The sequence below is a fragment of the Heloderma suspectum genome, chromosome 7, assembly GCF_057233095.1.
Source record: "Heloderma suspectum isolate Gila_16-S chromosome 7, 16-S_ref, whole genome shotgun sequence".
NCBI classification, from domain to species: Eukaryota; Metazoa; Chordata; class Lepidosauria; order Squamata; family Helodermatidae; genus Heloderma; species Heloderma suspectum.
The window spans coordinates 123,287,194-123,431,372 of NC_139464.1; the positions used below are offsets into that span (position 1 = coordinate 123,287,194).

At 47.4% G+C, this 144,179-nt stretch overlaps 2 protein-coding genes across 6 annotated transcripts; one reads left to right on the top strand and one right to left on the bottom strand.

Annotated features, from left to right (window-relative positions):
• Nucleotides 1-426: 426 nt before the first annotated feature.
• On the bottom strand, nt 427-90,013 carry LOC146340293 (cyclin-dependent kinase inhibitor 1-like). Of its 5 annotated transcripts, none has more exons than XR_014784521.1 (4): nt 10,982-11,439; nt 8,629-9,065; nt 1,017-3,173; nt 427-753 (listed from the first exon to the last, which is right to left on the bottom strand). XR_014784521.1 is itself a non-coding variant. In XM_084811378.1 (4 exons), the coding sequence occupies exons 2-4, from the start codon at nt 9,014-9,016 to the stop codon at nt 3,106-3,108; spliced, it is 567 nt and encodes a 188-aa protein (XP_084667504.1). In that variant the 5' UTR covers nt 9,017-9,065; nt 89,813-90,013; the 3' UTR covers nt 430-3,105. The 5 variants fall into 5 exon arrangements, 3 of the variants coding, with proteins under 3 accessions (XP_084667504.1, XP_084667502.1, XP_084667503.1); XM_084811378.1 differs by lacking the exon at nt 10,982-11,439 and adding exons at nt 5,873-5,983; nt 89,813-90,013 and having other exon boundaries at nt 430-3,173; XM_084811376.1 differs by lacking the exon at nt 10,982-11,439 and adding exons at nt 5,873-5,983; nt 12,429-12,445 and having other exon boundaries at nt 430-3,173.
• A 293-nt stretch (nt 90,014-90,306) lies between these two features.
• LOC146340294 (cyclin-dependent kinase inhibitor 1B-like) lies at nt 90,307-96,196 on the top strand. Its single transcript, XM_084811375.1, has 3 exons — nt 90,307-91,797; nt 93,049-93,182; nt 94,921-96,196. Exons 1-2 carry the CDS (start codon nt 91,095-91,097, stop codon nt 93,168-93,170), a joined length of 825 nt encoding a protein of 274 aa, XP_084667501.1. The 5' UTR covers nt 90,307-91,094; the 3' UTR covers nt 93,171-93,182; nt 94,921-96,196.
• The last annotated feature ends 47,983 nt before the right edge of the window (nt 96,197-144,179 follow it).

The following is a 144,179-nucleotide window of genomic DNA, read 5'->3' on the forward strand; positions in this document are numbered from 1 at the left end:
AGTTGAACTTTTAATATATACAATCCAGTCATATGCATGTTGACTTACAAGTTCCACTGAATCCAATGGGGATTACTCCCCAGTAAGTGTGCAATCATATTTGGATGCATGCCTACTTGCAAGTATGTCTCATGGCAAACAAAGGGACTTACTTCCAAGTAAATGTGGTCAGGATCAGGATGTTAATATACAGAGTTGATTTTAAAGGATTTAATGAATGGATTTCTCTTCTGCACTAGACTGAATTCTTCAGGGGTGGATGTCAAACTAAATTTTGGAGAATTCTCCAGAGCTGTATAAAGTTATGACAGGCTCAACACTATTCAAAATTATTCCTCCCTTACTAGTACCCTTTTTCTTCTCTGAAGGAAGATAGAACAGACAAGTGGCACAGCATTTCCTATACAGGACACCCGTGCAATGCCAACTGATTCAACACAATCAGTTTTAATAAGATATATTCTATTTTCACATAATAATCCAAAGGAGCTACAGTAGCAATTTTTATATAACACACACACATACACACCATTCAAAGTTATCTAAAACAGCTCCCCCCACCCCAATAAAATAGTACCATCTTGCTCATCTGTTCAAACTCAGGGACTTCACGGTATTGCAAAGACAAAAATTAAAGCCAAACATGATCCCTAAGTTTTATGATTTAATTTTGAGGCATTCTTGCTTATTTTCATGGTACAATTTGATGAAGCCTGGTTCACATATAATGACAACCCAGGTTTTTTTTAAACCCTGGGTTGTTGTGAACGAGCTTGCATGCTAGTTCATGCTGCTTGATCACTCCCATTTGGCTTGTCCTGCCAGTGGGAACAGTTTAATCCTTGGTTCCAACTCTGGAAAGACAAGTCAGAGTTCCAGGTTCAGATGTCAAGCTGAACAACCTAGGGATGATGTGTCCATTGGTTGTTTAGCCACTCATGCTGGCAGTGGGAGCTATAGAGTCATGTGAACTAGCACACTGGCTTGTTCACAACAACCCAGGGTTTAAAAACAACCTGGGTTGCTGTTATGTGTGAACCAGGCCATGTCTATGGTTAACATTTGCTTGCCTGGTTAAGAGATTTGGGAACCAATTCATCTAGGTCATACACATTCAGAGCTGTGTTGTCGCACAGTTAGGTGTGCTTGAGTCCAGCTGAGTTCAGGGGCTCTCAGTTCCACAGAACAGCGTACAGGGTTGCACCACAGATTCTTCGAAAACATAAATGAGGACAGTCCTTTGAAACAAATGGTGCCAGAACCATTTTGAACTGAGAACAAGGTCTGTCCTGTAGCAGTTAATTATCAAATACCCCAACGGGCTGTGAGATACAGCTCCCTTGATGTGCCCCATCCAGGACTTTCAACACCTAACCCACAGGGATTCTTGCGCCCTTTTTAGAGAAAGATGTCGACGGTGCAACGACTTCCAACTTAGTTATAGGGAAAGTGCACTTACCAAACCACTCCCTCTTGATGCAGCCATTAAGTGGGCAAACTTTAACACCAACCAAATTAAGTATTTAGTTGTTGTTGTTCAGTCATTCAGTCATGTCCGACTCTTCGTGACCCCATGGACCATAGCACGCCAGGCCTTCCTGTCCTGCGCTCTCTCCCACAGCGTGCTCAAGTCCATATTCATTGCATCAGTAATGCTATCTAGCCATCTCATCCTCTGCTGTCCCCTTCTCCTTTTGCCTTCAGTCTTTCCCAGCATCAGGGTCTTTTCCAGAGTTTTCTCTTCGCATTAGGTGGCCAAAATATTTCAGCTTCAGTATCTGTCCTTCCAATGAGCACTCAGGGTTGATTTCCTTTAGGATGGACTGATTTGACCTCCTTGCAGTCCAGGGGACTCGTAAGAGTCTTCTCCAGCACCACAGTTTGAAGGCATCAGTTCTTCGGTGCTCAGCCTTCCTTATAGTCCAGCTCTCACAGCCATACATTACTACTGGGAAAACCATAGCTTTGATTATACGGACCTTTGTCCGCAAGGTGATGTCTCTGCTTCTTACTATGCTGTCTAGGTTTGCCATAGCTTTCCTCCCAAGGAGCAAGCGTCTTTTAATTTCATGGTTACAGTCACCATCTGCAGTGATCTTGGAGCCCCAAAAAATAAAATCTGGAACTCTGAATGCAGAGTTTCTCTGGAACTCTGCATTCAGTTGGATATATCTTCCCCTTTCTCCCTTGCTTTTCACTTCCCTTCTTTCCTCAGCTACTTGTAAAGCCTCATCAGACAGCCACTTGGCTTTCTTGCATTTCTTTTTCTTTGGGATGGATTTCGTTGCTGCCTCCTAAACAGTGTTATGGACCTCCGTCCATAGTTCCTCAGGCACTCTGTCTATCAGGTCTAATCCCTTAAATCTATTCCTCACCTCCACTGTATATTCATAAGGGATATGATTGAGGTCATACCTGAATGGTTTAGTGGTTTTCCCTATGGTCTTCAATTTAAGCCAAAATTTTGCAAGAAGCAGCTCATGATCTGAGCCACAGTCAGCTCCAGGCCTTGTTTTGACTGATAGTATACAGCTTCTCCATCTTTGCCTGCAAAGGACATAATCAATCTGATTTCGATATTGACCATCTGGTGATGTCCATGAAGTATTTAGTATGCATGCTCAATTTTTAAAAACACCAAATAAGTGGTTAGCTGATAAAACATTAGTGATTATAACACTGAGATGAAAGCTAGTATATTAAATAAGTAAAAAAAACACACAGCACACAACAGGCAAGACCATATAATGGCGCTCACGATGTGTTCATACACAGTATTTCGAACATTTTTTCTTATGCTGACCATTTTCTGATTAGCGATATACTTTGAGGTGCTATTGTTGCTACAATTCGTCTGTTTCTTACTTGATTACCAGCTTTTTTTTTTTTTAAGGTGAGTAATCCTTAAAAAAAGGGTATTGAGTTTATTTGGCCTAACTGCATTCTAATACGTTTGTTGCTGTTATAAAACTCCCCATTTTCATTTACCCTCTGTGTGAGGCTCTGAAGTATGTTATTTGAATACACCATTTCAAAACGTTGCATAAGCTTGGAAGCTCCTCTTTTAAAACAGTTGGGGGCAAATCCATTGTATGGTGCTCTGTTCTAGAAAGCCAATTTCTTTGCAGGCATTTGCATATCCATTCTGATCTGCTTCTTTGCTGTGTAATAATCTGTAGAAAGACCAAACAAGCCCAGGAACAATTAGAAATTACAAGTGCAAGGAGTATTGCAGTGTGGCAGTTCCAAAAGTTAAGATCTCATTATGCAGAATGAGTTGGCAGAATTCTGGACAGTACCACTTCAAACTGCAGATTGGAGCGCTCATAATTTTGAATATCTCCTCCACCCCAGTACAAGAACAGATAAACCAAACTTGCTCAATGTTGAAACCTAGCACAATCTAATGATTTAGGGTTGTCCTTTCTCTAATGTGTTAGGGAAAGTTAGCTTACGACATCCAGGGAGTTTTAACCATCAACAGTATCAAACTCCACCTGCAGACTGAAGTGATAGTCAAGAATCCTGCCACTTTGGTTTACCATCTCACTGCAGCTCTATTCAGTCGTTATTTCCTCCATGCGATTAACCCCATGCTGTTAACACACTGGGGGAAGGCCTGAAGTGGGGAAGTGAGCAGAACATGCTTAGGCTGTCCCCGGTGAGCTGGAGCCCTGTGTGATCAGAGTTCGAGCTCATGGGCACTGCCTACCTATGTGCTGCAGGCTTCCCCTCTGCAGAAAATGTGTGGGGCTGGCAAGGGATGCAATGGTAAGGATGGGGCCAGTAGTTAATCACGTGGAAACAGTAATGATTGAATAGTGCTTCTGTACAATAATGATTGAAATAACTATTGAATAATATGTTCTTTCCTAATACCCAAGAGAGCACAAAACTAATACCTTTAGCATTTTCCATACAACACGGGCTGATACCACCAGGACTGTGTGCACTGTTGTGCTTAAAAAATAAAAATTCTGTACCAAGAAAAGCTGAGCTCTGGGTTATATCCAATGTTAATCTTACTTAGAGTAGACCCATTGCGAGGAATGGGACTTACATCAGTCATGACTAACAGACATCCCCGTTCATTTCAATGGATTTCGTCTAAGTAGGACTAATATTGGATACAACCCTCTGTGGCATGTATAAATTATGAAAATAATTTGCATCATTATACAAATTAGTATAATATTTTATTCTGTTTTTTAGTTATTGGGAAGTGCAAGGCTCTATGCCGAGTACTGAACTCACATTTCCTCTTCCCTCACTGAAAACTATATTCAGCCACGCCGCTCACTTCACAGATTTCATAAGGCACTGCCAACTGGCTTAATTTTCTTAAGCAAAGGCTGAAAAATTGGATCTTGCACCCCATCCCACATGGACCCCTTTCCATGCCGAATGCGGCGGCTTGCCTGATTATAAAGGCAGCCGCCGGCGTGATCACATCACTCTGGTGCTGAAGAAGGTGCACTGGTTACCAGTTGTTTTCTGGGCCAAATTCAAGGTGCTGGTTTTGACCTTTAAAACCCTATATGGTTCTGGCCCAGCCTATCTCAAGGAGCGCCTCCAGCAACACCAGACAAGCTGCTCAACAAGATCAGCCTCGGATGGCCTTCTCTCTGTCCCATCAGCCAGGACAGCTAGGCTGGTGGGGACGAGGGAGAGGGCCTTCTCTGTGGTGGCCCCCACTCTGTGGAACTCCCTCCCTAGGTAACTCCGCCATGCCCCCTCTTTAATGACCTTCCGCCATGCATGAAAAACATGGTTGTTCAGGCAGGCATTTGGGGTGGGCTAGGGTATTTTTAGAAATACAATGTTTTAAATGTGGAATTTTATTGTTTTAAACTGTTGTACTATTGTACATCGCCCAGAGTGGCCGGGTGATTGGCCAGATGGGCGATTCAGAAATTTAATAAATAAACAAATAAAATGCGCAAACAGCCGTGCTCCAACAACAACGAATATATGGCACAGACAAATTATGCCATATATACTTTTCTGATAGGGCTTAAAAATAGAGACCTCTACAACTGCACAGTAGCAGTAACACTTTCATCTCCTCCTCCTCCTCCTCCCACATTGTTAGAATTTACATAGTAAGCTTCTTGGCCTAGGAGGCCATCTTTTTTATTTATTATTTAGAGTGCAATCCTATGGGGATAGGCAGCCGCCTCCGAACTCAGAGGCAACCGCCTATCCCATGCAGGGCAGGAGAAGCATGGAAGGGATCATTCCTTCCGCATTTTTCCTGCCCTGCATTTGCAGTTAGACAGCTGATTGCGGCTGTCTAGCCGCGAGAAGATGGAGCGGGGGACGAAGCTGCCGGACAATGACACATGGGATGTGTCGTACCAGCATTTCTGCCTTCCTCGCCCCGGAACGCCCCGTTTTGGCCGCTCTGCACTCCTCTTTGGAGCGTGGAGATGTTCCAAGGCAGTGCGGAACGGGGGGAAGGTCGGTTCTCTGGGAACTGACCTTGGAGCGCAGGCTCCGAGGTCGGTTCCCAGAAAACCAGGTATCCTATGGCTGTCTAGCCGCTGACCAGTGGCCATAGGATTGCTCCCCCCAAGTATCCCCCCCGCCCGCTCCTCAGCCAAAAAGGCTCTTGGAGCTGCTTACAATCACTCAGTAAATAAGACAGTCCCTGCCCATATGCTTACAATCTAAAAAAGACACAACACACAAGGGAAAAGGTATGAGGAGGGAAAAAATATGTATTAAAAATAATAAACAATATTTTTGCATATGTAATGTGACATGTACACTGATGTTGCTATATAAACATTTAGCAACATCTAATAATGTGGCAAATCTACCTCTGGAAAGGAGCATTATGATGCATAATTATATCTTCAGGTGAACTAACCTTGAGTGAATAGTGTCAATATAAACAGGGCATAAATGCAGGACAGCTGAGAATAAAATGCTGGCATTTTTTGGAATGAAATGCCTTCTTTAAATGCCAAGAGGGGTTTTGCTGGAAATTAATAGATATTAGAATAATTGTTACTGACATAGACAGGTTCCGTGTAGAATTACTAGGAATTACAAAGAAAAATAAAAGCATCTAACCAGTAAGGGGGCAGTGGCAAATTGTCAGAGTAGGAAACCAATGCTGAATGGAACTAGGCGAAGGAGCAGTTTCCACAGCCATTTAACCTTCAGTATCTCATGCAACCCAACTGGCAATGTATATAGCCAGCATTCCCCTAGCAGCTGAAGCCTTGCATTTGCTCTAAGGAAACATGCCACTGGCAAGGTCCCTAGAATTCTGTAGGATTGCGCCAATTTAGGGCGCAATCCTAACTAGATAGGCGGCCGCCTCTGAACTCGGCGGCGACCGCCTATCCTAAGCAAGGCAGGAGAATCACAGGGGGGATCGTTCCTTCTGCACCTCTCCTGACTTGCTATTTTTCACTAGACAGCCATTTTCGGCTGTCTAGCAGTGGGGGGGCTGGCCGGGAGAGGAAGCTGCCGTACGACACATTGGATGCATCGTATGCGCAGCTCTGCTCTCCCCACCCTGGAATGCCCCTTTTCAGTCACTCCGCGCTCATCTTCCAAGCTTCTTGCTTGGGGCTTCTCCACGCTGCCTCCGAGGCAGCGCAGATGAGGGGGGAGGTTGGATTTCTAGGAACCGACCTGGAAGTGCAGGCTCTGAGGTCGGTTACCAGAAAAGAGCATATCCTGTGGCCCTCTAGACAGTGTCTAGCGGCCATAGGATTGCTCCTTTAATAAAGTTACTCCAGCACCATTTTGTGATGGAGGAGGAGATGTACATTGGTGACCCATGTGCTGCTGACGAGCATAACAAACATGTCCGATGGAAACAAAGCCTGTAATTATCACAAACATCCATGGTATGGCCTTCAGGTGAAGGTGGGAATAATATAATTTTAAAAACAGGAGATCACATAATATCAATCGTCATTTTATGGTTTGTTCTGCTCTCATTTATCCGAGGAGTAAAGATGGCGTGGAAACTCTTAAGATATTTTCCAAAGAAACTAAAGAAACCCTAATAATAGTTATTGCTGCAAAATCCAGAACTTATCCAGAGCTGTTTCTATTTTATTGAGCAAGTGTGAAAAAAAAGTATCTGTCTCTATAATTGTATGTCCCACTTATAGCTGGAGAGATAACAGGTATCCTATCTATCCATCCATTCTGAGATCAAGTGAAAGCAAAGGGTGGGGTGATAGCAGGGAGGTATCTCTATGTTCATACTACATATATCCTACAGATTGTCATCTCTGGTGATAAAATTATATAATACATGCCTGATTAAATGTGAACATTGTAGGCTTTTTTTAAACAAAGGATTCAAATGCCCTCAGAACTCACAACAATTTTTAATGCAGTGATATTTATTCAACAGGCCACAAAGTGACTATTATAGTTTAAATTCAATACATACTGCACGAGCAGATTACCCTGAATCTTACTGAACTGGAGGGGCAGGTTAAGGGGAGGGATTACTGGCAGGTATTATTGAATCCTGGTTGCTCCATCCACGAATGTGGACAGGAGATTGTGCTAAATGTTGGACTAAATTTATGAAAAATACTAGGAAGATTCTGCAGTGTGGAAAGAATCCATAAAGTTCTACGTTTTTTAAAAATGGAACTCGATGACGTGGCCTGCAAGAAGACCTGCACCTGTTTCAGCCCTGAGACTTAGAGCTTTTCTACATGAGGCATTTATCATGCACTCATGATTCCTTCCTTACTCATGGTTGTTTACGGATTCTTTAGACGATGTCACGATCCTCCAGTTTTGCCACTGTTTTTTAAGAGCACTTCCCCATTTTTTTTTAGAGTGGGGAAAATGAGGTATTATTTCTGAAAGCAAAAGAAAAGGTAATTTCCTACTTGTGTATTTGCCCTATTCTGCTACAGCACAGCGCCACCTAGAGGTTATGAAGTAGAAAAGGAAAAGTTTTTTGCGTAGAGCTCAGATCTCAATTCTGCAATGAAGCTGAAAATAGATACAGTGATTAACCATCTCATGTAGAAAAGCTCTTAGTTCTCATTGATGTGGCAAACCTGCATCTCAGCTGTAGCACTGCCCAGACTGCTGGTGGAGACTCAAACAGGTGAATGTTCCTCCATACAAAAAATGTCCTTGCATACAGGAAACTAGCATGCCAGGCAAAAGGCTAGGCTAGAACCCTTTTCTGGAGATGCTAGTTTCCGTGTGCAGGAATTTGTTGTAATTAATATTTGATTAAAACTTACAGTGCAACCCTATGAATGTCAAATTTTAAATCCCACTGTGTTTAATGGGGCTTACTCCCTAATAAACGGGTTTAGGGTTACAGCTTTAGGCCTTCACATTTCTATACGGAATCACACGTGGAACCACCTACACGTCACCTCACTGTGTGTGCGCAGAGGGGGGAGGGGAGTCAAGATTCTGATCTACAAATTTACCATTACTTCCTAGCCCTCGTGATTCAGTTTTAAAATGTATGCCCGAACTGGAGGAACAGCTTCTGCTTTGTGGTTTTCTGTATCTCCATGTACTTGCATGTGGCACCTTCTTTGTGATGTGGTTTCTTTACAACGTGGTATTGCACTTTGATAGGGACAAACATATGCTTAAAGTACAAACGTCACGTACCAGTCACCGACCTCTGACTTCGCTTCTTTCCTGCCAGATTCCGCTTCCCTGCCATTTTTTTGGCAGGCCTAGGTTTCTCCAACACTTTGTGAATCTGGTGAGCTTTGGATCCCTTGGCTACAACCCGGTTCGTGAACCGCAGGGGTTTGCGAGCCTCCCCAACCACACAAGTGCGATAAAAGGTGGGGACCTCGTCATCCTGCAACTCTTCCCACTGCAGATGGCCTTCCACTGGCATCTCTTCCAAGAAGTCAAAGTTCCACCTTTGCTTAGCCCTTTCCATACTAGCGCACAACATACTCTGGAAGTCCTGCTGCAGATGATCGTGGTCCACAGGACCAAAGAGATTCCTCCTTATGTGGTTTGCTTTTGTGGATCCCAGCTCCATCCTCTCTTCCTTCTGCCTGTCGTTTATGAGAGCACAGAGCAGCAGTTCCCTGCCAAGAAAGAAATACACTCAGACATCTTTTTATTGCAAAAAGAACTGTGGTGTGTTTAAGTAAGTAGCCACGGGAGGTGGGTGCTGTTGGGGCCTACCCCCTGCCATTGGGATATTCTAAAACCTTGCCTTAAGCTTTCATTCATTCATTCATTCATTCTTTTCTTGGTTTTTAAAGCAAGCCTCTAGTTGTTTTCCTTGTGGAGATGTGCAGAAGGAAAAACGTGCAGGGAGATATTGCACCCAATGGTTCAGTTAAGAAGTGACTTGCTCCTGCCTTCCAGAGTTTAACCAAAAGAACAGAGGAAGGATCATCCTAGATGAGACCAAGGGTCCATCTTGTTCAGAATTCTGTTCAAGCAGTGGCAAACCCACAAGCAGAACCTAAGTGCAATAGCACCATCCCATTCATATTCCCCAGCAACTGGTATACAGAGGCAAACTGCCTCTGATACTGGAAGGAGCATGTGGCCATGACGACTGAGACCTTGTGTGCCATGGATTTGTCTAATCCCCTTTTAAAACCATCCCAATTGGCGGGCCTCACTACATCTTGTAGTAATGAATTCCAGTTTAGCTCTGCATTTTGTGAGGAAAGACTTCCTTTAATCCATCCTGAATCTCCTACCAATGAGGTAGACAAATGTCTCCCTATCCACTTTCTCCACACTATGCATAATTTTGTACTCCTCTATCATGTCTCCCCCAACTTGCCTCTTTTCCAAGCTAAACAGTCCCAGACATTGCAACCTTTCCTCATACAGGAGTTACTCCAGCCCCCTGTTCATTTTGGTTGCCCTTTTCTACACCTTTGTTTTAGGTACGGTGACCAGACCTGTACACAGTATTCCAAGTGTGGATGCACAACAGATTTGCATAAGGGCAGTATGATACTGACGGTTCTGTGTTAGATTCCTTTCCGAGTTATACCCAGTGTGGAATTTGCCTTCTTCACAGCAGCCACATATTAGGTTGGCATTTTCATCGAGCTGTCCGCCACACCCCCACGATCTCTTTCTTGGTCAGTCACGTTTGGATCCCATCAGGATGTGATGTTGGGATTCCCCGCCCCCCCCCCCCCATGCGCACCATTTCACACTTGCTTACATTGAACTGAACTTGCCATTTTAATGCCTATTTTCCTAATAAGCAAGATTTTGTGTGTGCTGGGATTCCGCAGAACAGGAAAACTGTAGGATACTGTAGTGGGCGTAGCAGTCAGCTTCAGAAGTATCTCTGCTTCATTTTAGAATATGCTCAGCCCCACATTGTGCTTTGTGCCTAAGCTCCCTTACCTCAGACTAGCACACTCTAGGTTTCCAGATGGAAGAAACAATAGGTTTCTAGATGGAAGGGTGGAGTGGAATCTTTTCTGAAGCTTTCCTGCCTGGTAGCTTCAAAGACTTTTTTTATTCAACTGTGCAAATAAATTCTTTTCAAGCCTCACTGAATTTGTTAGTATCTTGACTTGGGTAGGTCTGCTGTGGTAAATATGATAAACCCACTTCTGGGTGGCAAAAGAACAATGCTCCTAAGCAGACTCAAGCTTGCCACCTTTTTTCCAACAGGGTGTTTGTGCCTTTCAATCACTGCATGGAAGCAGGCTTGCGCTACTGCTGGATTTGTGCTAAGTCTGGGGGAACTACAGCCCCTGTGTTACAGGCTTGTTCTTCTGCCCTAGCTCCATTTTGGTGAGAGGTTCCCCATTCTCGATTCAGCCATCAAATGCTCTGCTTGTAACCTAATCTTGAGACAGTTTCTGTTAAAATATATGCAGGCAGATCCTGGTGAATAAAGTACGCATTGCTTTCAAGTAAACATGCATAGGATTCACTTTTATCCTACACATGTCTACTGAGAAGTAAGCCCCACAGAATCCAATGGCGTTCACTTCCAGGTACGGGGGTACCTTACCTGCAGCCTTAATTTCCCCACCAAAGTTACCCAGAAGCAAGTCCAGCGGTACACAAGATCGAATGTGGTAACGGTTTCCACATCGCCAACATTTTCGGTGAAACTGCCAAGGCAGAGGACCACAGCTACGCTCCAGATGTCCACAGAGGTCCACAGCTATGCTCCAGATGTCGATCTGGGGCTGGGGACTTCACGGCGGGACACAATTACTCAAGCGGAGGACCACAGCTACGCTCCAGATGGCCACAGAGGGCCAAGCTATGGTCCACAGAGGGCCAGAGCTACGCTCCAGATGTCGGCCCGGGGCCGGGGACTTCACCGCGGGACACAGTTGCTCAAGCAGCGCTTCAATGGCAGGAGGCCTCCGGCTCCGCAAGCAGACCACAGCGTCAGCAGCGGGGCCTCCCGAAACGCCCCCCAGCAGCGACCCCCGCCCCGCCCCGCCCCCTCTCCTCCCCTCCCCGCGAGGCGGAGCCGCGCGGAGGGCGCCCGCGGAGCGTCAGCCCCTTTCCGCGCCACTCGCTTCCCGCCCGCTGGCCCGCCCGGGCGACCCGGATTACGTGAGCCGCTGTTCCGCGGGCGGGCGATCCGCGGCGGCGGGGACGGCCCGGCCCGGCCGGCCGCTGGCTTCGGCCGCTGCGGGGCGCAGCAGCGCCCTCCTGGCGGGCAACGGGGCCGACTGAGGCTCGCGCGCCCGCGCCCGCCGAGCTGCTGCCCAGCCGGAGGCCCCTCGCCGCGCCCGCCGCTCCGCTCCGCGCCGCTCCCCAAAGGCAGCGCGCCCCGGCCCAGGGGAAGGCGGAGCGCGCGGCCCGCTCCGGCGGGAGCCGCGGGCTGCGTCCGAAGCGCTGCGCGGCGGGCCCCGCGCCTCAGGAGCCGCGCGGGCCGGGCGCACGGCCCGCGGCCCCGTGAGCGCCGCGCTGCTGCTGGGAGCGCAGCGTCGCGGGGCTCGGGGCGCCGCCAAGGCCGCAGGGCGCGCAGGCCCCTGCGGCGGATCTCGCTCTGCGCGGGCGGCCGCCCGGGCCAGCGGGCCTCGGGGCGGCGCAGCGCGCTGGCCGCGCGCTCGCTTGCGGGAGGAAGGGGACGCGACCCGGCCCCGCTTGCCGAGGCTGCGTTTTCCTGCGAGTAAGCCCCGCCGAATTCAGTGCTGCCTGCTTCCGAGTAGGCACGAGTTCTAACGGCGCAGTCCCGAACAGTCTGCTCGAACACCACTGAATTCAATTGGGTTTGGCACGTGCTGAGCGCCGAGCGCCCCGTGCGCGCTCACTTGGGGAAACGCGCCGATGGACTCGGTGGAACCCCTGATTCCAAGCAAAACGGCGTCGTGCGTCGTCTCAAAAGGGTCGCGGTTCACAGTCGCTCTCGTTAGGAACGTGTCAGAAATTTCTGCCCTGAAGCGCCTATTTACAGCCCTTTTATTCCAAGAACAAAGCCAGGTTCTGGTTCAGACCTGTGCTGTGCAGTGGTGCGGCTAGGTAATTCGAAACCCCGCCTGGACTGAACGCGCTCTTTTAGGCGGGGGGAGGGGGGCGTTTAGGCAGCCTCGGGGATTACTTCTGTTGAGAAGCACGTACTATTTCTCTCCTCGGCCCACCTCCAGGCCCCCGCCATTCCATGCAATGTAACTGCTTCTGCATTCCCGATGCGTTAGAGCAACGCACAAAAGAACGGTTTGCGAACCCTGATTAAAAAAACGGCCTCTAAGAATGCGCAGTTTCATATTTCACACTCAAATCATAGCGCCATCTTGACTGATCTAACACACAATTGATCTAAAACAGACCATGTGAGGGTTGTTTAACCCTAGCAGAACCCACGCTTGCTGGGTTCACAGAACATGACAACCATGGGGCGGGGTTTGCACATTCCAGATGGCAGCCGTGTGTGCCCTGCAGCGTCACCATAGGTTAAATAATTCATGGTGGGCTGTTGTGTCCTGTGAACAGCCCCACCATTCTGTCATAGAGAAATATACGTTAATAAAATCAGCATTAAAATCAGCATCTATAAACATGTACAGGCCCAGCTAGCCACCCCCCGATGAGAATTTGTTTTTTTTTTTAATGAGAAAGATGTTGCTGCAAACCCTGTTGGGCCCTAGCATGCCCAAGTGCTGACACAGGGCCTATTTGCCACTGCCCCCATCATCTGCCACTCATTTGGGAGCCCCCTGGGCTGTGGTCATTTGGCCCTAGCTGTCCCACTGATCCTATGCATATTTGTGAGAAGTACTACTGCATTCAATGGGGCTTACTTCCAGGTAAGTGTGCATAGGATAGTAGCCTTACATTATAATCCCATACATGTCTACACAAAGTAAGCCCCATTCAGTTCAATGGGACTTGCCTACAGGTAAGTGTGTATAGAACTGCAGCTTTAATTCATTTTGCAAGAGCTCCAGCATCTAATGAGAATTAGGTGAATGATTATATTGAGGTTTGATTTTAAATTTTCCAATTTAGCAGTTTTAAGTTCCAGTGATATCAATGGGAGTCAGTTTGAAGAGTTCAACATTATGTGCTTAATAGTGCTGGAGCGTGCCCACAGTAAACATTAACAACTGACATCTAGGCTAGAAGTCAAATGCAGGCAATAACCCTTTCTCCTATTTTTAAGGGAGCAAATGAGGTCTTGTCTTCCCACTTGAGGACTTCCATTTTTATACAGTAAGACACAGATTATCCCTGCTATGTCTGGATACATGACAGTGATGGAAAAAAAGACAGAGCCCTAACAGCTTTGCCAAGCTACTTCTTCACGAATCACCCCGAAAGAATGATTTATATGTTTTCATCATCTCTAGGGTGTACAGTTCACTCACCTCTGCATTCACTACTTCATGAATGGTCACTGCAATGTTTTTGCATCTATCTACAGGAGAGTCCTACACAGGAATACTCCAGAACTAAGTCCCATTGTGTTCAGTGACGCTTATTCCTAGGTTAATGCGTAAGTGATTGGAGCCTTATGCTTTAACAAAATTGTCACAGTCTGTACTTCTTTGCATTTAATTTCCCTCTGATCTCATTGCTTACAATCCCCCCCCCCTCCCCATGTATATATCAACCTATCAATTTAGGATAATGGATCATGCATCTGATGAAGTGGACTCTAGTTCACAAAACCTTGCGATAACAAATGTGCTAGTCTTTAAAATGCTGCAAGGCTCTTTTGTTGCTTTAGTCTGAATGGTTCGTGAACACAATACACTATATAAGAGTGCGAGTACAAATTGACAGAATAGGGATTGGAAGTGAAAATACACAAGTGTCTGCAAAAAGATATTTGGAAAACCCACTAGGAGTTGTTATAGCAACAGCTTCTAGTAATTCAAAACAGTTGCATTTTAAAAGTTATTTTATAATTTTACTAATGGATTTCACAATGCAGAGAAGTCAGTGGTCGTTTTATACACATTATATACACACGCACACTCGATTTTAGAGCGAGAGCGAGCCTATATATGATGTTTCTAAATGCTCACTTCACATGCACAGTCCTGCACGGTAGGCCATTATTATTCTTTCTATGGGGTGAGAGACAGTAGCATCGCAGAGTCTTCCCGACAACTTTTGTGGTGCAATTCTAAGCATGTTGACTCAGATGTACATCTCACTGTGTGTATTGGGACCCCTCCCATGTAAGTAAGCGTAGGATTGCTGCTCGTTTACTTGGGAGTGACTCCTATGTAATTCAGTGGGACTTACTTCTGTGTACGCATGCATAGGCTCAGCCTTCATGGCTCAGGTGACATCTGAATTGGGGACATCCAGACTTCCAGCTAGGCTTGCCAAGTTCCAAGCCAGCGCCCTCGTTTTGCCCTGAACAGCAGGCTGATCAGCATGATGTTTTGTCTCCATGCCATGAAAATCATCACCTGCTCATTCCTGCAAATCAAGGCGATTTCAAACACACAAGAGTGTGCCAGTGCCTTTGTTTCTGGCCCCCTGGCAATCCCGTGTTGTGCAGTAGTTGGTGGCAGCGGGTGTGGCTGTGTTACTCGAAGACAGAGCTTTCGAAAGTGGGGTTGGGGAGGAAGGGGGCAGTGGATCCCCTGCAGCCTGTGCCAGCCAGGACAGACGGTCCTGGCTGGCAATCAAAACAAGATTGCTTTGATCCATTACTCCATTGGTAAGCAATGCTAGGACCCACAACCGCTCCATTTTCTTATTGATCTAATCGGGCCTTCAGCACTCCCCTCTTTTTGGCTGTCGAGGGCTTCCCTTATCTAAGGCGGGGTTGGGAGGCCGGATTTTATTCTAGCCCCCCATTGAATGAGAGCAAAATGTCCCATTAGTGACCTGACCCAATCGCTTGTCAGGGTATAGGATTTTCTGCCTCTATTACACAAACACCTTGATTGTCAATATGCAATCCCCCCTATGAATCTCAGGCTCGGCTGAGTCGGACCTTGGCTTTCCCCAAGTGTTGGAATTTGTAAATAACAGGCGATTGTGGCTCCTGGGTGGTCTCTTCACCTGTGTCCCTGGCAGCTTCTGGGTGAGTGCCAGGCAGCAGAGGCCTGTTTCTGCCCGTGTCCCCCTGTTCTTTCCGGGTAACAGGAGGAGACAGAGGCCTCCGGAAAGGTTTTATCCGACTGCAGTGGGTCCACTTACTTGATCCTACAAGTTTCACACATGAGTGACTAGTAGGTCCCACTAAGTAAGGCCCTTCCCACCCTTCCTTTAGAGGTTCTTTATTCCACTTTTTCAGCAGCACCTCGTCCCCTGGTTGGAATCGGTGGATTGGTGCATCGAATGGTAGCCTCTGGAATGGCGCAGAGTAGGCTCGTAGCTGCGAGATAACAGACTGCAGAGTAGTTAATTGCCCCCTCAACATCTGATCCCCCAGTTCCCATTTAACCTCTTCCCTTCTCCCGCAATGCACCGGGGGGGGGGGGAATCCAAACATTAATTCAAAGGGAGAAAGTTTTATGCCCTTTCTGGGCATTCTTCGAACTTTTGTCAGGGCGACGGGCAGGGCTTCGACCCACGTGAGCTTAACTCCTCTCTGGAGCTTAGTTAAAGTCTCTTTGAGGCTACGGTTGGCCCTTTCAACTTGGCCACTCGCTTGGGGTCTCCAGGGGCAATGGAGATGCCTGTCTATCCCCAGAGCTTGGGCCAGTCCTTGGGTAATGGTGGAAGTGAAATGCGAACCCTGGTCTGACTCGATAGTTTCGGGCAAAGAAAACCGTGGTATTACCTCCTGCAATAATTTGGAGACTACAGTTTTTGCCTGGCAATTTTTACATGGGAATGCCTCTATTCATCCTGTCATTTGACACACAATGACGAGCAGATATCTGTAACCCTTGCAAGGTGGAATTTCAGCAAAATCAATCTGGACCCTTTGGAAGGGATAATATGCCCAAGGCCTCCCCCCTTTGGGCGGAGGAGGCGGTTTTGCAGGGTTAGTTTTCTGGCAGATTTCACAAGTTGATGCTAGCCGATGGGCGCGGACTGTCAAACCTGGGGAAACAAACAGTCTTTTACAGTACTCAATCATGGCTAAGGCTCCTCGATGTCTGAGGGAGTGATGCACCTGTTCCAAGACGGCCTTCTGCAGGGTCTGTGGTAGGAGTAACCTTTCATCTGTCATCTGGATCCACCCATCGGTCTGGGGATGTACTCTGTGTTCTCGCGCCATTTGCAGCTCAGAGGAGGACTATGTAGGTGGGTCCTCCTGCCCCGGTAGGACTAGAAATGCCCCTTGAGCTCCCTCTCGGGCTGTTCTCTTTGCCGCTTCGTCTGCTTTTTGATTACCCCTCCTCCATTTGTCCTCCTTCTCTTTTCCATGGGCTCGGACGTGGATGATGGCTACTTGCAGGGGCAGTTGAAGTGCATCAAGGAGACCTACTATTAGGCCCCCGTTGGCCACTGGGGACCCGTTAGCCATGAGGAAGCCTCTTTCCTTCAATAACTGCCCATGGGCGTGTACGACGGCAAAGGCGTTTTTGCTATCAGTGTAGATATTAATTCGCTTTCCTTTTCCAGCTTGAAGCGCTCTCGTCAGGGCCACCAATTCGGCGGACTGGGCGGAAAAATGTGGTGGTAGCCGTTCTTCATGTATGCTCTTGTCTTGAGTGACGACTGCCGCCCCTGTGTACCGCTTTCCATTTAGCATGTAACTGGACCCGTCAGCAAACAAATCCTCGGCCCCTTCAATTGGCTCGTCCTCTAGGTCAGGTCGGCCTTTTGTATCTAAGTCTAGTATCTCGAGGCAATCATGATCGGGTGGTCCGGGCTTATCTGGGCCCTGGAGTATTGGCAATAGTGCGGCAATGTTAAAGCTGGAACAAGCCTTAAAAGTGAGGCTCTCATTCAGGAGTAGGCTTATCTCATATCTGGAGTGCCTGGCAGGGTTGAGGAATTTGCTTTCTCCTCCGGATCCCAGGATCTGCGGCACACCGTGGGGGACCCAAATTTCAGTGGGTCCTCCCATCGTCATTTTCTCTGCATCTGTGTTGATCAAGGCCGTGGCAGCCACAGCTCTAAGGCAGCTTGGCCAGCCCCTTGCTACAACATCTAGGACCTTGGAATAGTATCCCACGGGCCTCCAGGCCGGCCCTTTCTTCTGGCAGAGAACCCCTGAAGCTATCCCCTTATTTTCGTGTACGTAGAGCCTAAAGGGTTGGTTGGGGTTCGGTATAGCCAGAGCGGGTGGAGTTACAAGGGCAGCTTTGAGACTGAGAAAAGCCTTATTCATTTCTTTGGTCCATCTCCACTCCTTTAGTTTGTCTTTTTGCAGCGCTTCATATAGTGGTCGCACTATTTCTCCATACTCTGCGATCCATAATCGACAGAATCCAGTCAGTCCCAGGTAGGCCCGTAGTTCATGAGGCGAGGAGGGAGCGGGACAAGTGCGGATAACCTCGACCCTGTCTTGGCTCAAGCTTCGTGTTCCCTTCATTAGTTGATATCCGAGAAACTTCACGACTTGCTGGACTAGCTGCACTTTGTCTTTGGATACCTTGTAGCCCCATTCGGCCAGATGATTTAGAAGGGAGATCGACCCTTCTAAACAGTCGTCTTTGGTATGGGACGAAATCAGGAGGTCATCACAATACTGCAAGAGATTTATCTCAGGGTGTCGGTGGACCCATGGCCCTAAATCTTTCTGAAGCTGTTGGCCAAAGACGACAGGCAAGAGGTTAAGTCCCTGGGGAATCACTGTCCATGTTAATTGAACCTTCGCCTTGTCTTTTGGGTCCTCCCACTGAAAGGCAAATAACGGCCTCGAGTCTGGGTGTAGTGGGATACTGAAGAAAGCATCTTTCAGGTCTACGACGGTAAACCACTCATGGCTTTCTGGAATTTTTGTCAAGAGAGTGTGTGGGTTTGGCACCACAGGATAGGGGGCTTCTATCTGCTGGTTAATGAGGCGGAGGTCTTGCACCAGTTGATATCCTTTCCCTTCCCCTTTGGGTACCGCGAGGATGGGGGTGTTGTAAGGGGACATTATCTCGATTAGGCGTCCCTCTTTTTGCAGTCTTGATATTACTGGCTGTAGTCCCATCTTTCCCTGTCGCAAGAGGGGGTACTACTTCACATGAACTGGCCTGGCTCCTGGTTTAAGGGGTACTCTGTAGGGTGTGGCTGTCTTGGTGCGGGCCGCCCCTCCTTTTCCAGCCCAAACCAGGGGATTAACTCGGTTTTCTATCTGTTTCCATTCTTCGCTCTCCTCTGCATGGGGTTCCGGCATGGCGTTTAAGAGTGCCATCTGATAATTACTACTTTGCTGTTTGGGGAGCCGCACCTCCATTTTTCCATCTGGGGTAAATGTAATTTCTAGTTGGAGTTTAGCCAATAGGTCCCTCCCTAATAATGCCACCGGACAAGAGGGGGTGCAGATAAACACATGCTCTAAATGGGTGTTTCCAACCTTAGTGAGGAGTGGTCGGGACAAGGGCACCCGGGCGGCTCTCCCTTCAATGCCCATTATGGTGGTAGTCCCTCTTGTTCCTCCTGGTGGTCGAGTAAGAGGAAGGACGGACAGGGCGGCCCCTGTGTCTATGAGGGCATCGTAAGGACAGCCCCCAACCTTAATTTTGACCATGGGGCCCCTCCTAGCCTCTGTTATGGACAGGAGGGGGCCGGGCCCCAGTCCGTCCTAGTCCTCCCTATCATGGAGGACTCATTGGACTCCTCCCTCGGCATCATCCCTCTCTTTTCGTTTTAACGCTTCACATTCACGTTTCCAATGTCCAGTTTTCTTGCAGCAGGCACACTGGTCCTTCCCGAGGGGAGGCCCCTTTCTCTTTCCTTTCCCTCTCCTTCCTTCCTCTTTCTTCTCTTCCTCCCCTTTAAACACAGCTGCAATAAGCTTTGCCTGCCGCTTTTCGCGCACTTTCTCTTCTTCTTCTTCTTCACATCTCTCATATACCTTTTGGGCCACTTCCACTAACACCCCCATGTCCGCTGCCAGCCCTCCTTCGACTTTTTGCAATTTCTTTCTAATGTCTTGGCAACTATTACCCACGAACTGAGTCGTGAGAATGCTCACATTATTGGGGTCACTCAGGTCGATGTCTGTATATTTCCCAAAGGCTTCCCTCAACCTCTGAAGGAAGGCTGCGGGCGATTCGTTTTTATCTTGTTTTAATGTTAAAACCTTTTGTAAATTGGGGGCCTTTCGCGCAGCTTGTCTCATGCCCGCTAAAATGAGACGAAAGTACTCAGCATGCCGTTGCCTTTGGGCAGCGGTGGTTACTCCCCAATCGGGCCGCCCTAGGGGCAACACCGCTACTATTTCATCCTCAGCCACTTGGGGGCATTCCTCCCTAAGCTTGGCACGCGCCCTGGCAAGAATAGTGGGTTTCTGGCTGAGAAAACAAGTATTCAATAACATTTGAGTATCGTCCCAGGTGGGGTTGTGAGTAAGTCTCACATTTTCCATTAAAGACAGGAGCGGTCCGGGATCCTCATCAACAGGGGGGTTAAATTGTTTCCAGTTGTACAAGTCAGATGTCGTAAAAGGGACATATATGAACATAGTCCCTTGGGGATGTTGAGCAGTGGGATCCGGGACCTCTCTTATGGGGAGCGTCAGCTTGGCTGGTGGTTGCGGATCCTTCCGCAGATTATAGGTGGAACCTCCCTTTTCCCCTCTACTCTCTGGGCTATCCGCCTTTTGTAGGATGGGTCCTACTTCTTCCCTCATCGTCTTTAGAGCTCTCTCAAGTATCTCTACACACTGTTGGAGGCAATGGCGGTCTTCCGTCACGAGATCACAATCTCCTACCTCTTTACTGAGCAAGTTTTCTGCCGAGGGGGGCCACCCAGGTCGGGTCGCGTGGCGCCAGACACGGCCATTCCACAGGGCGGGGGAAGTAATGGATCCTCCAGCGCCGTGGGTAAGGTGGCCGGCGGCTTTTGTTTTTTGATAAGTCTAGTAGTTATTACGGGGAGGACCAGAGATGTGCATTTTACCACCCAAGTCGCCGGTTTTCCTTCTAAGGGCACATTCGTTGGCCAAGAGTCAATGTAGGGGAACTGGTCCCAACTTCCCCTTTGGGTAACTATCACACGCACAGCGGATACAATTTTTGGGTCGAAGGACCCCTCGGGCGGCCACCGCGGTTCCAATACCGGCCACTCCTGGGTACAAAGAAGGACAAGACCTTCCTTCGTCATTTTGGTTCCATAATCTTGCTTAAATTTATTCCAGTTGCGCAAACAACATCCCAAGGGTGTCTGGGACTTTTCTTCAGGCCTAGAGTGGGATCCGCCCATGACAGCAGTGGTTTTGGCCAACAATTCGTACTCTTCGCCCTCCTCTGACCCAGCCCATCGCCGGGGTAGGGAAATGCAGATCGTTGCTCCTCACTCGCTTCGCCCTGAGGCGTCTCACACAAATTTTGACACACACACCACTGTCCCGCGAATTCCCCGAATATAAGTTGTCACTTACCCTGAAGTCTCAGTACTTCACCCACAGCTGCGTCCAGCTGCCTCATGGATCCACTGTCGGTGCCTTAAGAGGGTGTTCTCGGTCTCCTTTACAATGGCGTTGGTCCCCGAGCGTCTCCCCGCCACCGGGGAAGGGAAGGCAGTATAAGTTAACTGCCTGTGGTCACTTCCCCACCGCGGCCCCTCGGCTCGACGCACGAGGACGTGCCCCAGAAGGCGTCACGGCACCAAATTGTTAGAAAAAGTTCTTGCTTCTGGTTAAATGAGAGGCCAGGCAGGCGACAGTGGAGCCAACAAAGTTTTATTAATCGTTCTGCAAAATGGGTGCAGAGCAGTCTGGACCCAGAGCATGGCACGCCCAACCTTTTTATACCCACCCATAACGGCTCAGTACTTTTCCATCAGCTCTCTGCGCATGCTCTCGGCTTAAGCTGACTCACTGGTCACGTGGCATGCCTGCGTGACCGAGTCACTAGCTACTTATGGCGTCCTTTTTATCTAACACTTGTGACGGGCCTTGCTCCAGGGTTATACCATTTCCAGCTTCCACCTGTTGAAACTGAAAAACCCTCAGGACGTCTGCCTCCATTTTGGTCAGTTGTCTTTGCAGACACACAGCCTTTTTACTCTGGGTCAAAGAGATACTCAATATGTTTAATTGGTTTCTTCTACCCTATACAGGAGAAGTAACAAGGAAATAGGGGTTTTATCTGGTAGCGTAACAAACCAGCACGTGGGATTTTGTATTTATAATAAAACAAATAGCATTTATTCAACACAGAAAGAGTTATATATACTATTATTAATACATCTATACATGGTTCTAACCTGCCTACCTACCCTGCCCCTTCTAAATCCTATTCCCCAGATCACTAGATGTACCCCTTCAGTCCCTAATCCCTATCTGACCCTCTCTTGAACCCTCAAATACTCCCAAGCACAAGCTCCTCCCACCTTTCCTTCACTGGATAACGTTCTATTAACCCTGACTTACCTGGATCACATTTTACAAATCCCAACACATACTTTTACATTAACAAGCATATGTTACAGTCCTTTACTGTCAGTTTCTGTCTTGGGGAGGGGCTGACCTTTTTATTTTTATAAAGCAAGAAGTGCTATTTGGTTATATAAAAATAATAGAAAGAAATCAGTAATGAATCCCCTCCCCACAGAAAAGAAACTGACGATAAGGGGCAATTAAAAGAGGATATTTCAAGGGGAAATTAAAAAGCACTGCCTTCCCCCAGCATGCTTTACATTAACATGGAATGGCATGTTTGCTGAGCAAGACCTACTTCGGAGTAAATTTTATGAAAGGATCTTAACCACAGGGCAGGGTATCGCTGGATCATAGGGTGCTATGATCTGCAAAGGGCAGGAAATAACTGAACTACCATAACATCGGGCAAACTGACTGCATTTAAGGCGGTGACATTTCGCAAAGTCTGTTCCAGGATTCTCCCCTGAAAGCAACATGACACTTTACCCCCAGGGCCGGGCATTGTAGGTAGGGGTGTCTTGATAGATGCCACAGGCAGCCTATAGGGTCTCACCCCTTCTATCCCATCTCCGCAGTAGGGTAAGCAACTCTCAGGTGGCGGACTTTGGCCCGCCAAGGCTCACTTTTCAGTTCACCGCAACCTCTGCAAATAACAATCCATTCTGAAAAAACAGAAGCGTGTTTACAATAAGCTCTGGAGATTTATTAGCCAGCTGGGCAAAGAAAGTGCACACACCTCAGATAAACGGTTGAAATATGTGTGTGTGTGTGTGTGTAAAAAAGAAGCATGTTTACAATAAGCTCTGGAGATTTATTAGCCAGCTGGGCAAAGAAAGTGCACACACCTCAGATAAACGGTTGAAATATATATATATATATATATATATATATATGTGTGTGTGTGTGTGTACATATACACAAACACTATATATATATATATATATATATATATATATATATGCATGCATATTATTTAGGATAGTGCACACCAATTAAAAAAGGGGGGGGGCTTTCCGTTTTAAGGACAACTGTATTGTGCACCCTGATCTTATGCCATGGGTAGGCAGAAGAAAGCCTTAGGATTTAGACTTAAGTAGGTGGACATAAGGTTGCACACACTATCATGGGAGTAAGCCCCACCAGACTATCAGGGGGGCCCTGCCCCCTACATTTTCTCTGCTGCCCCTATTTTTTTATTTTTTATTTACAAACTAATAATTAAAGACAGTTTACAATTTTGTCTTTAAAAGGCCTGCAAACCACATGAACTCCCCCCCCCCCACTTTTTGGCTGGATATGGGCCTCAGCCCCACCCAAGTAATCGGGACTGTTTCGAATAAGTACATCCCTTTTTCCGTTTGTGTTCTGCCTTTTGGGCTGCACGCCTGAGGGCCGGGATTCCCTTATTTTTTATTGATTTCTAAGCTGCTCTGTGAGCCTTGCTGACTCAAGAAAGGGCTTAAAATGCTTTCAGTAAACAGAGCCGCGCAAGGGGTTAGAAACAGATCTTGAGATTCACCCTGCTGGATCCTATTACATCTTTGCTCGGAATCAAACCCCATTGCTTTAAATACTGTGGCTTAAATTTAGTCTAGCTGTAGGATTGGAGACTGCTACATTGCAACACCTGGAACTTCTCCGCCTGTTTCTGTTTACCTGATCCTTCTCTTTCTGCAACACCATCTCCAAGTCCCAGCTACTGAGTGTAGAAAACCCGAAAGATGAAAAGAAGATGAAAGATAGAAAGATGTCTCATCTCCAGCGGAGTGAGAGTAAACGGGGGAGAAAAATCAAGCCTTGATTAAATTACCTCGACTAAGGCCACAATCCTTTGCGGGTTTAGACAGAAAAAAAAAAAAGTCCTACAGCTCCCAGCACGCTCTAGCCAGCATGGCTGACTGGGGCATGCTGGGAATTGCAGGACTTTTTTTTCCCTGTCTAAACACGCATAGGATTGCGCCCTTACAGAGGCAATCCTATACGCTTCTTCTCAAAAATTAAGTCCCATTGAGTTCAGTGGTGCTTAGACCCACTTAAGAGGTATGGGAGTGCAGCTTTAACGATGCAGTTGCTTAAAAGACCTTTCTCCTTTCAAGATGTTTCTACTTCGGTTTATTCATTTCGGGCGCAGTCCTATGCCTGTTTAGACAGGCAGAAGCCCTACCTCACAGGGTTGTTGTTGTGAGGATAAAATGGAGGAGGAGGAGAATTATGTATGCCGCCTTGAGTTCCTTGGAGGAAAAAAGGCGGGATATACATGTTATTAATAAATAAATAAACAAATTCCCAGCATTCCCCAGCCAGCCATATCGACTAGAGAATGTTGGGAGCTGTAGGGCTTTTTCTCCGCCTAAACGTGCACAGGATTGCGCCCTGAAACACAGGATTGCGCCCTGTCCCTTTTCAACAGAAAGTCCTCGGCGCAATTCGGTAAACTCACCAAACGAAACGAGGCGGCACAGACAGGCCGCTTTTCCAGCGGCTCGCTTACACGCAGCAGCGGAAACAAGGGATGCGATCCGGGGTCGCGGAGGCGACGCTGCAACCCCGAACACAGCAAGCGGGGGGCGAGCGCTACTAACGCGGGTGGGGTTTACTCCCGAGTAACGACGGCGCCCACGGAGGCGGCGCGACGCGGGGCCGCCCCTCCGCGCCGGCGAAGCCCGGGCTGCGCTCCGGCTCGGCGTGCAGCGGGCCGGGCTGCGAGCGCCGCGGAGTCCGCGCGCGCCGGGGCCGCGCCGTCCTTCTCGTCGCGGCGCGGCGCTCTTCCGCGCGGCGCGGCGCAGCTGGCGGCCGGCGCGGTTGGCGTCTCCCCGCTCCTCGCGGCGCCGAGATCGCGACCGACTCCCGCAGCGGCCGCGGCGCGCAGGGACGGGCCCCGCGCCCGCCTTTTGCACGCCTGCTTCTTCGCTCCTCGCCTGCTTACCTCTCGCCTTCCGGGCTCGCTCTGGCACGCGGATCTGCAGCGTGCCTTGCCCCCCCGCCCCCCCCGCGAATGGTTTGCCGAGGAAAGCAGCCCAGCGAGCCGAGCGCATCACGCACCGGCCCCCGCCGGCTCGCCGCGGTTGCGGGCGGAGGAGCTGGGCGAGGCGAGGCGAGGCGAGGCGAAGAGGCGGGCGGGGCGGCTCAGGGCAGATGCCGGCTGCTGCGCTGCTGGGCCAGAGCTCGGCGTCGCGCATCCCCAAATAAAAACGCCCCCGCGCCGCAGCGGGACGTGGCCCAGCTCAGCTCGGCCGGCTGAGTAACTGCGGAAGCGGCCGAGGCCAGCGCCAGGAAGCCGCGGTGCCACTCCCGCCCCCCCCCCCGCTGGGAAATTGAAGCAGAAGCGCCCAGGTACGCGGGGAGGGGACCGTTCCCAAGATGGGATCGCGTGCGCGAAAACGCCTGCGAGTAACCCATGGGTTGTATGAACGGGAGACACTTGCCCTATAATAAGTTTTGAGCGTGCGGACTCGACAATTAGCGCGGGTTTTGCGTAACTCGAAAGTCTGCATCTTCCTAAACTACAAACTTAACACGCCAGGTGATGATCAGGGTCCCAAATGGGCAATGAACAGGACTGTGGGGTGTTGAATGGGATAGCAGGGCTTCTTCACACGGAGCTTTTGTCCTGCTGTTGGGATTGCTCTCTCATGGAAGCTTGCGGGCCCTTTCGATGAGGCCGTGGCCCTCCAAGGCGTCTCCTGCACTAAATGACCATTATCCCATTTTTAAATAGGTCAGAGATAATGAGCTATCAAATTATCCCGCTTGTCTTCCACTTGAGTTCCCCCTGTAAAAAAAGGAAAAGGCGCAAGAAGAGGAGCTAGACGAATGAAACATGTGGAAGACTCAGGCTGTGTTTACGTCAAATAAAAAACCCGCAGTCCTCCCGTGGTGGAGCCTTTCCATATTTACAGCAGGGACCACAAGATTGCTGGGAGGGGATTTTTAATTTTCAAGGTTCCATAGAACTCAATGAAATTGCGCCATCTAGTGGCTGTTTTAATAGCCCAACATCCTGACTTCAATAGATAGCTCATTATTTCCCGATCTTTTTGAGATGGAATAACCAAGGAATAAGGGCCACGGTGGCTTAGTGGTTAAGACGCTGAACTGCAGACTGGAAGGTCGGCAGGTCAGCAGTTCGAGACCCGAGTGCCGCGTGACGGAGTGAGCTCCCGTCTTCAGTCCCAGCTCCTGCCAACCTAGCAGTTCGAAAGCAAGAAATTGCAAGTAGATAAATAGGTACCGCTTCGGCGGGAAAGGTAACAGCGTTCCGTGCACCTCGGTGTTCAGTCATGCCGGCCACATGACCACGGAAGCGTCTTCGGACAGCGCTGGCTCTTCGGCTTAGAAACGGGGATGAGCACCGCACCCTAGAGTCGGACACGACTGGTTGGGGACACCTTTACCTTTTTTTTAACCAAGAAATACCTCTGGATGTATCCTGAAGGTTCACAGCGTCATCTAAAGGACCTGCAAACCTCCATGAGTGAGCAATCTCAATAGCAGGATAAAACCTCCATGTGAATAAGCCCTCAGATAAGGGGGAGGAGGGGGGAAAGAAGCACGTGTAAAGGGAGTCCATTGTGATCTTGCATTTAAAACAGAAACCGAAAGCCCCATTTTAAATGTGGGATTTTAGGCTGGCATAGAGATGCTCTCAATGGTTGTCGAGTGTGAAATGTATCCTATACTAATAGCAAGCTCATTCCCTGGGTGAGGATTGTTATGAAGCCAAAATGGGACCATCTACACACAAGACTTGGGGAAATCCCAAACTTTGCAGAAGTACAAAAATCTTTAGAGAAACTAAACCCCAAGGGAAACAAAAGCTCCCAACACAGACCAATGAGAACTGTGTCTGTTCTGTGGTCATGGGCTGCTGACTGACTGACCTTTGGATGTGGGGGATGGTCAACCAGCGGAGAGGGGGAATGGAACGGAGCATTCTGGGAAAGGGAATGGTGGGCTGGAACCCTGGACAAGAGCACTCCACCTTGCAGTGTTTTGTTATAGGTCCCCTTGTTTAGCACATCTATATTTAACACTGTCTTTCAGGACTCTCATTTAACCCATTTCCCATTTGGAACCTCATGAAAGGTCCCCCTTTTCACTAGCCCATGAACAGTCATGTCCCATTAAACATTTGCTCCCATTACTTCAATACTAATTCCAGACATGCCCAACTACTATCAAAGGGTTTTCATTTTAGTTTGGCCCCCAAATGCCCCCCCCAGTTGGTTTGTGATGATTTTGTCTTTAGAAGAAGAGGTTCTGTGAGGCCCACACTGATGACCAGAAGTTGAGGAGGAGGGATGAAAAAGGAGCACCAATTAATACTCCAGAGACCACAAGTGTTAGAGGGAGTTGGTATGCTGGGGGAATGGGCATTAGAATGGCAAATGCAGTTCATTCTAAGTAAGTGCAAAATGATGTATGTTGGAGGAAAAAAACTCCTAACTTCACATATACACTGATGGGGTCTAAGCTGGTGACAACTGACCAGAAATGCAGCTGCTGAGGAAAAGGCCAATTCCATATTGAGGATCATTAGGAAAGGAATCAAAAATAAAAGTGTCAATATCAGCTGCAGCTGTTTTTGAGGGAAACGTTTTATCTGGATCCATTGCGGTCTTGCTTCAGGCCCCGTTTTGGGATGGAATCTGCCTTGGTTGCCCTGATGGATGACTTTTTTCAGGAAAGGGACAGGGGGAGAGCAACCCTGTTAATTCTTCTTGATCTCTTACTGGCGTTTGACACCATGGACCACGATATCCTCCTGGACCACCTCTGTGGCATGGGAGTTGGGGGCACTGCTTTACAGTGGTTCAGTCCAGCTCTTGCTTATGGGGTCAGTTCCAGAGAGTAACGCTGGGTGACTGTGCCTTGGCCTCCTGGTAGTTGAACTGTGGGGTGCCACAGGGCACGATTTTGTCCCCAGTGTTATTTACTATCTGTATGAAACTGTTGGGAGCAGTCAATAGAAGATCTGGGGCAAGGTGTCACCACTGTAGTGATGGCACCCAGCTCTATTTCTCTGTGACATCTGAATCAGGAGAGGCCATGCACATTCTGAACCTGCGCCTGGATACAGTTATGGGTTGAATGTGGGCTAATAAACTGAAGCTGAATCCTGATAAGACAAAGACTCTGTGGGTGGGCAGTTACCGGCTCTGGGAATTTGGGTGTTTGTTCTGGATGGGGTTGCGCTCCCTCTGAAGGAGCAGATATGTAGTTTGGGGGGTTCTCCCAGAGTTGGAGCAGGATTTGATTGGTCTGTTTGCTGCACAGAGTGACCCCATCTTTACTGGATTCCTGCCTGGGGCAGGAGAGCAGGAATTGGCAGCAGGCAAGGGGGAGCTGGTTGAAGAGCAGCAGCAGCTGTGAGTGGAGAACTGCTTCTCATGAGGCCACCAAGCCACAGGAAGTGCAGGAGGAAGGTGTTGAAGGAGATGAGCCACTGACTAACGTACAGAGAGGAGCCCACTTGAGGAACAAATGCAAAAGCAATCGTGTGCAGCTCGCTCGAGACTTGGTTCACACCACAGAAGCATCAGGTGAATGCACATATGCACTTTTCATGGAACTGGATACCAAAGAGGAGATGTGTAGAGTGAGAATCATAGAATCGCAGAATAGGAGGGTTAGAAGGGGCCTACCCGACCACTGAGTCCAGCCCCCTGCTCGAGGCAGGAGTCCAAGTCAGAGCATCCCCGACAGAGGGCTGTCCAGCCTCGTCTTGAAGTGATAGTTCCCTGGCTGTGTGGGCGGCACGTCACATAGCTTGGAGCATACACATTTCTGGAGAGTCAGTAGCTACGCCTCTGTGCAGAAGCATGCACGCACGCCTTGGATTGTGCTTTCGAGTAGGCAATGGCGGACCAAGCTCCCATGATGGAAAGGCAGACCGCTGTTCTACAAATGTTAGGAGCAGTCTTGACAGTGTCTTCCCAGGGCAGCAGGCGCAAGCCCTTTTCCATCACTACCCACATGGCCCCCCACAGCCGCTTCCTCCTCCCTCACACGGCCAGCTTCAGCAGGGTGCTCAGGTGCCTGCAGTGACGTGCTGCCCTGCAACCCACAGCTGCTTCGTCTGCTGCTTCATCCTGTGGCTCCACTTCTCAGAGCCAGTGCTGGGAATGCAGCACCAGGGTATTGTGATGGGCGAACAAGCAGGCTACGTGGTACAGCAGGCCCACATTTGGATGGAAAGAGACGTCCCCCAAGAGGCTGCTGATGGCTCCAAGTAATCCCCCCCCCCGTAATGATAGCCCCCAATTTGTTCTTCCTTCTCTGTGTACCACTATTCCCCCCATGCGCCCCCCCATAGCAGCACTGGAGTACATCAAGTTGAGTGAAAGAATCTGGTGAGGTCTCAAGGCTGCTTCTAGCCAGCAGTATGCAATAATGGTACCAGTCCAGCCCAGCTAGTTTAGGAGAAGAGAAAGGGGAAGATCAGTTGCATTTTCACTTCCATAGAGGCTGCAAGAGCCATGGGGCTAGAAAGTGCACATCTGAAGAGGGCAATCGCCTCCCTCTGTAGAAATGTCCAACCCCTGAGGCGGAAAGGTGCATCCCAGGATCTTACTCAGGCATGGTGGTGGTGGGTAGGGAGGTTAGGTTACTGTAGAAATAGCAGTGTATGTTCTGTGCTGCCCCCTGGCCTTCCCCCCAGCCCCCCTGTAATCCACCCGCTTTGGTGTGCCTGTGATAGTACTGAGCATGTGTATCACGACTAGGGATGTCGGAGAATTTCTCCACGAATCTCTGAGAGGCCGAATGCCAATGCATTCGGCCCCCTGAAATTGGTGGGGAAATTCTCCAACACCCCCCCCCCCCCCGGGATGGGACTTACCTTGTGCAAATGTCCCTTGTGGCGGCGGGTCCTGGCGGCGGTTCGGCGGCGGCCAGTCTTCCGACCGGCTGCCACTGCCGCCATTTCAAAGTAAAAAAAAAAGAAAAGTGATAGGCTACGTAAAGATTTACGTAGCCTATCACGGCTGACTTTGAAAATCTAGCCGTGATAGGCTACGTAAATCTTTACGTAGCCTATCACGTTTTTTTTTTACTTCACTTTTTTTTTCGCGGCCGGAGAGGTGGGGCGCTCCCCCCGGCCAGAATTTCAGCAGGGAGGGATGGGGCGCCTCCCCACCCACCAAGAATTTTGGGGGGAGAAACGGAGCGCCTCCCCCCCCCCGAAAAAAGCTGCGGGACCAGGTACGGGACTTTCATCCATCCCTAATCACGACCCACCCACTGGTGTGGTTGGGATGCAGTGAGTGTCTTTGCAATAAAACACGTAACAGGAATGAATTGTGTGGCCCTCACATTGCAGTTTTGAGAGCAGGAAAAAAGCAGCAAAGGAATGACGTTACACGAAAGAAGGCACATGTCTGGAAGCAGCCACTGTTATTAGGCAGCATACAACTACAGTAAGAAAATAATAACATACATGTTATAATGCAGCCGTGCATAGCAGTCGCCCAATAGCCCTCCAAAGCACCCTTGTGAAGGGTGTATTACATTATAGAAGTGGGGAAGGTAGTGGGGCTGTTTAACCGCCCCCACCCGCATTGCTTCCTTCCAGCCTCTTTTGTACCTGCTGGGTTTCTACACCGATATTTACCTGACGAACATAGGCCTTGGGTCCCTTTGGGCCTAAGGGAAGGATCACGCATCCCTGTATATGTGAGGATGCTTTGTGGCAGGAACGCAGCTCTCAGAATACATTACACATGGCTGCAACGTCACATGTAGTTTGGCCCTGAAATACCAGCCCTGGCTTTTGTGTTTAGAAGCCCTAGATATAGACAACAAAGAATACCTGGGATATATTTGATGTTTAAAAGAGGGGCAGCTGTGTGTTTGTGTGCAGAATATTGTAAATGAAACTACATATTTTGTAGACAAATTCTGCTCCTACTGTTAGAGGTCCGTTTCCAAGATAAAGTCACGTTTACTTCCCCCCAGGATCTTTTATCATTTCCTTTAGCAGCCTGCAGGCAAGGGCCCTCCCCTACCAGAGGTCTGCCCAACAGATAACTCACAGTGACCAAAGACTGATGTCCTTTGATGCCTCTTGCTGCACAGTCAGCTTGAAACACATTGGCTTGTATGCCGCTGCACCTTCTTTTCCTATAAGACAGCTTTTGTGTGGAAGTATTCACGGTTCCCATTTTGCTGCAATGTGACCACTTCCTCACATGTTTGAGTTGTTTGTTTTAGCTCTTCCCTGTAAATCTCTGGAAGTCTTTGATTAGTCATCTTGGCAAACTCCTGCATCCCTCCCACCCAGCCTCCCTCCGTGTGTGTGTGTGTGTGTGTGTGTGTGTGTGTTGGGGGGCGGGGGAGAGGAGGGGCAGACTTTTCTGGGCTGGATTTGCAAAAAAGGTCAGTAGTTTTGCAAAAAGTAGGTCAGGCATAGGACTTGGCAGTAAATAATCCACTAAACCCAGAATTTCCAAAAGGGTCTTACTTGGGTTCGGAGTCTCTCCTGAAGGCCCAAACCTCCAAGAGCGGCTCACAAATTGTGGAGTTGTTCCTGTCCTTAGGAAGTGAAACACACTTGAGTGAGAACATAAGCTTTTATTAGCACAAAAAATATCCCCCTCCACCAATGATGGGTGGACCCCACCTTGTCCAATTCATAACATATCCATATAAATTGGATTCATAATTGATAAACATTTACTAGAAATCCATAACTAATCAGATTTAAAATTAGACCTATTCTGAATCTGCAAGCCTCTAGGACCCGTAGCTCATGATGATGTCGCTGGGAGTGAGATGGGGTTTAAAGGCCTCCCGACCACCAACACCCCAAGCACTCCAGCTGCACCTGTTCCCAAACTAAAGGGCAAGAGGCATCGGAGAAGATCTGTGAGAACCCCAGGGCATTTGATGGGAGGCCAGAATGCTGCCACAAGCATGTGCAACAGCATCCAGACATGCCACAAGGGTTCCCATATATCCTAGCATCACTAGATGCGGCCGTGAGCATGCCCAGCAGCATCCAGGTATGTCAAGAACATGGGTGCTCCTGAGTATGATCAGCCAGCATCCAGGCCTCAACCAGACTCCCTGGTGGTCCTGCAAGGTCTGTCCAACACCTCCTTGCCTTTGGCAAGTTTGGGGATGGAGAGAGTATGGGGAGTGTCAGGAACCAAAATAGATCCATTTCAGATTAGCCTGGACTTCAGGCAGGGTCTTTGTCTGATCATAAATTGGTTTATGTCTGGGGTGGGGTTTTTCTCAAGAAAGCCAGTGTCTAAAACTCTCCATTTTCAGACTGAACTATCACTAGTTAAAATCTCATCTTGAACCGAACCTGGAAGAGATGAAGCCAGTGCAATGCAGACATTTAAAATGAACTTGCCATTCATTTCAAGAAAGAAAGAAAAATAAGGGAAAGGAGTCATGGATGTGCCCCTGCAAATTTCATTCATGTTTTATCATTGTTTGAAAATGGATATGGACAAGCAATCTAAACTAGGCTTCCCCAACCAGGTGTCCTCCAGATGCTGGACCCACTCTGCCCATGCTGGCTGAGGACTGTGGGAGCTGTAGTCTAACACATCCGGAGGGAAGCAGACTGGTGAAGGCTGGCCAAGCTGGTGGTTGTCACAAGCATTCAGAGAGGTTTGTGCAGAAGCAGAGCTGAGAGCAGGGGGCTCTGCTCGCCTTGGTCCTGCAAGTACCACCCTAGCTTACCTTGGCGCAGACAGAGGGAAGCAGACAGGCAGCAGAAATGGTGATCCTGGTGAGGATGGGACTGAGCCTCAGAGGGCTTTTCCCTTGGAGGAAAGGACATGAATAGACGCCTTCTCCAGGAGGGGTTCTGGGACTGGTCATTCTCATCCCTGGTAGGGACAGATGCTCCATCTGGGCCCTGGGAGTGCCCACTGCAGGAACCTCCCCTTTCCCCAGTCTCAAAGGCAAGCTCTGGGGCTCTGGGGGTGGGAAAATGGAATATGGAGGTGGGCATTTTGCAAGCAAGCCCCTTTGAGCCTTTTGTGAACACTGGGCTCACGCTGTTGCCAGCACTTGAATCCAGGCTTTGAAAAAGCTCAGCCCTGTTTGGTTTAAACAATAGGATGCTGGGCCACACCTCCTCTAGGCTGGCTTTTGTAAGCAGCACTAGTCTGCAAAAGTGTGTGTGTGTGAAAAAAATCTACGTAAGCAGCTTCTGTACAGAAAACTGCCCGCTTCTTTCTTCTCTCCCGCCACCCCCAGCCCCAGGCCGCCCTGCCCCAACCCCCACTAGACAGCCTTTTCCACTCCAAACTCTGGCTGCTGGCCTTTTCTTCCCGGCCTTCTTCCTCTCCTTCAAATGGAGAATGTCCTACAGTGATATAATCCAGGCTACACCATTTTAGAAAATGTAGGTCAGACAAACCGTACCAAACATTCTACAACTGTTTAGAGTGGGAGAGGGGAGGGGGAACACAAAACAAAACACCAACCCACACTGGGAACTGTGCCTTTGAATGGGATATCCTCCCCTGAACCAGCCGGCTAGGCTGTCAGAATGTCCCAAACATGTGAAGCCAAAAATAAAGAGAGGATCTCAGAACGGGAAGAGAGGGCCAAGCTCTGGCCACAGTCTTATGACCTCCCTCCTCTTGCAGAGCCTGAAAGGGAGGGCTAATTTCCCCCTGTGTTTTAATCCCTCCCCGTCCTATGATGTTGAGCCAAGAGCACAAGGGCTGCAGCTGGAGAAAAAAGAGCGGGAGTGGGGAGGTTTCAGGCTCTGCCTGCTGCTACCACCGCGCTGGACACAGTGGTGGAAAGGAGCAGGCATAGGCAGGTGTGGAGTACCAGCACACAGTTTAGCCACGATAAGAGTATCACCGTAAGCTGCAATTTTGAACTGTACTCTCAGAACGCTATCGTGGAAGGTTTGGGCAGTGATTAATTTTTTTAAAAGTCAGGAAGAAAGCCATACTCTGGCATGGGGACAGGTTGCGATTGCTCAGTGGTCAGAGATGCTCTGCATATGCTCAGAGGCACTTTCATCTTTCTAATTAGTTCAGGTGGTGAGTGCCTAGAGAAATGGAGCCTAAAGGGTGCAATTGAGAAACAAGAGGGAGGTCAGCATACTTGGTAGGGTGGCCAAATGCAAAAGAGGGCGGGGCTCCTGCACCTTTAACAGCTGTGCAGGAAAGGAATATGTAGCAGCTGAAATTCCCTCTTCTATACAGCTGTTAAAGGTGTAGGAGCCCTGCCATCTTTTGCATCTGGCCTCCCTAAATTACTCAGGGGAGTTGAAATGTTTGCTGATGTATTGGAAAACCTATGGTGGCCACCCCCCTCCCCCAAGCGGCCGAATGAGGACTGAGCATGCACAATAGCCACAGAATGTTGAGTGTCAATTGGAAATGAAAAGCAGAAATCTGGAGGATGGGGAATGCCCAGCCCGGGTGCCTCACAGTTCATAGTGTCCTGGAAGAAGGCATGGCTGGCTGGCATCCTGGAGAGACGCACGTCTGCTAGGAGGTGAGGCTACACGGCAATGTTTTGCTTCTGTTTCTTTAAAGAAGAGGTAGGTCCCCCCAAATGAACCGGGTTGGTGCTAGTTGTGGTTAGCAGCAGAGTAGTGAGGCTGTAAGACCAAGACCAAGGGTACCTGCAAAAGATTTTTTCCCCTATTTACTCCACCACCTGGGAAGAAAGTACACCAGCCAACAACATACCTCCACCTCTCTCCCCCCAGCCCCCCTCTGCTTTTTGTATACGTATGCCCAATTTCTGTTATATTCTTTTTGGGAGGGAAAGGTTTGTGGAAATCAGACAAAATGAACACTCAAGTTTGTATTTACTGCTGTGATGAAGGTCTAAGCAGGCCCAGAGTTTGTTTAAACACTAGCAAAGATTAGAATGACCATATTATTTATTTTTGATATATTTGTTTTACAGTGCAAATCCTATGCATGTCTACTCAGAAATAAACTCAATTGAGTTTAGTGGAACTTACTCCCATTAAGTGTGTATAGGATTGCAACCTTAATCTACTTTACCCAGGCTTTTTTTTTATACAGCTAGGGTTATTAAATTACGAAAAACAACAGTTCCCCCCTCCTTTATGAGAGTCTTAGATTAATCTAGATTTTAACTCTCGTGTTTTCATAGTTGTTAATATAAATTAAAATCATCTACCATATATATGTATTAGAATCCTTATTCCACACGTCTAAATATTTTTGGAAGATCCTTATTATGTTAATTCTGTGAATGAAGGGCTCACAGGTGCTCAGATGTGACAGATTTTATTTTCTTGGGGTCCAAGATCCCCGCAGACGGTGACTGTAGCTATGAAATTAAAAGACGCTTGCTCCTTGGGAGGAAAGCTATGGCACACCTAGACAGCATAGTAAGAAGCAGAGACATCACCTTGCCGACAAAGGTCCGTCTAATCAAAGCTATGGTTTTCCCAGTAGCAACGTATGGCTGTGAGAGCTGGACTATAAGGAAGGCTGAGTGCCGAAGAATCGATGCTTTCAAACTGTGGTGCTGGAGAAGACTCTTATGAGTCCCCTGGACTGCAAGGAGGTCCAGTCAGTCCATCCGAAAGGAAATCAACCCTGAGTGCTCATTGGAAGGACAGAGACTGAAGCTGAAGCGCAAATATTTTGGTCACCTAATGCGAAGAGAAAAGTCACTGGAAAAGACCCTGATGCTGGGAAAGATTGAAGGCAAAAGGAGAAGGGGACGGCTGAGGATGAGATGGCTAGACAGCATCACCAATGCAGTGACGATGAACTTGAGCACGCTCCGGGAGAGAGCGGAGGACAGGAAGGCCTGGCGTGCTGTGGTCCATGGAGTCATGAAGAGTCGGACACGACTGAACGACTCAACAACAACAAAGTACCTGATACAGATGGACAGACTGTTTGTGCAGTGCCTGAACTGAACCAGCATCCTGGGGGGTGTCTCCACAACAATGAAAGGAGACGTGGATGGAGGATGACCCGGATTTTTTCAAGGGAGAGCCTTTGGTGTGCTTTGGTCTGTGTGGGGCTCCACAAATGAGTGCACTGTACCAGTATAAGTCACTTCACAGAACATACTTCCAGGTGAGTTGGAGGGTTGGAGTGGACGTCGTCTGATTGGCAGGGGCTGCTCAACCAATAAGAGAGGCTTCCCCGCCCTTCCATGCCCTCCCTCGTTTCTCTTTCAATAAAATCACTCTCCTTCTCTCCCCCACCCTGCATTATTTATTTCCACTGAGTTCTATAAGACATGCTCCCTAGAAAGTATTATGAAAGAAAGCCTTATGGTACAATCCTGAAAAAAGCCAAATGAGGGACTATGGCAGAAGCTCCCCTACATTGCTGGAACACTAGATAATGCCGCAGGCACAACTGCTTCGATATACTGGTGGAACATCTATGCCAGAGAAGATGTGCTGGGGGAATGATAAAAATGGGATGGAGTCATGGCTGAGATGTGGGTGGAACATGGTAGGGGCACACTGACACCAAATCCTTTACCCTTTCAGTCCACAACCACACCCCCAGTGCATTTTACACTGACCACGGAGCTGGCACAAGGAACTTTCTCCCAATGGAGGGGGGAAATAATCACTGCCCCCCTTACCCCAACGATGATAGCCCATGTTACCATAACAGAATATATGTGGCAGAACACAGTATTCCAATACTTGTATATAAACCACAGAGAAACGAGACCATAACTCGGGGGCAATCTACATGGAAACGGACTGAGAAGTGCCTTCTGGTTATATCCAGATTTTCATGAAATTGTTTTGGTCTGTCAGGGCACACGAAGCAAGAAAAGTGGAGGATACGGTACCTAAAAACCTGCTTTCAGGAGTCACACAGCACTTAAAATCCCCATACCTCAGGGTTGGGTAGGTGGAGTAGTACTGAACATCAGCCCTGTAGGTGCTGCTCAGTGAGGGAGAGAGGTTTGTTCCCTGCCCCTGTCCATGCTCTCCTGCCAGGGAAGTTTACTGGAAGCATTGAATTAAGCCCCTGTAGTTTCCTGCACAGCTCTCCCCTCTCATCCACCATTAGGGTATTGTGAAAGATTAAAAGATACTGCACTATTTTGAATGGGAAAAACAGGCTACATAATTTGAATGGGTAAAGCAACTACTGCACTTTTCTGAATGACCAAAACAGCGCTATTGCACTATTATGAATGGGGAAAGCAGGCTGCATAATGCGAATGGGTAAAGTGGCTACTGTGCTAGGCTACATATTGTGAATGGAAAAGCAGCACTACTGCAATATAGTGAAAGGATGAAACAGTGCCAAGTAGTGCTAAGTGGGGAAGAAAGCCTGTGTCCAAAAGCACCTTACTGTGAATAGGGAAAAGAGGGAATTGTGGGGGAAAGGGGCACATGCCCCCGGCCATGTCACAGTCAGGTCACAGAGGTACACGTGGGGGACAGGGCATGCTGCAGCAGAACCGTGCAGGAGCTGTGTTTAAGGAAAAAAGACACACTATAAGGACTTTCTGAAAACGTGCCTATTTCAGGGGGAAGCTGGGGGGTTGCTGCAGGGTGGTGACAACATCCTCTGTCACAAACAACCCTGAGGTGCTCTCGCTCCACGCTAAATTGGCCATGTAGACTGGGCCTCAGACGACAGGGCATGCAGCACGGGGCTCAGGTCATGCTCAGGGAACGCTGGCAATGGGAAACAGGAAGAAAGGGCACTTTGCACAAAATAGGCTTTCTCCTGAGCACAGTGCTGATGCTTCTCTTCTAGAATCCTAACATGTACCCTGCCTCAGGACTTCAGTCACAACCACTCAACACCAAACCCCACTCTGCTTCTGTAACCTGGGAGGCCAGGACAGAGCACCCCACCCTACAAAATATAGCTGATACATGCAAATGCCTCCCATCTCTCCCCCACCCTTCATCCGCCATTACCATATGTGAATACTGGGTCTTGCCTAAACTCTACTGCTGTAACAATTTTGCAGCCAACCCTGGCAGGTTCTCGTGGTCACAGAGGGAAAATAAGCCATGGTGAGGGTGGTTGGCTGGGGTGGTTTACAAAAACACCCTGAAGCCATGGGTTTCAGGGTGGTTTGTAAACCACCCCAGCCAGACACCTTTGCAGGATTTGGATGTCAGGACAACCCACGCCCAGCAAGGGTGATTATGCTAATTAGGCAGCTCACAATTAGGCACTTGAGGGGAGGGAAAATAAGCCACCTTGGCTTATTTCCCCTCCATGATTGTGTGAACCCAGACAAAGTCTCCCCCGCACAGGAAACACTGCTGCCCACATGCAGGAAAGTTCTCTTCTGTCAAAGGTGAGGCAGTCCATGCCAACCATAGCCACTACTGGCCAAACGCGCATGAGGACTTTCTCCTTGCAGGAGCACAGCCCAGATGTATGGAGCAGAACAAAATGACACCGCACATGTAACATGCTTGCTCACTTCCTGAGTATTTACAGACAAGGCTTTGATGGAGCAATAGTCCTGCCTAATGCACCACATTTCCAGGGGGGTCCAGACAATATCACCTTCTGCTCATAATCCTCCCGTGTTTTTGTACTTCTGTCTTTCTTCTCACAGCAGAAAAATCCATTAAGGAGAAAAAGATGGAATAACTGCACACTGCCTTCCAATCTGTAGTGCTAGACGCCCTCTATCTGGAAGCAGCCCTTGAGCCAAACAGGAGCGTGTATGTTTGACATAGCATGAGCTCACCATCAAACAGCAGAACCATAACAGTTCCAGTCTCCATTTGATTCCACAACTGCCAGCTTTTCCCCTACTCAGCTCCCAGACCATTCCATTCCAGCCACTGCAGTCTTCTCTCTCATCTCTTCACAAATACCTTCTGGTCATTAGGGGTGTATGAAACCCTGCTTACCTGGCTCCGCCGGGCTCCACAGGTGGGGGGAGGCGATCTGTTCCTTCCCCTGGAATCCTTCCCAGCTGGCTCTGCTCTGTGGCCACGGAGCCACCAGCCGGGCCAACCCACAGCGAGGCCTCCAGCTGCTGCCGGGCTGCTGTGGACGCAAATGGCGTCCTGCGTGGGGGACGCCATTTGCGTCCCTATGCAAGCCCGTGATAGGCTACATAAATATTTACGTAGCCTATCACAGCTAAAGCGGGGATGCAAATGGCATTTGCATCTCTGCTTTAACCGTAATAGGCTATGTAAATATATACGTAGCCTATCACGGGCCAGTGTAGGGATGCAAATGGCGGCTGCTACGACAGCCGCCATTTGTGGCTGCAGTGGACTGGCAGCGGCCAGAGCCACTGCCAGAGCCAGAGCCGCAGCCAGGTAGGCTCCGATTCGCGGGGCTTTCGCGGGGTGGTGGGGCGAGGGGCTCCGTTCCGCCACGGATTCCGGGGGGCCGAATTCACTGGAATTCGGCCCTCCTGGGATCCATGGCAGAATTCTCTAACATCCCTACTGGTCATCCTGGGCCGGGGCCAGGCGTTTCTGCTGCTGCTCATGGTTCATTCCTCTCTGTGTCTGCCTTTGCTCTCCACAGGCGGCTCTCCAAAGACAGGTCCAAAGAATCTCCTGGTTCTTTTCAGACAAGAAGGGAGATTCATCCCATCTTCACCAGCCATGAACAGCATGCTTCCAGCTGCTCCTTTGCAGGGTTGACGACCTACTTGTTCCAGGCAGGATCCTGTATCCTGACAAGCCCCATGACAGACAACAGTTTACAACAGGTGAAACTGCCTAGCATAGATATGAATCCCTGAGGTACAGGACACCTACGACTCTTCTCTCTGTCACAGAGCTGCCAAAGGCACAAGGACCCTAAGGAATGACTGGTTGTTAACCCCAGTCATCTGTCTTTTCACTTTCAGGCTTCGCTCCATCCCAGATGCTGTTCAATAAACACCATAGAACATACTAGACTTCCTGTACTTCATACATCAACTGTATGTTACACTGTTAACATAATAAGTTTTTTAGAAGGCTAAATCTATTTGCTTGATCTCATCTCCACGTATTTTGTATGAAAACAAGGAAAAGGTCATCTAAGAGGAAGGGCCCTCTGTGATAAAGACTTCCAATGTTGTGTAACGTATTTCCCCACACATTATTAGCGCACTTCATAATTACTTAAACAAATGTCTTTCATGTGACAAGTGTGTGTGATTCAGGAAGGCGCCCCTAAAATTATGTCAGATTTTTTATTTTATGTGTCAGAGCACATGAAATACCATCAAAGCACAGGTAATACGACATGGTCAGCCTGTTCACACATGCGTGCTAATCAACAGAGGAAGGCAATATCAAGTGATGACTTGCATGTGTGAATGCAGCATCAGCACAGGTTGAACATTGCAGATATTCACTGTATCTTATTTTATATCCTGTCTATACACCTAAACCAGACCCTCAGGACAGCTTACCACGGCATATTAAATCCCACACGTAAACCATTAAAATTACAATACCAATAAAATTTAAAATTCAGCAGCATTATTCATTTATTACATTTCTATACCAATAGCTGAAGCTAAATAAAAATGAAGACCTCTATTCAAAGGTAAAACAAGTGTGTTTTAGAATGTGCCAAAAAATAGAACTTTCATATTCTGTCAGTCACAATGGCTCCAATTCAGTTCAACTTGTTCATGACTAACCAAGCATCTCTGCTCAGAGGTCCACTAAGTTCCATGAGGCTTACCCCCAGGTAAGTGGGGAAAGCTGCATCCTATACATACTTACCTGGGAGCAAGTCTCACTGACCTCAGTAGGACTTCTGAGTAGACATACATAGGATTGTACTGTCTGTTCTAATGGGACTTGGGCCCAAATTGGATGTGATGCGGCAAGCACATCTGTTTACACGTCTTCCCTGTTCGTAAAGCAGAAGAAGAGCCTGCTTTTATACAAAAAGGGTGCATGAGTGAGCGGAGCTTAACCCTCCCCCGATCCTGGACTTAAGCCAGGCTGGGGAGAACGCTGAAGTGATGGAGCCTGTGAAGATAAGTCAAGGAAGCAGTGGGTGGGGAGAGGAACTTTCAGCTCCCCGTACCTATGTGTGCTGTCTCCACTCCACTTATACATGGAAGTAGCTGACATACGTGGCTGTTCCCATCATGTTTGGCCCTTCATTGTTCCTAACTTAAGCTGGATTGGGATCCATGCTTTGAAGTACATTTAGGGCACAATCCTATGCATGTTTAAGCAGAAAAAAGCCCTACGACTCCATGTCTGGCTGGTAAATGCTGGGAATTGCAGGACTGTTTTCTGTCTAAACATGCATAGGATTGTGCCCTTAGCTGCAAATCATTAAGAGGAGCGAAATCAGGTGAGCTACGTGAATGTGTGAATGGTCCCCGTAACTGTAGATCTTTTCACAGTTTCAGTTCTTAATGGAATCTGTGCAACTGGAATAGGCAAAACTGGCTTCTTTCCATCCTCCCCCCCCCCCTCTCTCTCAGGTGATTTCTCTTTCTATCCTCTGAAGTTTGGAGTGACACCTAGTGTTTACAACATGAAAATGACCCATTGTAAATTCTACAACGGTTCCCTAATAGCACAGCTAAATAACATTCTTTCTCCAACAGTTTGTTTTTCTGAATTGGATAGAAAAAATCCATTCCACAAATTTGTCACCCATATCTCTTTACGCTTTGTGGGCAGATCCTTCAAATCTGGAATTACAGATACAGGTTAATTTTTAAAAAAATAAGGAATACACTAATATCCCTGATATATTTCTGCTGTCTTTTGTGTGAGTCAGTACGAGGCTTGTACAGTGTATGTTCTGCTTTCTTATTATGGCTATTTTGCTGCAGTATTTGTGAGCCATCCCTGGAAATGGGCCCAGAGAATGTTCTGGAGATGGTCTGATAGTTCTAACTTGAGAACAACGCAGTATTTGACCTGACTAGAAACTTATTTTTATTTGTTTGCTTCCTGCTGAAAGCTTTTAAGCTAAGGCGCTATTGTGCAGCCTACTGGATTTTGGCAGAATTTTGAAAAGTCTTGTTTTATTTCTCTTGTAAGGAAATTTCTAGGGTTGCAAGCTTTGACTGATTTAGGTCACAATCCTATGGGGATAGGCGGCCACCTCTGAACTTGGAGGCGATCGCCTATCCAATGCAGCGCAGAAGAAGCGCAGAGGGGATCATCCCCTCCGCACTTCAGCTACTCTGCATTTGCGGCTAGACAGCTGATTTCGGCTGTCTAGCCGCAGGAGGGCAGAGCGGGGGAAGTGGCTGCTGGATGACACATAGAATGTGCTTTGTTGTTTATTCGGTCAGTTGCTTCCGACTCTTTGTGACTTCATGGACCAGCCCACGCCAGAGCTTCCTGTTGGCCAGCGCCACCCCCAGCTCCCCCAAGGTCGAGTCCGTCACCTCCAGAATATCATCCACCCATCTTGCCCTTGGTCGGCCCCTCTTCCTTTTGCCTTCCACTTTCCCTAGCATCAGCATCTTCTCCAGGGTATCCTGTCTTCTCATTAGGTGGCCAAAATACTTCAGTTTTGCCTTTATTATCCTTCCCTCAAGTGAGCAGTCTGGCTTTATTTCCTGGAGTATGGACTGGTTTGATCTTCTTGCAGTCCGAGGCACTCTCAGAATTTTCCTCCAGCACCACAGTTCAAAAGCATCGATCTTCCTTTGCTCAGCCTTCCTTATGGTCCAGCTCTCGCAGCCATAGGTTACCATGGAGAATACCATTGCTTTAAAGATGCGGACCTTTGTTGTCAGTGTGATGTCTATGTGTGATAGAATGTACATCTAGCCACAAATGCAGGGTGGCTGGAGCACAGAGGAGAGGATCCTCTCCATACTCTGTCCACCCTGCATTGGATAGGTGTCTGCCTACAAGTTCAGAGGCTGATGTCTGTCTCAAAAGAATTGTGCCCTAAATTAGGAAGAACGATTTAATATAGGTTACTTCAGTGTAATATTGGATAACGGATTACAATTTGATAAATGTGAAAACATATTTAATGTTTACTTTTTGCGTACCTGTATATATGTTTTTATGTTTATGTATCTGCATTTTTTCTTTTTGTAACATTTAAAAGAAAATTAAATGTTTTAAAAAATCCAAGATAGGTACATTGTCCTCCAGTCTAACTTTAAATGATGAGGACCAAATTTAATTGATGATGCTGTGAATCAAAGGCACACCTGTTTGTTTTTGTAATAAGGAATGAAAAGCAAAGATTAAAAATGGAATTCCTCCCAAAATGTGTGCTAACTTTTGTTTACCATATCGTAAATTATCTTACACTTCTTTCAATATCTCAAAAAAGGAACCTGTATTGAGGTTTGAGTAATATACAAATTGTTTAAAGTAATAAGTTGATCAGTTAAAAGGCAGATATGTGCCAATTAACAATTCATTAAGACACGGTTGGGCAGCCTCCGGCCTGCCAGGCCTGCCCATCCAGCCCATGAAGCTCTCCTGTTCTCAGTCATGGCCCAGTTGATGTTGATCCTTCAAGCTCAAATGTGATCTGCAACTCTTTGTAACTGTTCCAGTTTCTATAAGTGGTCTTTGACTCTAAATTTAAGATGAAAGCAGATTAAGGACATTGCAATCCACTAGGATGGAGTGTTCCTGCTTGTTTCCTGTCCTGTCCTGTGTTTCCCCAGTGCAGAGTGCCCTGCAGTCTTCAGTGCTCCTCAGAACTTTTCATTCTTCTCTGTGGCTCCTCAGAACTGCCTGTAGCTCTTCATTTCTTTCTGCCGCTTAGGTGCTTGTTGAAACTATTCCGTTGTGGCCCTTTACCATGCTGAGATTCTTCTTGTTGTTCAGTCGTTCAGTCGTGTCCGACTCTTCGTGACCGCATGGACCATGGCACGCCAGGCCTTCCTGTCCTCCGCTTTCTCCCGGAGTGTGCTCAAGTCCATATTCATTGCATCGGTGATGCTATCTAGCCATCTCATCCTCTGCCGTCCCCTTCTCCTTTTGCCCTCAGTCTTTCCCAGCATCAGGGTCTTTTCCAGAGAGTTTTCTCTTCGCATTAGATGGCCAAAATACTGGAGTTTCAGCTTCAGCATCTGTCCTCCCAATGAGCACTCAGGGTTGATTTCCTTTAGGATGGACTGATTTGACCTCCTTGCAGTCCAGGGGACTCGTAAGAGTCTTCTCCAGCACCACAGTTCGAAGCTGAGATTCTACTTGGTCACAAATAAACCTTGATGACCTGAATGGTGGGGGATTTCTTCCCCCTGGGGAGGTGGGGGGCTGTGGAGGTATGAATGTGAAATCTGGGGGCCTGTATTTCTGGGTGGAGGATTTCCCTGCGGGGGTGCTGTGGGGATCTGGAAGTGCAATTTTGCATTAGAATTTGAGATGGTGTTTAGGATGCTATTTCTGAGGCAGGCGGAATCTACCTTTGGTTAGTTGAGTTATGGATGGATGATTTCTGTGTGGGGGCTGTGGAAATAGAATCATAGAATGGTGGGGTTGGAAGGGGCCTACAAGACCATCGAGTCCAACCCCCTGCTCAATGCAGGAATCCAAGTCAGAGCATCCCTGACAGGTGGCTGTCCAGGCTCACCTTGAATGCCTCCAGTGTGGGAGAGCCCACCACCTCCCTAGGTGCAATATGGCTGCAATGCTGAGCTTGGCCCCACCCACTGTGCCTTTGGTCCCACCCACCTTTGGAATGCAATCCCCAAGATACTTCCAGGTTGGGATTTGGCCCTTGGGCTGGAAAAGGTTCTCCACCCCTGCGTTAAGCAGTTGAAAGCTCTACACGTTTCTAACCTCACAGTTGCTGAGATTGTGATGGGGTCGCACCTCATTTGTCCGTGTGTCTCTCCATTCATGACTAAAATAGGTGTGTGTATCTACTCTTACCACAAAATGTGTGAGTATGCCATTGCACCACAAATAAATGCCACAGCTAGAACTTTTAAAACTTAAATGCAGTAGGAGATAACATCTCCATAGTATAGACAAACAAGTAAAACATAATACTACAGGTGGAATTTTCATATCACCTCACATCAGTAAACATAATGGGCTGGTTTGCATGACATGAGAGCCCACCGTGGCTTAATTTTCCCACAGGGGCTGTTGTGTAGTGCTAGGCACCTGCGGGCACCATTTTTGCATGGTGCCCATGGGTGCCTGGCTTGCTTTGGCTTGTCATCTCATGTGAACCCAGGCAGCGGGAGTTGTTTGTGCAGAACAGTCATTCAGAACATTCTAGAGCTAAACAGAGTTTGAGGTGGGAGTCCTCCCCACCTCCTCTGCGCACACTCCAGGCATGTCTCCTGCCTGTCTCTCAGTTCCAAGTCCACCGCAGAGGAGGAATAACAGAAGGAATCAAAGCAGGGGAGGAGGGTGGATTGTGTGAATTCACAGATGACCACTCGAAGAACCACAGTTACAGGTAAGCAACCTGTCCTTTTTTGTGGTCTCTGTATCTCACACATATGGGTGACTGACAAGCAATGGAGGAGGGAGATGTCATGCCAAAATTGAAGAAAGAACCACTCTGCTAAATGCTGCATCAGCATGAGCCATGATTAATATTTTATGATGGTAGACGTTTGAGCCCAGGTCACCCGCCTTACACAGTTGTGGAAGCAAAACATCTCTGAGGAAATTTATTATATTTATTTATTTATTTATTTATTTATTTCTATACCGCCCAATAGCCGAAGCTCTCTGGGCGGTTCACAAAAAAAAAGCGGCAGAGGAAGCTCGGGCTCTGGCTGAGTGTCCCTGTACTTGTAGGGGGGCAGGTAGGTGTGCCAGTTGATAGGCCAGAAGTATGGCTGAGACTTGGTGAAACATTGTGGTGGCAGAGAATGACCCTTTTGGGGTCCCGGGTGGCAGATGAAGAAATGAATAGAGTTTCTAAAAGATTGTGTCCTGTGCAAGTAGAACAAAATTGCACAGTATCTTGAGTTAAGTGGAATTGTGAAACAATCTTTGGAAGAAAAGAGTAGTCTGGTGGAACACTACTTTATTCTCCTGAAAAATTAGGAATGGTTTGTCATGCCTGAGAGCACCTAATTCACTTGCTCCTCATGCTGAAGTAACAGCAGTGAGGAAAGCCACTTCCATCACGAGGAGCTTAATGTCAGCTGTGGCCATTGGTTTAAAGAGCTTGGCCATCAGTTGAGCCAATACAACTTACAGACTCCAGGACAGGACCACAGGGAAGTCGGTGGATAGAGATTGGCAAGTCCTTTAAGGAACCGTTTAATGTGGAGGTGCAAGAAGAGAGAGAAACCCTTGGTATTGTCACAATTAGCTTAAATGGCTGCAAGGTAAACTTTGATGGAGGAGAGTGCTAAACCTCTAGATTGCACAGAAAGAAGAAAGTCCAGTATACTTGGTAGACCACAGGATTTCAGGTCCTTTTCTGTTGAAGAAATTTCAGAAAGGCCTTCCACTTGGCAGACCCGGGTGGAAGGTTTCCGTGAAGCATTCATTACTTCCAGGATCTTGTCAGGAAATTGATGAGGTTGTCCACTTTCCATGCAGTGTGACATAGTCTCCAGGTCGGGGTGCCTGACCTCCCCTTTGATCATTGCACAGAGATCCGGGAGACGAGGGAGACAGAGAGAAGTGTGGTTGGGTAGGAGGAGAAGTGTCACAAACCACATTTGCCTCAGGCACAATGGGATGATGAAGATGGAATGAGCCCCATTGTCGTGTATCTTGTTTATCATTCATGTGACGAGAGGGAAAGGGGGAATGCATACGTTAGAGAACCTCCCCAGTGAAGAAGGAAAGCATCTCCCAGAGATTCAGGGTTGTGACTAGCCCTGCTGCAGAAAGATTGGCATGTTGCGTTTAGTGTTGAAGCAAAGAGATTGATGGTCAGAGTGCCCCACATGCTGAAAAGTTTGTGTGACTGCGAGGTCTATGGCAAGGGGGGCAATGTGGTGACATACACCCCAGTCCTAGAAATTGGGAGTGAGCCGTAGGAAGGTAAGGGATCTCATCCCACCCTGCTTGTTTATACAGAAGGCTTGTTTATACTGTGGTACTGTCTCTTGGGACTTGGACAGATCGCCCCTTGACGTGTCATCTGAGTGCCCTCAGGGCTTTGCAACAGCAAGAATCTTGAGTTGTGTCAGGTTCTCTCCTGTCGGGACCACAATCTCCTGGTCATGAATGAACCACAGCAGGCTCCCCAAACATGAAGAGAAGTGTCCATGGTGACTGTCAGGGACAGACAGGGAGTCTGGAAGTTGAGCCCCCATAAGTGGTCAGTCAGGGCCATCCACCAGTGTAGGGAATGCCTGACCAAGTTGGGAAGAGACAGGATATGAGTCTAGGTGTCCATTTCTGGGTTGAAAATTCATAGGAGCCATGACGGAAGTGGTCTCGTATGGAAGCATGCTAATGAAGTCAGTGCCGTAGGACAGGCCATGAGCCTGAGAAGGTGTCAGATGCTAGTTGCTCAGCATTGGCAGGTAGCCTTCAGTTCCCATGCGTGGCATTGCAGTGTGTCTGCTCTGTCTGCTGGTAGGTAGGTGTGGGCTTGAGTGGAGTCTGGAAGTGCCCATATGAATTGTTGGGTTCTAGACAGCATTTTTCTTAGTTGATCTGCAGGCCAACAGATTCCAGAAGCCACAGGGCTATGTTGGTGCTGAGGTGGTGGTTAGAGGGGGCTATGAAGAGCCAGACATCTATGTAGGAAAGACAACAATCCCTTGAAGTCTCAGATGTGCTGCCACTGCTGCCATAAAGACCCTTGGAGCTGTGGCTAGGCCAAAAGAGAGAACCTTGAACTGGAAGAGTTTATTGCCCGAGGCGAATCTGAGAAAGGGGCAAGACGTAGGGTGTATAGCGATGTGGAAGTAACATCTCGAAGCTCTATTGCAGTGAACCAGTCTCCCCAGTACAAAAGGGAAAAATTGAGGAGAGTGTGATCATCCTGAATTTCTTCAGGTGAATGTAGCGATTGACATCCTGCAGATTGAGTATAGGTCAAAGACCACCATCCTTTTGGGGGACTGTGAAGTACCTGGAGAGGAAACCAGTGGTCCTTTGAGCAGGGAAGGGTTTTTCTATTGTGTCCTTGCTGAAGAGGGTAGCAATTTATAGAATCATAGAATAGGGTTGGAAGGGGCCTACAAGACCATCGAGTCCAACCCCCTGCTCAATGCAGGAATCCAAGTCAGAGCATCCCTGACAGGTGGCTGTCCAGCCTCATCTTGAATGCCTCCAGTGTGGGAGAGCCCACTATCTCCCTAGGTCATTGGTTCCATTGTTGTATTGCTTTAACAGTCAAGAGGTTTTTCCTGATGTTCAGCCGGAATCTGGCTTCCTGTAACTTGAGCCCATTATTCCGTGTCCTGCACTCTGGGATGATCAAGAAAAGATCCTGGCCTTCTTCTCTGTGACAACCTTTCAAGTACTTGAAGAGTGCTATCATATCTCCCCTCAGTCTTCTCTTCTCAAGGCTAAACATGCTCAGTTCTTTCCGTCTCTCTTCACAGGGCTTTGTTTCCAGTCCCCTGATCATCTTTGTTGCCCTCCTCTGAACCCTCTCCAGCCTGTCTGCATCCTTCTTAAAGTGTGGTGCCCAAAACTGGACACAGTACTCCAGATGAGGCCTAAGCAGTGCTGAGTAGAGGGGAACTAGAACTTCCCGGGATTTGGAAGCTATGCTTCTATGAATGCAGCCCAAAATAGCATTTGCCTTTTTTGCAGCCACATCACATTGTTGGCTCATCTTCAGCTTGTGATCGACAACGATTCCAAGATGTTTCTCGCTTGTAGTGTTGTTGAGCCACGTCTCCCCCACCTTGTAACTGTGCATTTGGTCTCTTTTTCCTAGGTGCAGAACTTCGCATTTATCCCTATTAAATTTCATTCTGTTTTTTCTGCCTAGCGCTCCAGTCTATCATTTCTTCTTTTAGAATCTGAATAGGGGGGGTAGAATGGAAGATCCCTGTAGGAGGGATTTGAATTTGAAAGAATAGCCTTGGGAGATGATAGAGAGTATCCACTTGTCAGTGACGATGGACCTCCAGCTGGGAAGAAAGCGTTCGAGCCTGTTCTGGTGAAGATGAGCTGGTGGTCAGTCTCCTCTGTAGGAATCAAAGATTATATTTAGATTGGTTGAGGTTTTTACCATGAGTAGGTTGATGGTATTTGTACTGGACAGGTCTCCTGAAGTGGGAGGAGGAGTGCGAGCCTTGTTTGGAGGCTTGGCTTGGGTCTGAGTCAGGTTGGAGCCAAGGTGGACATTGATGTTGCCAGTATAGATGCGGTTGGTTGGTGGAGGCCTGCAAGGACGGAGATCCCATTCCCATTTTCAGGGCGGATGTTTTCATTTTGTAGATGTGGTCAAGGGTGTCTACAAAATAAACGGGAGGCCTTTGCCATCGAACGGGAGGCCCTCTACTCTCGATCTAGCTTCCTGGTGGAGTCCCGCAGTATGGAGCCAGGCATGACATCTCAAAGAAATAGTGGCTGCCATGGCCTTGGAGCCGTGGCAGGCCATGTTAATTTGCTGGCCTGCTAGTCTGTGGGCTTCAGCTTGGAATAGCATCCCTAGGTTTTTGAAGTCTTCTAGAAGATGGATGAAAAAGGTTGCTGCCTTTTCCAATAAGAACGGTTGGTAGACTGATATGCATGCCTTGTAGCTTGCCATGTAGAGTGCCAGGGCTATGGTGGAGTAAATGCAGTGTCTCATCAAATCAATTTTCCTCCCTCTGAATCCATGGGGCAGAGTGAGGCTTCTGTCTCATCTTAGGTTGGGATGCTTCCACTATGATGGAGTTTGGTGTGGGGTGTTTGAAGAGGAAGGAACAATCCTATTACTGAACCCTATGTAAGTTTTCTATCTTTCTGGATGTGGGTGGGAGAGTAGAAGGTGTCGCCCAGGGCTGTTTGATTACATGCAGTAATGCTGTAAGCGCTGGGATAGTAACTGGTGGAGCTGCACTGCCGGTGGGAACTGCATAGTGGCCAGTGGCTCTGGGAGTTTTTTCAGGATTATGTCCTGAAAGAAGTTGGCCAGAAAAGAGGGCAGAGAACAAGTAGCAAACTTGTAAAGCTTGGTACTGTGGTAGTTTGGGGTAACTGAGTGTCAGGTGGTTTAGATATCGTGTGAGAAGGTGTTGCATAGTTAGAAGTTGCCTTAGGTCATTCTTGAAAGTGGGGGGAAGGAGAACATTGGCAATGGGAATGGTGACACAGTTAGTCTTTGTCCCTATACTCATAATGGTGCTGTCTTGGCAGTGAGCAGACTTCATAATAATGGCAAGGAGACCAGTAGAAATGAGGGCATCTAGGGCATCTATGACAAAGAAAACCTACCGAAGGAGCTGAGGAGGCCAGTGAGGCCTGTTAGTATTGAAGGGATCTATATTTCCTTGGAAAATGTTCTTGAAGGAGGTGATAGTATGGTTCTGGCAAGAAACATTCCTTGGATTCACCCTCCAATTCAGAGCCCAGGCACTGGATATTGTCTGAGGAGTTACGGTCCCATGGGAGTTGTAGTTTCTCTAAGATCAGCTTCGGCAATCGCATAAGAGTTTGAAGCACTGTCTGTACCAAGGGCAGCTGATTTGGAACTGGTGTAGGTTCAGGTTTGATGTAGGACTCTATCCTATGATTTATTTTTATAAATCTTTACTGCAGTTAATAGACCATTCCAACTGATAAGATAAATTACATACATAGAGCAGACCATTCAGTTAACTTTAGGAAAAACATTAGTCATAGTGGATATTGGAGACCCAGTGTGGTGTAGTGGCTAGAGTGTTGGACTGGGAGCCGGGAGATCCGGGTTCTAGTCCCCACTCGACCATGGAAGCTCACTGGGTGACTTTGGGCCAGTCACAGACTCTCAGCCCAGCCCAACCTCACAGGGTTGTTGTTGTGAGGATAAAATGGAGAGGAGGACTATGTACACCGCCTTGGGTTCCTTAAGGAGGAAAAAAGGTGGGATATAAATGAAATGAATGATATTGTTTTTCAGTCCTGGCACCTGGTGGTTAGTGGGGTTTTTATTTCAGGACTTGGTTTGTTTGATCTGTTCAGTCTTGACCATCAGCACCAAAGGGCTAGTTTCGATTTACTGGTCTGAGGGAATGGCTATAGCTGTTGGTATGGCAGGGGTTGGTCGCCCCCGTTCCCGGGAAAGTTGCCCTGAGGTGCTTTCCACAGTGTGTGCCGGAAGAAGCTAGGAGAGAGCCAAAGCCGGCTTTTTGCAGATGGTTGTCGAGGCAGTATGTAGAGGCCGGTTCAGTGCGGCTGGGCTTGCTGCCTTGAGGGCTCGTCCCCACAGCGGAGCATGGAGGCGTGCTGTCCGGTCTCTCCTGGCCTGCTTCATAAAGGCCTGTCAGTGGGCACAGGAGCCCACCCTGCGTGCCTCTCCAAGGCAGAGAAGGCAGCTGGAGTGTCTGTCAGTCAACGGTATCTTCTTGCCACAGCAGGTACAACTTTTGAAGAAGGCTTTGGAGGCCATGTGCCCTAAAGGGGCAATGAAGAAAAACTCAGAGAAGATAGGGAAGGAAGAAAAAAGGAGTAAGAAGAATAACTAAGTTTAGCGTCCCAGGAGGGGATAGTCGATTTTTTTTAGATTCTTTTGCCATGAGGTGAGAGCTCATTCAAAATGCTGCTAGTTCCTGCAGTGGACAAAAAGGAACTGAGAGGCAGAGGAGAGCCACGCCCAGGGTGTGCGGGGGGGGGGGGGGCTCCTGCCCAAAACTCTGTTTAGCTCAAGAATGTTCCGAATGACTGATCTGTGCAGCTGCATAACCCATATGTGTGAGTCCCGGAGACCACGGAGAAGAATAAGCAATTGGCTCTAGGGCTGATCCTATTCTTAAAAAGAGTGAGGCAGTTTACCTCAGGTGGCAGAACTTTGGCGTACCATCAAAGGGCAGTACACTGTCCATTACTTAGCTTATTATTAAATTGGTTTCTCTGTTTCCTGCTTCAGGCACCAAAACGTGTTGGGCCATCTCTAATTGGCTTCACTTTCTGAGCTGCGCAAGCCAATATAAGCCGCCCCCCCCACCCCCAACAGGCCTTTTAACGCCACAGTTACCCCTGTGAACTGCAGCAGAGACCCAATCAGAGTCCTATCCCTCATGCACCTCAGGTTCAAAGAAAATCTGATGGGGGTAACCATGCTTTTTTACCCAGGTTTGCTGATGCATGTATAAAGGGGTGTGTGTGTGCCTAATGTTTACATCAACGAGGGATGCAAGTGAGGGGCACTGAACCCTCTGCCCCCTTAACTTCCTTGTGAAGGCACCTTTCTCCCAGCCCAGCTCACTTCTGGTATCAGAGCTGGGAGAAAAGTGCCTGAGGTGCCAGAGGAGGAGAGGGACGAGTCGGTGAGCTTCCCTTTTGATGTTAGAATCACACCCACCCCATCTGGTGTACAAACAAGCCAGATTAGGGGAATAAACAAAGGTGGTTTCCGCCACTGCATCTTGTCTGTGGCGACAGAGTCCCTTTGGCTGCTAACTGCCCTTCCCTAGGTTAGAGGGAACCACTCAAATGAGGACAAGTAACTTGGAACACAATGCTGATCGGTCCGGGTGAAGGCTGTGGGCGGCTAGTCATAAGTCCAGATCTGGAAGTTGCATTCTCCAGCTCAGTGCCAGCCTGAGCAGGCTTCTGGTATTAATAATGATCTAGCCAATCCAGAGGCTTCATGCTGCCTGCCAATCACAGGAGTGGATATTTTACAGCCCTATACCAACCGTACGGTGAGTGGTTCAAGGTAAGGATGGATGAATTGGTCAGTTTCTCTTTCTCCCAAATTCAGTTGTTTAAAAAAAAATCTCAAGGTCTTTCCATCCCGAATATCAGGAAATGTGCACATTTTGGTACATTCTTATCTAAAACAAACAAATGAAATTCTCACCCATTTGTAGGGATGTACGAAAGTCACTTACCTTCAACGAAATTTCATTTGCGGTGGGAGGGGAGGCGCTCCGTCCCTCCACCCCCGAATCCTGGCTGGCCGGGCCACAAATGGCGGCGGCCGTAGCCGCCGCCGTTTGCGTCCCTGCAGTCAGCCGTGATAGGCTACGTAAATGTTTACGTAGCCTATCACGGCTGAGTAAAAAAACAAAAAAACAAAACCACGCATATGCAAATGGCGGCGCCCATAGGCGCCGCCATTTGCGTCCCTTATTTTGGCACGTCTAGTCTACGTAAACATTTATGTAGACTACGGCGAAAATAAGGGGAATGCAAATAGCGTAGACACTACGCTATTTGCGTTCCCCTTATTTTCGCCGTAGTCTATGTAAATGTTTACGTAGACTAGACGTGCCAAAATAAGGAACGCAAATGGCGGCGCCCATGGGCGCCGCCATTTGCGTACGTGCGGTTTTGTTTTTTGTTTTTACTCAGCCGTGATAGGCTACATAAACATTTACGTAGCCTATCATGGTATTTTTTAAAAATCTAGCTGTGATAGCCTACGTAAATCTTTACGTAGCCTATCACGTTTGTGTGTGTGTGTGTGTTTTTTTTACTGGAAATGGCAGCGGTGGCAGCTGGTCGGAAGACCCGCCGCCACAGCTGCCGCCGCCGAACCGCTGCCGCATCCGCTGCTGCCAGGAGGATTCACCCAAGGTAAGTCCCGTCCCAGGTGGGGGGCAGGGGGCGGCAGACCGTTTCACCACCAATTTCGGGGGGCCAAATGCGCTGGCATTCGGCCTCCCCGAGATTCGTAGTGAAATTCTCTGACATCCCTACCCATTTGCACTGGCCAAATTCAATAGGCACAGCTACTCCTAGCCAGGAGAGGACCATGTTGGACTGCTGCTGTGTAGCTGTTAAAGTTGGGGAGCCTGTCAGAAAAAAAGAGGTGGAAAGCCCAATTCAGCACCAAAAACATGGCTGAATGCGCAGGGATTCAAACCCAGACTTTTAAGATCTAAGCCCTGGGCCTGGATAGCTGAATCAGATAGTTTTGGTTTCTCCCACATTCAGTTTTTCAAAATCTTTCCTTCCTGAATATGGAAAAATATGTAAATTTTGGTAAATTCTTCTAAAAAATGCTCTGAAACAAAATTCTCACTCATGTCTAGTTCAAACCCCATGTTGTTGGCAAAGCAGTCTTTCAGCCGCGATCTCATGTCCCAAGAAGGTAGATCTGCAGTTACACCACGAGATTCTGGGCCTAGCTACATTTTACATGCAGGTGTGTGCAACAAAGTCCTGGCTTTTGGGGAAAAGAAAAGGCAAGGAAAAAGGAAAAGCAGCTTAAAGAGATGCCATTTAGAGCAGGGAATCAGTGGGGAGGGGATGCATAACCGTCCTTCCAACTGCTCCTTTGCTCCAAATTGCCTCCTCTTGAAGCTGCTTTTCCTTACCTCTGCCACTCAAAATTAGCCCTAGGGTTTTGTTACATGCATTTGCATGTGACATATAGATTGGGACTTTGCGCAATGCATTGTTATGTATTTCACAACCAAAGGCAAAGCTAAGCTCAATATATTCTTGTTTCGAAGCCTACACATTCTACCATCAGAGTTCAATCCACATCCCTCCAGCCAGTTACCATGCAATATTTATCTCTAAATTGGAGTCCAGGCAGATATTCTAGTGAGAGATAACAAAAATAAACTAAAATTCAGGGTCAAACATGCATGTGGTTGTAAAATGAATGCAGCTTTCCTGAAGTGAATGAAGCGTGTCCCCCGTTCACCCCGGTTGCACCAGGCTCAGATTTGCCCCCCTTCCCCACCCCACTGCCTGCAGAATAACAGGTGCACCAATCAGCCAGGGCGCAGAAAGTGGGTGTGGTGTCCCTTCTCGCCCCACTTCTTTTCACCAAAACAAAAACAAGCCTGAAGGAATTTAAAACCTGCTGTTTTCGTTCAGCTAATACGTACCAACTGCAGACTGGTTTTTCCTGATTATTTTTTTAAGGTAGGTGAGGAAGGACAATAGCGATGGGAATATTAGAAGATAGAAAGATAGAAATGGAGACATTTTGACCTGTTATGAAAGAGGCCCAAGAAAATGAAAAGGGAAAATGACATTTATTATTATTAATCTGTATGGAGGTCAGGGAAGAAGCAAAGCTAATAACAGGGATATTTTGTCATTCTCATTTAAGTACAGTAGATGCTGTTCACATTTGCTCCAATCCATCTAGGGGCTACGGGCACACAGAAGCTGGTCTCATTTGTGTCCTTAGCTAGATGAGGGGCTACAGATGCAGATGGGTCCTGCGTGAGAGTCTCCCTTCTCCAGTTGAACAGCCAAAGCTGCATTCGAGGGGAAGAGCAGTGAGACCTCTGAGACTTATCCCCTCTTCCAGTCCTCTCCCCATCCAATAGTTTTAGATTGTCCTGTCAACTTGCCCTCTGATCTTGTGGTGTTGCTTTTTAATGGGAGGTTGGCCCACGATAAAATATATATCATCCACAATTTGTGGATGAGGGGGCCAATCTGGGTGTGCATTACTGAGTGGATGAGCTGCTGGGATGGGGGGCAAGTTGACTTCCCAGCTTTGTCCACCTGTGTATTCTGTAGTACAGCACCAACATGGACTGGAGGGTCAGGGAGGGAGGGCAGCTGTCTATAGCAGAGGTCTCAAGCACAGTGCCTGTGGGTACCTCTGTGCTCATGGACACTTCCCTTAGTGTGTGCAGATACCTTTGAAAAATTCATTTAAAAAACATTTAAATATTTTAAATGCACTGCCCTCCAACTGCCCTCCATCTTTATTTCCCAGAATGCCTCTGAGCTTCATGTTAGGCCAGAGGCATTCTCAGGAAATGTTGGATTCAAAGGACTGTTTTTGTTGGAGATAAGACACCACCTCTACCTTACGCTCAGGGTCTGGGACAAGTTACTCATGTTTTAACATCACATGTTTGCCTTTCTGTGAAATGTGTTTCTGTTGGAGCAGAAAACTGGGTTCAAATGAATGACTTGTTCTGGGACTCTCAACATTCTTGCCAAGACTGCCTTAACAAGGCCAGCCTAGACTTCATGGCCACCAGGACAAGTATGGGCTATCTCAACATATTACTGGCCCTCTATGCTCAGCAGGACACCCTCTGGACCTGGAGATTTTGATCAGGAGTTTGGTGGATTGGAGATGTGGGGTTACTATGACTCCATAGTCATGGTCAGACCTCTTCCTGATGAGGTTTAGTCTGACAGTAATAATTCTCCTCTGTAGGGGTGCTGACCCTGTTAAATTGGTTCTGCTCCTGAAGGCTTGTGGGATCTGATGGATTATTGAATGCCTTTAGGGAATTTCCAGTTGGCATGGCTGGAACCCGTCAAATCCCTCATCTCACTATGGAATTGTGAGATAGAACGGGCTGTTAATGCAATCGCTTCCACGCATTCTCTTCTGCAATGTGGAGCTTAATTGGCTCCTCGATTTACTGGAAGTTGGGGGCAATGAAGCAGTCTGGGAGACCACAAGAAAGCAAAAAGCACAAGTCTCATAGTGAATAGAACGGAACACAATTAAGCGCTCATTATCAGCCTACTATGTGGCAGTGATGGTCGCAAAGAGGTGACACTTCACTGCCACATTGTGTCCTTAGAAAGTCATCCAGCTGAACTTTTCCAAGTGGTTAGGAAGCTGCTCCAACTAGACCCTGGTTTATACAAGTTTGCAGGACATTTCAAGGATAAAATTGCTTCTGTCCGCAGCAACCCTGTCACCACTATTGGAGCTGTTTCCATGGAGGCGTCCAGAACGCCATCTAGTCCAGTTGTATGGAGTCATTTTCAGTGGTTGCAGCTTGAGGATGCAGACAAGGTACTTGAAGGGCTTCCATACCTGTACTCTTGCCCTTTGCCCATCTTGGGAAATTACACCTAGCCATAAGGGGTTGACCAGATGTATCCAGGAGGCTATTTGTCAGGGTGGAGACTGAGCCCACAGAGCCCCAGAGCAGTTCTGATTCTGAGGAGGGACAGCAATCCGTGGGAGAGGAGCTCGCTCATCTCTCACAAGCACAGCAGCTGGCAGAGATTCCTCCTGCCAGCATTCCTGGGAGAGATAGTGACCCTGGCAACGACAGAGTGCTGGAGGGGGGCTTGCTGGATGCTCGGCACAGATGCAGGGAGCGACGAGCGATGGAGGGCATGGAGAGGAGGCGTAGCACCCGTTTGGTGCACAAGCAACGGTCGCGTCCCGAGGACCCAAGGGAAAGAGGGAGGATCTCTCCCTAGCCCATATCTCCTTCAAATGGGGACCAACTGCCTAACCCAGAGCATAGGCTACTCTGCTGTTCATTGCTTAGACGCTGCTGATTAGCATCTGAAAGAGTCATTAAGTTGTAAAAGGATTAAAGCCTTGAAAAGAGTGCTTTTGTCTGTGTCTTGAGTTGGCTATTGGAGTAGACTGAAAGAGGCCACTAGGGCACTCCTGACACTATTAATGCTTACTTGAGAGAGGAATGGCCCACCTGCCTTGAAGGAGGCAGCTGTGTGGTCACTCCTTAAAAAATCCTTTCTGGTGCTGCAAGATTGTATTAACTATTGCCAGGTGCAAATGCAATTATCCCCTTCTCTGAGCAAGTTGCTTCAGCAAGTGGTTGCCACCCAAGTCCAAATTCTCTTGGATGAAACAGAGCATCTAGATCCAGTTCAATCCAGTTCCAGGACTGGTTTTGCCACAGAAATAGCATTTTTTGCCCTGATGGATGACCTTTGTCAGGACAAAAGGGGAGTGCAACCCTGCTGATGGTCCTTGACCTCTCAGTGGCTTTTGATACCATCAGCCATGGTATCCTTCTGGCCTGGCTCTGTAAGCTGGGAATGGGAGACAGGGATGCAGTGGGTCCACTCCCATCAGCAGGGTCAGTTCCAGTAGGTGGAATTGGGAGACTTCAGTTTGGAGGCTTCAATTAGTACCAAAACCAACTGCCATAATATTGATTGGTGTGGCCCAGTTCACCCATAGCATACCAATAATAATAAAAAAACTTCATTGGTTGCCAGTTCACTTCCAGGCCCAGTTCAAGGTCTTGGTTCAGGCTTATGACCCGAATACCTTATGGAGTCACATCAGCTGGCTGATTCTTTAAGATCAGCTGCAGAGCCCTTCTCCGTGTACCTCTTTTGTCAGTGTGCAAAGCACTACACATAGCATTTGTTTACTGTGGTGCAAAGCAACCCCACTATGAGGCATCTAAGGGGTCTTGGCAGGCGTAGAGGTGGGTGAGGTGCTGGTGGGACCAGCAGAAGCAGTTGCCAGGCTGGCCCGCCCCCAGTCCAGATACTGCGTCCTGGTCTAGGGCAGACCTGTTTTCCCTGGTAATATGTATTCCATTCAGCCAAAGAGAGCCTGAGGTCATCCAGTGTGAAGCTGAATAGGAAAGTACTAGGGAAGAGGTACTTCAAAAAACCCTACACTAGAGGGATAGTGACCTCTTCCTAATCACCTCTTAAACACCTAACTTGTCTGAGTATCCTTTTATTACCTTTAGTTTGGGTTTCTGAGAACAACACATTTTACCTGTGCCTAGCACAATTTTTTTTTTTATTTATTTATTTAATGACTATGGGGCCAAACTGTCTGAAGGTTGGTAGGTTCAGTCACCTCCACTGGGGCTGCCAGGTGCCCAGGTTTCATGCACTTCTGTGGAACCAGTGAAAAGTTATTGCTCTTTGCTTGGAGATTTTTTGTTGAAAAAAGCAAATTTTACCTGCACCTAGCACAATTTTATTCATTTATTTAGTTATTAAATTTATTAATCACCCATCTGGCCGGTCACCCAGCCACTCTGGGCGATGTACAACAATATAAAACAGTTTATACAATAAAATTAAACATTAAAAACGTCACATTTCTAAAATTACCCTAGCCCACCCCAAATGCCTGTCTGAACAACCATGTTTTTAATGCATGGCGGAAGCTCATTAAAGAGGGGGCATGGCAGAGTTCCCTAGGGAGGGAGTTCCACAGAGTGGGGGCCACCACAGAGAAGGCCCTCTCCCTCGTCCTCACCAGCCTAGCTGTCCTGGCTGATGGGACAGAGAGAAGGCCATCCGAGGCTGATCTTGTTGAGCAGCCTGTCTGGTGTTGCTGGAGGCGCTCCTTCAGGTAGGCTGGGCCAGAACCATATAGGGTTTTAAAGGTCAAAACCAACATCTTGAATTTGGCCTGGAAAACAACTGGTAACCAGTGCAACTCCTTCAGCACTGGAGTGATGTTAACTTGCCGGCGGCTGCCTTTAATCAGGCGAGCCGCCGCGTCCTGTACCAGCTGCAGCTTACAAACTGTCTTCAAGGGTAACCCCATGTAGAGCACATTACAGTAGTCTAAACAAGAGGAGACCAGGGCATGTACTACCAATGGGAGCAGATGGTCGGGAAGATAGGGGCGCATCCGCCGTATCAGATGGAGTTGGTACAGCGCTGTCCGGCTCACAGCTGACACCTGAGCCTCCATGGAGAGCTGGGAGTTTGAAATGACCCCCAGGCTGTGGACCTGGTCTTTCAAGGGTAACCGTACCCCATTCAACACCAGGTCAACATCCCCCAACCCAGCACAAAAACTACTGGGCCAAACTGTCTGAAATTTGGCAGATGGAATCACCTCCGTGGGGGCTCCCAGGTCCCCAAAGTTCCTGTGTGTCGTAAAAACTGGAAAAGTTATGGAAAATGTAAAATCTCAATAATTTAGATATCCAACTCTCGCTTCAGATCTGAATCCGAAGCAAATCGGATTGGGTCTGAATCAGCAACCAAACGAATCGGGGTGTGTGTGTGGGCACAGCTATAGAGTAGCACAGCTACTATATTCAGTCTTGACCAATTGGTGGGATTTTACCTTTTAAAAATATGTTCCAGGCATGCAGCTAAGTGCTGTGTTGGATCAGAGCGTATATTGGATTAGACATTTGCACCCTACCCCATCACTTGGATTGTGCAAACATTCACTGTCTCCCCCATTCAGATTGATGCAGATCCTTCGCTGCACTCGCTGTTGCATTCTCCTTCCTTGATTAGCCATATGGGTGATTGCTACATGACCCCTAATTGGATGGAAATGTAATGACATCACAACATGGGGCATCCAATCAGATTTGGCTACATTACTAAGGACAACTGAAATGAATAAGTGAATGTCTTCTCAAGGAGACGCTCTGAAAGCATCAGAGTAAGATGTGTGAGCCTGTTCCAGATTGGTCAGTGTTTGGCAATTTTTTCTCATTTTAGTAAAATTACATTTTTGTCAGTATCTACAATCCTATGTACACTTTCTATGCCTCATTGAAATCAGTGAGATTTACTTTTGAATGAATATGCATAGGATTGTACTGTAAGTAACTTTAAATGTACTAGACAAATAGTATTTAGGTTTTCTTTGTTTTGCACTGATTTATGACGTATCTCCCATTGTACCTTTGTGATGCCCTCTCCCCATGTACTTCACAAGATTTCCAGCTATGAGCAACATAGCCTGACTCATGGGTAGCTGAGGTTCTTTCCCTTTATTTAGCCTCAGGGGGCTACTAAACCTTTAAGGCTAGAAGAAGTGGAGAAGAATTGTGTGTGCACAAGTCTCAACAATGCGCTTGTGTTTAAAGGAGAACAGCACTAGGGTCTAGCATGTGTAAAACTAGTTCCTTTATTTCCACTGAGTTTTCTGCCTTTCTGCCCTGCGGCCTTGGACATCTGCAGAAACTCCACCAAGTGTCTCAGATATCCTTGCTTTTTGAAACTGTAGGCATAAATCACATGTGCATCCCAATGTGGATGATGTTCATTACTTTAAACGGGATTTGCATCTATTATTATTATTATTATTATTATTATTATTATTATACCCTGCCTTTTCCCCAGTATTGGGACACAAGGTGGCTTACAAAAATTAAAACATATACGATTAAAAAACATATCTAGATACATAATGAAGTGTGCATGCAATCCTTTGATTGATCTATATTTGGATGTGCAGTCACATAATTATCCAGCCCCCAATAATTATTTTTTAACCTAATGGAAACCAAATCAGATTGCATCAGACAAAGGTGGATTCAGAGTAATTGTCCATACTACAGAACTACGTAATCTGCTTTGAAACCTGAACCTGCCAGAGTAGTGCAGCATCCAGAAACAGCACTGAGAAGCTGCACGTGTGCCTTGGCTTGTCCCTCTGGCATGAAGGTGAAACGGAGGAGGACAAGGTGGCAACTCCAGCCAACATGCCAGATGGGGGAGGAGGAGGAGGCAGTGCCCCTCTACCATGCTTGTGGACTCCCACTGTGTCGTGCTCTGCAGGCAACCAATAGCAGAATGGCAACGGGTGACACTCCCACCCCGTCGTCGTCATTGTTATCATCATAACCACACCCCCAGCAACCACCCAAAGCAGCTTGTTGCACCAGGGTGGAGGTACACAGGCAGGCGGTGGTGATTTGATGGCAGCCGTGACAACAATGCCGCAGTTTTCCCGTACATACAGATCACAGAATTTCACAGGGAAAACGGGGAAGGTGTGGGACAGCTGCTGGAGGATAACGATGTCATGTGTTGCATGTGGGAAATAACGTGAATGGAGGACAACAGTGGCACAAAAAACTGTCCTGTGGAGAAGCCCGTAGTCCTTCTTTCTGCCTTCTGGGTTGCCTTCTTAAAAGTTGTGGCTGGTGTTGTAATTCTTCAGGGTTCAGCTTCCTCCCCAGGGGCCTCTAGGAGTGGCATCTCAGAATGCAGAGCTGATGCTTCCTCTCTAGTGTCAATGCATATGCACAAAGGTATGGTTTATGTTCTTGTTAAAAGTGGGTTAGACAAATTAATGGAGGATAAGGCTATCAATGGCTACTAGTCCTGAAGCTATCAAAGCAATGGCGGATGATTGCAGCTGGACTATCAGGAGTAGGGAGAGGTAGACTTAAAAACCCCTGTCCCCTCCTTCCATGGAGGTGACTCTCCATGGAATGGTTGCTATGCTGATATGGAACAAATCTGATCCCCATCCAGGTGGAGATGCTTCATGATCCGTTTCAGGTTCCATCTGGAGTTTCATCCATTTGGGTGGGCTTCTCCAGAGGCCCACAGTAGCCAGTAAAGTGATGTAGAACAGCTTGCACTGGGCAAACGGCACCTGAAGCTGCATTAGTTTGGGCCTGGGTGGGTGAGCAGGACGACCTCATGAATTGCATAGGTGCAGGGCAGTGAATGAGTGGAGGCTTGCTCTCCGCCCCTGTTCTCCTTTCCCTGCTCAGTCAAGTGCAATGGACATGCATGACTTACTTCTGAGTAGGCACATTTAGTGAACACCGCCCTCGTGTGCACCGTCTTTCAGGGGAAGTCAGGGTGAATTAAAGTACTTGAATTCAATGAGATGTGGACAGACAGGCTTGCCCCCCACCCTGGTCCGCTCTCCGCAGTCTGTGCTTTGTTAAGTCAATAGGAGGCACCGAGTTACTTCCACCCGTTCTCCTTTCCATGCTCAGTCAAGTGAAATGCATGAGAGTGAGGGCTGGGTGGATTTGGGGACGATCCCATATATGCGCACATTCAAACCATTGGCTCAAAATCAATAAAGCTCTGCGTACCTGTGCATCTCCATTTTTTTAGCCTCCCCCCGCCCTCCCACACAGCTTTGAATCAACAGGTTTGCGTGTTGCTTGCCCCCTTGCTTGCGTACAATGGAGGAGTTACTTTGGAGTAGATATGCAAACATCCTCCCTTCCACCCCTCCCTCTCCCTCCAGTGGCAGCAGAACCCCTAAGCCCTGGTGAAGTAATGCAAAGGTGCGCAACAACGCTGCTCTGGAAAAGCAATACTGTGAATGACTGGGCAATAGCAGTGCTAATAGTGATGATAATACTGGTCCTGGTGGGATTAGGGGTCATTTGGGGGCCATCAGCTCTTAAAATCAATAAAGGTCTGCATACCAGAAAATGGGGAACAAGGGGAGGGGAAGGGCATGGCAGGAATGAGTGTAAAATGACAGTGCTGCCTGGAGATTATTTTTTTCTTAAAACAAAGGGAACCCAAAAGCAACCTGCTGACTTTCTTAGGAGTAAACCTCATTGAAAAACATGTGATTTACTTCTGAGTAGACATGGTTATCCATGCCAGCTCATTGTTCCTTGAGGCAAAGAAATTAAAAGGGAGAAAGGAGAGAACCGGTCCCATTCCTATTCGAAGGTGTGCAGACAGGAGATACCATTTCCAAGCCCCTGATAGGGAGAGTGTTTCTACATGAGTGATCTAATTCACACTCGTGATTGGCCACTCACGGAAGTTCGTGGGTCCGTTACATGATGTCATTGACATCCGGGGCCCCTCCTGTAATAATCAGCGTTTTTTAAAAAACGGTTTAATATGGGGTGTACTGCTATTTTTCAGCCACTAGATGGCTCTGTTTTCATTGAAAAATATAGAAAGCTCCGGGACGCCTGCCATGAAAGGGTGTTTCGTCACGTCCCTCGTCTGAGGAGCCAATCCTCATCGCACCATGGAGATGGAAGCAAAATGCTCCGGGGCCTCCCGGATTATCCTTTAATGTAGAAGTGCCCAGAGAACTGAATGGTAACTGCCTTCTATTCCTTCCCTCTCCCGCCGTTGGAGGCTTGCTCTCCACCATCCTTTCCCCCGCCCCCTGCGGGCGGTGAACTGCAAAAGAGGACGAGTTCCTTCCAAGTAGGGATGCGTAGTTTTAAAATGGCAGGCTTGAGGCTTGCACTTCACCGCTCCCCCTCCCCACTCCTGGACTCAATGAATATTTATAACCACAGGCAGAGGAATTCTCCTGACCCCTCTGCTCCTGTACTCCAGAGAGTGCAATTTGAAGTTACTTCTGGGTAGACTTGACTCTGCTCTCCCTGCGCCCGCCTACCGCCGCCACTTTCCCTTCTGCCAATCAGCGGTGCTCCAGCAGCTCGCGGCGAGGGCGGTTCAGCTCACACAGATCCCCAAAGCGCAGTGAAAGCACTGCAGCGGGATAATCCATCAGAAAAGCAGTCTCAGAAACACTGGATTTCAGAGCTAGAAACAGCGCACTGGCTGCAGAGAAGGGCGCGCATCATCTGACTCTATCGACTTTGGGGTGCAGCAGGATGGGCATAAAAGCCCTGTGTAGATCCGGGCCTGGAGCTGACAAGCTAATTAAGACTAGCTGTCCCTCCCATCCCATGACTTCCATCTCTCAGAGAGGGGGAGGATAAAAGCAGAGCTGGCCATGGGCAGCAGATTGACCCACAGCAGCGGCAACATCAGTGGGAGCTGCCCACATGGGAGCTACAGGCCCCCCCCCCAGTGGTTGGAGGAACAGCCTGCTGTCACAGCCCCTTGAGCGAGAGGCAAGTGGCTGGGCAATGGCAGCACCCACAGAGAGACTGAGAGGGGGGCGGCATTGAGGATCACCTCTAGAACTCCTGGGTGAGAGTCAGCGGTTGGAGGGCGGCTGAGATGAGGGCCAGGTGGGGTGGGTGAGCAGAGCGGGCTGGATGAATGCTCTTGCCAGAGGGCGACCCTATGGTGGCTGCATTTGTATTGTACACTGCTTTGGTAAATTGTCTTTGTTAAGCAGTATATTGTTGTTCAGTCGTTCAGTCGTGTCCGACTCTTCGTGACCCCATGGACCATAGCACGCCAGGCCTTCCTGTCCTGCGCTCTCTCCCGGAGCATGCTCAAGTTCATATTCATATTGGACACCTTCCGACCTGAGGGGCTCATCTTCCGGCGTCATCTCTTTTAGCCTTGTGATACGTTCCATGGGGTTTTCTGGGCAAGAATACTGGAGTGGGTTGCCATTTCCTTCTCCAGTGGACCACATTTTGTCAGAACTCTCCGCCATGACCTGTCCGTCTTGGGTGGCCCTGCAAAGCATAGCTTATGGCTTCACTGAGTGACGCAAGCCCCTTCGCCACAACAAGGCAGTGATCCATGAAGGGGTAAGCAGTATATAAAGCCAGCATATTAACAAATAAATATTATGTATGTGCCATCTAGGACTTACAAGGAAACCAATTATGGTAGGCACAGTGCTTTATGGGGGAGTTGCACTTTACACTTTGCACTTTACATTTTGTACTATATGGTGCATTTATAAATACTAGTTAAGGTCACGGTGTTGCAGTATGATTTTGCTGCATTTATTTATAACCTTGCTGCTAGCATATGTGCTTGAGGTAATCTGAGGGGTGAGGAGGGGGGGGGCTGGGTGCTCTTGTCGGTGTGATCGGGGCAGAGGGAGGTACGTCATCGGCGGCTGGACATGCCAGGTCAGGGAAAAGCTAGATAAATTATTGAAATCTATCCCACTTCCCCTATCGCTCAAGATATATGCCACCCTGCCAGCATGCCCTCCAGTCTTTTGGTGCTGCTGTTAAGTGCTAGGTCAGTCCATAATAAAGCAACCACCATCCATGACTTGATTGTAGCTGAGGGGTGGATGAGCTGACTGCGGTTGACTTGACCCAGCTTTGCCCACCTGGATGCTCAGCGTAGCACCAATCGAGACTGAAGGGTTGGGGAGGGGGGAAATCATCCATCAAGATTCCACCTCTCTCACAAAGAGATACATCTGCTCTGGAACCAGTTTTGAGGGTACGCACCTAGCGTTTGGCCAGAAAGATAGAACGGGGATGCTTTGGTGGCTCAGGGTGCTTTTGGCTGGCTTCAGTTGGTCTGTCAGACTACTGTAATGTACTCAATATGGGTCGGCCCCTGGGGCTGATGTGGAAGGTGCAGCTAGTGCAGAATGCAGCTGTCAGAAACAGCTTATAAAAAGTATTTGAAACCAATTTTACAGAAACAGCACAGGCTGCCAGTGCTTCTGGTCTGAGTTCAGGGTGTTAGTGGTGACATTTAAAGCTCTGAACAGCTTGGGACTTTGATATCTGAGGCAGCGTCTCTCCCTGAACCCACTTACCTGAGTATTACAATCTGCCGAGGGGGCTCTGCATCCCACTGGAAGCTCTGCATTCTGCGGAGATGCAAGAGAGGCCTTCTGGGCTTTGGCGGCCCAGTTATGGAATGCCCTCCCCTTAGAGGCCTGGCTGGCTATTTACCCACGTTTGGGGGTCTTATTGATGATAGCCCAATTTTGACTTACTTACTTACTTACTTGTTTATTCATTTATTTATTTATTTATTTACAACATTTATATACCGCTCCACATCTAAACAGATTCCAGGGCAGTGAACAACAAGAGATAAAACAAACAAAAGATAAAAAGAATGAAACACAATATTGAAATTATTCTTTAAAAAAACAGAGCGCCAATAAAACTGAGGCTGATCGACCAAGGAAGGCTTCCTGGAAAAGAGCTGTTTTCAAGAGGTGCTGAAAAAAACACAGTGTTGGCGCTTGCCTGACCTCCAGAGGCAGGGAGTTCCATAGGACGGGAGTCACCACACTAAAGGCTCTTCTCCGGGTGGACTCCAGTTGGGCCAAAATTCCATGTGGAGCCACCAGGAGCATGCCCTCTGGTGACCTCAGTGTTTGGGCAGGTTGGTAAGGGAGAAGACGCTCTCTCAGGTATCCTGGTCCCAAGTTGTTTAGGGCTTTGTACACTAGTACTAATACCCTAAACCTGGCCCGGTAGTGAATAGGCAGCCAGTGCAGTTCCCTCAGTGAAGGAGTTGCATGGTGAAAAGGGGCAGCTCCTGACAACAGCCAAGCTGCTGCGTTCTATCTAACTCCAGCTTCTGGAGCAGCCTTAATGGCAGCCCCACATAGAGCGCATTGCAGTAATCCAGTCTTGAGATTACTAGCGCCTGGACCACTGTGGCCAAGCTGTCCCTGTCCAGGAGAGGCCATAGCTGGTGAAAGGCACTCCGAGCTGCCATGGCCACTTGGGCCTTCAGTGAGAGTGATGGATCTAGGAGTACCATCAGAGTACCAACCTGATCTTTCAGAGGAAGTGCAACCCCATCCAGAACAGGCAATGAGCCTATCTCCTGGACCTGGGAACCACTTGCCCACAGGGCTTCCATCTTGGCAGGATTCAGTTTCAGTTTATTGGCCCTCATCCAGCCCATTACTGAGTCTAGGCACCGATGCAGGACTTGCACAGCCTCACCTGATTCAGATGTCACAGGGAGAGAGAGCTGTGTGTCATCAGCATACTGATGGCACTTGGCCCCAAGTCCCCTAATGACCGCTTCCAGTGGCTTCATATAGATGTGAAACAACATTGGGGACAGGATGGTACCCCGCAGAGCCCCATAGTTCAATTGCCAAGGGGCCAAGGAATGGTCACCCTATGTTACTCTCTGAAATCGACCCTGCAGGTAAGACCAGAAGCACTGTACCACAGTGCCTCCAAGCTTCACAACTTTGAATCTTCGAAGATCATACCTGAATTAGAAAAAAAAAACATCGCAGAGAAGCCCTGATTCTGCGAGGATAACGCCTTAATTAAAAAACACGCATCCCAAGCGGGGGATAGGAAGGGGTAAAACTTAGTCTCATTTGAAGGGATACAACAACCCCCTGCTCAGTGCAGGAAGCCTGATTCCCAGGCGGTTGCCCATCCAACTACTGAGCGGGGCTGACCCCACTTGGCATCCAAGATCAGACAAGCGCGCGCAGGAAAACAGCGGGAAAACAGCACAGCACTCGAGTGTGAATGAGCTCGCACATTTGATGAAGCACTTTAACAGGGAAAATGGGTGAGTGTGAGTAGTCACGTTTTAATGCGAGAGCATTTAACCCGACGGGTTCACTGCAATGGTGACATTCACTGCGATGGCGGGCACAGTGTAGATCGGCCCAAAGATCCCGTTTGGTCAAAGTACACTGCATTTTCAGTGCGATGCGTCCCCTTACATGACCCCCCAACTGTGTTGCATTGTCACATCCCCCAGAATAGCCCATGTTTGTCCAATTCATAACAGGTATAAAATTGGATTTTGCACATGCCAATGCAATCACACAACCACCGATGCTCAAGCCAAATCCTGGTAAACACATCCCTACGTGGTGGTGTGTTTCCACATTCCAGAGACAAGTGGTGACTGCTTCCCTGACCATCTCAAATACTTCTACACTCATGACAGAAAGAGGATGAGAGAAAAGGCCCAGGCTGTCTCCTTTCACTCGATCAAGTCCGGTTCTCCCTCTGGGCTGCCCTTTCCATACTCTTTACTCTGCCACAAGCTCTCCACAAGGTACAGCCATCCAGCACTCACATGTCTGAGGCTGAGCGAGGAGGGGAGAAAGAGACTTCGTCTCATGGCTGGCTGTGTGTCTCGCCCATTCCAGCTGACAAACACACTTGAGCAGTACAGCCACCAGTAAGACAAGCCAGACATGTCCACCCTGGAAGGCTGAATTGTTTCCCTTGGGCTGCTGAGCCCTCCAGAGGTGGGTAGCTGGGGAACGCCCTCTGTACCCCTGTGCCCCAGCAATGGAATTCCAAGTGCCAATGCCCTTTCTGTTCCAACAGTTTGCAAGTAAAACGGCATGGCCTGCTGCTTACAAAGGAGATCGGGTTTTACCAAGATTATAGCCGTGCCACCCAGTGTCTGTTTGTGCCACTAACAGGCCTGGATTCTCAGCTTTCTTAAAAAGACGAGGAACAATCAACCAGCCGACCAACTGAAGTCTCTAGCCCTTGTAGAACCAGAGATACAAGGCAAAATGAGCAGGCACTATGCTACCCAATCTTTCTGTGAGAAACAGGCCTGCTCCCACCTTTCAGTATTTTTAACCAACAAGTAAAGTCACAACTATGCATGACATTTAGGGGAGCATTGCTAGTTCTGAATGACCACAGAAATTACAGAGAACCCCCTCAATTGACATGGCACTTTTTAAAGCCCAATTCCTTAAATGCGATTAAGCGCGATCTCAAGGCTCCAGTTCATTGCCTTAGGAAGTAACTCCTTCACAGCCTCCTTATAGAGATCCTGTGCATTAAAATGGGGGCTGGTTTCTGTCACTTTCCCACAACAAACCCATTATTGTCTCCTCAGTAGTAACTTCCATTGTGGTCAATGAGGTCCTGCAGGTTCAAATGGGGGCTGGTTTCCATCTTTGTGTTCTCCCTACCCCTTTCCCAGCACAAGCATATGTGTGCCTACTTGGAAGTAACTCCCATTGTGCTCAATGAGGCTTGCTCCTGAAATGCAGATGCATCTGGACATTCAGGAAGGGGAGGGGGGAAGCCTCTCTTATTGGTTGAGCAGCCCCTGCCAGTCAGATGACGTTCACTCCAACCCCCACCCGGAAGTATGTTCCGTGAAGCAATTTTTACTGCTGCGGAGAATCTGCTTGTGGAACCCTGCTCACAGCAAAGCCGATTCCTTTCAAAAAATCCACTAGCTTCTCCTTCCTTTGTCATGGAATCATGGCCTTAAATTCTTATGATGTACAATAGTCTTTATTTAGCATCTGAGGGTTCAAATACACATAACATGCAAGCATATTTAAGAAAACCATTAGTTTCTTTCCTCTAAAGCATCTTGGAAAGGGCTCATTTTGAATGAGAAAGCAGTGTGTGTGGCTCACATTATTTGCATAATTAGCAGATATTTGCATGACATGCAAATTAGGCCACCCAGATTTGGGAATTGGAACTGCCCACCCAGATTTAGGAACCCCTACACATTGGTGCAATGGTGCAATATATACGTGTGTGCCCCCATTAAGAAGGGAAATATTAAGGAAACAGATCATTGTACGGCATCTACTTGTTTCTTAACAGGTGGCATGCCCAGATCATGCAGAAATGCAAAGGTGGGCAGACAGTGAAAGTAGAGGAAGGGTTGGAATGATCATTTTAAACTAATGATAGTTTATATTACGTATAGAATCAGGGGTAAATCTGTTCCTAAATAGCACCACTTCAGACTGCTGAACTGCCTGAATTCTTACCCTGCCAAAAGCAGCTCCTTCTATGTAGAAAAGAGAAGGCTTTCCTCTAGATTTCACTCTGGCCTGGTGTGGGATTTTTTGGTGTGTGTGTGATGTCACAGGTGCTAGCCAATAGGCAGCCACCAAAGCAGACTTTTCCCTGGTTGAAACTAAACACAGAAAACCTTCAGAGATTGTTTGTTTGTTTCCCCAGAACTTGCTGTGGTTGTAATGGTATTATTTTTTTATTGACTGCAGTAAGGGCATTTTTAAACTAGTCCTGCTGCTTCAAAAATGTTACATCTTCAGCCAAAGATGGGTTTTGCTGAAATAATTTGTTTTTAAACCCTGCCTGTTTAATTTACAAAAAGAACTATAACAACAATATCATCCAAAATAGTTCCTTACGTTAAACCTAGTTTTATATAATAATAATAACAACAACAACAACAACAACAATAATAATAATATAGTCCTTATGTAAAACCTAGTTTTTCAGTTCTAGGGAATTTTTTTTACAGGCATCATCTGATTTCATGCACAAAACATTTCAGGGAAACATAACATATGACATTGGGTGTTTTTATTTAATGAATGGCTCTTGAAAACAGGGCCAGCGTCCCTTTCACAGACATACATCTTGTGCCAAAAAGGCATTGCTTTCAGAACATGTCATCATTTGGGAACCTCAAGAATCGTACTTGGGAAAACACTGGCAGAAAATAACAACCCCTTCCCAGAAAGGTTCCAAGTTTGAGCTCAGTAGAAAAACAAATGTGGAGTCCTCCTGGCTGGATGTAATCTAACCCTCTGAGAAACTTGTTTACCAGGATCATGATGCAGGCAACTGTTTAATTTCACTCTATGGTAGTAAGATTTGCCCTTTGTTAGAGTTACAATGTAACTTTCAGCACTGAATTGATCTCCAATTTATTTTTAAAAATATTAAGCCAAGACCTACAATATCCCAGTGAGAGATAAATAGCATCCTGGGAAAGGAGCACGTTCTATGCGCCCCCTCCCCCCATCAGCTCACAGTTTCTTCTATTATTATCTACAGTTCTTTGTGGTATTTGTAGGTCTGACAGTGTTTGGTAATGTTGTCTCAAAGAAAAGTCCTGTTCTGCTGATTTTTAGCTAGAACGTAACAACATCAGAAGAGCCCTGCTAGATCAGACCAAGGTCCATCTAGTCCAGCATTCTGGTCACACAGTGGCCAACCAGCTTCCCATTGAAAACCCACAAGCAGGACATGAGCGCAACAGCACCCTCCCGCCCATGTTCCCCAACAACTGGTGTACATAGGCTCACTGCCTCTGGTACTGGAGGTGGCATAGAGCCATCAGGACTAGTAGCCATTGATCACCATCTCCTCCAGAACAAATGACATCAAAGTGGAAACTGGAAAAGGAACATATTTTGAACCTAACTGATAGAAGTTCATTTTCATAGCTGGTACCCAAACAACCCGTAGAATGTTAATTTTTTGTTGCTGTTGTTAAAGAAACATGCTGCTTTCGTTGGGCCTAGCTCACTGCAAACAGTACACTCAACGAACACTGAGTCACCCAGCGCTGCGCCGCGTCCCCTTCAGCTTGGCATGCAGGGTGAGTGCCCACCTCACTCAGCCCTAAGGCCGCCCCATCTCCTAGTATAAGGGATTTGAAGACAAAGAATTCTTGTCAGCACACCCAGAAAAGTAACGCTTGGGCTGCACTCCTATGTCTACCTAACTGGGAGTAAGCCCCATTGGACTCAATGGGATTTACTTCTGAGAACGCACGTAAAGGACTGCATTCTTAAACACATCAGTGCAGCACAATACTTCTGTGTAGAATACGGGAAACCCTGCCCTCAAATCTGCAGCAAAAATAATCCGGAACAACTGGGTTAACCTCGTAAACTTTTTCTGGACAACTTCAGATTTTGTCCTGGCATGGGGCAATGATGAGAGGATTCCTCTCTCCCAGGGATCCTGTCTTTTCTGGAGGCACGGTGCATGCTCAGGAATTTCCAGGACTTCACAGCCATAAATTAGAATTTTCCCAGCCATCCTACTGCTACTGCTTAATCAGTGGCACCCACAGACAACCCCACCCCCAGGCAAAAAACCCTAGGCAAAACACACACCACACACATTTCTGTCATTAACCTGTGAATGTAACATACTAGTTACTAATTTTTGCTAATAATGGCTGTGGTGCTTTGTTATGCAAACAGCCATGAGTGAAATTAACAATACTGGCTGATCTCCAGTAGTATTATGAAATACACTTGTCATTCATAAGGGAACCTGGACCCTCAGGGAATGGTGTGGCAGCCCAAGAGAAGGGGGGGGATATTATAAACCTGGGGTCCCCAGTGTATTGCCTCTGAGCACCAATGTGCCTGCTGACGCCCCTCTTGGCATTCGCCAGGCCCTCTGCCCCTCCTGACTGTTACTTTTAAAGAATTCTTCAAGGTTTCATTTTTAACGGGGAGGCTGCCATGCTGGGAAGCAAAGTCCTGGCCCCCAGGGCCGACTTTATTTCCAAGAATGACTCTGGGCTCCACGTGGGTCCCTGAGGCATTCTTGGAGAATAAAAGTGGCGGGTGGCTGCAGCATTTTGAAGCATGCCCAGAAAAAAGAATGCTGGAAATGGCAGGGGCTGCCCTGAGGGCCTAGAGGTGAAAGGGGAGTGAGGGGAGGTGCTTCACCTGGGCTATGTGTGAATGTGCGGAGAGAGAGAGAGACGGAGATGATTTGTTCATGTGCTTGATTTGGCATGGTGTCCGTTTTGCCTGGAGCTTGTTTGTTTGCGTGTGCTGCGTGTTTTGCCTAGCTTTTTTTGCTTGGGGTGTGGGTGGGTGTCTTGCCTGGGTTTTTGTGTGTGTGGGAGTCAGTGGGTGTTGTGCCTGTTTTGGGGTGTGGGTGGTGTGGGTGCTTGCTTGTGTTTCTCTAAGCATCACAGGTTTGCCTTCTGTGAAATGGGTATTTTGTCATACTTTATGGGGGGAAATATGTGATTTGACAATTGGGGCTCAGACCCCACCTCTGCCCTGCATTCAGTTTCTCGGCCATGTTTCTTGTGCCTGAGCTTCATCAGGATGCCTTCTGTGAAATCGGTGTTGGACCTGACAACTCTGGATTCAAAAGAATGGCTTTGTGTTTTGGAGCTCAGATCCCACTTCTGCCTTGTACTTAGGTTCTTGGGCAAGTTACTTTTCATTTGGTCTCATCAGTTTGCCTTCTGGGAGACAGATGCTTTGTGACTAGCCACACCTACCATAGCAGCCTTTTTGTAAATGGGAAAGCCCCCCTCCCCATGGCACACATTTTGTGAGAGCCCACAACACTCTCTCAAAACTCCAACTGTGATCTGTGGGCCCCAAAAGTTGGGGGCTCCTAATATAAGCATTCAGAAATGTGGCCTGGATTGCCACCATCTCTTAGAAGGTACAATGGGACTGAGCAAAAAGAAACATGTACCATTCTACTGCTGATACTACCACCACTGCTACTACACATAGCAGGGTCTGTCCACAGTTCTTCACATCTATTACCTTAGTAATCCTTAGAAGAACCTTTTAAGAAAGCAGTATGATTATCTCTTTATTGCAGATGTGGAAGCTGAGGCTAAGAGATATTAGGATTCCTAAGGCCATCTAGGGAGTTCTTGGCTGAACCACATTTGAACCAGGGACTTCTTGCTTCGCAGTTCAGGCTGTTTAAGATGTCATGGCCAAACCCTGGTTTGGCCATGGGGAGTGTGCTGCAGGCTTGCACGTTCCCTCCCCACTTTACACGTGATAATTATCTCCTTACTTCCTGGTGTGCAGTAACCATTGTTTGCCTCCAAAGCCGACTCAGGCAGAAACCACAGTTTGAAGTATTTTTTAAATTATTATTCTGGCCTGAAGACAAATTATGGTCAACAGTAACCATAGTTTGCCGGAGTTGGACATTATAGCACCCTATGGTTTCCACAAACTGGGAAATGAAGGCAGGTGTGTGTGTGAGTATAGCAGGGGCTGCCGCCCCCTGGAAGATACTCCGGTGTCGTGGGGTGGGGGTAATGGGGGGAGGGGAGCTTGAGTTTCTTTTTCCTCAGTCAGAACACAGTCTCTAATGTTCACATCCTCGTTTTAATTTTAGTGCAATGATATAGGGCCCCCCAATGTACGAAGAACAACTAGAGTGAAAGTCATCAGTGCGACAATTCCTTATCCAAGGAATTTATAATAGCAGCAGCAGGACAGAAAATGGTGGGAACAATACCGACCCCTGAGATCTCAGTAACCCACTGATTCTGCTGCAGAATGGTAAAACTTTAAACACCACTTGCTAGGAAAAGATCATCGCTGAGGCTGAGTAGCTAGTGATTGGGCTTTTCCTCGTAATCTTATGTTCTGGCTCTGCACCCGTTAGGATTGCCAATGTGTTTTTTTCATCTATTCTTGCTTCTATACTTTAACAGCACTTGATCTGAGCACATTAGCAGATGACCATGCTTATCAACATGCCATGAAAAAGGGGGGGAAGCTTTGTCTGCCGATTTCTCCAGACCAAGCTGCTGCTGATAGCCACAAGAGCTGTTCTGGTCAACTGGGAATCTGGTTCCAGTGCCTTTAACAGCAGTCTGATAAGCAGAAATCTGCAGGTAAAGATTTACTGGCACCGAGACAAGTGGTGGCAAATAATGCTAAATTTCAGCCTGTTAAAGTTACAGGAAAGGAACCAGAGAAATGCGGCAATCTTGAGCGGCAATGCAGACAAAAATCACAAAACAGCCCTGTCCAAGGCGAAAGGCATGCGTTCTTCTGCACAAGCGTACTGAAATGACTAGCAGCAGCTCACCTCCATGGGGCTTGCGCAGGAGAACTGCCTCCTGGATTGTGCCCAATTTCTCCCTTCCCTCCATGTGCACCGGCTTCTTCCAACTGATTCACCACCCAGCTATCCTGCCTGAAATACCCAACTTTAACCTAGCTTTCAGACTTTCTGAACCCAACAGGTCTAAATCAAAGCATTTTCATTTATCAAAGTCGCAGATTGGGTTATTAATCCCCTTTCTTCCATTCATTCCTTTTCTCCTTCAACGGAAAGAAAAGTGTAAAGGGGAAAATACAAGAGGGGGAGAAAATTCCATATGAAATGCTTTAGTTGCAGGGGGGAAAATAGCAAAAGGCGAGTTCAGCCACTGGTCATTTCCAGCCAGGGTTTGTGACAGCGTCAAGCAGGATTTAAAAGTACATCGTGTCTCCTTCAAATTGTTCAGCTAAACGTTGCTTTCTAAATCTTGCTTGGCTGTCATTTCCCATTTTCCAAGAGGATGGCGCTGTGATATTTAGAGATCTTTACACTCAGACTGTGTAGTATTTTCCCTCCTCCTGTGCCTCACTGCTACCATAGCAGAAAGCCTCCTCCTCACTCACTGTGCCCCACAGAGATCAGGGTGTGGCTGACAGTAAACAAAACACTTTAGAATAGATCATAGCAAGGTCAGGACAGACGCAGCCTTTTCATGCACAGCCCCAAACTACTTAAGGTGAATGGCTGGGCATCTACATGTAGCCGTTTTACCGTTATCATACCGCAGTGATAACTCTCGGTGCCCATTGGTGTCATGTGTGCCGAGAGTTATCATCACAGTATGATAACGGTGAAACTGCTCTGTGTAGATTCAGCCTAGGGCAACGAAACCAAACAAGATATTTTAAATGAAAAGAGAACTTGGTGAATCCTAATGCAGCTCATTCTTTATCTTAAAACGGGCTACAAATGTATATTTCTCCTTGTTGGAAGAAAACAAATTATAACAAATTAATATGATAAAAAGCGCATGTGCCAGAGCATCAGGCTCAGTAACCTTAACTCCCAGATCCACTGGCTGAGAGCTGGGGAGGTGGGTGGGGGGATAAGGGTGGGGTGGAGGTGTCCTCCCACCTGGGGAGATGAGCTCTGCTGCCAGGGGAGCTTTGTCTGCCCAGGTGGCCCAGTTCCAGTTGTAGAAAGCTGTGTGGGTAAAGAGCTACTGCTGGTTGTCACCAGTGCAAGGCCTCCAAAAGGGATGTTCTGGGGGTGAAGCCAGCGTTGGCTCTATTGGATCCAAAGCCCCTTCATTCCCCTGAAGGGCCCCCCGGATTGGGCCTTCCAGTTGCATCAATCTGGAGCTGGCATTGTTAATTTCTCACCATTGCTTCCAGGGGTTCAGGGGAGTTAAAATAAAAAAGATCCACCAGGTTGAGAAGTTAGGCAAAGCCTCCCCCCTCCATCTCGGCTTTGGGTGTGGTGGTAAATCCCATGCTTCAGTCCTCCCTGACTCCACTTAGGATGCACTGTAAGGGAGAAGGATTCAGCTTGCAGCCTGGTCCTACAAAGTTAAGTCTTCCTAAGAGGGGATGTGTGTTTTCTGCAACATTTTGAGCTGGAACACTCTCCAATCAGTACCCTAAATTGACTGTGATCTGATTCAGCATGGCCATTTTACTTATATTTAGTAAACAAACAAACAAAACTATGCCATGTTAATTTTACATAGTGTGTGTGTGTGGTGTGTGTGTGTGTATATATATATATATATATAGTCAGAAGTATTTAAACTGAAATATTTACTACTAATAACATACTAATTTTAGCATGCCCAAAGAGCTGTGCTCTGTATATTTTATGCCCAACTTGACTTATATTCTGTCCATTCATTTTGTTATTTATGAAGCAGTGCATTTTGAGAAATGCAAACTATTCTGTCCCACATTGCTGGTTCATTGCACCTACCTTTTCATAGAATCAAGCTGATAGCTTTCTACTAGATACACTATTTTCCTAGTTGAGGAAGCAACTAATGTCACTGGGGTATCAAAGAGCCTTTCTACATGAGGCATTTATTGTGCCCTCGTGATTACTCACTCATGGTAGTTTGCAGAAGCTTTACATGACATCCTCCTCCTCCAGGGCCTGTCCTGTTCTTTGCAACCATTATGGGGGGGGGGGGGGTTGAAAAGAGGAAAGTCTGGTATGTCTGTGAATGGTGGCATGTAACCCTGGTGTACTTCTGCAATTCTGCTATACCACAGTGCCATCTAGTGGTTGTGTAATAGAACATATAGAAAGGCGGAGAAAGAAAACCCCCAGACAAAAACATGAGTAAAGGAGTTATCCTACAGGAGTTATCCTCTATCCTACAAAGAATCCAGAAGCAGAAAATCTACTTTACTCAGTAAAGTGGCTGGTTAAAAGCCCATTGTCATAAGCTTACCCCTGGGGCCTCAGAAATGGAGGGATGGGGTTGAATATACCCTGGTTTCCCACCTCATTTCTTTGCTTGGTGGGAGGTGTGTGTGTGTGTGTGTGTGTGGCTACCACATCTTCAGCATAAATTTGTGTTCCCAGGGTGGCTAAGTAGTGAGATTAAAATAAGGCATACCAACTAAATAATTAGGAAAAATAGCAACAGTCCATTTAAATAGACAGTAAAAAAATGTTAAAACATCAGTGCTTTTTAAAAGTCTGGGGGAACAGAAATGTACTTTTCCTGGTGCCTATATGACAGTAACAGGGGCAATAAGCTGGCTTCCCTGTGGAGGGCATTCCAAAGGTGAAGATGCTATGACTGAAAAGTCTCTCCTCCAGCCATCCTCTCTCCTCCAGACAGGGGGCACCCAGAGTAAAACCTCAAATGTTGCCATCCATTTGGATGGGCGGACTGACGTGAGAAGGTGGTGCAGCATGTGCTTGGGTCCTCAGTAGAGCAGGGTTTCAAGGTTAAGAGCGGTACTTTGAATTAGAACAGAAACGTCCTGGGAGCCAGTGGAGTTGTTTCAGTACCGGCAACATATCGTACCTTTGCTTGGTCCTCTTAGCAGCCTCGCCACAGCGTTATCTTGCCTCTCTTCAAGAGTGGTCCCACAGAATGTGCATTGCTGCAGCGCAGCCTAGAAATCACCAGGGCATGGGTAGTCCGTTGCGGTCGCCAGCCTATCTCTGTCCAGATGTCACCTCCACTGATAGCAGGCCCTTTATGCCACCAAGGCTACTTGAACCTCTTGTGATAAAGAGGAATCCAGCAGCCACCCTAGACTGCACACCTGATCCTTTGAAGAGGTGGAGGATCATCACTCCCCTGCCTCGACAGGGCAGCAACAGCATCTCCGTCTTGTCAGGACTGCGTTTCAATTTATTGCCCCTCATCCAATCCAAACACTGGATCAGCACTCCCTGTGCCTCACCTGATTGCATTGCCATCCAGGGAGATACCGTAAGTCCCCAGGCTCTCTCAGCCAGAAACTGAGCCCCACTGTGTCACCTTGAAACTCCTCACCATTCAGGGCCAAAGTGGAGCATGTGTGAGAAGAGGGACTGCATTTCACACAGCTGTTTTGGCTTGTTAAATGCCAGCCATTGGGATAAGGCATCAGCATCAGGACCACGGCACAGAGGGATGGGCTTTTTGAACCTCTCCCTCCCCTGCAGTTCCAAAGAACCCCCCATCCCAAGTTGCTTTTTGCCACAGGAGGGAAGCTGCTATTGACACAAAGGCAAAGAGCAGCTTCTGGGGACTATTTTAATCAGGACTGTGGTGCAGGGGGAAAAGGCTAAAGCCCTGCCCAGATGCCTTGATCCTCTTCTCCCCCTTCTACAGCTATTTACCAAACCAAAGAAAGGGCTCCTTCACTCGGAGCCTTTATCCTGCGATTGAGATTTGCTCTTTCACGGAAGTTTGTGGGCTCTTTACATGACACCGTGATCATTCAAGGCGTCTCCTGCACTAAATGCCCTTTGTTCCTTTTAAAAATAGATCGCAGATAATGAGCTATCGAATTACCCTGTTGTGTTCCACTTCAGTTTCCTCGGTAAAAAGAGCAGGAGCGGCAAGAAGAGGAGCGGGATCAATGAAAGATAATGGAAGACTCAGATACCGGGAGAAGGAGGGGGAAGGGGGTGGTGGAAAAGGAAGCGTGTGTAAAGGGAGGCAGTTGTGATCCTGCATTTAAAACAGAAGCAGAAAGACCCGTTTTAAATGCAGGATTTTAGGCTGGTGTAGAGATGCCCCCAAACAGATACATGAAATATGGCAACACATTTTATGGGTCATCTAGTTCGGCCTTGGGGAACTGGATGTGTGCGTTGTGGGGGGAGTATTGCGGACTGGACAAGATGGGGCACTCCTGACAGGTGCTCTTGTCCCCTTCAAAACAATGCTTTTAACAAATAATTAAACATCAAAAATTAAACATGGGAAAATATGAGATGTCCTTTCCTTTGAAGAAAATTCAGATTAAGAAACTCAGGGCAGACATTTTATTTTTTTCAAAATATATTTTGATCTTATTCTTCAGAAGTTAACTTTCCTTTTTTTTCAATGGGAAGGGGAGCACAGCAGATAGACATGTTCACAGACAATAGGACAGGTCTATCAATGCTTGTTAGCCAAATGAAACTTCCATATCCCCATTAGTTGGTGACAGGATTTCCCTGAACATGTTCAAATATAATTTTGTGGCCACCTGCATGATACAACAGTGATGCAAGTAACAATGTATGGAATAAGCTGCCCATGCCATGTGCTAATTGTGCCTTACAATACGAGCGAGCTTTGGCAACTAAGGATCAGTGTACACATTCAGCAGAATTACTTCCAGCATTTCCTGGTCTGTATCTCTTCAGCTCGTGGGTGGGGCATGGGGTTGCACATTTGAGTGCTTCTCATGAAAAACAAAAACAAAACCTCCTTCCACATAATCAGCCCGTTGGGAAGAAGGCCAAGTTGAACTGACATTCTGTTTCAGACATTCTGGTATCTGAACGGGGCAGGGGATCAATCCAGGGCAATGTCCAGTGGCTGGAATGTGCTGGGCTTCGGCAGCAACAGATTTAAATTAGCAAAAGCTTTCTGCTTGCTCTCCAGGTTCATGCTGTCACACAGCCGCCTTCAACCTGGAGCCTCCCGCATATGTGCTGGATTACAACACATGCTGGCTGAGGATGGTGGCAGTTGTAGTCCAACACTTCTGGGGGGAGGGTGTACCAGGGCTGGGAAAGCCTTGGCTTTTAGTGCGAGGCAATGGACCTGGCACAAGAAACGGTGTCACAAGAATTCATGTAGCTGCCACTGCCGAGTTGCTGCCACACCTCACCTTGCCTTCCTCAGTTCATCAGAACCTGTGTGAGGGGTTAACTGGAGGAACCAGCCGCATATGCTCTCAGACAGCAACGTGTGAATTGGTGTGTTGGGACTGACCTCGACAGCCAGCCTGACGCCTTAGTATGCATGAGGTACATGGTTCAAGCATGTGCACTAAGTGAAAATGATGGTGCTAATTTTTCCTTAAATATTTAAAAACTCCATAGCTTTAGTCAAATAATGTTGGCACCCAGCCAAAATCCCACAATCAGATAAAATAGAAACTGGCTCTGAGGTTTTTTGTTTGGGTTTAAACTGTTGTGGGTAGGGTTTTGTTGCAGTTGCTTTTCTTTTCCTGGTCAGTTGGCAGCAGTATGTGTTCTTGCTAAATATATAAAACTGCACCACATATGAAGCCACACTGGAATTGTTACATTTGTTATCCTAGGAATATTGTGAATCTGATGTATGATTAAGTGGTAGATCTGGGGAAGAAAAAACTGTGGAGCTATGACATCCTTTTCATGGACTCCTCTGGACCATGAGTGTTCTCAGCTAAGTGGTTTTATCTTTTAATCTAGGCAGTTGTGGTTTTAGGCAATAAGGGACTTTCCCTAAAATAAGAGATTGCTGGTTTTATGTAAATTAGCCCTATGATGCAGACAAGTTTACAAGACTTCATCTTCAGCCCTGAAACCTGCTTTCACTGCTTAGGGCTACATCCTGGAGAATGCATTTGAATATATGTAGAACTACTGTGTAACATGAAGGTAGCCCACGCAATCTGGGATCGGGGTCAAGCAAACATGGATGGAAGTTGCCAAGGAGGCCACCATCTTTGCAGTCTTGTGGGCCCTGTCACGGGCTCTCGCCTGAGAATCTTGCACTCTCTCTGCCATGGCTGGGTCTCCTGTGGAACACTGAAACATAGGAAGCTGCCTCATACCGAGTCAGAACCTTGGTCCATCTTGCCCAGCATTATTGACATTGACTGGCAGGAGAACTCCAGGGTTTCAACAGAATTCCTTCCTAGCCCTGCCGCCCCCACACACCCTCCAAATCTGCCCTGGAGGGTCCCTCAACCCTCAGAAGACTTGGGGGGCATGCAAGGGGCTGCAGGGGAAATACGCTCTACCAGCAGTTTCCATTCTGCTGGACAGCCAGCACTGGATACGACCCTCTGACTTGAAGTTTTATGGGTTTAGCCTCTTTCTCAGGGTCTCCAGGCAAAAGCGTTAGAACAAGGGTGGCCACACGTCCTCTTTTACAGAGGACAGTACTCTGTTTGAAGGGCTGTCAGAGGAGTTTTCTATTTGGAGGCATCCTCTATTTGAAGGGCTGTCCAGTCCAAGTCCCATTTAAAGATAAAGTATTATAAGAAACCGGGAGAGCAGGGGTGGGGCTTGAAGTTGCCCTTCAACAGTTAACTCCTGACCAGCAGATTGAGCAGGCAGGCACACAGGTCACCTGGCCACAGTCTTCCACACTATGGTGTGATATATTGTATTTCTATTTAAGCTATAGTAATTCTTGCTGAATTTGTGGCTATACGCATCAATTAGCATGTGCAAATTTTATGCAAATTGATCTCCTCTTTTTTTTATTATTATGCATGCTCTCTTTTTTGGAGTTGTGCAAGTGGCCACCCTAGTTAGAAGTCAAGGAAAATGCCCACAAGCAAGGTATTCTCTCCTTTAGTTGAATGCTTTTGCCATTAGCGCCACCCCTGAGCCTGCGAGCATAGCCAGGCTCCACCCCTGGCTCCAAGGTTCTGATGAGCCTCAGGAGAGTCCACACGCAGACATTAAACAAGCAAGGCCACATGCAGATACCTAGGAAACGTATTCCCTGCTAGATTGGTGTGCATCAGGCTGCAGCTAAAGGCTTCCTGCCTGGGCAGGGACACAAAACGAGGAGACAGTCCTTGCCGTCAGGTCTTCCAGGAACAGGTATGAGTATTTCCAGGGAGGCCTTATCCCCAGTGTTGTTTTTAGATGACATACACCGGAGCTGAGTAGTTAATACTGAGTGGGCCTTGCCTTGCTCTGATGTCCTCTTATGAAGAACACAAGATGTGCCCTGATGGAGCAGATGAAGCTGGGCCTCCCTGGTGCAGCATCTTGTTTCAGACAGTGGCCAGCCAGATGCTCCGACTGAGAAGTGCACAAGTGGAGCAAGAAGAAGACAGCAAGCAGCCCTCCCCCATGTTTGGTCCCCAACCACTGCTATTTAGGAGTAGACTCTGTTTGCCGTGGCATCTGCCATTTCATTGCTCTCCAGTGGATTTGGAGATGAAAATAGTTCAGCAGAACAGCCTCCCTCAATCCGGTGCTCTCCAGATGTATTGGACTGCAACTCCCATCGTTCCCAGCCAGCATGGCCAATTGGTTGGACAAAGCTGCAGTAGAATAACTGGATCAGCGTCTTCCCATGTAATTCAACATGGATTACTATTCCCACTAGTAAGCATGGTTAAGCCAGTAGGGTAGCCCAGAAGTTGTGGGGACCATCCAAAAAGGTGTCACATTGTGAGAAAGCTTAAAATAGGGCAAAGTGATGTAAGTGGGGAGGGTTAACATTTTTTTTAAAGAGCATTACATACTTTAGGGATAACCTCCTGCTTTGTAATAAATCTAATTGAACCCAGTGGACTAAATTCCACTGAACCCATGAGGACTTATGTCCAGATATGTAAGGGCCAAAACAGACATTGGGCAGTATCCAATGGTGGCATTCTGCAAACCCAAATAGCACCAGCGGAGCTCCACTGAATCTTTCTGTTATGCAAGCAGTTGCTTGTGCAACCAGTTATGTCAGCAATTGTGCAACTGGTTGGGCAATGCGTAGCACAACTGGCCGGGCAATGCATTGCACAAGTGGTGCAAGAAGTTGCGTTAGTGGTTACACAAGTGGGATATGCAACTGGTTGCACAATGGGCGCAAAGCAGATGCACAACTGGTTGCACAATGCATTGCACTAGTTATGCAAAACCGCTTCCACAACCATGCTTGCACAAACATGACTTTAGATGGATTCTGTTCTTGAGCATAGTGAAGAACCCAGTTTCTACTAGCACAACATCACTTGCACTAACCAGGGGCATTGCTAGGTTCTTAAAAGATCTGGGGCACAGGCCCGTAACACACATTTTCATCTCTCTCTCTCTCTCTCTCCGAGTCTAAGCAGACCTCTAGTATATATATATATATATATATATATATATATATATATATATATATATATCAACCCTGAGTGCTCATTAGAAGGACAGATACTGAAGCTGAAGCGCCAATATTTTGGCCACCTAATGTGAAAACTCTCTGGAAAAGACCCTGATGCTGGGAAAGACTGAAGGCAAAAGGAGAAGGGGATGGCAGAGGATGAGATGGCTAGATAGCATCACCGATGCAATGAATATGAACTTGAGCACGCTCCGGGAGAGAGCGCAGGACAGGAAGGCCTGGCGTGCTATGGTCCATGGGGTCGTGACACGACTGAACAACAACAACAAAATATATATATGTGTGTGTGTGTGTGTGTGTGGTTTATGTGTGTGCACAGATTATTACATACATACATAAGAAGAGAGCACTAAACCCCCCCCCCCTTCAACTCAGACCCCGATTCAGTGTTTTGGAAAACATCCCGCTTCTGCTCGGGCCAATTTGTAGTCAGTCCACTTCAGCTCAGCACCAAACCTGAGTCAAGGTTTGGAAAAATGAGTCTTTATGCTTCCTGTTGACTACCATGGGAAATTAGAAAAAAAAACTAACTTTTTTCTCTTGGTCAGAACTGGATGATGCTGTGTGAAATACCAGTATTTCACATGGAACTCTTTCTTCCCTTCCATCTCCTTCTTCAAAATTTTATTGCAAGCAAGCTCCCAACAGTGGGCATGTAAGAGCAGAAAAATAGAGGGAGAGAGGTTTTTTGCATCTCAAAAAACAACAACCCACCACCACCACCAAACAACCCTACACCAGAGATTTGGCATGGTGCCTTCCCAATGGTCATCTTAAACACCTTCTGATTATGATCTCTAATCCCCTGTGTGGCTTGACAGTTTTTACTTTTTGTTTTAGTCTTTGAGAAAAGGAAACTTTATGCATGGCTAACACAAAAGCCACTGGACCTAACTATCTGAAATTTGGCAGGTTCAGTCAGCTCCAGAGAGGCTGCCCGGTCCCCAAATTCCTTGCACTTATGTGGAAGCACAAAACAATTATAGCTCTTTACTTTGACAGATTTTCTTGAAAAAAGCAAATTTTACCTGTGGCTAGCACAAAAGCCACTGGACCTAACTGCCTGAAATTTGGCAGGTTCAGTCAGCTCCAGAGAGGCTGCCCGGTCCCCAAATTCCTTGCACTTATGTGGAAGCACAAAACAATTATAGCTCTTTACTTTGACAGATTTTCTTGAAAAAAGCAAATTTTACCTGTGGCTAGCGCAAAAGCCACCGGACCTAACTGCCTGAAATTTGGCAGGTTCAATCAGTTCCATGGGGCCTACAAGGCCTCCAGATGTCATGTATTTATCATGCAAACTAAAAAAGTTATGTCTGTTTCTATTTTCCAATGCAAATCAATGGGAAAATGTTAAAAAAAAAATGGCAATTAGGACAGCTCAGAAGGTCTGGGGCACAGCTCAAAAAAGGTCCAGGGCTCGTTCCAAGGTGGGCCTGATCCCAAAGATGCCCCTGGTGCTAATGGAATGACACAGTTGGATACTGCCCATTACTTGAAATCTATGCGCTAGCAGTTATTTCTTATTTTATTTTTACTTCAGAGTAGGTGCAGGAACGCTTGCCTGGGGAATAGAGGTGCTTTTAAGATCCGGATCAGGCTCGCTGTGCCTACTCAAGAGTAGAAATGGTGGGAAAAGCTGTAGTTGCTAGACACAGATTCAAAGTATTGTCTGCGTGGGCCCTACGTGTAGGACTGGAATGTAAACCACTAATACTTTCTATGACTTCTTTTCTTGAAAAGTGATAATCAGAGAGCACAACGAAAATTTTCAAAAGAGGCAAAAGGCGTCAATTTTCTTCCTGCCACTTGGAACAGCAGCAAACTGGCTCCACAGACTAAGGCAGAGGGTGGGGGGATTTTAATTTAAATCTCATGGTGGGTTTTAATTTCATGGACCATCTTACCTGCCTTCAGGACACAAAAAACACACATTTTAAATGGCCTTAGATGGTTAATATCCATGACAGACCTCAGAGCTCCCTTTTCACCTTAGACCTCTCTCTCTTTCCTGCGCAAATGAAACTATTATTACACCTGGCTCTCAGTCCCTCCAGTGTCTTACCAGTTATTGTCTGGCGGTACAGGCACCTGCCTGCTGAAAACCCTCAACTCCTCCTGGTTGCTGTTTTTGCATCTGGTGGGATATTCCATACAATACATATTTCAGTTACATACACTTAAATACTGTAAATGTGATAAGCATAGGATTGCAAAGACTTGCATCCCATAGGCATGCTTTTCAGGGAACAATAATTGGCTAGAGCTTCTGGCTGGTTCACGTATACCTTTTCATCCTTTGATCACTTGTGACATCAGATGACTTGCAATTGTTAGTCACAGCTGTAATTCCACAAATACTTTTTATTTTACTTCTACTAAAAAAGCCCTGAAAGGTAGCTCACAAATAAAATCATAAATCAAAGTATAATAAAAAGAGCAGTATTAAAGATTCATAAAATATGTTTTGAGCAACAGTTAAAGCTACAGCACAGTATCGACTGGCATCACTATTCTCCTAAAAGCAGACTGGAACATCCAGTTTTTTGAGGCCTGAAAAGGTCAGGGAGGGCCAACCACACCTTCTGTGGAAGGAAATTTCATAGGAATGTGACCCACTAAAGAGGCCCTGTGTCTTGTGCCCATCAACTGATGGGCCAGGGGCTTAAGCAGGGTTTCTCTGGTCAGTCTTAAAGCACAGGGAGCTCATTCAGGTATAGATGGTCCCTCAAATAAACTCTCCCCAAGCCATTTAGGACTTACAAAATAAAAGGAATATAATTACAGGTGATTTGAGGAAACTAATTGACTTCCCTTCTGTGCAATGTGTGTTCTGTGTGGTTTCAAAGGAGTGGTTTTGTAGCTTGGTCCCCCCCTGCCCCGCCCCGCCCCGAATACAAGAACCTTGTATTCAGGTTCTTGGGTAAGTTACTTGTGTTTTAGGCTCACAGGTTTGCCTTCTGTGAAATGGGTGCTGTGTCCCCAAATGCAGACATTGGCCACACCACCACTGCAGCCATTTTATGACTGGCCGTGCCACCTGTGGCAGCCATTTTGTGACAATGTTCACAACACTTTCTCAACATTCAAAATGTACCTACAGGAAAACGTGGGGTGGGGATCTGTGCTTTACTCAAACCTCCAGATGACTTCTCCCAGCGGCTTCATGTAGATGTTAAAAGCAGGGGGGGCAAAATGGAAGCCTGTGACACCCCAAAGGCTAAGGAGTGTAACTGGAGTCACTCAGCACCTCCTTGTGGTTTTGTCTCTCCAAAAAGGCCCGGAGCCATTGTAACACTGTCGCCCCGCCCCGCCCTCACTCTGGCTAGGCAACTCAGAAGGTTTCCACAGTAGATAGAACTGAAGGCTGCTGAAAAGTCCAGGAGAGCTAACATGATTGCATTTCTCAGCATAAGTCATCCACCAGGGTGACCCAAAACTAGAACTTCCATATCTCCTTACATCCCTACAAATACAATGTGTTTGAATGGAGTCAACTGACACATTAAGGGTGCAATCCTATGCCTGTTTAGCCAGGACAAAGTCCTACAACTCCCAGCATTCCCCAGCCAGCTGGCTGGGGAATGCTGGGAGTTGTAGGACTTTGTCCTGGCTAAACAGGCATAGGATTGCACCCTAAGCTCTCAGTCATCAAAGTCTTTGTACATTTCATGCATTTTAATGTTTAAATTTCATACATACAAGTCATTCATACATTTATATAAATCATTTTTCTATACTTGCCTACTCGCTGCATGTGTTAAATAACTTCATTGAAAAGCAATGCATTTAATATCTGTGATAACCTGTTTACACATGAAAAACATCACCTAATGTTGTGTTCATCAAGGGACGAGTATATATATGTGTGAACCAAATCAAGCACATAGTAATGACGCATGTGTGAACCAGGCCTCCCCACAGAGTGCACACTTGGGTGGCAAACTCATATTTGCTTTTAATGTGTAAAATGATCCTGGTTTGGATCCAGATACAGATTTAGTCAGAATAGACCCACTGAAATCAGTGGGATTTAACTTAGTCACGAGTAACTTACATTTAATTGATTTCAGTGGGTCTAGCCCATGTGTGTTCATTAACCTCTAGTTCAGATCCATCCTACCAACTTTTCTACATGCCGTCTCACTGAATTCCTTCAGTTTCCACAACACAAGAACTATGTGTCCAAATTTCACTGTGCCAGTAAGCAAAAAAATACTTTTGTTGCAGATGGGAGTTAAAATGTAACAGAGAAATTTACTTCCACCCATGACTGAGTAGAATCACACCAATGGGGAGAGGGGGTAAACCACAGTTGGCTTTTTTTGAGGGTGCTGCTGTTGTACTCATATCCTACTAGTGGGCTTTCCATTAGGGAAGCTGGTTGGCCACTGTATGAACAGAATGCTGGACTAGATCGATCCTTGGTCTCATCCAGCAAGGCTCTTCTTAGACTCTTATGGAGCCAGGGGAACTTCTTGGACATTTCACTGACTGGCTGCTGCATCTCCAAAAGAGTTACTCTTCCTTCTGATCAGCCCATGTTTTGGGGAAAGAGGTGGGTAATTCTGCCACTGTGCTATGTTTCTGTACCAAGTATGATTGGAGGATTGGAGCACTCAGTCTGAGCTAATGCATTATCTGCATCCAGAAGAGTCTTCCCATTTTGTGTCTGACTGAGTCACTGCTTAGGGAATGGGACACTGCTTAGTGTCTCTCAACTAGTCAATATGCTTCTTTCACATAGAATTGTCTCCCCATGCGCCCCACTTTTCGTCCATTGCTGTTCATAGATTTGTTAGTCAGATTCCCTTTCATGTGCATAAAAAAATTCTTTGCTGGAATACAATTTCCTCTCCAGTATTAAGAAGACTGGAACACATTTTATTTATTTATGTATTTTCTTACATTTTTATACTGCCCAATAGCCAAGGCTCTCTGGGGAGTTCACAGTTAAAACCATAAAATACAACTTGACAAGACATAAAAATTTTAAAAGTTAAAAATTCAAATTGGGCAAAACTAATAATGAATACACTCTTCCCCATGTACCAGTTATCAAGCACATCTATTTACCTGTCTAGACAACATATATCCCCATTGGATGGAGCAGTGCCTAGACATGGGACAATGAGAGTGTGGGGAGCATAATGCCTTATAGCTGGAGAATAACCTTCATTTAGAATATGTTTTGGAGACACTTTGTAGATAAATATTCCCTAAGCTGATGGATACTTGTTTTTCTGAATTAAAGCTGGAAGCACACTTTACTCTGACATCCCAAAATGTTTACTTTTTATATGAGTACAAAGCATCCACCACGGTAACCAAACCACAGAGCCAAAGTACCCAACCACAGAAGAGCCTGTCACTTGTGCTTCTGGATGTGCTTCCTCACTGGAAGTAGGAGTACCACACAGAGAAGTGGCTCATGCAGAGATACTATCTGCAGCCTCTTCTGAAGGTGGGCAGTTCTGCTGCATCCGCCATCATGGAATGCTGTAACCAAACCCAATGCAGAGATACGGAACGATCAGTGGAGGCTAACTGGAAGCCTAACTGAGAGCCACGAATCACGCAAAGATGCAGCATGCACCCTCCACTGTGGACTGATGCTCTGGGCGCACAAGAGCCTCTTAATTGCTTCATGAATGTGTTTCCTATGGCACCAATCCAGTCCAACCTGATAGGCGATGCAGACAGAATTTAAGGGGCTGCAACTAGTGGGGGGCAATTGCAACTAATTAATGGGGTGCACAGCTGCTGTCTGTGCTGCCCCAGGCCTGTCGGACAACATGATCGATGTGTGGGTGGGTGTGGTGGGGGGCAATTTTGTCTCCCTCACCTGGTTTTTCTGAATGCACCCTATTCCTTTGGGACCACGTGATCCCCTAAGTTTAGCTCCTTCCCATCTCACCATTCTGTCACTATGGCTTCAAGGAGGAAACTCTACTGCACACCAACCTCTGCATACAAGATGGGAGGGGGAGCAGCAGCAGCAAACGTGCACTAGGCCAATGAAAAGGCTTGATCTGGTCTTACATAGTATATGCTCAGCTCTCTTATGACCCAGGAAGGGGAGTTACTAAAACAAAGGACAAGGATGACCATTGGCAACAATGGCAACTACTGAAAGGCCAACAGGAACTAAAGGGAGTTGAGATATAGTCTATTGCAGTCTTCCCCAACCTGGTGCCTGCCAGATGGGTTGGGCCACATCACCAGGTGCCATGACCCATGATGGCTAGTGATGATGGGAGTTGTAGTCCTACAAATCTGGAGGGCACCCGGTTGGGGAAGGCTGGTCTATTGACATGTCTGGGCTTCACTGAAACCAAAGCCAGCTACAAATGGGCTGCCCACAAAGCAAGTAATGGATTATGAAAGGAAATGGCATAGGCCACAGGAGTTGAAATGAGACGGTTTAGATTGCACTGTCTGATTATATCACTTCATTGATTTTGATGTTTGCCTTAATGTGATTCCAGCTCTGTCATTATTTCTGTTCCGGGCCTGTCGTTCCAGCCCCTTCCAGCCCCAGGCCTGTCATCTCAGCCGAGGGGGCTCGGGGCCGCCACTGTAGCCCCCGGGGCCGCCATCCCAGCCTCGCATGGCCCGTCCCTGCGGTTCTGCATCTTCTGTCCCTGTCAGCGTGGCTAGTACATTCCATTTGTCGAAGTTTGTTCCAAGATGCCTTCAGCCCCAAGCAGCAAAAATCTCGGAACAGAACGAGCCAGGCGAGCCGCTTCCACGCCCGCGGCCAGAGCAGCTTCGAATCACGCTACGGCAAACATCGAAATGCGCACGGAACGCGAGAGCGCGGAAAGGGCAGCACAAACCGCCAGACGGCCTTTCACTCGGCGTGGCCCGTCCCGTCCCGTCCCCTTCCCGACTCCGTTCCTCACCTTACGGGCCGCTCAGCCCCGGCTTGCCTCGACGTCGGGGAGCCCAGCCAGGCCCCCCCGCGCGCGCGCAACTCCCGCCTTCCCCGCGGGCGGCTGCCGTGCCTCCGGGGCCACCGCGCCCTCCGTTTTAGCCCGTCTCCCCTGCGGGAGGCAGAAGGAAAACCGCGTCCCCGGGCGAATGCGGCGCCAGCCACTGCGGCCGGCGGGCGCCGGGGGTCTCACAGCGGAGGGCGGCCCTGGCAGGCGGCGGCAGGGTCCCGCGGAGCGCCGCGCCGCCAAATGAGCGCGCCGGCCGGGCCTCGCTCCGCCCGAAGCAGCCGCGTCTCCCTGCCAGGGCCTCCGCGCCTTCGTCCTCTCGCTCGGCAACGTTAGCGCGCATCAGGGCGCCGTGGGGAATCTCGGGGGGGGAAGCGCGCGCGCGCGCGCGGGGCCGGGGAAGCAGCTCGGGGGCCGGGGAAGCTTGACGTCACCCCCTCCCCTCCCCTCCCCTCCCCTCCCCTGCATGGCACAGCTGCGTCTGGCCACCGCTGGGAGAAATACCGAAAGTGGGAGAGGAGCGCGGGCCGGGCCGGGCCGGGCCGAGCGACGGTGCGCGCCGAGACGCGCGCCGAGACGCGCGCCTCGGCCTTCTCCGAAACGGGGCGGGAGTCCCGCTTCCACTTCTGCGGGCGGCGGCGGCGGCGGCGGCGGCCCACATCGCCGCGCGCCGGGCTCGCGCCTCCGCGGGCCACCTTTAAAGCGGGCTCGCCTCGAAGCGCCGGAGCGTTGGGACGGGGCGGCGCCCGCCTCGGGAGCCAATAGCGCGCCGCCTCTATTTAAATAGACGGCCCGTGTCAATCATTTCCTTCTCCGTCAGCCTCCCTTCAATCGCCATATTGGGCAACTGTGTGAAAAGAGGCTCGTCTCCCCCCTCCCCCTCCTTGTTTTCCCCCCTCAACCTTAAAAAAAAGGAAGGAAGAAAGGGAAGAACTAAAAAAAGGAGAGCCCGCGCGGCCCCGCCGCGCAGCGCCGACGCCGGGCCGGGCTTTGCAAAGGCGCAGTTCGCCAACGCAGGATCCGCACGGGGAGCATCCGCCCCGCTGGGCTTTGCGGGAAAAGAATTTTCGATCTACTTGCTCATTTCGGAGCAGCCCCTGTTCTCTCCCTCCCTTTGCCCCTGGTCCCCCCCCCCCCGCCGGCGGCACACTTGATCCGCACTCAGACACATTCTGCCCGAACATCGGGGTGGTTCCCCCTCCCCTCCCCTCCCCCTCCTCTCCGCCCCCCTCCCCGCTTCTGGCTTATGCAAGGATTCGGCGGCGGGGCTGGCGGGGTGTTTTGCTTTTGTGTTTCGGAGGTTTCCTCTCCAGCGGGGTCGCGCTCGCAGCCGCCCCCTCTCGCCCCCCTCTTTCGCGCGAGTTCGAGGGTGGGCGAATCCACGCCGGTATTTCCAGCGACGCCGATCCCCCCCCGCGGACAGCAGAGGCGGCCGGGGACGGCGGCGGCGGCGGCGATGTCCAACGTGCGCGTCTCGAATGGCAGCCCTACCCTGGAGAGGATGGAGGCCCGGCAAGCGGACTACCCCAAGCCCTCGGCTTGCAGGAGCCTCTTCGGCCCCGTGGACCGCGAAGAGCTAGCCCGGGAGCTGCAGAAGCACAGCCGGGACCTGGAGGAGGCCAGCCGCCGGAGGTGGAACTTTGACTTCCACAGGTCGCTGCCCCTGGAGGGCAGGTACGAGTGGCGAGCCGTGGGCAAGGATGCCCTGCCCGACTTCTACAGCAGGCCCCCGCGGCTGAGCCCGGCCCTGGCCAAGTCCGCCGGCCAGAAGCCGCGCTCGGGGGGCCTGGACGTCAGCGGCGACTGCCCGCCGGCGGGGCGGAGGCGCGCGCAGGGGATCGCGGGCGAGGAGGACGCGCCGCGGGCCGAGCACAAGACCGAGGCAGCCGGCGCCCCAGCGGATTTAGCGGGCCAGAGCGCTGGGCAGAGGAAGCGACCCGCCTCGGATGGTAAAGTACCTTCCCCGCGCCCCCTGCCCCCGAGCGAGGCGCGCACCCCGAGCGTTGCTTTCGCGGGCACGCTGACGGGGAGACCTTCCTGCTAAACGAGCGGTCCTTTGCGCGAGCGGTAGTTGAGAACGCGACCAGCAGCGAGCCCTCCCGCTCTGGAGCGCAAGCACGGCCGAGCTGGATCGGACCGAAGGTCTGCCTAGTCCGGCATTCCGCCCCCAAAGCAGCCGGCCAGACCTCTCTGGGAGGTCGCAAGCACGAAGGCGATGAGCTGCCCTGTTGCCCACGCCCAGCATCCGCAATCCAGAGATACACTGCTTCTGTGCATGAAGGTTTTGCTCAGCTATCATAGCTAGCAGACCTGTCCTCCATGTGTTTTTCTAATCCTTTTTTTTTTTTTTTTAAACCAACTAAGCCAGCTGAGGAAGAGTATATCCTACGCTTCGGTTGCAAAGGGTTTTTATTTGGAAGTAAACCCCAGTTACTTTTTAAATTTCATTTATTATCTGCTACATTTGTATCTTGCCCTTCCTCCCTGAAGCTTAGGGCAGCATATGTGGTATTCTCCTGGCAATTGGGGCCCTGGGTGATTGTGTTTCTTTTGAAGGCTGCAGTCCTCAAGATAGCTGAGTGTGTGGCAGTGAGGGTGGGTGGGATTGTCTCCCATAAAACAGTACAGCTACTCCAAGTTTATGTTGACCTACGGACCGTGACCCAAAGCTGTCAGGAAAACGGTTGTTCCAGTCAAATCAAGAAAACCAACTTTCAAATAAAATGTGTTCTGGATTAATCTTGGTGGATGTGAAGGTGGCAAGAAGCTCCTAACGCCAGATCTGTTTATTCTGGGGACGTCTAACTGAAACCAGCAGAACTGCTCTAGAATAAGTGGCTTGAAGATTGCTGCCTATCATCATGGGAATAGAGAAGGTGAACGTTGGAACCAAAGGCTCATCTGCCATCAGGTTCCTTAAATGACTGACTTTGGGCTGACTTTGCCACCAGCCAAACTGTTTGAAAAACAGTGTAGTTTCTGATGTGACGAATAGTGGAGGAGATGGTTAGTGAACATTCAGCTTCGCTGCCCCATTTTTCATGCAAATGGTAGATGACTCAAGGACTGCCTCCTATAATGTATTTTCTCTCGCCTCCTTCACTTGACTGCTGTCTTCATATTTAACACAGCACTTGGCAGCAAGTTTTTTTTAAATATTAAGCTTCTTTCCCCCTCTTTTTATTTAACCCTGCTCCTAGATGCCTCTCCTCGAAACAAAAGAGCCAACACGACAGAAGAGGCAATTTCGGAAGACCCTCCCAGTGCCAGCGCAGTGGAACAAACACCCAAGAAATCCAGCCCGAGGCGGAGCCAAACGTAAATTGTTTATTAGGTGGGTTTCCTTTCCTGCTAGTTTTTTGGTAAAACCTATGTAGGTGGCAGAAAAAGAAGGATCCATTCTGAGAGCACCTCAATACCTGTATAAATTAAGCTTGTTGGTAAACCGTTGTAATTGGATCCGTGCACATTTGTGGGCTGCAAGGGTAACTTCAGAACAGGACTCTTGTCGATCTTATTTTGCAATCTTAAGCATACCTGCAGCCCGACCCAAACTTACTCGGAAGTAAATTCTACTGATTTCAATGGGAGTTAGTTTCATTTGAAAGTAAAAATCCACCAAAGCCAGTATAATACATTCCCAATTATGGCTGCAATCCTGTGCATATTTATTTGGGAGTAAGCCCCACTGAACTCTCTGGGACTTACCTCTGAGTAGATAGACACATGACCAGGCTTCACATGCATTTAGCATTGGGGTGCTATGCTGTTCATGTGTATTAGTGAGAATGTACTAAAGATATTTCAATTTTGTTAATCACGCTTTTACTCGGCCCTTAACTGCAAGAAACCACTGTGGTTTAATAGTCAGGGCCATGTGGGAGGAAGGCCCTTCTATACCAAAACTGGCCTTTTTTTCTAAATATTTTTTCCTCACAACAATATAACCTAATTTAGCTTCTGCAGGTGGTGAACCTTTGTGTGCAATCCTTAAAATGCTTTCAGCCCAGCACACTCTTTACTCAAAAGTAAGCCCTACTGAGTTCAGTGGCACAGAATGATGAAGTGTGCTTTGGACTGTATCTTTAGTAGGAGTGACATGAAGCTATGTGTAGAGTAGAAACTCTCAACTAAGGACAGGAGTTTGGAAAATAAAACCTTTGGGGTAGTTTTCCAGAGCAGGAATGCTATAAGAAAGTTGACAAACATAATTTGCAAATGAGCGAAAGATTACATTTGGAACTGGATACTTAGGCCACCCCCATCCTCCTGGGGTTAGCAGGGACATGTGTGCAGGTTCAGCTACTACTGACTGTTTACTTCAGTCTTTGAAAAGGAAATGAAAGCTTGCGTGTGGACCAATAGCAGTCGAGAGAGAAACAGGGCAGGGTTTTCCATTGCTTTGTTTCCACCGCCTCCCCCATCCCCAGAAAATAGCTGTGTGTGTTGCACCAAATTTAGCAATGCCCCACTAAAACCTACAGCCTTGCCAATTCTTTATTTGAAAAATACTGCTTCTCTGAATGGGCCTAGTGGGTAGGGCTCAGACAGAGCCAGGGCAGAAATCTTCCCTGAATCCTGGTTTGCTGTCATATCGTGTCAAAATGTATATTGCAAAATTTACAAGTTCCCTTGGAAGCAGGGACATGTCTCTTTTGCTTATGGAAGGCTTATAAAGTGGCTGAGCAATGTTGATGTATGAACACATGAATGAAAACCTGACGGATTGTGATCAGAACCAAGACAGAATCTGTCCACTGATGAGTGTAGCCCAGCAGAATCTGTAGGCTTCTTGAAGTTTTGCCTGACAAACGTGGTTGTATTGATTGGACTAGAAAAGGCAACCCCCCCAAAAAAAACCCTGGCTGGTTGAATGAAACAAATTCTATCTAGCAGCCCCTGATCAGTTGCACACATGTTTTCTGCCACCATACCCAAAGCTGCACCTTAAGCAACAGTGTTGACCTGCTGTGTGTTTTGATAGCAGTTTGTGACTCTTTGTACCCTAATCATGAAACAAGCTATTGTGGTTCTCTTCACCAACTTATGCCTGCTCTCTTCCTTAATTTCAGAATTAAGAACATTTGTTTCCTTGTTCTTTGGAAGCATCGGGTTCATGAAGCAAGGAAGATGCAGAGTTTATATATGACAGAAAACATATCACTGATTCTCCATGGGATGGAGAACTCATACAAGCACTGAAACAAATCTGTAATTGAATAACACTAAAGTCAGGCACTCTTAAAAGATCTGCCTCTTAAAGCATTGGATGTAGCATTCTGCAATTAGGTTTTTCCTCATTTGCTTCATTGTACTACCTGTGTATATAGTTTTACATTATGTAGCACATAAACCTCTCTTCCCCACCCCACTTTTTTTTGTTTGTTTGTCCTGGGAAGGGTTGAGATCATAAAAGGTGATGGGTTCAAAATCTGTTTCCAAAGCCCAGCAAGCAGAGAATTGTATGAAGAGAAGCAGCATGTGTGTCTAATTATTTCTTAAAGATGTATTGTCCCTTTTAATGGACACAAAGACCTTTAAAAAAAATCAACATGTAAACACTGGCTACAGTAGATGGATGGAATCTGCTGGTGAAATTTTGATTAATTAAAGATACAATCCAATGGTACATCTACCTGTGCTAAAACCCACTACAATGAATGGGAGCTGTGGAAAAGTACATTAATTTTAATGGGGCTTTGCAGGAGAATATCCCATGGGATTATGTCCTAAATTGTATGTAGGAACTCTGTTTCCATTATGTAGCATCATAAAGGGTCCCACCCCAGAACACTTTAAAAGTCCTTTTCTAATATGTTTTTGCCATCTATAATATTACTTCACATTTCAAAAATAATTTAAAATGCATGCCCTGAATAGAATGGGAACTAAAACCCTGGACTTCAACCATCTCACTCACTTCTCTGATGTTCATGGGTGGGTAAATGAAAAGGAATACTACATCTTTAAACAGTATTTTTACATTGCCTACATGTTTTTTTAAAAATAAAGTTTTGAAATGTACCTGTGTACATAACTTTGTAAAGACACTGAGAAATTATACTAACTTATTTATGTTAAAAAGATTTTTTTTAATCTAGAAGATATTTTCCCAGAAAGCCAAAGCGGCATTTTTTGTGTGCATTTGTAAATGCTCTATTTGGTAGGGTTGTTGTTTTTTTTTTAGTTGGGGGGATTTGTTTTGTTAATTAATGTGGCTGTGCTTAAATGATTGCAGACTGAGCCAAGTTTAATATTTTTTTGTAATGTGTGAAAACAGTTGCCAATTGATATTGTTTTACATCAAGCAATCAATAAAGAAAACTGCCATATATAAATATAAATATATATATATTAATTGACTTCTCTGGTGTGTGTTTTCTAAGGCCTGGCACAGTATGGATATTTGGCCACTTCCCAGATATGTACATAAAGGCTCTCTAATCTTCTCCTGTGGTGAAGGGCATAGCCAGCTGGCTTTCCCCCCGCCCCCTATCAGGACAAGCGTGTGGATGGGCTTTACATTAGGAAAATAGTGCAAGGGAAAGGGTTAAACCTACACCCCCACCATTGCACTACCGATGGGCTGAGATTGGCTTCCAAGTGTGTGCAGCTGGATGTGCTTAGAAACTCTCAGACCTTTGTGCTGAACGTGTGAAGGTCTGAACAGGAGTCACATACAGGCATGCACCCCCTACTCAGTTTTAACCCTTGTGCATTGTGGTGAATGCCTGACTAGGGCGTCTGTTGAATGGGGCATACTCTTTAGGAATGTGCTTTACAGCCTGGAAGTGAGATTAAAATTGTAAACACAACCACTCATTATGCACATAAATGGAGGTTGGAGGCTGGGAAGTAGTACCCACTCTAGAATCTGCTGCCCAAAGCAAATGCTAAGCAGATATGTCTGGAGAGGGATTTTAAGAGGGCCTGCTGCCCCCTTGCTATATGTGTATCACTGTGTGCTGGGTGTTATCAGGAATCAGAAGCCTGTGCAGGACTTGCTCTCCCTCTTGCCTAGGTTTACTCCACATTCAGTTAATTTGTGCATGAGGGAGGCTTGGATGAGAATGAGGACAGGGTGGCACACACAGGCCTCCCATACCTGACCATAGCCCAGGCACTTTGCTGCAGGAACAGCAGGCCTATATTGGACACCATGCGGACCACTCCGTGTGTGGCATTGTGCCAGTGCTAGGATGGACTGTGCCCCCTTAGTAGTGGTGTAGGCAGACAAGCCAATGCAATTGCTTTAGGCGTGGGTTGCTGCCAGTCTGTACTGCTCCCGCTCCCATGTGTTTAACAGCAGGCTGACATGTGAAACTTAAGCAGGTGGAATTTTCCTGTCACTTCATCTCCACTGAGACGGCCAACTCACACAGTAGAGTTTGGACTTCATTAAGACAGGCAGTGTCTGAAGCAAGTCAGGAAGGGCCCAACCACTGGGAAGTTCTGTGCAAGTCTCGATGAAATGAGCTGCACAACTGTTTATTTCAATGGGGCTTATGCAGAAAAATCAACCAGTTAATTCACTCTGCGTGTCTGTGTGCATGATGGACTTTTCTATCAATCTATCTATCTATCATCATCTATCTATCAATCTATCTATCTATCTATCTATCTATCTATCTATCTATCTATCTATCTATCATCTATCTCTATATATCTTCAGGCTCCAAGATGTCTTGCACCAGCTCTGCCTGGAAATGCTTCACCAGCTACATTTCTGTATGCCACGCTGTGGTTAGGAAACAGGAATACCCATAACTGTGATAACTGAGGTACACTTTTTTCTGAATGAAAATTTAAGGCACACTTACACTTTCAAAGGGTTACTTTGACTATATGCAGTCATAAGTACTACCTGCCTTCAGAGGAGCCCTGTGTACTTTATGTACCTGTCACTATTCTAGGCATGTCACCTCTGAGGGCAGGTAACTGCTGCATCTCAGTATCAGAAGTGACTGAGTTATCTGATCACACGAACACAGAGATGTGGCAAAATCCCCTGCCCACCAAAGGAGTCCAAATAGAAGGATATAAGGCCAGAACAATGAAACATCCAGAGGTAAAGCAAGTAGTTTCCTTGGAAGGTAGGTACCTTGGGAATACAGGATCCCTTCATCATTTATCTATTTGGCATTCTGTCAGTTTTCTCAAGATATACAACTTGGACATTAGTGGGTTAAAGGTGTACAAATAGGACTAGTAAAGCATCCCTCCTTTCCCCCCCATACTGGTAAGCCACCTGCTTAAAATAATAGTAGTGCACGTGCCTGCAGAATTAACGACTTCCTGCAAGTTTTTTTTTAAATCAAATGCACTTTTTAAATATTCCACATCCAAGTTTCTCATCCTTAAGCACCCAACTGTGCCCGATTCACCACGAAGCACAGAAGATTGAGAAGAAAGTGGAATGTAGACAGCATTAACATTTTGCACCTGCCTTTAAGTCAGCTTTATTAAAATAACTTTTTAGGGAAAAGTTCCATGTTTTCTGTTTAGGAAGGTACAACGACAGACCACATTCAGATGAAGCAGCTCTCATATGTGGTTTCCTTCCTTTGGCCCCAAACTGAGAAAAGTGCACCACTACAGGAAGAGAATACCGAACACAGAGAGCTAACATACAAATAACCAACCAGAGGGTAGAGGTGAAACTAAGGTCTTTCTGAGTACCTCTAATAAAGCCAGAGGGAGAGAAAAAGCCCAGAATGGCTGCCTCAATTGGCCTGTTAACGACTTTTGCACCGTTGAAGCCATAAACCACAATCCTCAAGCTATTCCATACCCCATGAGTGGCTCTGCAGAGCAAATAATTAGAGCCCAAACTGCTTCAGTTCAGTGGTAACTGGGGACTGCTTAACATGCGCATGTTCACGGTGTCTACACATGTGAATCACAGCTCCTAAAACCAGAGAGAGAACTTTAGCACATCCAATTCGATGCTTTAAGTGTGGGTGTTCAGGTTTGAATTCTTCCCTGTCTATAAACCCCCCCAGCATGGTCTGGAAGTATAAACACATTCCCTGGAATTGTAAAACAAGTACAGCAGGGAAGGAGTAGGCGGGGCTAGCACACATTCAAAAATTGCCCACACCGGAAGTCTGAAGTGGTGCAGTCCACTCCACCCCCTCGGGACTGTACTTGTCCCATTCACCTGCATACGTAGAAGTCAGCTGGTACTTTCAGCAGCCAGTCATTTGCGGACCGGCTCACTCACATGTGATGTCAAGTGGGGGCCACAGATGAAACGTTCATATCCCCTCAAACGCAACTATTTCAGTAGAATCAGTTCACACAATTAGCCATCAAGTGTAAAGGAATCAAGCAAGATTCATGTATGAAAACACTCTGAAGTAGTGATGAGAACTTTGTCCAACAGGCTTGTGAGAACCGAATGATATCCCAAAAGTCTGGGAAAGAGGTTAGTTGGTTCTGAGCCTTGTTTAGACCCTGTCATACCAAGGATGTCATCAGGGGCACGGCAAGGTTCCCTACCTCCCATAAGCCTCCCACCCCACTCTGGCAGGGAAGAAGCGGAGTTCTCTTCTCCATCCTCCTGATGCTTGGCACTCTGCTATGGTAGGGTGCAAGGGATGCTGGGACATGTAATTCTCCCAGCACTACTGGAAGAACTTTTGGGGTCAGTAACACTTGCCTTGTACCGAAGCAAGCATTGTGAGCCCCAGCCGTCTGTCCAAGTCAAGAAATATGTATTTCGGTGGCATCACTAATCCTCAGGAAATGAAGTGGGATGGGAAGCTCATGGAGGGTGCAGAAGAGACCCTACCACGCTCCTGCTGACATCCTTGGTGAGACAGGGTCCAGACAGAGCCCAGAAGAAACCACACTTCTCAAGCTACCTACCCCAAAGTATCCCAATAACATCACACTATTCTAGACTAAATTGCTAGAAGGGCAGCCTTTTAATATATCAGTGATGGGTTTTTGGACAAAAGGCTGGCCTAGCCATTATGATATCTGAGGCAAAAAATACAAGCGGCACACACTCACTCAGCTAGGGAAATTGCCAACTTTTTCTTTTTTTTAACTAGGCCCTGCTTCTGTCCCTTTCATACCAGTGTGTGTGTGTGCGTGGATTAGCAGGCTTAGTGGTTAAGACACTGAACTGCAGACTGGAAGGTCGGCAGGTCAGCAGTTCGAGACCCGAGTGCTGCGTGACGGAGTGAGCTCCCGTCTTCAGTCCCAGCTTCTGCCAATCTAGCAGTTCGAAAGCAAGAAATTGCAAGTAGATAAATAGGTACCGCCGCGGTGGGAAAGGTGACAGCGTTCCGTGCACCTCGGTGTTCAGTCATGCCGGCCACATGACCACGGAAGCGTCTTCGGACAGAGCTGGCTCTTCGGCTTAGAAATGGGGATGAGCACCGCACCCTAGAGTCGGACACGACTGGTTGGGGACACCTTTACCTTTACATGCCTATTTCCATGCCATGTAAACCTTCACCTGCTGATTTCTGCATGTCAAGCTACTGTTAAAAAGACATAAGCGCAGGGCAGGCTGGGTCCTCCCCCTGCCACACCACTGTCAGTTGGCAACCCTATTCCACCCACCCACTAACATGGGGCACCATGAAGTTTTAGAATGGAAGCCTCATTACCTTTCGCCTTATTTCACAGGGTTGTTGTTAGGATAAAATGGTACATCCTCATGTATGCTGCCCTGATCTCCTTAGAAATATGGTGATATATAGAATTGTGAAGACAAAAAATCATACTGGCACATCATCACTTGGTGTTGGAGTCATCTTAAGTGTTTAATATGAATGTGAGAACAGGGGAAAGCATCAAAATGCAAGTCTATTCTTGCCTACCTCCATGCTATACATGCAAGGAAAAACACTTTGGAAAAAACCTTTATGTTGTGCAGCTCTAAATATCAACAAGCATTAAGTGCCTCCTGAATGTATGGAAGTCATTGATTGGGGGTGACTGTCTAGCTTGATTTACAAGTAAACGTCAATAAACTCAGTGGGACTCACTCTGGAGTAGACACGCATAGAACTGAGCTATCCAATGATGAAGGAAACTGCTGATGTGCATGTCTTGTGTACTGACACGTGCCAGGCTTTGCTCCAATGTACAGCTATCAGTTCCGTCTATATCATACTTGTCTTCAGTTAGAGGCTATTGCCCTATTGTGAACCGCCCAGAGAGCTTCGGCTATTGGGCGGTATAGAAATGAATAAATAACTTGCAATTTCTACAACCCTCCCCCTGGACAATAACCATGGTTGTGGATATATTTGATTATTCTATACTGAAAATAATTGGAAACCAATCACATGATCTTTGTTGTCCAGGCATGAAGCTCATTGGGCGACCTTGGGCCTGTCACTGTCTTTCAGCTTGACTGACCTACCTCACAGGATTGCTGTGCATGGTTCTCTCCTCATTTTTATCCTGACACCACCCCGCGCTCCTTGGAGGAAGGGTGGAATTGAAATGTAATACATAAATAAAATGTTGCACCATTGTACATATTGTGCCTAGTTACGCTACTGGTAATGGGGGGGGGGTCAGTTTTCCTTGATCTGGCTGGGAGGAGCCAGCGTACGTGCACGCACACACACTTTCAAAAGCATTTTAAGGGCACCTATTTCCTAGGATCGACCCTGCCCTTAAAAGTTTCACGCCAAGGTGAATTTCCAATCCAAGTGTCTCTCTTTGGGGGCCAGATTCGATTACAAAAGCCCCAAGACAGGGAAAACACACACTTGGCAAAGGAACTGTGACGAAAAACTAAAAATAATATAACATTAGTGACACCATCTCCCAGCCTGTTCCACCTCCGCTCACGAAGGAGCAATCCAAAAATTGCTTCTCACATTTCCAGTGCAAGGGGAGAAGAGACCTGGAACAAGATTAGGGGACGGGTTGACTGAATGTAAGAGGAAGAAGATTGGGGTTGACCGGTGCACTCCTTTTGGTGAAGGTCCCATTTAATTAGACAAGACGAGAGGCGTGCGCTTTCAGACGAGGCCTGTAGCGCGCAGTCGTCCGGCCTCCTTCACGGAATGCTGGCGTCCAGAGGTTGCTGTCCCCCACTGGGGAGCCTCCCACGTGCCCCCAACATTCCTTGGGTCTTTTTTCTTTCCACTGCGAGCCCGCCCAGGAGGGAAAGGTGCGTTTTCTTTCGCCCACAGGGTGTTTCGATTGGCCGTGCTAGGAGCCCTCCCGAGGCGCGCTCCCTTTCACGAAGGATGGAAAAGGCATTCCCACGCATTTCCGGAGAGGCTCGGGGGAATGTCACGATGCCTGCTCACCCGCCACCTTCCTCCTCTCGTTTTGCAGAAAGTAGCGGGAGGGTGGCCGTCTCGCTCGGGCAGAAACAAACGCGAGGGATGCACGCTTAGGCCCAGCGGAGGGTAAGCTCAGCCGAACCCCGAGGGGCCGGCCGGCCCCCGAGTAAACACGCCCACAGCCGGGCGACACTCCGGGAGAGAGGGAGCGGCGAGCGAGCCCTCCCCCTCCTCCCGCCGCTTCGGGCCACGAGACTTGGCGGCGGCGGGCGCGAGGGCAGCCTGGCCGCGCGCGGGAGCCGCGGAGCGCCCCTGGCGAGGCTCCCGAGAAGGGCTCCGGGGCTCCCGCGCGCGCTCTCCCCCGAAGGCCCGCGGCGCTCGGCGGCGCCCGGGCCCGCTCGCTCCGGAACCGAAGCTGCCGCGCCCCGGCAAGCGCGCCTGACCGCAGCCTTGCTCCCAGGGAAGCGCGCGGGATGCGACGCGAGCCCCAGCAGGCTGTTCCCCCCCGCGCTCCCCGGCCGGTGGCGCTTCCTCGCCGAACGCGGAGGGGGCGCGCGCAGCGCCTCGGCTCGGGAAGGGCCCCGCTCGGTTCTGGGCGCCCCTCCTCCCACGGGAGCCCGTCCTGGACGGAGCCCCCCCGGCACTTTAAAGTGTGTGGCGCTTAAGAGCGCAGCGACGTTTGCAGCCCTCCTTTACTCGGGAGTAAGTCTCCCGGGACTGGACCCACCCTGCTCCCACGGGGCTCTATCCGGATCGCCCGGCCCTACTGGCGAGCGGGCCACACGGGCCGGGGAGCGCAGAGCCCCCCCGCCCGCCAGCCACGGTAGCGATTGCAAACTGGATTGGCGTCGGCTAAACCAATGAGCCGGCAGAGCAGGGCACAGCGGGCCATAGCGGGGCGCCCACAGCAGCCGCGGGCGATCCCGCCCCCTTTTGTTTAAGGTGGATCCGGCGCCGGGGGGGGGGCGCGGGAGGCGGCGCTCGAGTTCGCTGCCCTGCCGTGCCTGCCCTTCCCGCCCAGTGGTCGGCGCAGGCAGTGTGAGTCCCAGGCTGCGGCGCTCCCCTGCCTCCCCTCCCGCCAACCTCGGGGTTGCTGCGGGTGGACCGGAGGCCGCGGCCTGGCCGCCGCCTCCTCTCTCCTTAGCGGGTGGGGGTGAAGTCTACTGTACCTGGGAAGGTGCAGCCAGCCTCCCCCCCCCCCGTTAAGTGTTTGCAGCGGGCGGCTACTTCTCAGCATCTCCTGCGGCCCCCGGAAAAAAGAAAGGAAGAACCGGCCAGGGGCTGCTGATGGAGTGCCCCGAGGGGGAGCTGGCCTCCAGGCGGGCTGCTCCTCTGCGGCAGGGGGCTAGGCAAAGTCGCCCCGCGGCACCTCAAGGATGTAACGCGTTTTCCGTGGTGTGGGAGCTTTGGTGGCCCAGAGTCTACATCACCCTCCGCAAATGCGCGCCCCGTTGACTTCAGTGGGATCTTCTCCCCAGTAAGGCTGCATTTGTTCTTGCTACAACAAGCCATCGTTTGGGGGATTGTCTGAACTGGGTCTAATGTGCCGCAGCGCAGGGTTGCACTGCGCAGTTGCACGTTAGACCCAGTTCAGGCAATCCTCCAAACCATAGCTTGTCCGAAGTCTGTCCCATGGAGTTCGAAGACGCTAGCGCCTAAAGAAGCCTGCAGAGGATTTCAACTGCACTTAAGTTACATCTTGCCTAACCAGCTTTACTTAGAAGTAGATCGTGCTGATTCAATTAGACTTCCAAGTAAGTCTGTCATTCCTGTGCACGTTGAACATGAAGCTGGTTGGTGGGAGATTCAGGACAGATAAAAGGGAGGACTTCTTCCCACAGCGCAGAGTTAAAATATGGAAGTTGCTACCACAAGATGGAGTGATGGCCGCCAACTTGGATGGTTTTAAAAAAAAAGGGGGTTAGACAAATTCCTGGAGAAGAAAGCTATCAAAGGCTGCTCGTCTTGATGGCTAGATGCCACCTCCGGTATCAGAGGCAGAATGCCTATGTACACCAATTTCTGGGGAACATGGGCGGGAGGGTGCTGTTGTGCTTATGTCCTGCTTGTGGGTTTCTGGTCAACAGCTGGTTGGCCGCTGTGTGAACTGAATGCTGGACTAGATGGACCCTTGGTCTGCTCCAGCAGGGCTCTTCTTATGTTCTTAACATGGTGTGACTTAGTTCTAAGTAAAGAGGCTGGAAGAACACTTTGGATTGTAGCCATGCAGCAAGAGTCTATTCATGTTTACCCTCAGTAAGCACACATAGGATTAAGCTGGGCTACTTCTTATCCTGTCGTATTTCTGAAATGAAGGGTGACTTATCAATTCAGAACATAAACCCAAGCGGGGAAAATATTCCCAGTGTTTTCATTCTTAGAAATAAAAGAGAAACAAAATCAAAAGTAATCCATGATTCATTCTAATTCTCCCCCCCCCTCTCTCTCACACACACACACCTTTTTCTCAGTCTGTTTCAAGCCCATCCAACCCACTGGCAACAACTCCCCATGGTCTCTTCTGCTGCCTGAGATCCTTAGCTAGAGAGGGTATGCAAAGCAGATGCTCTGCTACTGAACTGTGGGTTCTCCTCCCTCTCACCTCTTCCCCAGGTATAAGCCCCCTATCCCTTTGATTCAGCATCAGTCCAAGACCTCCCAGCTCCCCTTTCCCTCTGCAGCAGGGGTGCACAACCGTTGTTGTTTTAAGTTATAAGGGCCACATGTGGTCCTGGTTTAGGGGTTGTGGGCCATACAGGCATGCACATGCATGCGCTCGCACACACATACACAGCAATCCTGATACAGATGGCTCTTTCTTTGCTGCTAGAGAAACGGTGATCTGTATGAGGATCTCTGGGGGAGGGAATGGAGAGTGGTACAATGGGGGGGATTTGGTAGCAAGGGGTCAGAGCCCCGGGGGCGGGGCACAGATTGTGTTCCCCTGCTTTACAGGTACAGCCCCTTCTCACAATGTTCTAAAGGAGTCATTGTGTTCTGGAATAAGGGACAGGTTGTTGTTGTTGTTTTAAAATAGAGGACATCTGGCAAGCAACCCAGATTCAGACTGATGCATGTTATTTCCCTGCAGCTGTTGCCCTACCTCATAACTACGATGGATGGCAAGCAAGGAGTATGCGGGGGGGCTGGGAGGACAGCGGCTAAATAAACAGTCAAGAATTTGGTGAATGTGGAATTCCGCAATATAAGAAAGAACAACAACATCCAGGCTAGATTTATAGAAAACAAGCAGAATGGAAAGCGATTGGGTTTGGGACGGGTGGCTAAATGGCTTGCAGGCAGGAAATTCTATGCTTGTTCTTTAAAACATCCTGACAGCTCCCTTTTAAAAACTGGCCTTGCTTCTGTGCATCAACATTAAATGTCTGGTGTTAGACATTTAAAATGATGCTCAGAAAGATACAATCAAGGGGGTAGATTATCCTGCCTAATCTGTGTGCTGCTTCTTCACAAAATGCACAACAAACTTAATGGAATTCAGTACCAGATGATGTGGTGACGCTCACCAGCTTACATGACTGAAGAGAAAAGAAAGGTGAGGCAATGCATGGAGAGCCAGTCTACGCATGGCTGGCGCGCTCCCTGGGACAGAACTGCTCCGAGGCCATGGACTTCTCAGCAGGGACAATAGGCAGGCGACAGTCATCACCTCCAGACCCCCCCGCCCTGCTTGTGAGCTTCCAGACATAGCAGGCTGGTTGCTGCTGGAAACAGAATGGTCTGTGACCGTATAATAATAAATAATAATAAATAATAATAAATAAAAGAATGTTGGACAGAGTGGACCTTTGGTAGATCTGGCAAGGGAGTTTTTAAGAAAGTTTGTAAAGATGCAGGAATGAGGACAAGGAAAGCAGTGGCAATCCTAATTCCAGGATGTTCAAAAATGTATTGCTGGTGTAGTGTGGGGGTTAAAAAGTTGAACTACAAAGTAGTAAGTTCCTGCTTCAAATCTCATCTCTCCTGTATTCACCAAGTGGCCTCAGGCAAACATCTGCCTCAGCTGCCCCCGCCCCCACCTGCAAAATTGAGATGATAATATTGAGCCATTTTACAAGGTTATTGTGAGGTTATAATGAGGTAACATATATGAGCCTCCCTTGAACACTTTAAAGCACCATATAAATAATGATGATATTTTCTTAAAGCTATCACAAAAATAAAGTAAGAAAATATAACAAGCATTAAGACTGAAGCTGCAATCTTAGGCACACTTACTCAAGAGTAAAGCTATTATGGTCCTTACTTCCAAGTAAACATGCACAGGACCACAACGCCCCCCCCCCTTCTTCATCACTCCCAGATATGCCTCCCTCCCATCATCTTTCTAAAACTTCATGACAATTAACAATCTGTCAACGTGGGAGTTTCCCTCTGGCTGACTGAGGCTTTCCCAAGGATGGGGAGTGGTGACTAACACTGAGCACGGACAGAGGATTCCTCTCTGTGTAGTAATTAAAGAAGTCTCTTTGTCTGCTTCACTTCTTCTTCCTTTGAAACTTATTTCTTTAATCTCGTTCAGATCTATTGGGGGGGGGGAGTGTGGTCATGGCGCCGGACTGAAAGGCAGGGGGGAGAACCAGTTTCCTGCAGTTCAGACTTGTTGTCTGTACTTTGGGCATATTATTTAAATTCTGGACGGCGCCCTAGTTTTTTCTAAGGGCGTTTTCACACATGACACTGAAAGAACATTTTGTATTACTCATGTTTAGAATGAGATGGTAAAAATGATGGCCTAGGCTAGAATAGAGATTCAATGAAGACTGTCCTCTCAGATGCAGGGCATCTCCCCAAAGGAGTGTTCCCATGGGCACAGATCATAGAATCATAGGGTTGGAAGGGGCCTGCGAGACCATCGAGTCCAACCCCCTGCTCAGTGCAGGAATCCAAGTCAGAGCATCCCCAACAGATGGCTGTCCAGCCTCGACTTGAATGCCTCCAGGGTGGGAGAGTCCACCACCTCCCCAGGTAATGGGTTCCACTGTCGTATTGCTGTAACAGTCGGGACGTTTCTCCTGATGTTCATCCGGAATCTGGCTTCCTGCAACTTGAGCCCATGATTCCATGTCCTGCACTCTGGGATGATCGAGAAGAGATCCTGGCCTTCCTGTCTGTGACAACCTTTCAAGGCCTTGAAGAGTGCTAGCCTATCTCCCCTCAGTCTTCTCAAGGCTAAACATGCCCAGTTCTTTCCGTCTCTCCTCACAGGGCTTTGTTTCCTATGAGTGACAAGCTCAGAGGCTCTTATCAGTAGTAGAAGCCCACGAGACAGCTTCACTAGGGGAAACTGCTGGCTGCTGGGGCATTGCAACAGAGAGCGGCATCAGCCTTCCTGCCATTATTGGGAGGCCGTAATGGAGGAGTGGGGTGGCACAGCCAGCACCATGCAAGCGCATGGTTGCACCGATGATGTCAGTAGCTGTGCTTAGCAAATGTGCATTTTCAGTGTTGGCTGCAGCACTGTCCATTGCTGTCACCTGGTACCAAAAGGTAATGGTGAGAAGGTCCTTCTCCCTCTATTGGCATGCGATTGTGACCATTCGTTTTGCCTAACCTGACCAGCACTGCTTCTTGGTCTTATCTGCACTACAGAGGGAAACTGGTTCAACAGGTGTTGTCTCTTCCTGTGGAACTCTAGGAACTGTTGTGTAGTGAGTGGAATTTGGGATCTCCAACGGAATTCTCAGCACCTTCATTAATCTGAACATCATAAAATGAAAAGCAAAGGTAGCCATGTTGGCCAAAATAAAAATTACAAATTGGGGTAATACCTTTTATTAGGCCAACTCAAACAAAGTTTTTGAGTTCTCCAGAACTCTTCATCAGGCAAGACGTTCAACAACAACAACAAAATGGGGGAGGGAGGAAAAGGGTAGCTAACATCTTGCCTGATGAAGAGTTCTGGAGAACTCCAAAGCTTGCACAGTATTTTGTGACCTTAGAGTTGACCTAATAAAAGGTATTACCCTAACATAGATTTTGTAACAATAAAATACATAACAGTTCACAAGACCTCATACAGCAATGTGGTGCCCATGCATACCAGGGCGCCCCCGGACATCTTTCTCGGTGCCCACCAAGGTCCCCTGCCCCTCCCATTTTTGTGTTTAATATGACACATTTTCTTATGGGCAGCTGGTATTGGTGTGAAATAGGTTTCTGTTGGTGGGTTTAATGTCTTGGGGCTCAGACCTCACCTCTGCCTTATGCTTAGTCTTTTGGGCAGGTTACTTGCCCTTTGCCATGCCTTCAATAGCAGCCTGTTTGTGGTAGTGCCCAGGACAGTTTCTCAAATTGCCAGATGTGCCCATGGCCTAAAAAGGTCTGCCCCTGTCATACAGCAACCAAAAGATAATGACTAACACTAAACAGGCCTTGTAAGACAAAGAGGGCTTTACCACTGGATGAAATGATTTCAGAACACCATAAAGTAGAGGTGCAGTACTGTTTTAGGGTGGGGGGCCAAATTGCCCCCCACCAGGCCAAATGACATCAGTGGGCACGGCCATGCACACTGGCGACATTGCCTTGCCCTGGGCCATGGTGCCTTTCTCCGTGCTGGGAGAGGCATGGAGTTCTGTGCCTCTCCCAGGACTAAAAAAAGGTGCTCTGAGTGTGGGCCAGGCCCCTGGTTTGACACGGCGTGCGGCATCGCCTCAGGGGTGACGCACCGACACGAAAGGACTTGGCCAGCACCAGGAAGGAAGAAGGGCTGCAGCTCCCAGTGCTGTCTGAGTCCCTGGTTTTGCACAGCTTGTGCTGTCCCAAGCCACTTGGCCAGAGCTGGGAAGAGCAGCTGTGCCTCCGGTGCCAGCCAAGTCCCCTGCCGGCTACATCCCTGCTGTTATCTCCAGTATCTGACTGGAGCGGAGATTCGCCAGTTGGGAAGGGTAGTGGCACACAGGGAATCCCCACTGTTGCCTCCAACCTGGGATCAGAGAAAACAGCAGATATTCCTGGAAGGGGGCGGGTCTTCCAGGGGGCGGAGCTTGGAGGCCCTGCCCTGCCCAACCCCCTGGAGGCATCCAAGAAGGCTCCACGTCTTTGCCATAATGAGTAGCAAACCTTGTTTGGGGCGGAGGGAGAGGATGCCAACTTGTCGGATGGGGAGGGGAAGTAGCAACGGCCTTTTGGCCTCATGCAGTGAAAAGCCTGGCTCGCTGGCTGGGGAAACGGTACGCTGGCGAAAAACATCCGACACCTAATTTTTACACTTAATAATAAATTCAATCGTAATAAAAAATAAAATAACAAGCATTTGTCAATCATCCTAGTGCCTTTCTATTAATTTGCGAGAACACTAGAAGACAGGGGCAGGTTTACTTCATAATGAGCAGTTGGTGTTACCTGCTCATTTTACCTTGTATTTCTGTAGGTAAAAATATTAGAGACTGAAGCTACATCCCTGTGCACACTCACTTGGGCATAAGCCCATTGAACTCACGTCTGAGTACACATGCATAGAACTAACTGCACAGTAAAGGCATAATCCTATTGAATCTTATTTAGTTACCAGCTTTTTATCCCATTCTCTGTGGAAAGTGGCCTGTATAAGCTACCAGGTTGTCTCCCACCAAGGCAGAACCAGACCCAGACCTGTTTAGTTTGAGCAAAATTACTTTATCTTGTGCGTTCAGACCATGTCCTATGGATACTACCCTTGGTTTCAACTGGAGAGAGTTAACTAGTTATTTAACATTTTCCAATTACATCAGTAGGACTTCGGCTGAATTGTGTTGTTCACTTTTGTGTTTTAAGGAAAGTTTTAAAATTCAGGAAAGGAGCCTGGAATTTCCTTGAGTGGGGCGGGCAGCCTCAGTTCCTTAGCCCTAGCCCTGTCTGGGGACGGTATTTATATTTTATCTTTAGGGACAATTCAGTTTTTTTAAAATAATGTATTCATTCTTTACAAAAAGAAGCCTGACATGTAATAATTAAAAAGAACAAAATAAATTTGATCCAAGTGTATCTTACAGTTACCTTTCTTCTCATTCAAATCATCCCTGTATTCTCAAATATACTTTCCCCAACAATTTAAATGGGCATAAGGGCTATTTCAAATATATGCACCACTACCCCATAGGAACAGTAAAAACCTACCAGGAATTGTATATATTTATTTGTTCCCAAAGTATTTATGTCCATTTATATCTAGTGGAGGCTGGTGGCTCCAATTTTGGTGGGGCTGTGAATCCATTCCAGGTTTCAGTCTGAACTAGCCAGAACTCCAAAGGAGCTATCCAAGGTGTGGAACCTGTTTTGGGGATAGGGTTCAGCACCTAGGATAGCTTCCCACCAAAATCCGCAACACCAGCCTCCACTGTTTATATCCCACCTTATTCTGAGTTCTAAGGGAAGATCACAACATTTTAATAGCAGATGCTGGCAGCCAAGGAACTGCAAGTTCTAATAGGTATATGAAAATCACTACGGTCTGGCTTCCTGCTGTTTCTTGGCAGTGCTCAAATTAAGTAGGGAAAAGTCTGTGTCTGTGTATTTATTTATAACAGGAGCGCATAACCCTTTTGGCCCTGGGTGCGGCAACCAGTGTTCGCTGGGAGAATGGGGGATGCACTATTCATAAGTAAGCAGGATTTAATCACTCCACAGCACTTTCAGATAGCATCCCAAATACCAAGCCTCTGCATGTCTACTCAGGAGTAAGCAGGACTGAACCGCTCATCAGCTTCCTCCCTGCCCTGACACCCTTTCCCCAGGAGGGAAAAGTTCTCATCTCGTCAGCAGCTGATCAGAGCTTTTCCCTGCTAAGCTCTGACAATGACAGCCCTTTTCAGTGCTCAGCGGGGGAAAACTCTTACCTCTGATCAGCTGCTGATTGGAGATAAGAGCTTTTCCTTCCTGAGAGTTGGGGCAGGGACTAGGGAAGAACATATGAAGAGCCATGCTGGATCAGGCCAAGGGTAGACACACATATGCTTGTGCTGGGAAAGGGCGGGGGGAGAACACAGGGATGGGAAACCAGGCCCCATCAATGCTGCGCAGGATCGCTATATTGAAGGTGAGGTTACTTCCTAAGGCTATAAGCCAAACAGCAGAGAATCAGAGCCTCAAGATTGTGCTTTAAAGCATTTATGGAATTTCTGCTTTATACTGTGCCTTTTCAGCTGAGGAGGATCTCTGTACATTCTGATGTGGGCATTCAGGGGACAAACAGGAAACACCCCTTGACTGGGGTCACGGTGAAAGGCAGCCCCCTGGGCAGGCTAGCATACCTGAGGTCAATGTGGGGGTTGGGGCACACAGCAACTATACCGGGGAGAACCGACTTAAGGAAAAGAATCAGACTTTAAGCAGCTGCAGGATATCTGGTTTTTCCCTGATAAGCTCCGGGGTGGCTGTGGGATGGCCACAACGTCATCTATCCCTAATGACCTCCAAACACAGCCAGGTCGGAGTAAATTGCTCATGGGGACAGCCCCCAGGATGAAGTGTGCATCTGTTTGCAGCCATTTCAGCAATAGCATTTCCTGCATTAGTGTGTGCATGCGTGCATGCGTGCGTGTGTGCACATGCACACACACACACAGATAAATTTGTTTAAAACAGATTTTTTTTTAAAAGTGAAAAACAATTATTATTGGATTAGTGGAAGAGAGACCTCTACTGGTTGTTGTAGTAGAGCTACAAATGTAATAATCTCAGACAGATATTTTTCACTTTAAAGTAGGCTGTCTGCTATTAGCATTCAGTATATATAATTTCCTGCTAGTATTCCAGGGAAATGAAAAATACACCTTCTCCCTCTAACACCCCTCCCCCACTTGATCTGTTGTTGTCAAGAAAATAGCCACTTCCTTCTCACAAGCACGTTTACAATGACGGGCTGTTTGCACTGGAACCAAAGTCTGTTTCATTCCTGCAGCCTGAAACTGAGCTGTGCATGGAGACTCAGTGGGAGTTGCTCTGTGTCCTGCTCTCCATTTGCATGGGGTGCAGGATTGCAGCCATGCTCAAAACTCTGCTATGGCCAGCCATTCCTGGCCATACCTTCCTTTGGTTAGAGAGGCTGCTGGCTCATTGAGCAGGATGGGTGGTTGATGTTTTCGCCATGGGAGAGGAAACGGGAAGGTTGCAAACTTGCAGTCTTTGCACACACAGAGCCAGATGTAGAATGGCTCTCATTATAACTCTCCTCCATTAGCGGACTCAATATTCAGCAAACTGGTGGTCTTCCAAGCACAATTAAGACTTGCAGGCAGGCACTGATTCCAGGCACACCTTCCATGCTTGCCTTCAGGCATCCCAGCTTCCACTTTTCCTCATGCTCCCACATGGGGCACCATTCCCAGGTCTGCTGGAGGCAGCCTGAGGGCCAGCAGCATGGGGGAAGTGGCCATCAGGATGCTTGGCAGTAGGTGAGAAGTGAGAGCCCAGGCCATGACGTACTTGGGCTGTGCATGGACGTTGCTGATGGAGTTGGGAAGGGCTGTACAGGGGTGCCAAAGGAACTGTTTGGCATCTTGCTGGGTGCAGGATTGCAGCCGTGCCTTAACCCTCTTTCGTCGAAACAAAGAAGCCGTGAAAGCATTTGACTTCAGCTGGATCCAGCCCATATTTTGAGGGGGGTGTTAACACGTTTTTTAGTATTCAAAGCAGAACACTTAAGTCCCACACTGTCAGCAGATGTTTTAATCTAGCATCTTTATAACTGCATGTAGAAATGAAATTTAGAGTTGTAATTTATCTAAAGCCAATGGAAAAAAAATAAAAATAAAATAAAGATCTTATCTGATCGATGAAATGACTCACTCAAGGCTGGCGGAATATTTTACCCTTTTCTCCCATGGATTGCTAGCGGAAATATAGTGTTAGAGCCAAATGTAGTCATACTTAGAGTAGATCCATTGATCTACTTAAATTAGTCCCATCAATTTCAGTGAGCCTACTCTAAGTATGGCTAAGGGCGCAGTCCTATGGGATCTGCCCTTGGTACTCGTAAGCCTCTGAACTCGGAGGCTTACAAGTATCCATGGCAGAGTGGGAGGCGTGGCAGAGGTGACCTCCGCCTCCACTATGCCTCCCACTCTGCATTTCAGCTAGACAGGGTTTTTCACCAGTCTGGCTGAGGCATCATAGAGGGGAGGGAAGGAGACTGCACAGGCCTCGGGGAAAGACACAAACCAGCCTCTCCAGTCCCCTCCCCTCTCTGCCCACAGGAACACTCCCTTTACCTCCTCTCCAAGGTCGCTTTTGTGACCTCAGAGAGGCAGCTGGCATGGTTATCTCTGTCCTGGCAGTGAGGGGGCAGGAGCAGGGAGCTCAGATTCCTGGGTCCAAGGTCAGACAGTATACTGTCTCTGACCTTGGTTCCAGGAATCTGAAATTTCCTATCCCCCCGCCCCCCGCCCCCAGACTGCGTCTAATGGCCATAAGATTGTTCCCTTCATTTGGATCCAACCCATCGTCTTGAATGGAAGCTTCCAAAAGACAGGGTTCATCTGACAGTTATGTAACAGCTTGTATACAAACTTCTCCGTTCTAGTTGGAAGGTAGTGGGAGCTGGTGGGCTATCCCACACTGGAGGCATTCAAGACGAGGCTGGACAGCCATCTGTCAGGGATGCTCTGACTTGGATTCCTGCATTGTGCAAGGGGTTGGACCCGATGGTCTTGTAGGCCCCTTCCAACCCTACTATTCTATGAAGGTGGTTAGTATCCAGCAAGCTGGCAGAAAACCACCCATCTGTATGTGCTTTCTCATATGTTAAGATGTTTAGTAGAGGAAGGTCTGGCGTGCTATGGTCCATGGGGTCACGAAGAGTAGGACACGACTGAACAACAACAACAACTTCTATAAGTTCACCCAATGTCTGAGACCAAGCAGAAGGCTTTGTCAGTAGTGGCATCCAATTATAGATACTCTCCCCAGCAAAGTCTACCTGGTGTCTACTTTGATATGCTTTCAGCACCAGGCAAAGACCTTTTTTTGTTTGATTGTTTTCCCAGGCCTTTAAGGTATAATTTTAATCTTGTTGATGGTTTTTATTTGTCTTGCTGCCTTTTAGTTCTTATATGTTATGATTGATTTCATCTGATTTATTTGTATTTTTATTGTTGTTGTTTTTTAATGTAAATCACCCTGGGAATTCATTTTAAGGGGTGGTATAAAAAGCTGTACAGTAAGTGAACGGCTGGAGCCACAATGTAAGTTAGACTAATTATGGATTGCTTTTAATAATGACCAAATCCCTGATCCTTTTACCCCTGCTGTGGCTTGAGCTGTGCTTTGCCAAGCCATAGCCAGGATTCTGGATACTTTGCACTAAAAATAAAATTCAGCACCAAGATAACTCTCGTACCACAGTACTAGAACGTAAGGTCAGACAATGAAATTGGCAGTAGATTTAGGACAGACAAAAGCAAGTAGTTCTTCACACAATGCATAGCTCATGTATGGAATTTGCTGTCGTAACATGCAGTAATAGCAACCATCTTGGATGGCTTGCAGAAGGGATTAGATGAAGTCATGGAGGATAAGGCTTTCAATGGCTACTAGTCATGAGAGTTTTATGGAACAAATGTGTTCAGTGGCAGAATGACCCTAAATGCCAGCTACCGGGGATCAACAAAGGGAAGGGGCTGTTGCCTCCAGCCTTGCTTGTAGTTCTGGGGGGCCTCTGGCTGGCCCCTGTGCCCCACAGGATACTAGACAAGATGGACCGTAGGTCTGATTCAGCAGGGCTTGCCTTATGTTCCCATGAGATACTCAGAATCCTGCCCTTCCGTCCAGAGCTCTGCCAATATTAATCACCTAGATCAGGTGGGCAGGGTTGAGGCTTGCAGGATCTATGTTGTTTTTTATTAGAATAGAACCCCACAACTGGAGCCTGCCTGGTGCAAAAGACGTACACTTAGAATGAAGCAATTTGGAGCCCAAGAATTCGTTTTGAACACCAGAACTGAACGGAACCCACAGTCCTTCCACACCAAAATCCATTCCATGTTACCTCAAACGTTCTTTGTTTCAGCAGTATAATTTGGGTGGAGGATATAATTTAGTTGCTGTTGTTGCTAAATAATTGGGAGTCAGAAATTCTTGCTAATCTATTGCAAAACATCCATAAATATACTGATAAACCCAGACTTGCCTTTTGCCCACCCCTGACCTAGAGGCATAGCAAGGGACAGCACTGGATTAATTAGAGGATACAGAATCCCAAACTACTGGAGCGAAATGCATTAAAAACCATTTATATCCACACAGATATGAAGCAATGCTATTGATTTGCATCTCTTTTACTTCCTCAGTTGAACTGGTGGATTAGTTTGGCATAACTCCAAATAGGTGGCAGGGCCCCATTTTCAGTTCTTGCAAGTGGCTCTATGCAACCTGTCCCTTCTTTCGTTCCCCTTCTCAGTGACGCAAGCCTAAGAAACGTCTCTCGTAGGTTCTGTGGGTGCTGTAGCCTCACCCCGTCTCATTTAGCGGGGCCCATTTGCCTCTTTGGCCATGTGGCAGTTCTTCAAAGCAAAAGGCGATTTACCTCAAATATGATATGTTGTTATGATAAGGAGGTTTGAAAGAACACAGCACACATCGAAAGAAGGCATGAGGGGATTGCAGGTCCCAGTGGGCTACCCCTGATCTCTGCCGCACACTGCAGCCACACCTCCGGCTGCCGTGGCCTAGAGCAGAAAGGCTTCCCTGCAGACTGGGTGGAGTTCCTCTTCGCATGGAGCAACTTTATGTGCACACCTCAGGGTGTGTGGAGAGCCCTTTCCTGGGCAGTCTGAATGTGTGGATGGCAGGGAAATGTTTCCACCGTGGAGGATTGCAGCTGGGGGCATGGCCATGGCGCACAGTGGGGCTAACTCAGGGTTCTCCGCATGTATTCTTTCAATGGGTGTGTGTGTGTGTGGGGGGGGCTTCTCCATTGATAACTGCAAACCAGGGGCAACGGTGCCCTTCAAAAGCTAAACAATATTGTGATACTTTAAAACAGCTGTGGGGAAACTCTGCCAACTTAAGGGCTGGTTTGGACAAGCATGTTGGGGACTGAGTGCCAGTCGTGGGAGGGGCTACTACAGCGGGGGGGGGGGGGGCTACCATACTGCTGGCATGTGGCCCCCTGAATGTGGCCCAGATCCCACTGGCTCCCTCCCTCTGTCCCTCCCTCCTCACACACACACAGTCTTTCTCTCTGTGCACACAAGACACATACACAAACACTCTCCTTTCCAGAAAATGTCCCACCCCCATTCCAATTAAGGCTTTTAAAAGCCTCCCTCGGCACCAAGGGAGGTTTTTAAAAAGCCTGATTGCAGAAGGAAAGAGGTTATTTTTGAGGGGAGGTGTCACAGCACTGGGGGGGGGGACTAGCTGTCCCCTCTTTAGCAGTGACTCTTTTCCCCAATGCTCCCCACTGCTGTATTGAGGGTTTAAAAAGGTATCCATTGGTGCCAAAAGCAGCAGGGGAGGGGGAATTGTTGGGGGGGGGTTGCTTTTCCTCCCTAGCAGTGACCCCATCCAGAAATGCCCTATACGCTGCAATTAGGTTTTAAAAACCTCCACTGGCAGCAATGGAGACTTTTTCAAGCCTAAATGCAATGGAGGAGGGGCAGTATTCTGAGGAGGGGGTCACTGGATATAAATCAGGTGCCTTAAACCAGAGGTTCTCAAATTTTCTACCCCCAAGACTTGTTGAGGGAGCTGAAAATTACTGAATCCCAGTAGTCACAAAAAGGTGTTGGGGAGAGTCAGAGCCAGTCACAAAATGGTGGCGGATGGAGATGGTGTTTGGCATAATCAGCTGGCAATGACTGATATCATTTTATACTAATATCTAACTCCTCTTTGGAAATTGCTAAATTCTTTGCTGCCACTGTTTCCTTGTAGCAGGGAGTTCCATAGTTCAGCTTTCCTCAAGCAAACTACAGACACTGGTTCTGGAGATATAATCTCAGCCTCCCCATTTCAGGCAGAATTTGCTGATCTAGAGGCTTTAAGTACAGAAGACTTTTTATTTTAAATTGTTTTCTTCCTCCCCACACTTGCCTCTCGAAATATTTTTACTCATCTTCTGTCATTTCTTCCCCCCTTCTCCTTTTGCACTTCACTTGTAACCTATCCCCCCATCTTTCAGCCTTCTGTCCCACTGCTTTTACATTCACTTCCTCCTGTAAGAGCTTCCCTCTCCTATCCCCTTCCTCTTCATTCCATTAAAAAACAGTGTTCTTAAAAATATTAGCTTTGCTCTCTAACCAGCTCCCGCTACCACATCTGCATAAGCAGCAGGCATGGTACGGCCATGGCGCAGGGTAGTCAAGCAAATAGGCACTGGGCTGTCTGAAGCATAGTGGGTCTCAGCCCACCTGCAAGTCCTGGCCCATAGTTTGAGAAACACCGCCATAAACGAAAGGAGCATAAACAGAGGAAACTAAAGCAACAAAACCAGTAACAACTAAAGAACTAAAATCAGCCTCTTAATTATTCAAAGAAGACAAAGGATCCTCGGCATGGTGGGGTGTTACATGTTTGTACCAGGTCTGGAGAACTTGTGCTTGGGCGCTGGGTTGGTACCAAGGGCAGTTCGGCTGTTAATTAGATTTGTTTTGGGAAACTGAACATACATTTAGACCCGAATTCAGGCATGCACAAAATTAAAGCAGCATAAAACATAATTGTAACTAATATACTCCCCTAGTTTAGATGATAAGAGCTATAAGAAAGGAACTAAAATCTGAGGTTTACAACAAGTCCCTACAGTATTTTTACAGAACATTCTTCTCTCTGCCTTCTCAGTGGTGTAGAAAACTGGATGGGGTTAAGGATTCAAAACCACTTCCAGTTTGTAGAAAAATGTGAACTCTTTTCCAGGCACATTCTCCTTTGATCCAGAGGAGGCCTGCACAACTTGTGACTCACGGAGCCAAACAGAGATGATCAGACACATTGTGGCCAGCCAGAAGTTCATTAAGGTGCTGGGGACTGCAAAAATGGAGGTGCGTGTCAAGTATATGGCTGATGTGCTGCATTTCGTTTGGTGGATTGTTGTGCAGGCCTGATCATGAAGCCATAACTCTGTGTAGGACATACCCAGTCACCAGTTTTTAATTAAATTAAAAGTGACTAGCTTACAAGACTTTAAAAGGATTAGGATAAGTTCCATTTCCCCATTCTCTCCTGCCATCTTTTCTCCCTGCACTCCAGGGTCCCATCTACACAAGCCTTTTACTCCAGGGCAGCTGCAAGTCGAGGTCCCTTGGGACAGATGATGCAGTCGCCACTTTGCAGACATCCGTGGTTTTCTCCCGGAAAATGCGGATTTCCAAGGAGGCGTTTTGCTGTGATGTTTTTGGTTTGCTGCGGGTTTCCTGCAGTTGCAAGCCGTCTGTCCCTTCCCCAAACCAACTTCACATTTTGCGATGGGCGTGTTGTAGGCGTGCATAGTGCTTGCGTCACTCTGTTACGCCCCTTTACTCCCCCCGTCCCTTCACAGCTGCGCAGTTACAGAGGCACGGGGGGGGGTCTTGGGGGAAGACCACCTTCACTCCAGCCACCATTTCGGAGTGATGGGTAGGCATGTACTGCTCACGCTTGTGAGTGCGAACCATCGCGAGAGTCTCAGGCTGGGGAACTGACAGATGGTATGGAAATGAAGGAGCACAGAATACCCATTTTTTACCTAACGAGGGACAGACAGACACAACAGAACCCCTAAAATACAAAACAGCCACTGAAGTGTCGCACCTCAACACTTACGGGACTGCACAGCTGCGCATTAAGGTATAACAGCAAAAAAGGGCACGGCAGAGTCTGTTAGGGAAGCCCACAGTAAATCGCGAGGGTATCCCAGCAGAAGCTAATTCAAAGCTGAAATGCTGCGCAGTTGCGATGGGTTGAAGGGTGAAAGCAGTGCGATGTAGATGGGGCCCTGATCTGAGAACTAGATAAGAGCAGCAGCCAAGGACATTATGCTTATTTTATTTATTTATTTATTTATTTATTTCATTTATATCCCGCCTTTTTTCCTCCTTAAGGAACCCAAGGCGGCTTACATTATCCTCCTCCTATCCATTTTATCCTCACAACAACAACCCTGTGGGGTGGGGTGGGCTTAGAGTCTGTGACTGGCCCAAAGTCACCCAGTGAGCTGCCATGGCCAAGTGGGGACTAGAACCCAGATCTCCCGACTCCCAGTCCAGCACTCTAGCCACTACGCCACACTGGCTCTCATGCTGCACATTTGATTTCAGAATAGCAGGGGTCACTCTTTCCGAGTGATGAGAAAGAGGTCAGAGGGAGTGTAGGGTGGGGAAAGCTTTAAAGTCATTCCTACCAGTAAGAGTTGTAATGCTGCTTGGTTGGAACACACAGATCTTTGTAGTGCATGGAAACCTCAGGCATCAGAAAAAAACATTGTAAAGGTAGTTTGGAAAACAATAGAATACTGAGGGGGAAATAGTGTGAGGACGATGGCTTGCGGTATGCATTGTGTGATGTGCCAGTGAGCCAGGCATTTCAATGCCAGTAAAAAAAAACCCTTGTGTAGATCAGCTCATAGACACAAGTAACAAGCTGAAGGGTTTCTAGGAAAAGAAAACAAGAAAGAAACAGCCCAAACCAACATATTGAATAAAGAACAAAGATAGTTGTGCTGGTCCATGAGTTAAAAATCCAAAATCCAGGTGGAATATATCCAAAATCCACAGTTAGGCAATATCTTTATTATCCTTAGCTACAGTTCAAAGCTGGGCCAAGGCTGACCAGACTGATTTTATATAGTGAAGTGTCAGATGCAGCCAAGGTCCAGCCTCACAGGATCACATCATTCAGACTGCATAACACTGTTACAGTGTACATTTTTACTTACAGTGAGTAAATCAAGGTCCAGTGAAACTAGTAGCTTCCTTTCCTCTTTAGTTTTAAAAGATAAAAAACCCATAAAGGAATAATGCACCCCGAAACAGATTGCATTCTAAGCACTAACGTAGTACTAGCTCAAATATTTTGGCCACCAAATGCAAAGAGAAAACTCACTGGAAAAGTCCCTGATGCTGGGAAAGACTGAAGGCAAAAGGAGAAGGGGACGGCAGAGGATGAGATGGCTAGATAGCATCACCGATGCAATGAATATGGACTTGAGCATGCTCCGGGAGACAGCGCAGGACAGGAAGGCCTGGCGTGCTATGGACCATGGGGTCCCGAAGAGTCGGACACGACTTAACGACTGAACAACAGTACTAGCCTAGATCTAACCTCAGGGGACCAATATCCTGTCCCTCCATTGTGCAGGGGGAGGGTGATAGAGCAGCTGTCAGGGATGTTTGCTGGTGTCTTTTTTTATTATTAGAACACCCATGAGAATGTGCACTCCACTGCTGGGGAAGAGGAGTTCGCCACCTCCAAAGAAACCTCCATAAAATTATGAAGAGGTGTTTGATCTCGTGACATCAATTTGATGATGCACTCAGCATATAATTTCCCACATACCCTCCTCATTCTAGGGCACATACTCCATGGGCCTTTCCTAAAAAATCAAAGGAGCTGTATTTGCAGAGCTGCACGAGAGGCACAGATTGTGGGAGCAGACGGTTGGAGGAAGTCTTGACTTACTCCTATGATCAGGGCTGAGCTAGCAAGGGAAAAAATGTTTATTCTAAATGTAATAAAGCATATTTTATGACTGTGTCACTTCAGAAATGAATGCATGGAGAGGGCTCAGTTGCTTGCTGGTCCACATTGCTGCCACCCCCCGAAGCGTTACAGGGCTGGGACAAGGGGGCTGGCCTAGCCAGCTCCCTCACAAGCTAGTTTTCTAGAGAGGAGGAAGACATGTCCTGCGACCTGCAGTCTGAGGTGGTCCAGTTCAGAGTTCAGAATTTAGCACCTCACTGAGAGATAGGCCAGAGTATGCCTAGGTAAGAAAATTAATTACTGCGTTGAATATATGGAACTGTATATTTTATTAAGTGCACCTCCTTCCCCGGATTAACAGCAATAACAACAAACTCCACACACATATAAAGAAAGGAAGATTCTGTGTGAGTCAATCACATCTGTAAATTCATTTAAACATATGCACACTTGACATTCTCCATTGCCTAACAATGAGGCTCTCCTTACAAAAGGTGCATTCAATTCTAAATATATTTACTCAGAAGCAAGCCGCACGGACTTTAGTAGAACTTACTTCCAAGTAAGCATGCAATAGCTTTCCCAGATATTGTGTTATGGGAGAAAACATCACAGGTATATGATGCAATGCCCTACAGGTTCTGTTGCAAGCTTAACACACCAATGGGCTGGTCCGATACTCATCAGCACAACTGTATTTGGTTTACAATGAATCAGAAGCTGGGTCAGGGAAGTTGACAAACAGACAGGCTCTGAGTTAATTACAGTATTTCAATGAAAGAAAAACAGAAAACTGTTGTTTTTTTGCAAAATCTTCTTAACCGTGTTTGCTTTGGCATTAGAATATCATGGGCCAGAAGGGTCATATATGTATATTTTTAATGATTTAATAGACTTTAAATGACGAGTACAATTTAGACTCCTTACAAATTGCAGAGGACATAAAAGGGCGCAAGAGAATTGTTGATACAATTTCCAAAGGGTATTCTCAAGGCCATATCCAAAGTACAGTTTACGACTGGTAGCTGAATGACGGAACTGACTCCACCAAAAAGCATCTGAGATTGAAGACAAGTGTCTGGAGCTCCATGTAATGTGTAGTTTGAGACTGAAATGGAATACATTGAAATCAGTGAAGCTGTTGCATTGACTGAAGATATTCTAGAATGAATAAAAGGGGACAGATTAACCACCAGATAGTTTAACACTACTCTTTGCTGGGGGTGGGGGGAGTAGCATAATATAGCTTGCAACATGACTAGCCAGAATTCTAATCTGCAGTACAATATGTATGAAAGAACCGCTGGCAGGAAGAACCCCTCCTCCTTGCCATTACATGGTACATTTACTTGGGGACTGATTAATGCCTGAAGCAGAACACAGGTGATCTGATATGCTGGATGCATCTCCGCTCTGTTGAATATACAGCTTTCACAATCTTTCCCAATTTAAATAAGCCTAGGAGCTGATCTATCCAGAACAGAAACAAATCCGTGTAATTGTGTAAGCCAAAAGTAAAGCTGTATCAAATATTTGCCAGTGTGGTTTTCAGATACAAATTAGGCATTTTGGTAGATAGAAATATTTTCTTAAAATTCTTAGATGGTACAAATATATTTTGGTTGACACGACGGTTTCCTCTGGTGGCCTGCTTCTGCACAATTTCCTCCTCCCTCAGCTGTTGCTTCTTCCTTCTTCATGGATGAGTCATGTGGGTTATCCAATCCACAAGGAGTGTCAAAATCACCAGCCGAGGAGAGGGCATTTTTGACGCTGCCAAAAATGCTCTTGAAAAACTGAGTAGTTTCAGCTTAGTTCTAGCCAAAAGGCCATTACAGTCTGAATGCATACAAAATCAAATTGACCCTATTTTTTTAAAGGTTGATTTTTTGATGTATTCTCATTATGATGACATTTCACCTTAACCAATAAAATTGAATTGACATTCAATATATTCATGTGATGGAGCTTTGTTAGGAGTGTTCCATGTTTGAAGCTACCCTGCTGAAAAAAGAAATCCTTGCATTTGGAAACCTAGCATACTATGAAGAAAGGTTGTAGCCTGTTTATTTCCTCTTAACCCTATTTTTAAAATATAGAACTGTTCTCAAATGATGACTACCCACTGCATTTTATATCCACTTCTCCCCCTGGGTTAAAAGGAAAGCGGGGTGGAGGGGGAGGAATATATGCACCAGAGAAAAATCAGTGTACATACCTGTGGGAGACCTGTTAGGAGGAGTCATAACATGGAAGCTTGTGTGGTTCCCTTGGCTAAGACACATTTGCTACTTGTGAGGTCTTGGTTACAGTACAGAACTTAGTGGGAGGCCTAAAGCAAGCTGCCATCCATTAACTACTGCATCTGTAAAATATAACAATTAACACCTCTCAGAGTTGGGAGGCTTAATGAGGTTGCCACAGAAGAGAGGCCCATCAACGACTATGGGCAAGGATAGACAACTACTGCCTTCCCGACTCAATGAGCAAAGAAGAAGCATGAAGTGCCCCCAAGATATTCTGATTAGCAAGGTAGGAGTTAAGTGTGGGTTGGATGACACAATTACTAGGGGGATCCAGAGCTAGCTGGAGAATCATACTCCAGGAGTACTCATCAGTGGTTCCTCATCCAACTGGAGGGAGGTATCAAGTGGGTTACTGCAAGGCTTGGTTCTGGGCACTGTACTCTTCAACATCCCTATTCATGACTTGGAGGAAGAGGTGAGGGAATGCTGATCAAATTTGCAGATGTCACAAAATTGGGTGGAGACAGAAACAAAATACAAAATATTGATGGGTTTGAACCCATCAGAATGAAATTCAACAGAGACAAGTGCAAAGTTCCTCATTTAGGAAAAAGAAATCAAATGCAGAGGTATAAGATGGGGGATACCTATCAAAAGGTTCTTATAGTTGTACATATGCAAAGGATCTTGGAGTTGTAATCGATCACAAGCTGAATACAAGTGAGCAGTGTGATGTGGCTGCAAAAAAGGCAAATGCAATTTTAGGTTGCATCAACAGAAGTATAGTTTCAGAATCACGGGAAGGATAGTTTCACTCTACTCTGTGCTGGTCAGATATCACCTTGAATACTGTGTTTAGTTTGGGGCACAACCATTTAAGAAGGGTTCGGATAAATTGGAATGAATTCAGAGAAGGGCACCAAAGACGATCAGGGAAGTAGAAACTGCAGTCCTACAAGGAAAGACTGAAGGAACGGGGTATGTTTAGCCTTGAGAAGAGAAGACTGAGGGGGGACATGATAGCACTTTTCAAGTTGTCACACAGAAGAGGGCCCCAACCTGTTCTCTGTCATCTGAGACTGTAGGACACAAAATAAGGGGCTTAAGTTACAGGAAGGCAGATTTCAGTTGAACGGCAGGAACCAACTGCCTAGGGAGGTGGTGGGCTCTCCGTCGCAGGAGGGATTCAAGCTGAGACTGGACAGCCCTCTGTCAGGGATCCTTTAAACTGGATTCCTACACTGAACGGGTTGGATGCGATGGCCGAAATGGTGCCTTCCAACTCTATGATTCTACGATCTCTCTGAATATTTGAGATGACAAAAGAGCAATAGAAGCCTCAGCCACTGATGCTCTGAGGCCAAGTCCAGAGCTTCTCTGCTGTGCCAGCTAAGATAATGTGGAGAAGCTTTGTTTCAGATCCTGTCCATGTGCTTCCATGGAAAGAATGCCCTCTTGTTAGGTCTCAAGCCTGCAGTGCATCTTGAATGGGTGACCTGAGGGATGCCATGCAGGGGTTCTGCCTGTGCACTACCAGCCACCTCAGGACAAAGGAAGGAACTGATGGGGGACCAGCCACACCAGCTAAGGAAGCCCTGGTTACACAGTTCTGGGCTAGTTCCAGCTACCTGGAGAGCAGATTCCAGAAGCTGGTGCTGGGGAACTACTGTTTCGCTCCTTGGCCTTGGGCCTGTGGGGGCCCCACAAGTATCTTCCTCATCTCCTGTGTTCTTTAACATCTGCATGAAACTGCTGCGAGAGATCTTTGGGGGATTTGGAGGGCAGTGACATCAATAAGCAGATGACACCCAAATCCTTTCCTTCTGACTCCAAGGAAGAAGTGGAAACCTTTAACTGATGTTTGGAGGCTCTTGTCAGCTGGATGTGGGCTAACAAACTGAAATTTAATCCAGATAACCAGAGGTTCTTTTGGTCAGTTGCTTGGAGGTTCACAGATAAATCCCATTCAAGGCAATAGAATGTGATATGAACTGATTCACCCATTATAAGGCACCAAAGGCATATCAGTGAGCATCTCTACACAGGCCTAAAATCCTGCTTTTAAAGCAGGACTTTCTGCTTCCATCTTAAATGCAGGATCACAACGGACTCTCTTTACGTGTGCTTCCTCCCCGCCTTTCCCCCCCTCTTCTGAGTCTTCCAGATGTTTCATCATACAGCTGCTAGATGGCGCTGTGGTCTAGGTCCTCTTATTGTGGTGTTTCCTTTTTCAGGAGGGAACTCAAGTGGAACTCAAGCTCTGTAATTTGACAGCTCATTATCTCTGATCTTTAAAAAACAGAATAAAGGTCATTTAGTGCAGGAGACACCATGGTGGTTGACAACGTCATCTAAAGGGCCCATAAACTTCATGAGTAACCAATCTCAATAGTGGTGGGCCCTCCCACACTGGAGGCGTTCAAGACGAGGCTGGACACCCATCTGTCAGGGATGTTTTGACTCGGATTCCTGCATCAAGCAGGGGGTTGGGCTCGATGGCCTTGTAGGGCCTTTCCAACCCTACTATTCTGTGATTCTACACTCTCCCCTTATTGCATATGAAACCCTACCTCCCTTCATGATGAACAACAAAAAGGAGCAATGGAAGTTTGCAGCTTGAAGTTGGCGGAGTTAATACAAAATATAGCAGCAAGAATACTGACTGGAACTGGGAATTACAATCAAATTGTAATTGGCTCCTGCTTCTTTTGTAATCAATTGTAATTGGCAATTACAATCAATTGTAATTGGCTCCTGCTTCTTTTCTGGGCTCAATTCAAAGTGCTGGTTTAACCTATAAGGCCCTTCACATTGTAGGGCCACAGAGTCCAAAACACAGCCTTCTTCCCAAACATGTCTTCCCATGCTCTGAAATCATCACCAGGGGCCCTGATCCTGGTGTCCCCGCATACCATGATTTGACAAGCAGCCCCCGCACCCTGTTGTGGAATCCCTCCCCTAAGAGGTCCACCAGGTGCCTGCTGTGTAGCCTTTTCAATGCCAAAGACCTTTTTCTTCTCTCAGGCCTTTTAAGTTGCTGTATACTGTACTGGCCAGATGTATCTTGAAGTTATATCTTACAGCTGTTTTTATCTCCAATATTTTTAGTATTTGTTGATTCTGATATTTCAGTTTTTAAATTGTGTTTATGATTGCTCTTAGTTTTTAATGTAGAGAATTGGATTTTATCAGTTTTGTTATGTTTTCTTTTGTCTTTATTTACATTGCCCTGAGAGCATTGGCTATAGGGTAACTCATAAGCTGAATAAATAATAATATAGTAATAATTTGGTTGTTGTCCAGCACCAGGCTAAGACCTTCCTATTCCTCCAGGCTTTTTAAAATTTCATTTCTTTTCAAAGTTATAATCTTCTAATTTTAAAAAAGTATTCTTGTGTTTTATTATCTTAGTCCCTGCAATATTGTTTATTATCCTAGTCCGTATGATATATCTATTAATTTTATATTGTTGATTTTATTGTGCTTTTATTTGTATTTTTATCATTTTTGTAAAATGTCTCGAGAAATTTATTTTATGAGGCATTTAATAAATTTAATAAATAAATAAATAACAGGACACGAAGAAGATATGTGACTGGTCTACCTGAAGATGTTTCCTAGTGGTGCTCTGCAATACAGGTATAGCACATCTATACTGCATTTATGACTTGCCAGCAAGTCATATGATAATTGGATAAAGTACTCCCTAGGTGAAAGGAGCTGGTTCAGGGATTGATCCTAAGCTCCAGGGTTAGAGGTTTGCCCAAAAATAGATTTAGGGCAGACAATGAGAACTCAGAGGAAAACAATTTGAAAATCTCAGACTTGTCAAAATTATGTCAGCACTTAGCTTCCTACGCCAGTGAGCATGCTCAGAAGCAATGAACTCTGGGGAACTATGGAAAGAAGAAAACAATGAAGGGAAGACCAACTGAAATAGCCTGGGGAGCAAAACTTTAGCTTTTGGAGAAGATGTTGGCCTTTGGGGACTGGCTAAAGCCACACAGAGGCACTTGATTCTGGTGTGGGGTGATGATGAGAATAATGAGAAGGGCAAAGGACTATGAAAGTATCTGGAGCAAGATTGGGGTGAAGGGAGGGGATAGATTGATCAGAAAGGGAGAAAATGCACACACCCCATTCACCTGTCAAATTGATAGTCACTAACTTAGTTTTATGTAAATGGCAAGTAGTTTGGAATCCTGCTGCTTTAGATGCACACTGAGCATTCGACAGAATATCTCACCACCCTTTGATGAAATTTGCTCTCGCCAAGCATTTTTGTTTGTTTGTTTGGCTTCTGTAGACATGCCTTGATTGTTTCATGTGAGCAGAAATTCCACATTTGTTTGAAATTTTGCTTTAGCTCTATGGTGGCTCTGTGGCATAGTCTATGCAGACTATTCTGTTGTAATTTTTTAGAATTCTAACCTTACCAAGGTCACAGAATCCCAGGGCTGAAAATATCTTAGGAAGGCATCAAGACCAATTCACCAAGACCAACAAGTGTGCATGCACATTGGGCAGCATATATATGACACTTCCGCTGACATAAATGACATTGCACTAGCATCAACAAACTCTAGCACAATGCCAGTGCACTTGCTAGCACTACAGTTTTCTGAGGAAAATAGTGAAATAATGGTTTTGTTCCCTTGAGAAAGGTTTTCGCCAAAATGCATTGGGCAATTGACATTTTTATTAAAGTTCCTTATATATTTTGGCTCCATGATGAGGTTTGCCTGTTTTTATGCTGTGCTTTTTTTTGTGGGGCCTTTTCTTTCATTCACTATTAAGGATGCTTCCAGACAGAGGGTTCCTAGCGCCACCAATCAGAAGGAATTTTGTAGCCCTTCCATCTTTTTCTCCATAACACATCTCTGTTAAGAAAAAAGATGGAAGAAGTGGTGGGAAAACATGGGAGAATCATAGAATCATAGAATAGGGTTGGAAGGGGCCTACAAGACCATCGAGTCCAACCTCCTGCTCAGTGCAGCAATCCAAGTCAGAGCATCCCTGACAGATGGCTGTCCAGCCTCGTCTTGAATGCCTCCAGTGTGGGAGAGCCCACCACCTCCCTAGGTCATTGGTTCCATTGTTGTATTGCTCTAGCAGTCAGGAAGTTTTTCCTGAAGTTCAGCCGGAATCTGGCTTCCTGTAACTCGAGCCCATGATTCCGTGTCCTGCACTCTGGGATGATCGAGAAGAGATCCTGGCCTTTCTCTCTGTGGCAACCTTTCAAGTAACTGAGGAGCGCTATCATATCTCCCCTCAGTCTTCTCTTCCCAAGGCTAAACATGCCCAGTTCTTTCCGTCTCTCCTCATATGGCCTTGTTTCCAGTCCCCTGATCATCTTCGTTGCCCTCCTCTGAACCCTCTCCAGTTTGTCCAGGAGGGCTACGAGTGGAAGACCACATCACCTGGACCCCCTGTAAAATTCTGCAAATGTGGTAGGTCAATGGTGCAATAAAAGCCTTGTCTGGAAGCACCCAAAAATGCAAAAGCAGCAGTGTGCATCCTTCTACTTTTACTGCCTAGTTCTCATTGAAGGGATAAACCTGTATCTGGAGCATTTCTCTTTGGACTGCAGGTAGGGGCTTTCTTCACATGGAGCTTTTATCCTGCTATTGAGATGGCTCCATGTGGGCTCATTAGATGATGCTGTGAACCTCCAAGGCATCTCCTGCAATAAATGCCCTTTGTTTCATTTTTAAATAGATCACAGACAATGAGCTCTCAAATTACCCTGTTGTGTTCCGCTTGAGTTTCCTCCATGAAAAGAGGAAAAGCAGCAAGAAGAGGAGCGAGATCAATGAAAGATATGGAAGACTCAGATATGGGGAGAAGGAGGGGCAAGAGGTGGGGGAAAAGGAAGCACATGAAAAAGGGAGTAGTTGTGATCCTGCATTTAAAACAGAAGCAGAAAGCCCCATTGTAAATGCAGGATTTTAGGCTGGTGTAGCGATGCTTGGGACCACACATGATGGAATACTCCTCCATGCAGCAGCAGCAACAACAACTATCCCTGTGCGTAGAAAACTTCCATATCACCTGGCATCTCATTTTATGTGCAGAGGAGGGTGTTTTGTTTTTTTTATATAGATGCACTGAATCATGTGAACTCCTACTTGCAGTGTAAAGTGGTGCAGTCCAGAGACACAGATTTATCACATCAGTGAGAATTAGGGCATGGAAAAGTGGTAAAGCTGGATGGGATACCACACGTTACCCTTTTACTACCAGCTTTGCAGAATGGTGGGTATTACGTGCCTGGAGCTGTACCCAGTAAACTACGGGACATTCTGTGCAACTACCACATCAATGTTTCCCATACATAAATAGAACAGTAGTGAAAAAAGCAGCATACTTGCTCTGTGAAGCCCACAAAACCAGTGGCTATGAAACTGGGAATAAGTTCTGCCATTTATAGAGCAAAAACAGTGATTCATTATCTCCACGGGTGCTTGGATTAGCTGGTGGGAGGGGGGGGGTAGGGGAGAAAGCTCTAAAAACATTTACATGTTCTTTCTCCAAATCAATGGACCTGTATTCAGCGAGTGGCCCAGAGATAACCCAAAGTTGCTGCAAGTGCCTACATCAAATAAAGGCTCTCATATACAAGCAGGGAAGGGGGTGGGGGAGAGAGTGTGATGCTGCAGGAAGGCCTGCACTGAGGAGACAGTAATTCTGGGAAACCAGCTTTACAAATATTTCCTCCTATTTGTGCAAATAAGAAACCGAACAACACAGGAAAGGTTTCCTAATTAATATTTGCTCACTTCCTCAGCGGTGCTAGGACTAGCAGTCTCCCATCTTCTGATCCAAAACTGAACTAGGTGTTACCTTGGCTAACATGTATGCACAAACCCATGTTGGCCAAGAGACTGTGGGAGCAAGGGGGGAATTTACAGGTGCAGATTAGCAGGCAGGCAGGAGAGGTGATTAGCCATTCTTGTGCCTACCAATGTCCCCCTGAAAACGTTCTGTGTTTCACAAACTCAGTTTCGACTAGCGTGATTAAAAGAGTGGCTGGGGCTGGGCTGGGGGTGGTGGAAGAGAAAGAGGACGTTTTACTTTGTCCTTGGTGTCCTACAAAAGCAATTCTGCTTGGTGTCCTACAACAGGTTAGATTAGAGAAGATGTTAGCAGCAAGGATAAGTAGTAAGTATTACAAATTACAAGATGAGGATGATTAGTAGTAACAGTAGTGGTGATAGTAGTAATGTATCTGTCATTATTATCATGCTTTAGAGTGTTCAGATCACTTCACATACATTATCTCAGCTATTGATATTTCAATGGATGTTTCAGTTCAGTTCAGTTCAGTTCAATGGATATTTCACTTACTGATATTTCAATAGATGGCTTTAAAAGGGGGTTAGACAAATTCCTGCAGGAGAAGGCTTTCAATGGCTACTAGGCTTGATGGCTATGTGCTACCAGAGGCAGCATGCCTATGTACACCAGTTGCTGGGGAACATGGGCGGGAGGGTGCTGTTGTGCTCATGCCCTGCTTGTGGGTTCCTGGTCGACAGCTGGCCGGCCACTGTGTGAACAGAATGCTGGACTAGAGGGACCCTTGGTCTGATCCCGCAGGGCTCTGGCTGTTCTTATCAGTTTATGGCAGAGATGGCCAGCGTCTGTGTTCTTGTTTAGACAGTGGTCTAGCGGCTAGAATGGCATTTTGCTTCATAAAGTGAACTTCTCATGAGTGGTCGGCACAACTATGGAGATGGCACCATCTAGCAATAAGGGCTTCCCAGTTATGGAACACACATGCTCAAATATAGTATTATCTACAAACATGTACATTTACACATTACAAGCATATTCCATACAAAATAAAAGCCAGATGTCTCATTTAATTAGGGAATCTCACTTTCTTACCTGAAGATAGTTTTTTCCCCTGTATGAATGAAACACTGGGAAAACATTTTGCTATGCATTAATACAAATTTTGCTGGGCTACAAGAGCCAGATAAAAGTGCCCCAGAGGCTGAATCTGTTCATGAGCCATGCACTGTTCATCACTAGTTTATGGGATGGCTCCTGAAATCTAAGGCCATGTTTCCACAACAACGGAAGGGTGAAGCAAATGAAGGGATACTGGAGTTTTCTTGGAATCGGCATGGCTCCGCACAGGGCTCCATGAAGGACTGCACCGCACCATTATAAGTCACTGACAGAAACATACTTCCGGGTGGGGTGGGGGGATTGGAAGTGAACATCATCAGACTGGCAGGGGTTGCTCAACCAATAAGAGAGGCTTCCCCTCCAGGCTCTATTCCCCTTAATGGCAATCTCGGGAACAAGCCTCATTGACCACAATGGGAGTTACTTCTGAGTAGACTTCCCAGACCTATGCCCTATTCCACCCATTTTTTTTCTTTCCCCTCTAAATACCAGGCTTCTGCACTAGCAGGCACCCCTGAATAAATGCTCTTTCACGCGATAGCACAAACATGTGATTGTGCACTTTCGGGAACAAGTCTCATTGACTATAACAGGAGTTAGGAGGAACCCCTGAACTAATGCGCTATTGCGCAATAGTGCTATCGCATGATAGCACTATTTCACAATAGTGCGGATGCATGTTAGTGCTATTGTGCAATTGAGTGATAGAGTGATAGTGAGATACTGACATAGCGGGTATGCATATTGATGGAAGAACTGTGCAATAGTGTTATAATGAGATAGTGCCTTAGCGTGTAATACAAAAACTGAACTATGATGCTTGTGGCATCGTTTCCCGGGTCCAAAGGACACAAAGGAATATTAGCCGTGGATCCTCCCCGCATGTAGTTCTGGGGAAGCGACCTGAGATAGACCTGATTTTCAGGCTGTAGTGGGAGTACTTGCTTGCCCGTGATAGCATGCTTATACATACTAGGGATCTAATGCTTATTTTCAACGTTTTTTAAAAAGTTGGTCCCTTGGCATCCTGCTCCAAAATGGTGGTGAAGTTTCCAGAAAGCAGGGAGGGAAAGGGTTGGGTCAGTGAGGTCATGGGCAGGTAAGCGACACCCCCCCATGGGCAGGACTATGATACTGACGCAAGTGTGGGTGATGGAACACCAACCAACAGGACTGTAACTGAGCCGAAGTTAAGAGGGAAAGTTGGACTATAACCAGTCTCAGAAGAACTGGTTTTTCTGCGATAAACTCCGGGGCAGCTGCTAGATGGCCATGATGTCATGTATCCCTAATGACCTCCACATGCAGCTGGCTCAGAGTAAATCTCTCATGGAGACACACCGTAAGACTCATGTACAGAATTGTATTTAGAAGCAATGGGAGCATTCCCTCACTTAGAACTATTGCTTCAACCCAGTCATAGGATTGCACAGACAAATTGAAGGGGGTGGGAATCTTGATGCAAGAGGGAAAGTCTTATGATATCATGAGTAGGAAACCTTTTGATCTTCCCTTCCCCACCTTAAAAAACCTCTAATTTGTATGCACTAGCACTACCAGAAAACCGGGGGGGGGGGGGGATGTAATTAATTTCACTTCCAGTGGCAAAAGCAATATGTTTTCCCTTAGAAGATGGAATTGACTAGACATTAAAAAGTGTGGAAACGTTATTTCAGGCACTATAACCAGGGAAGGGGTGGGGGGAGCATCTACATGAGTGCCCCTGTTCTGCCACAGAAAACTGCTTACTCAGGAGGTACTGTTTTTTTTTTAAAAGAAAAACTCCTCTCCTGAAAAATGCTTTAGGGGACTATGTCCTTCGCAATCAGAAGACATATTTTGCCTAATGAGAACTCCTGAGCTTTGCATATCCATGTTATGCACTCCAATTATATGAGCAACAGAAATTCTATAAAACTAGATTTATCCAGTAATCTTGAATCCTGACTGGGGAAACAGCAAAAGCCCCTAACTTAAAGAGAATATATATATATTTTTATATGCCTTGTTTTATATTATAATGGAGAAATTAAGAGCAAAGATACATCAGGGGAGATGTAAGACAGGAGGAGAAGCCTGATGTTGAGCTTGGGAATGTATTCTATGGTTGTGAAAACACCAACTTACCCAAAGGGAAGACTTTCTATTTTATTTTATTTTATTTCGGTTACAACAATAAAATAAATAATAATAAAAACAAGCAACATCAAATAATAAAATAGAAGACCAAACAAAATTTAGCAGCAAAAGAAATGGCATGTTAATGAATACAGTGCTGTATCCACTGTTTATAATCATCCATGATTCAGGGGGCTACAATCCTATGTACACTTACTTGGGAGAAAGTTCGACAGAAGTCAATTGGAGTTATTTTCAAGTCATGTTATATGCTATACTTTTTACAAGTAAACATACACATAGGATTGTATTGTAAAACCATGAAAATGGAAGGTTTGTTATGAGCCAGCCTGGCATTCAAAAGCAGCGCCGCAAGACTCAGTAGCAAGTTGGCATGAGAATCAAGATCACTGTGTCTGGAAGACAGACCTTTTCATGTCCCCTGAAGCCAAAAAGACAGCGGGAAAACATCATCTGTGTGGTGGTGGTGACGACAATACTAAGCTGACTTCCACGGGGGCCTCTGTTGTGACTCTTACGATGCTTCGGTGTAGGGCTTTCCCCACATCATTCCAGAGTTTCGCTGTTTGCTGACCAAAGGTCCCGAGGGCTAGAGTCCAAGCTAGGGCAAGACTGCAGCGGGCGGGGGACAGCAAGGGCAGCCTGAGTCTGGTCCGTTTGCTTTGCCCAGGATTAGTTTCTTTGCCAGTGGAGGAAATCAAATATTTGGTCTGCTGTCAGGACAAAGGCTGGAGATCCCTCCGAGGAGAACAGGGACAGAAGATGGACTAGACTGGACAGTTGCAAGAGGGACCAGGTACAGGCTCAACCTGGGACCACCAGCCAGACCTGATAAAACTAGGGAGACAGTTTCTATCAGGCAAGGGTTAACAAAGTAAGTAGTGGGTGGATTTAGGTAAGGAATAAGTGTAGCAAGGTAGGACAGAAGTGAAGCTTGTGATCTGACCTATGCATTAAGAATAATCACATGAAACAGTCCTGGTGGAGGAACTTCATGTTCCCCCGTGTAAAAACTGCCTGTATGTAGAGAAATAGCACATCAGGGAGAAGGCAATGCCAGAACCCATCTCCCTGATGGCTTGATTTACTGAGTACAGGGAGTTTCCACAGGGCAGAGAATTCATGGTTCAGTCCCAAGAGGGCTGTGACCAGTCGGAATTTGTAGATTGGCTCTGAGTGTGTCAGCACTGAGCTGTAGCAGTTGAGAACATGAGAGATCTAGGATGAGAGTCTTGGCAGCACTGGAACTGGAATTGGATGGAATGCTGAGCAGATCCACAGAAGTAGATCAATCCATAGGCAGAGTCAGTACCGGGTAGAATGGAGTCAAGCGATGACGCAAGCAGCCGGCAAACCTGGCATTTGGACAAAAGGTTGGCAGACTGGGAAGGCAATCAATGTGCCAAATGGGGAAATAAGCATGGTGACAGAGAGAGATACCCGGCGGAAAAGGAGCCACCATGGCAAAGGCACTATTTGCAGGCAAAACGTAAGGCTTGACTGGGGAGCATTTATAGCCAGGCAAGGCAGGTGGAATTAGTGGACTACTTGGGATGGTGGAGCCACACCAGGAGCGGAATGGACATTTCTGCTGCTTCTTTCTCTACTTTGGGGTCTTAACTGAGTGCTCCAGGGGGCAGTCCTCACGGAGGATTTGCTGTGAATTGGGAGCATTTCGAGGTCATTGGTGGCAGATGATGTCATGGCCAATCTGCAGCCACCCTGGAGATTTCTGGTGGAAAAGCTGGATTTTCTGAGACTACTTTAACTCTGTTTTATTTCTTCAGTTTGGGTTCTCCATTTTTCTGTGCTCTGTGCCCCTATCCTCTGCATTTATTCGGCATGATAGCCCTGCCCAGGGGTGAATCTTTCACCTGGCCATGACCTCACTGAGCCTTTCCAGCCTTCAGAATCGCCCTGCACTCCCATTTTGCCCGTAATTAGCCTCTGTGATAATGCACTTCTCTGATGTCTGCATTACTTTGCTTCCCATTGTTGTGTTAAATCGCATCTCTGATATTGTGTAAAGTCGCTTCTTTGATGTTATGTAAAGTCACTTCTCTGATCTGGCAAGGTTGTGGGAGCCTATCATGGGAAGCAGCAAGAAAGTGCCCAGAGAAGGAGAAAGGTGTGTGTGGAAGCAATAACTCCACAGCAGATCATTAGAATGTGGTGAAATTGTGTGTGTGTGTGTGTGTGTGTGTGTGTGGATGCTCTCATAGGGAGCCTTCAGATGCTGCACTGCATAATCAAGGATTTTGGCTTCTTCAGGGAAATCTGCACACATGAGGTGCAATAGGTGGGAGAAATAATTCTGTAACAGTTTGCTGGAATGGGGTGAAATTGGGGTGCTGGATGTATGTTCCTCTCAAGCGCTATGTGACCCTCAAAAACCAGATTTTAAAGATATGCTACACTTGGCTTATCTTGCCTCATGTGATCCTGATGGATGAAAGCCGATTCCACGAGAATCTGGATAATGCTCCAATGCGTTTCTCATTCTGTTGTTGTTGTGAAGATCCCCCCTTTGGTCAGAGTCTCAGCTAATTTTGACATAGGGTGCTTCCAGATGGACAGCTCCTAGTGCTAGCAGTCAAAAGATGCTGTGCAGCTATCCCGCCTTTCCAGTCTAAATGGATTTTCTGTGGCTAAAAAAAAAAAGATGACTGAAGAAGCAGTGGGAAAATACAGGAAGATTACAAATAGAAGACATTGTTGTCTGGGCACCCCATAAAATTTTGTGAATGATGCAAGGTGGAGGAAGCATCCATAGAACCTGGCCAGTTACTGCCATCAGATTCTCGCACTGAGGTTGTGCACCCAGAACAGAGGTTATAAATACACAAGTAACCAACCAGAGATTCGCTTGGTGTCACCTATTACTTACTGTGCAGACGTCACTGGGCTGTTGTCATTCCACAACAAAAATCTTTGCTGTGGAATCACCATGCCTTGTTCACTCACATTTTACAGGGGTGACCACATGACATCACCATCCATTCGTAAGTCATAACCCTCCCATGTATTCCAAGTCTGTCTTTTTTCTTATTGCAGAAAGTCTTTTTTTTTAGAAGGCAGAAGAGCAATACAGTCTCTCCAAGTGTAGATTTCTTTAATACAACTCTTCTGTACTTTTAAGGGACAGGGTTTTGTTGTGGGCAATGAGGTGAACCTATCACAACTCAGTACACGTTCAGAATAACATTTGTGGTGGACACCATTTTTATCACCTGTTTGGTTCTTTAAATTGATCTTTTATGTAGCAATAAAACACGTTTCTATATATACCACTTCAGTGAAAAAAAATGTTATAGCCCTATAATGCTAGAATACAATATATATTTTAAATGTTTTTTTTTTTTAAATAAACCCTTTCAATTCATCACCATTTTGGCAAGGTAGTTAGTGGTGTGGCTGGGAAAGTCTTTTGAATGTTTTTAAAATTAGCATTATGGCATTATACGAGCATAGTGCTATACCCCTATAAAGCTACAATACATTTTTTTTAAAGTAGCACTATAGGACTATAATGCTATACCCCATAATGCTAATTAAAAAAATAATTCCTGTCACCACAATTAACCACCTTGCTAAAATGGCAGTGCAAGTTTTTTAATATATATATTGCATTCTAGCGTTATACTGCTATAGTGCTATAACACTCTTTCATTTAAATGGTATTTCTCTCTCTCTCTCTCTCTCTCTCTCTCTCTCTCACACACACACACACACACACGGGGGGGGGGGGAAACCATAAATGTGTTTTTAGCACTACTTAAAAGATCAACTAAAATATAAAATAAATGGGTGACTAAAATGGCACCAACTGCGAAGGCAATGTGGTAAGCTGTGATAGGTTCAGTTGCCCTATAAGTTACTACCCACATCAAAACCACATTCCTTTAAACAAAAAGAAATAAAAAAAGGGAGAGCAGCAGGAGAGACACTGTATGGATGGAACACAGACACAAAAAACTAGGGCTGTGCATGGACCCCCCTCACTTTGGATGCCGCTTTGGACCCTCCAGATAAACCCTGCTTCAGCTTAGACCAGTTTGGACCCCCCCAGCTTTGACTCAGTTCTGGATCCGAAGCGAAATTCGGATATCCCGTCCCCACAACGTAGTTCTGGGGCGTTTTCCAGCTGACTTGCATGGGGAAACGCAAATGGCCATAACATTTTCAGTTTTCACGATAAATATATGAAACCTGGAGGCCTCTCTGCTGACATGGAGATCCCACCTGCCAAAGTCCAGGCAGTTTGACCCAGCACTTTTTATGTGAGGGCCTGCTGAAATTTGCTTTCCCCCCACAAAAACTCTCAAAGCAAAGAGCTACACCTCTCAGCTCTGCACGGCCACCTCCTACCTGCTCAGCCATCTATGGCCATGTTCCCAAGACAATGGAAGGAGACGCGAATGGAGGAGTACCGGATTTTTTGGAAGAAACCAGCTTTGCTGCAATGTGGTCCATGCAGGGCTCCATGAGCAGTAACAGAACCTTCACAGAACCTCCTTCCTGATGGGGGTGGGGGTTGGAGGGAACATCATCTGACTGGCAGGGGCTGCTCAACCAATAAGAGAGGCTTCCCTTTCTCCCCCCCCTTTCTCCTTTCCCCTGAAGGTCCAGATGCACCTGCATTTCAGCAGCAAGCCTCACTGAGCACAATGGGAGATACTTCCGAGTAGACACACATATGCTTGTGCTGGGAAAGAGAGCAGTAATTACAAAGATGGAAACGAGCCCCCATTTTAACCCGCAGGATCCCTATAAGGAAGGGTCAAAGTTTCTTCCTAAGGCAATAAACCAAACAAAGGAGAATTGGGGAGATCGCGCTGTGCCTTGTCAATTGAGGGGATAAATCGCTGGTGAACCCCCCCCCCCCAAGGACTGCTAGCAGTCTCCTGCTTGTGAGGAGGAGACAGCTAGTGAGCGGCGGGGACATGCGCCGCGTCCTCCTGCCTGGGCCCTTCACAGTGCTTTTTGCATATACGTCTATGTGCACGGATAGACTTATAGCAAAAAGTGCTGTGAATTGCCCATATACTCAAGATTCACGGAGCTAGGGATGTCAGAGAATTTCTCCACGAATCTCCAGGAGGCCGAATGCCAACGCATTCGGCCCCCCGAAATTGGTGGAGAAACGGTCTGCCCCCCGCCCCCCCCGGGATGGGACTTACCTTCGGCGAATGTCCCTGGCGGCAGCGGCTCCTGGCGGCGGTTCGGCGGCGGTGGCAGTGGCAGCCGGTCTTCTGACCGGCTGCCGCCGCCACCGCCATTTCCAAGTAAAACAACAACAACAACAACAAACGTGATAGGCTACGTAAAGATTTACATAGCCTATCACGGCTAGATTTTCAAAAAACGCTATTTGCGTTGCCCTTATTTTCGCCGTAGTCTACGTAAATATTTACGTAGACTACCTGGGCCAAAATAAGGAACGCAAATGGCGGCGCCCATGGGCGCCGCCATTTGCATATGCGCTTTTTTTCTTTTTTTCAAAGTCAGCCGTGATAGGCTACGTAAAGATTTACGTAGCCTATCACGGCTGACTGCAGGCCAGGGATGCAAATGGCGGCTATGGCCGCCGCCATTTGCATCCTGGCAGGAGAAGAACTTTCGCGGCCAGAGAGGCGGGGTGCTCCCCCCGGCCAGAATTTTGGCGGGAAGGGATGGGGTGCCTCCCCCCCGGCCAGAATTTCGGGGGGAGGGACGGAGCACCTCCTCCCCATCGCGAAGCAAGCTGCGGGACCAGGTAAGTGACTTTCGTCCATCCCTACACGGAACTTCTTGCATATACGTCTGTGTGCAGATAGACTTCCAATCAGCATTCTTAAAAAAAACTTGGCGATTGCGGCGGAGGCGGCTGAACCAGCAGGCAGAGCAGGGGCTGGGAGTGGGGGGCATCAAGAGATCCCAGACAGGGGTGGGTTCTCACATCCCTAAGTAACACCTCCAAAATGATCTCTGTCTCTGAAACGCAGCTGCTTTTCTCCAGTTATTCAGTCTTCCCCCCTCCTCCACCACTGTCTCTGATTGGAGATTGCTGGGTTGTGTTCAGCCCTGATTTGGCACTAGAGTTTCCATTCGCCAAAGCTCCCTCCCTCCCTCCTCCTCCCTTCCCTCCTCCCTCCTCCTCAACCTCTCGCTGAACTTTCTCAAGTTGATACTTTTGGCACCGGGCTGTCTGGGTTGCTCAGAACAAATCACCGAGTCAGACGAGGCACTTCGTATATAAACTACTTTGCTTTAGGGCACCTCCTTGCTATTCTGCTCTGCCTCGTATCATGCGGAGGCACCTCCGAAGCAGCCTGCTTCAACTCATTATTCAGGCTGCGGACCGAGGAGGTGCACAGCCCTACAAAAAACACATAACATCCCATCATAGTCAATTGCAATTCTACTTGTAGCTTACAGAGGAAGAGCCATGATTTATTAGCACTCTGAGCCATCTGTCTGGAAGCACCAGAATTTGTAGCCTCTGGCTGGGCTTCTATCCTTTGGCCTGAAAGTCTGTAGGAATGGTGGGACAATAGAAAGGATTGCCCTGGGGAAGTTGTAGAGTGTCCTATTTTAGAGTACCTAAAGAATCAAGTGGATAAGATGATTTCAGCCATTGACAGAGGTGATCAGTGGATACAACTCAGTCAAGAATATCTGCATAAGCTCAGCAGTTTCAGTGACTTCAATTCTATGCAGTTTTGTCAGTTCAGAGAGTTGGTCTACAACAGACCCTTTAGGGAGCAATCCTATGGCCACTAGACAGCAGCTAGACAGCAGCTTGACAGCCATAGGATATCTGGCTTTCTGGGAACCAACCTTGGAGCCTGTGCTCAGAGATCGGTTCCTCTGTGCTCAGAGATCGGTTCCCCCCACTTCTCTGCTGCCCCAGAGACAGCGCGGAACAGCCTCGTTCTCCACGCTCTCAAGAGGAGCCTGGAGAGGCCGAAAAGGGGTGTTCTGGGGGCTGTTCTGAGGCAGGGAGGGCGGAAATGCCTGTACAACACATCCTATTTGTTGTACAGCAGCCTCCTCCCCCGCTCAACCCTCCCACAGCTAGACAGCTGCAATCGGCAGTCTAGCTGAAAATGCAGGGCAGGAGAAGTGCGGAGGGAACAATCCCTCCGTGCTTCTCCTGCCCTGCATTGGATAGCTGCCTATCTGGATAGGATTGCGCCCTTAGATTATTTGAGCTTAATGGTGCTATACTACATGGCAGTTTGTAGTGTCATATTTTGGAAATCCTTTGCTGACTCTCTCTTTCTCTCAGGCCAAAAGGGATTTGCTTTCTGTTTGAAATCCCACTGCTTCTGGTGTGACTTCAGCTGCTCTAGACCAGCCTTCTCCAACCCAGAGCCCTCCAGATGTGTTGGACTACAACTCCCATTATCTGCAACTCCCATCCAGCTGAGTAGCATTATAGTTTAGACCAGTCTTCCATAACTTGGCAGACTCCAGATGTGTCGGGCTACAACCCCATCATCCCCATCTGGAGGGCACCAGGTTGGGAAGGGTTGGTCTGGACTATAATGCTGCTCAGCTTGTATAGCTTGAGAACGCTGTAGGCATTCATTCATTCATTCACACACACACACACACACACACACTACCAGTATTCAAGCAAATTTGTGAGGCTGGGGAGGGTAAGGGGTGCAATTTAGGTAAGCAGAGTGTAATTACATCGTTTGGCTCTTGGAGCATGGCCAGGACACTAGAGGCAAGCACCTGTATTCTTGCGAAACCTGGCATGGGAAAATCAGCAACTAATGCAGGGAAACCCAAGCCCTACCCCTTCCCTCCACATTAATGTTCCAAGCATTTAAAATGACTTGTTATGCTAGATCTGCAACTTCAAACTGAATATTTTGACTTCTATCATTTTGAACCCGACAGGCAGGAGCGGAGGAGGGTGGGTGGGTAGGTAGGTAAGTGGTAAGATTGATTCAGTGTTCATGAGACAAATCGAGAGAGAGCTCCTGATTGGTGTCACCTGCCAATCAGCCAGAATGAGCTGCTTAACAGTTTCTGTTCCACTTCGTTAGAGGCGGGGGAGAAAAGTTATCAATTTAAAGGCAAGCGACATGACTGGTAAAATGGCATGATGCATTTCTCGATGGACTGTACTACTCCACAATGCAAGCAGAAGATCAAATGTCTAAATACTCGCCAATATTAGCATTGCAAGGGTAGCTGAGAAGCCTTTTCTCTGAAGCTCAAATTAAACATGAAGTAGAGTTCTGTGATTCTTTCTTTTGATAGGTTTTTTTTAAAACACACACACCCCAAAACGGCCTTGGGCAGCCTACACTTGAGGATGTGAGGGGAGAATCTGCTTAGCCTTTTCCTCTCTGGTCCTTTTGTACCCTCTCCAAGCTGCTTTTTCACATATAGGAATGGGAATCTGTAATTGGGGGGAAATTTTCAACTGACAAATGATAGGAGGGAAAGGGTGAAGCAGCTACTTGCCTACTTCTATTTAAGCCTGTTTCTGTTACTGTTTCTTGTTGTTTTTGTCTTGTTTCATTTTAAACTGTGCTGGAAAGGATCACAGGGCCTGTCTACATGGGAGGTTTTCTCAGATGCTGCTGTGGCTTAAAGTCATTAGGGACACATGACATTGTGGCCACCCAGAGTTTACCTGTGGGAAGCCACAGTTTTGCAGAACACTTTTACTCCATTGCTTTTCTTTCCATTCTTTACTCCCCTGTAGTTCAGCTGCTGTGTGCCCATCCCTCCGCTTTAAATTCAGTATAAACAGGGCATTCCTAGGGGTGTGTCTTTCACCTGGCCCTGCCCTCCATAACCTAGGGAACTAAAGTAACTTGCCTGCCTTTCCAACATATCAAAGTCCTAGAACGCTCTTTTAAGCCTTCAGAATTTCCCTGCACTTCCTTGGCGAGGTCTCAGGATGAAGGGAGCCTGTCACTGCGAGTAGGGAGAAAGTGCCCAGAGAAGGAGAAAGGGGTGGTGGTGGAAGCTATAACTCCATGACAGTTTGCTGGAAAGGGGCAAAATTGGGGGTGGGGGTGGGGGTGGGATGCTCTCAGGGGGAGCCTTCAGATGCACTGGAGAATCAGGGATTTTGGCTTCTTTGGGCAAAAGTGTTCACACTGGGGAAAAGGAGGGAGGAGGAATAACTCCGTGACAGTTTGCTGGAATGGGGCAAAATTGGGGTGATGAGCTGCTCTCAGGAGAACCTTCAGGTGCTGCACTGGATAGCTGGGGTTTTTGGCTTCATCAGGGAAATCTGCACACATTGGGAAAAATGAGGTGGGAGCAATAACTCTGTGACAGTTTGCTGGAATAGGGTGAAATTGGGGAGGGGATGTTCTTGGGGGGAGCCTTCAGATGCTGCACTGGAGAATTGAGGTTTTTGTTCCTTCAGGCAAAAGTGTGCACATTTGGGAAAAGTGGGGGTGAGAGGAATAACTCCATGACAGTTTGCTGGAATGGGGCAAAATTAGGGTGATGGACTACTCTCAGAGGGAACCTTCAGATGCTGCACTGGATAATTGGGTTGTTTCTAGAGAATTGTGAATTAGTTACTCTCCATTCATAATAATGTAGTAGCAGGGGGGAGCCTGGACATGGGCTGGGAAACAAGCCTCTCTCATTGGTTGAACAACCCCTGTCCAGTTGATGACATTCAATTCTACTCCGCCCAGCCAACCTGGACGTATGTTCCTCTCAAGCACTGTGTGACCCCTGAATACCAGATTTTAAAGGTATGCTAGACTCGGCTTTTCTTGCTACGTGTGTCCCTGATGGACCAAAGCCGATTCCATGAAAATCTGGATAATACTCCAACTAGAGCTGTGCGCAAATGGCTTCTCAAAATTCTCCAGCCTGTTTGTGGGCAGAGAAATGGGGGTGGGGGGACAACTTCACTGAATTTCTCCTATGGGAGGAGAAATTCTCCAACAGTTTCTCACAGATAGGGCTCACTATTGGCAGGGGTTGTCACACAGCTTCTTTCTTTTTCCTAAGGGTTTGTGGTTTATTGCACTGCTTCTGTAGGTGGCAACAGCATCAACTGTGTTGAGGCTTCCATGTTTCTGAAGCAGAATTTTAATTTCTTTCGGTGGTATTTTTGAGCTTACCTAATCCCTGCGAGGTGGCTGAGGGCGCTGTGTGTGTTTCCTTTCTCCACCACACATCTTTCCATTGCTCTGCAGCCTCCCAGGCCACCTGCACTTTCTAAACTGAAAAAGCCCCATGGGAGGAATTGCCTCATGATGTCTTCCTCATGGTGGCTTCAGCTGAAGTGCAGGAAGCCGAGGAGGCTACAGCTGCCACAGAGATCACTGTACAATGACAGGACACTCATGCACACTCTTCAGCCACCTCATAAGCCAGTGTGGCGTAATGGCTAGAGTGTTGGACTAGGAGTCAGGAGATCCGAGTTCTACTCCCCACTCGGCCATGAAACTCACTGCGTGACTTTGGGCAGTCACATACTCTCAGCCCAACCTACCTCACAGGGTTGTTGTTGTGAGGATAAAATGGAGAGGAGGAGGATTATGTACGCCGCCTTGGGTTCCTTAAGGAGCACAAAGGTGGGATATAAATGTAACAAATAAATAGATGAGTAGATAAGTAAATAAGGTAAAGTCCCCCAAACCCCAACCCAACCCAGGAGAATTTCTCCAAAATGTCTCCTCCTTTGAATTTCTTTTCGAAAGGAATTTCTTTTCCATCAATTTGAATTAGAATGGTCGAAAAAAATGTGGGATAAATTTTCGGCACAGCACTAACTCCAATGCACTTCTCATTCCGTTGTCATGATGATCCCCCCACAGATGCTGCTTGACATGTCGTTTGAGCATCATATGCTACATTCCAATTGTGTGAAGTTTTTCCTCCAAATTGCTCAGGGTGGTATATGCGAGGTTTTGGTCTTGTATCCGCACAACCTCTGAAGTCGGTTCTCAGCCTCTGAAGGATGAGATAGTGACTTGTCCCAGGCCACCCAGACACCTTCATAGCTGTGCAGGGATATGAACCCCACTATTCCCAGTCCAAGTCTAAAGAAAGCCCCATGCATTCCATCCTCTCTGCCACACCTCTCCAGATCTGCCCTTATTGCGACCTTTGCTGTTAAACGTTGGGTGGCTAGAGCGTGACCAGCGGCAAAGGAATAATTTACTACTG

Coding starts and splice junctions, on each gene's coding strand:
- LOC146340293 (XM_084811378.1), bottom strand. CDS start 9,016: ATGGAGCTGGGATCCACAAAAGCAAACCACATAAGGAGGAATCTCTTT. Junction 5,984..8,628: donor AAGTCAGAGGTCGGTGACTG/GTACGTGACGTT, acceptor ATTAATTTCCAG/CAAAACCCCTCTTGGCATTT. Junction 3,174..5,872: donor ATTGACACTATTCACTCAAG/GTTAGTTCACCT, acceptor GTCTTTCTACAG/ATTATTACACAGCAAAGAAG.
- LOC146340294 (XM_084811375.1), top strand. CDS start 91,095: ATGCAAGGATTCGGCGGCGGGGCTGGCGGGGTGTTTTGCTTTTGTGTT. Junction 91,798..93,048: donor GAAGCGACCCGCCTCGGATG/GTAAAGTACCTT, acceptor CCCTGCTCCTAG/ATGCCTCTCCTCGAAACAAA.